This window comes from Amblyomma maculatum, chromosome 11, assembly GCF_055883805.1.
Source record: "Amblyomma maculatum isolate TAMU_Amacu chromosome 11, ASM5588380v1, whole genome shotgun sequence".
Classification (NCBI taxonomy): Eukaryota; Metazoa; Arthropoda; class Arachnida; order Ixodida; family Ixodidae; genus Amblyomma; species Amblyomma maculatum.
In genome coordinates this window covers 149,686,319-149,830,497 of record NC_139354.1, presented here as the reverse complement: position 1 = coordinate 149,830,497, position 144,179 = coordinate 149,686,319, and the positions used below count along the sequence as shown (strand labels likewise).

Genomic DNA, 144,179 nt, shown 5'->3' with positions numbered 1-144,179 from the left:
CCAGCAAATAGAAAATCAAGCTGAAACTTGCCTTGCCTTTTTTCATTCTTGTCGCAAATGTCCAGAGCCTTAAAACGTCTCGTCCTTCTTGTTCAATAGGTCAATTTGGTCTTTTATAAAGCCCTCTTCTTTTCTTCTTCTCTGTTCTTCTCTTCTGTTTTCTCTTGCTGCAAACGATCATCATACCTGAGGCTGTCCAGCAAATAGAAAATTAAGCTGAAACTTGCCTTGACTTTTTTCATTCTTGTCGCAAATGTCCAGAGCCTTAAAACGTCTCGTCCTTGTTGTGCAATAGGTCAATTCGGTCTTTTATAAAGCCCTCTTCTTCTTTTCTTCTTCTCTGTTCTTCTCTTCTGTTTTCTCTTGCTGCAAACGATCATCATACCTGAGGCTGTCCAGCAAATAGAAAATCAAGCTGAAACTTGCCTTGACTTTTTTCATTCTTGTCGCAAATGTCCAGAGCCTTAAAACGTCTCGTCCTTCTTGTGCAATAGGTCAATTTGGTCTTTTATAAAGCCCTCTTCTTCTTTTCTTCTTCTCTGCTCTTCTCTTCTGTTTTCTCTTGCTGCAAACGATCATCATACCTGAGGCTGTCCAGCAAATAGAAGATCACGCTGAAACTTGCCTTGACTTTTTTCTTTCTTGTCGCAAATGTCCAGAGCCTTAAAACGTCTCGTCCTTCTTGTGCAATAGGTCAATTTGGTCTTTTATAAAGCCCTCTTCGTCTTTTCTTCTTCTCTGTTCTTCTCTTCTGTTTTCTCTTGCTGCAAACGATCATCATACCTGAGGCTGTCCAGCAAATAGAAAATCAAGCTGAAACTTGCCTTGACTTTTTTCATTCTTGTCGCAAATGTCCAGAGCCTTAAAACGTCTCGTCCTTCTTGTGCAATAGGTCAATTTGGTCTTTTATAAAGCCCTCTTCTTCTTTTCTTCTTCTCTGTTCTTCTCTTCTGTTTTCTCTTGCTGCAAACGATCATCATACCTGAGGCTGTCCAGCAAATAGAAAATCAAGCTGAAACTTGCCTTGACTTTTTTCGTTCTTGTCGCAAATGTCCAGAGCCTTAAAACGTCTCGTCCTTCTTGTGCAATAGGTCAATTTGGTCTTTTATAAAGCCCTCTTCTTCTTTTCTTCTTCTCTGTTCTTCTCTTCTGTTTTCTCTTGCGGCAAACGATCATCATACCTGAGGCTGTCCAGCAAATAGAAAATCAAGCTCACAACCGTCTTATGTTGGGTTTGCTCATCCGGGTCCTTCTTGTACAGTTCTTTTGTGTATTCCTGCCACCTTTTCTTTATCTCTGTGGCTTCAGTGAGGTCCTTGCCTCGTTTGTGCTTTATCACGCCCAGCTTAGCACAGAAGCTTCCTTTGATATCTTTGATTGTCTTATACAGATAGAGAGCTCTTGTATTCGTTAATTGGCTGCTGTCTTCAACTGCTTGGCACTGTATGTTCAGGAAGTCATTCTTATCTCTCCTTGCTATTTTCTGAAAATCCGCATTGAGAACCTCGTATCTTTCTCTTTCCCCCATAACCTTTGCCATCCTCCTTTCCTCAGCTATTTGCAAAGCCTCTTCAGATAATGGCAGCGTTTGGGCGAGTTGGTTAGACATGTTGAACCTGGAAGCGCATAAAAAACACGCGGCTCATGCTGTTGTCCGTGTGTTTTTTATGCGCTTTCCAGGTTTAACCCTTCAGATAACCAGTTTGCTTTCTTGCATTTCATTTGCTTTGGAACTACCTTAGTAGCAACTTCTTGTATTATATCAGGAACATCAGTCCACATCTCGTCAAGCTCTCTGTCTTCTAGATCTAATTCTTGAAACTGATTCCTCACTTCCACAGCATATTCTGACGGAATTTGATCCGGATCATACCTAAAAAAAAGCCTTCTAGTTTCTGCATTTTCCTCAGTCGAAGCTTAAATTTGGCAACAAGAAGCTGATGATCGGTGCAACAATCGGCCCCAGGCATTGTTTTTACTGCTTGTATAGCGTTTCTGCATCTCTGCCGGCAAAGAATATAATTGATCTGATTCCTGTACAGACCGTCCGGTGAAGTCCATGTGTACAGGCGCCTCGTGCTGTTTAAAATGAGTATTCGCTATGGTCAGGTTGTTTTCTTGACAAAACTCTACTAGCCTCTACCCAGCTTCATTTGGCTCACCAAGGCCGAACTTGCCTGTATCCGGATATTTCTTCACTCCCGACCTTAGCATTCCAGCCTCCTATGAGAAAAACGACGTCTGATGATGGAGTGCGCTCTATAAGGCCTTGCATGTCCGCATAAAATCTCTCAACGTCAGCTTCTTCAGCAGTAGTGATTGGTGCATAGACTTGTATAACTGTTATGTTGAAAGGATGACCTTGGATCCGAAGTGAAATTATTCGGTCGTTTTTGGGGTTGTACCCTAGCACTGCTTTGCCCATTCTTCTGTTTACTATGAGAGCGACCCCATTCCTTCTCTTGGATTCGTGCCCACAATAAAAGACACAATGGTAGCCGGAGTTAAATTCTCCCATTCCGGTCCACTTGAGCTCGCTGATACCCAAGATATCAATGTTCAATCTGTCCGTTTCTCGCTTGACGACATCCAGTTTACCTTGCGTCATAGATCTTACATTCCATGTTGCTATGCGATATATCTCCTTGCAACATCGGACTTTCCGGTCGCTTCCCGACGCATCCACAACTGAGCGTCCTTTTGGCTTTATCCCAGCCGCTTCATTCGTCCTGGAGCTACTAGGAATCGCCTATTGTTCATCCCCAGTAACGTGTGGGACGCCTTCCAACCTGGGAGGATTATCCTCTGTGCCATATCATTATTGCTATTGTGACTGGCCATAGTGTTTCCTTGGCAGGAAATACTGGAGTGGGTTGCCATTACCTTATCTAGTGAATCACATTTTGTCAGGCCTCTCTGCCGTGACCTGTCTATCATGGGTGGCCCTACACAGCAGAGCTCACGACTTCATCGAGTTTCGCAAGCCCCCCCGCCACGACAAGGCAGTGATCCATGAAGGGGTCATACCTGAGGATATCCAGCAAATAGGAAATCAAGCTGAAACTTGCCTTGAGTTTTTTCATTCTTTGTCGTAAATGTCTGGAGCCTTAAAATTTCCCGTCCTTGTGCAATAGGTCAATTTGTTGTTGTTGTTGTCCAAATAACTTATGGCACATACCCACAGAGGGGGATCGGCCAAGAATTGGGTAGCAAAGAATTTTTTTTTTAAATATACTCGCATAAAAAAATAATTTGGTCTTTTATAAAGCCATCTTCTTCTTCTCTGTTCTTTTCTTCTGTTTTCTCTTGCGGCAAACGATCATCATACCTGAGGCTGTCCAGCAAATAGAAAATGAAGCTGAAACTTGCCTTGACTTTGTTCATTCTTGTCGCAAGTGTCTGGAGCCTTAAAACTTCTGATACTGTTTAGAGCAGTCTGAAGGCAGCGCAGATTGTCCAGCATACGCGGGATGAGCAGTTCCTTTATAGGCACTTTCACTTTCTCCCATAACCTTCATGTTCTTACTACCAATCACAGATCGTTCGACGTCTGGTGGATCTTCCTCCTCGATGTGAACAATGAGAACAACATGCTCTGCTTTTACTGACGTCCAGTAGGTGGAGAGATCGAGGCTTCGTAGGCGCGATACAAACTCTTCACACGACTGACGCTTATTTTGGCGCTCTTGTTCTTCGTGCGATAAGATGGAGTGCCGAATAGATGCGATGCCTCGCGGCGTTTCCTCTTTGTCTCTGGGGCACTGGTGAACATTCGCTCAAATAAGCAGGGGCATTTGGAAAAACGTCGGCACTGCGTCCTGAGTAATCGGTGTAGAACCCATGGGAGCCTCTATTGTCCTGCCAGTTCTTTGATCGGTGTACGTAGGAGTCGTTCTTAAGTACTCGGCCTTGAAATGGAGTTCGCACAAATGCAACCCATTCGCAAAATAACCGGTGTATAACACGCATTGTGCTCCAGATCCACCTCAGTTACTAAGTTATAAAAACAGGATATTTGAGGTGTCTACATGGTTACAAATGCGGCTCAAGTAAAGCCGTACACATTTCAAGGAAATATTGAAGGGGAACGTGTAAACGTGAAAATACACTCTGCATACTATGGCTCTTTTCATTATTTGACAGCTGGTTTTTTTTTTAGCCCACGCTTGTGCTTTATCGATGACGTGTGCAGACCAGCAGATAGGTTCCAGAAAAATGTACAGATTACTTCGAGCGTGCACGTGAACTGATAATGCGTACTGGCACTCTTGGAAAAAGCGACATCACTCAGGAATTGAGCGATCTCATAGCGATAGCGCGTCTCATCACAACAAAGCGCCGCAGTCAAAACGAACGTTACAAGAGATATAAACACCAGCGAAAATATCAAATCTTACTGACTGGAAAGTAAAAAGCGCGCAAGAGATCAATATTTTCGCTTCAGGAAAGAACGTCCCTCAAGATAGATAGGTAGATGAATTTATTGAAAGAAAAAGCAGAGAGGTTGACCGGAATAATTGAAATCTGGCCTGCTACTCTGCACTGGGTAAGGGGAAGGGGAGAAGAAAGAAGATCATGATGGGTTACGATGTGAGAGAAGACATATGAAATATATATACAGACACAGTAGCTTGCCTCACAAGCGCGAATCAAGCCCGCTGGCGCACAAAAAACGGCAAAGAGCACGAACTGCCTGTACACCCTTCCCTTGTCCTTCCAAGCGCCCAGCAGCAGTTCCTCCGACAAAGGCCTCTTCTCCAAACGCTTCAAGCGAGCGGCTAGCACACTTATTTCGCCCGCATACACTGGGCACATCAATAATATATGGTCCACAGTCTCTGGGATGCAACAAGTTTAACATTCTGGCGAGTCCACCTGTCCAATTAAATGCAAGTACTTGAGCGTGAAAGCCACGTTTAAACGAAGTCTATGTAGTAAGCATGCCTGATGACGCGGAATATCACGCGGAACATAACATTACAATGTTCGATCGAGTCTTTTTAGACGAATGTGCCGGGCTTCTGGCTGGGCCCAGTAAGCTGCTGTAGCATTCTTCATGCAACTCGTAAGAAGGTATGTCGTATCCGCTCTTGAAAAAGGCACAGCTTTTTGGAGGCCATTGCTGAGAGCGTTTTTCGCTTCAACGTCCGCCTGTTCATCCCATGGAGCCCGCAGTGGGCAGGGATCCATTAAAATATTATCTTGTGACTTTGGAGCTGGGCAGATGTGAGGAGCTCCATAATGCTTAGTGCCAGGGACTGGTAGTCAGTGGGGCATATCCCAAATTTGCAATGCAGTCTTTGAGTCTGAGAATATGCACCATTTTTGAGGAGGTTCCCCACATATGTAGCGAACAGATTCCCGAATGGCTACAAGTTCAGCAGCGGTTGATGTTGAAGTATGTCCCAAAAGGAAATGTAGAGTCGTTTTCTGAGCTGGTATGACCACAGCTGCAGCGGATGCCTGTGCTGACACAGATCCATCGGTGTATACGTGAATATAATTAGTATATTCTGATCAGATGTGCGCCAGAGTAAGTTGTTTGAGCCCACTAAGTAGCACCATTGATTTCTTTAGCATTTTGGGAACACGAAGGTGCACCAAAGGTTTACCATTGTCCATGGTTGTTGGGCGGGACGATATGGGAGGGCATATCCTGTCGGTACTTGCGACTGATGGCAGCGGAGTGCACTTGTAAAACTGCTGTCCGGCCGCACATCCAGAATCTTGCTGAGTGGGTGAAAATGGTGTCTAGTAAGTGGTCGTAAATATACACAAAGTTGTTCGTGTGACAAGTATATGGATATCGGGCGAGCATGTGCCTCTTCAATTGTTCTCATCCTCCCTCAAGGCATGAGAGCAGCGTTATGAAGATAGCGTGTCTCATTACAAAAAAGTGCCGCAGTCGAAGCAAACATTTCCGAACAGAAATAATAAATCGTTACAATGTGAAGGCCTACTCTAGCTGGCAAGTCACAAGCGCACGAAAGGTCATTACTGTAGAGCAAGAACCGGACATGCTGGAGATGGTGCTTTTAGAACGACTCAAAAGTAGTATCATCATCGTCATCTGCTAACTATACCCACTGCAGGGCGAAGGCCTCTTCCATATTTCTCCAATTAACCCGGTTCTGTGCTAGCTGCATTCACTTGATGCCTGCAAACTTCTTAACCTCATCCGCCCACCTAACTTTTTGCCGCCCCCTGCTACGCTTTCCTTCTCTTGGAATCGAGTTTGTTATCCTAAACTACCATCGGGTATCTTCTCTATGCACTACATGTCTTGTCCATGCCCATTTATTCTTTTTGATTTCCACTAGAATGTCAGTAACTTGAGTTATTTCTCTGACCCACTCTGCACGCTTCCTATCTCTTAATGTTACCCCTTTGTGTTCCATAGCCCTCTGCGTTATCCTCAACTTAAGTAGAACCCCTTGGTTAGCCTCCACGTTTAAGCCCCATAGGTAATTACAGGTAAGACACATCTGTTGTATCCTCTTGAGCGATACCGATAAGCTGCTAGTCATAATCTGGTAGTGCTTGCCCAATGCGCTCCATCCCAGTCTTATTTTTCTTGTTAATTCCCTTTTTTGGTACGGATCTGCGGTAACTACCTGTCCTAAATAGGCATATTCGCCCACTACTTCCAGTGGTTCGCTACCTAACGTAAGCTGCTCCTCCTTCCCTAGGCTGTTGAACATTACCTTAGTCTTCTGCATATTGATTTTCAAGCCTACCTTTCTACTTTTCCTGTCTAGGTTACCAATCATTATTTGCAGTACATCTCCTGAATTACTTAGCAAGGCAATGTCGAGGTATTCTAAACCTACCCTTATCCCTAACCGCTCCTGAGGTATCCTCCATCTACCCTTATCCCTAACTGCTTCATTTCCAAGTCTCCGAATAGTTTCTCTAATCAAGCTGTGAATAGTACTGGGGAGATCGTGTCTCCTTGCCTAACATCTTTTTTTATGGGAATTTTGTTACTTTCTTTATGCTGAGCTATGGTTGCTGTGCAGTCACTATATATATCTTCCAGTACTTTCACGTATGGCTTGTCTACACCCTGATGTCGCAATGCCCGCATCACAGCCGAGGTTTCTACTGAGTCAAATGCTTTTTCGTAATCAATGAATGCTTTGTACAAGGCCTGGTTATATTCGGAGCATTGTTCTTTGACCTGGTTGATGGGTATGAATATGATTGATACTAGATTATCGTTTCCGAAAACCTGCTTGATCATTTGCTTTATTGCAGTCCAAGGTTGTCGTGATTCTATTAGCGATTACCTTAGTGAATTCCTAATATGTAACAGACGTAACAAAAGTAGTATAGACGTACACATACCTTCGGATCATGGAGAGAACGAATATCGACGTCATCACGACGAGAAGCATGCTCCCACTTTGCTCTTCAGTCGTCCTTTGGGAACGAGAATAGTCGAATTTTGAGCCCATGGTCGTAATTGACGCGACAGTTTGGAACGCATCATCGCCCCCATTACGACAGTTTGTAGGCGTACATTACGCGAACATTCAGCAAACTAAACGCTTCACATTACACAACAACAGGCCACAAACGCAGAAAAACGCGTCTTCTCCAGTCGCAAACAGAACCAGCTCAAACGTTTAACACCCGCATGCCACGATAGGCCTCTTCAGGCTTAGCTAATCATGCTCTCGCGAACGGCATGGGCATGTACGCGCAAGAGGAGGCACGGCCGCTCAATGGAGGCCCTCCATTGAGCGGCCGTGGAGGAGGTGTCGGTCAAAACTGAGTGACGTCAGAGGCCATGGCAAGAGAAGTGAGTAGGCCTGATAACAATCGACAGGGTGCTAGCCGAGGCCACCGCCGACTCCTCCGCAGTGTCTCTGAAGAGGTGAATGACGAAAGCTTACCCTTCCTGTCCTATCATTTGCTTCTCATCGTTTGCCTTTTATCAGCATTCGTTGCAGGGCTAAATGTAATTATAATTGACTAACAGAAAAGGAAAAGCGCAGTATCTGTCACACTTTTTGCGGCAAGTGTGTTTGGACGGTACACCACCGCTCCTGTCTCATGGCGTTCCATGGATGCGTTCAAATATCCTCCGGGATGCTGAGGGCGCCCAAGACTGCAGCGCTCTGTTGGGCCCCAGTGGCTGCCACGCTTATAGGGCCACTCCTCTCTATTTAAAGCGCACCGCGTTCATCACGCCTCTCCTTCTAGCCACCCTAGCTCAGTGGAGGGCCATGGAGTAAATTCGACCTCCTCGGGATCTTAAACGTGCACAGACATCAGTCAGCAAACGGATACCTCTCCGTTTTGCCTCCTTCGAATTGTAGCCGCCGGCAGTCGAATACGAGCGCGGGTTTGCATGGGAGCTTTCTCATTGCCATGTTAAAGAGGAAAGGAGATAGCACAGAGCCCTGTGGCGTACCCCTGATTACAGGTCTATAATAGGCGATTTGATATTTTGAAACTTTACGCAAGCAGTCCTGCCTGACAGAAAGTCCCTGATTTACGTGTCTGTTTTCTTCCCTACTCTAAGCTCATTAGGCCCATTGAGCGCATCATGTTTGCCGTTATCAAACGGCGTCGTGAGGTCTAGCCCTGAGATTACCTTCGCGCCGTTAGTGTGCGAGTCCACAATGGGGTCAAGTTGCAGTTGGAGCGTCACGTCCTGCGTGCACAAGTGTGGTCGGAACACGACCAGTTTGTGTGGCCACAGATTGTTCTGCTCTATGAAAGCCGTTAACCTTGTCTGGATGACGTACCAAGATACTTTGTTGGGCGAGTTGGTACTTATTCTTTATTAAGTTAAACAGCGCGAACACGAAGACAAAGGACAAGATAAAAGAAAGCCACAGTACAAGCGCTGACTCAGAACTATGCTTAAGCCCTTTACTCCAAGGCCCAGAAAAAACAAACATGAAGAAAAAGAAACAATCACGTGAAACAACCCCTGGGTTCACCTGCTGCACAAAAAGTCGCTCGTCTTCTGATCGACAGTCTCGTCCGCTGCCAGCGATCGCTCTCCCAAGCTATCCCATTCGCCTCCTTTTTTATGCCCTCCGCTCGACTGTTGGTTGACCGGTTTCCACCGGCTGCCTTTGTTAGCTCCTGCGGCTTTCTCCCTTCGCAGGTGCCGTCCGAAGGGAGTCGTCTGTGGCTCCATTGTTGGTTGACCGGTCCTCGTTAGCTCCCTCGCGGCTTTCGCTCTTTCGCAGGTCCCGTCCCAAGAAAGTCGTCGGTGACTGTCCATATAAGAGAAGGCTTCCGTGTCGCGATACCATATATGGGCATGAGTAATGTTTGGCCACTCGACGCCGGCATGGCGCGGTGAGCAATGTCTAGAAAATGTCGCTGATCGCGGCGTTCGCAGCCTCGTGTACGCGCACGAACCATCAAAGTATGATGACAGTATTGATTCAAGGACTCACATCAAGTCTAATGTTCAGAAAGGTGAGTGTGCATTTGGTAGGCTCTACGCATAACAGGAAATTTGGAATGCGCCAAGACACTCTTCTACTTTTGTACAAAGTCTGTGTGAGACTTATTCTGGAAGTTGGCTGCATTATTTTTTCTTGTTCTCCAAATTATAAGCTACATCGTTTGCTGGTCTTAGAACGGCGTGCACTGCCCCTCTGGCAAGGACAAAAAGTGGCATGGAAAAAACCTTTCTGGTATCACATTGCCATTCATGTGAAACAATGAAGGAGAAGTGCACTCCTACGTTTGACCGAGTTAGGATTTTGTATCGCCACAAAGAGACGATGACGAGAGAGATAGTGGAATCATATTTTATTTCAATGGACAATAAGTGTGTCAGCAAGACTTCTCTTGCTCTTTCAAGCAAAGAAGTGTCTTTTTTTAGTGCCTTTTTGTGCAGCAGGTGAATCCAGGGGTTGTTTCACGTGACTGTTTCGTTTTCTTCATGTTTGTTTTTTCTGGGCCTTGGAGTAAAGGGCATAGGCATAGTTTTGAGTCAGCGCTTGTACTGTGGCTTTCTTTTATCTTGTCCTTTGTCTTCGTGTTCGCGCTGTTTAAATTAATAATGAATAAGTACCAACTCACCCAACAAAGTATCTTGGTATTCCCCAGGTTGTTTTCATGCAGAGGATTTTAGCAAACATTGGTGTGGACATTGTGTCTAAATGTCCTAATGGTTACATAATGTCTATTGTGGATATTAATTTTGATTATATATTTTCTTGCAAAGTGAAGCACTTACTTTCACGTCTGGCATCCAGTCATCTCTGAGCACCTTGAAAAGTTCCCGAATCACCCTCTAACCACCACTAATGCGCCTGTGACCTAGCAAAAGGCATCGACTGAAATTTTTTTCAGTCTCTTTCCGGGCGTTTTTTGGTTCGCGTCCCGGATTACACCCCAATCTTTTTAGCAGCGTTTATGGCAATCATGTTTGCAATTCTAAAGCGCTCTGCAATCCGTCGATAATATTTATTGTATCAGACTGTCTTTATGTTTTGTTGTCATTGGAGTCAGCACGGGACGCTCTTTCGAGTCGCTCTCCTAAATATTCCGGGATGGGTGAAAGAAATACGCTCCGTCTGGGTCCCAGGTAACCGTGGGTAATTTCCAGAATGAAGTGACAAACGTCTTGGCTATATCAGCTCGTGATATACCTGTTACATGTACAATTACCTACTATCATCATTTCTGGAATGTCCCATTTTTCAGCGCTATCAGTACAAAGCCTCTTCATGCAATGATTCCATATTATCTACAGCAGATTACCAACATCGTATGTACCCGTTGAAAGCTCGTTCATATCGATCACGGCGATGTGAGGCACACTGACGCTTATACGATGCAAGGTCTTCCACCTAAATCTTTACTTATGTAGATGCGGGTTCAATCTCACAACCCTTTGTGAAGCATGCGGGGCGATAGAAAATATGCAGCATTTCCTTCTCGCTTGCCGAAGGTTTCCACATTAGAGAGGGGTACATCTAGAAAGTCCAATAGCACAATTAGAATTTGCTTTTTTGGTCCCGCTTCTTCTTTCCTTCAATGCGAGTGCGAGGGGATTGTCATTATTTACACCACTGCAGCACAGCTACAAACATATTTCGTTTCTAAATAACTTCTAAATTTTTGGTTCGTATTCTTTTTCGTTTCATTTATTTCTGTGATCCTAAATCCAAGGCTTTTGTCTACTTTATATTTAAGTTATTACACTAACTCAGTATGTGTAATACATTTGGCAGTCCACACTGAACCCTGGCTTATCTCCCTTCATGGGGATGTGCAATTTGAGGTAGAAGAAGAAGAGAACAGATGGGATGGAAGCTCTGCTCATCGGCGAAGACCAGCTTTCGTCCTCTGGGAGTGCAAACGCGCCTTCTCGGATTCCACAGAGCCTACTTTCTTCCTCTGGGAGCGAAAGCCCGCCTTCTCGTATTCCAGAGGGCCTACTTTCCTCTTCTGGAAGCGCAACCACTCCTTCTCGGATCCCAGAGGGCCTACTTTTGTCTTCTGGTAGCGCAAGCGCGCCTTCAAGGATTCCACAGGGCCTACTTTCCTCCTGTGGGAGCGCAACCACTCCTTCTCGGATCCCAGAGGGCCTACTTTTGTCTTCTGGTAGCGCAAGCCCGCCTTCTCGGACTGCCGAAGACGTTTTTTCGTCCCCTGGGAGCGGACGCCCACCTTCTGGTACTGCAGAGGACCTACTTGCGTCCCCTGAGAGCGGATGCTTGCCTTATAGGACTGCAGAGGAACTACTTTGGTCTCCTGGGAGCAGACGCCCGCCTTCTGAGACTGCAGTATTTCGCTGCAAGGCGCTACGTTGGACGGCCACCTGCCTAGGCTGCACGTGCGGGATCTCTCTGGCTGCGGCCTTCGGCGCGATGGCCTGGTTCGCTGTTCACTGGTCGGTAAGGCGAGTGAATGCAAGCGACAATGGGACTTCGTTCTGCTGCCCTAACGAGGCCGCAAGGCTGTTCGCTGTCATCGACTCTACCCAGGATCCCTGCACAGATTTCTTCAACTACGTCTGCAAGAACGCAATCGAACAAGGTTTCGTGCAGAGGGACGTGGTCAACGACATAATCGTAAGCCTCTTTTCCTAAATAACAGACGTCTTTTATGATTACAAAACTGTAATGAATTCCAGGCATGTGCACGAAGTAAAATAGTAATGGCATATGCGAAGGAATGGCGGCTCAAACGCTAGGCTGGCAATCCAACTTAGTGTCGTAATTTTTAGGAATGCATCACTGGTAATACATATAAAAATTTTCTCACAACCTCAATTGTTGCATCCAATGCAAGTATCTGCAATGCGGATATTTCATGCAGTAGTTATTGAAATTGGATTATGTGTGTTGTAGTTCTTTTTTCGTTTGTAGGGAGTAACATCCCAAAGAGGGTTCGCCTATGAGTGAAGCTGTAGTGGAAGGCTGCTGAATTTTAGAGATCTGGTGTTATTTAACCTGCTGTGATATTGCACGACACTATTTATGTTTAAGAAATGTAAATGTAAATTTGTTCATAGGAAAGGGAATACGCCGGATGTGTCGCACTTTGTCATTGACCTGTACCGCACAGTAACGAGTAGGAAGTAAGGTAGTGTTGAAAGACGAAAGAGTTACCAAAGGGAAGTGCTGCGTGATTATTTCGACCACCTGGGAGCATTTACCGTGCGCTGACATCGCGCAGCATGCGAATGTCCTTACGATATGGATCGAACCCGGGTACTCTGACCTTGTGGGAGGACGCGGGTGGTAGGAAACGCAACATCGTTACATGCTCAACACTTTGATACTCGAAGTTGAAGCCAAACGTGCCTACCACTGAATGGGGAACCGCTTTGAACAGATAATGCTCTTGAATTTAATGGTGGTTTATGGTGCGCAAAAATTTTTATATTAAGATAGATATGTCATTAAGCTGAAATTGGGGCCCTATGGATGGTGGTAGAGAGACTGGAGTGGTGTCTAAGGGTTAGTTGGATTCATACGCATAAAACTGCAATTCTAAATCTACTCTCATTTTTGATGGGGGAGTCGCTCTATCGACTTTTTGCGATCCAAAGCGGTCAAAAATTTCTAGAGAACTGTGGAGTCTACATTGCAGAAATTTGAAAGCCGAAGCGTTGCTGCACGAGGTATATCACGTTTGCGCTCATTATAATTATCAGCTGAATGCGCCGCCATTATCATTACTAATATCATAATCGTAATTATTCCTAATTTCCGCTTCATTGTCATTGCTACATGATCCTCAAGGTAGACAGGAAGAATTATGATGTGCGGTTCACGATCCTGGGTGTGGCGCATTTGGTTAACGCAGTCGGCTGCGGACCCAAGAGATGAAGGCGCGGGATTTTTTTTTATTTCCGCTGAAAAAACTACATATAGGCAGAAAATTCACTAGCGTAACCTTGGCTAAAGCGATTATTAAAACTTTCCATTTTATTCAATCCGTCGACAACAACCATTCACTGAGGCTGACTACAGAGAACATCTCTGAGAAATGTTACGTGTTCAGTGAACTTGTCCCTGACCGATCGCACATTTTATTTTGCGTGCCTAAATGCCATCCGCTTTTTCCAAATGCTCTGGAGGCCCAGAACCATAATCATGTCATGCGGGACATCGTCACTTTGTACGGGTAGAAACTGGATGCCGTAAGGACTAATGGGTAGTTCTTTCTAGGGTTGTTTGTTACATATCGCTGGGAAAAGCAGGGTTCCAGCAGTATATAAAAACGTGATCGGTGGTCTCCGGATTTTTACAAAGTGTGCAGTTGAGGATCCAAGGTACAAATGAACCTTTATCATTAAGCCATGCTTTTACCAGAAGAGTGCCAGAGTGGCGCTTGAAGAAAAACGATTTGACGGTCGGCTTAACCGGCATCTTCCTAACTCTCCTTAGGACATCTTGTCCTTGGCCTCCACAATATATGCATCGGTATACGGGTTCGAGTACAAATAGGCTGAGCAAGTTCTTATACATTTTTTCCTGGATACAATACTGAGATATGCCACCGAAAAATTTTGGGCACCACGCAAAACTTGTAAGGCAAAAACATCTAAACATATAGTGACATCGCTATATTTGGCCGGTAAACTAGACGCAAGACAATCCGGAATCACATTACATAAGCTCATATGCAGTATTGTGAGCACTAAAGGGTCTGTTTGATGGCGCAAAAAAAAAATCGTTACACAACTTGCCTCAGACACAAGTTCGAAAGACCAAGAATACTCTTTTCCATCCGCCATTGAACAATGGAATGGTCTACCTGAGGCGATTGTAAACGAGTGACCCAAATAAATTCAAAACCCTGCTTTTACCTTATCTTCTTCCTTAGTCCTTCCTTTTGAGTACCGCCTCTGCACGTGTTGTACTTTTTTTAAATATTGTTTTTTAAATATGTTGATGTTTAACGTTGATGTTTTGTTTTTTAGAATAGTTACAAGATGAACCCTGTACCATGTATTTCTGTTTTATATTATTGTATTATCGACCAATGTATTATGTCACGGTTGTTCCCCCCCTTATGTAATGCCCTAACAAAAGGGCCCTTAAGGGTAAATAAATGATGATGATGATGATGATGATGAATCTTTGTATGCAAAACAGTGTTCCCATTTTCCTCTTGTTCATATAGCGCGATGGCCTCAATGCATCTATCATTGTTCACTCTCGTTTTAAAATACTCTTTCAACAATTATATTTGCCTTCTTCGCTGCTATATTCCAAATGTTCCTTTTGTTTGTGATTTCGTTTATTTTTGACTCCCCCCCCCCCCTTATGTAATGCCCCGCCTAGGGTCCTTAAGGAAAAAAAAATAAATGATGAAAATGATGCAGAAACAAACTTTTGCGGCTAGTTCGCTGCCAATTTGAGGTCCAAATAAGAACTACAAATACCCTGTGCAGTTTTTGCACATTCTAAATGCATACAAATTACACCAAATACCAAATTTTGATAATCAAAAACAAATTGCGAGATCGCGCCCTTTCCAGCCATCCGCTTTTTGCATAGTCCTTTGCGCTGTGCTGTTCCACAAATCTCTGCTGCTCTTATAATGCTCTAAGGGTACACCCAAATAAAGCAGCTTTGTCTAGAGCGCGCCGACTGTGCTCCGCGGGGCAAGTCAGCGCTATCCAACGATAGGCCCTGGGTTTAAATCATGTATGCGTCCCGTGCACAGGCGCGACCAAAATACAGCGGTGCCTGCTCGTGGGTTCTCAGCCTCATTTCCACTCAATGCTTGCGCTTCATACCACCAGGCTTCATAATATCTAACAGCGATTGAGAAACCGACATGTTTTACGCGAATCACGAAGCGGCTAAGCAAGTCCAATGTGATATCGAGTGATCGTTCGGTTCAAAAATAGTTACGAGTGATAGTGGGTGATTGCGTGTTTCACACAAGCACCAGGCTAAGAGTGCGAGAATTGTGCTAGCTGGTTGTCAGGTGTCTGTTTTTTCCTGTCCGTATAAGGTTAAGACCATGCACCATGCAATCCAGGCGTATTGTTTTTGGCGTGTTTTTGAACCGTGTTATCAGCTAAAGGGACACAGCATTTGGCATGCATACATAACTAGGAACTTGACTTCATCGATAAAGCACACGTGCGGCGAGTGGGCGCTTGTAGGAACACACGTTAATCCGCTATCAGTCGTGCTTGGCCTGGACGCCTCGTACACTGGAAAAAACGACGGCATCGCGACGCTCTGGCGACCGTCACAGCCTCATAAATACAGTCAGTGCGAACCTAGCGGCGCAAAAGGGCCTGGCAAGGCGGGGTTACTGGAGTGGACAGTACGCCCGACAAGTGAAGCCTCCGCGATGCCATCTTGAGGAGGGCAGAAAAGCGAGCCAGTTTGTGATTTGCCTCTAATTACCTAATTACCGTATTGGCGTAATTATTTTTTCGCACACAACATTACGCCACCCTGTATCGATTGACACCACTCATTAACTTTTACCTTCTCTCAACTACTCGCAGCTGCTGCGGACACGATTTTGCTGGCTCGGCCAGCGGACCGAAATCTGTGAACATAGCGAAGTAATGCTTACGCATTAAAGCATGGATTGTTATTTTACTCGTAATTAGCTAATTAGAAGTAATTATTACTAATAATTAGCCCGCACCAAATTTACTCAACATCAGTTATCTAATGATATATGACTCGAGGATGTGCCATGCGTAATAGCAGTTAATTAGTCATACTTGCAATTATTCCAGTGACAGCGCCAGGTCAGTGCTTTCGTTTTTTTAGGAGGGGGAGTAATGCCACCTGGTGTCCCTGATCTTATGTGGCGCCTGGAAGAAAAGGACGCCGAACTCGCTCCCGTGCTGTGCGCGGAACGTTGCCTGCTGGTACAGCTTCGTCCCGTTGTTTCAGTCCCCTCTAGCTTTGTTGCCTGTGACAATGTTATGTTGGACGTAGGCTGCGCAACTATATTGTACTAGTGCTGCTGTAACTTGACTCAAAGGTTTGACAATAAAGTAGAGCTGTGAATTTTGCATTCAGTAGAGCTAAAAAGTCCGAGTACTCGGATATCGTCAAGATCTTTAAATATCCAGGTGGTTCGAATCGATTCGGAGATGGTAGTATGAGTCATCCGATTGTATTCGATCAGAACTTAAAAATCCTTTAAACACTTGAAGCACACTGGCAACGCCGGAGAACAGCGCTCCCCAGCGCTTGGCAGGCCGCTTCTTGCCCCCCTCAAGATGGCCGCCGCATGCTTCACCCCAGCCCATTGGCCGGTATAGGCGATTTCCACTACAGCGGCTGGACCAGGAATCGATGAGCAGGCATCCCTCTGACTTGCCGCGCATGCGCATGAGACGCATGGGTCAGATCTAGAGCCTAAAGTTAGATGTCACTGATTAGCTCCTGCAGAGCGCCATCGGCGCGTTCTAGACAAGGCTGTTAACCACAGTACTTAGCCGGAACCGTCGTCCACCGCATATCAGCAGACATTGCCGGTGTATTATCTCATTCACCGGGCCAACAACCAATGCTATTATTCCAATTGATTTCGCACCTGTCTTTTTACAGCAGTCTCCCGTTACTCGAACTTCTTTAACGCTTTCCCAATCTGCGCAAAAAAATCGGTAATATCGTCCGCGTAACCAAGTTGGTTGGTTGGCTGGTTGGCTGGTTTGTGGGGTTTAACGTCCCAAACCAACCCAGGCTATGAGAGACGCCGTAGTGGAGGACTCCGGAAATTTCGACCACCTGGAGTTCTTTAACGTGCACTGACGTCGCACAGCACACGGGCGCCTTGCTTTTCGCCTCCATCGAAAAGCAGCCGCCGAGGCCACTTTGCGATTACTTTTACCTGCATAGAATGGAGAGTGAAACCACAGACACGGTCATTATGTATCAATGATAACAAAAACGGCTCAAGATAAATACCAAAACGTGGAGGTAAGAGCGGAAAACCTTACCTGACTGAAGAAGAGCCAGGCATACGTTCTGATAACTTCTTAGTTGCAATGATACGCGAAACACAGTTTTCATACGCCATCCGCACACCTTATGATATCACCGAGTCAGCTTTTTAGTTGTTTTAGTATTGCGAAACGAATTTCGTGCGACACTCTATTGAAAGCCTTCGCAAGATAAAGCTGCATCATACCAACTCGTTGTGTACGAAGGTGTCATAGCATTCAAGAATAGTTCTTGCAAGGTGCACACTTGTTCCTATGGTGCGGCCTTTATTCAGTTCAGTTCAGTCGTTCAGTGTCCGACTCTTCGTGACCCTATGGACCAAATCACACCACGCTTTCCGGTCTCTCACAATTTTCCTAACGTCACATCACTTCATCTGCAGTGCCTCGAGGATGCCATCTAACCATCGCGTTCACTGCCTACCCCTTCTCCGGCGACCCTCAACCTTTCCCAACATCAAATCTTTCTCCAGCGACTCCTCTCTTCTCATCAGAGGACCAAAGTAGCTGAGCTTTAACTTTAGAATTTGACCCTCCAATGAGCAGTCAGGGTTTATGGTCAACAATACCGACTGATGTGATCTTCTCTCAGTCCAAGGAACTCTCAAGTGTTTCCGACAGCACCACAATTCAAACGCGTCAATTTTTCGGCGGTCAGCCTTTTTCACATCCAACTCTCGCATCCATACATCACAACTGGAAAGGCCATAGCACGAGTTATACGGATCTTGGTTGGCATTCTAATGTCTCTGCTCTTTACTAGGCGGTCAAGGCTAGTCATGGCCTTTATTACCGTGCGATTTAAGCGGCCTTACACGATCTCTTATAACATTTTGCACTCTTCCGGCAAGAATCTTCATAAACACTTTAAAATCAACATTTGTGAGGCTTGATATACTGTCCAACAGAAAGCAATTTAGCCTCGTCCTCACTTTTAGGTCGTAAAACCACATTGGCTGTTCTAAATAACGGCGGCATTTTCTTTGTGTCATGAATTTCTGCAAAGACGCAATGAAGAACCTCAGTGATTTCTCATTTGAAACGCTTATAGAAGTCGGCAGCTAAGCCTTCAGATCCAGGAGATTTTCCAGCGCTCAACTGTTCAATAGATCTTTCAATTTCTGTTATGTCGATTGGCATCTACAGCCTTCTTTTAGTTTATTCCAAGCTTCGGCATATGGGAAAAAACGTACTTTTCAACTCTTCTTCTTGGATCTGTCGTCGCCCAAAAAGTCCCGGCACTGCACAACACACGCTAAATGAATTATGTCAGCATCACTCGTTACCTTAATTTTGCACTTTATTTGTTTGATTTAATTCTGAGTCGTGTACTTCTTTTCATCACTCAGCGAACGCTTAGGGGGCACTTCGTCGAGCCAGAGACGATCGGCACGCGCCCGTATCACGCCAGCTATGTTCTTGCCATTATCGATAGTCACAAGCTTACTTTTCGTTTCTCTTAGTTTTTTCTTGTACATTCCAGGCTGAGAACTTTCCAGGCATAAAAAACAGGTCTAGTTGGCAACGTAGTTATTTTTCCTTCATCCCACATAATTACCAAGTTCCCAGACTTCGTTGAGAGTAATGCTTCAATGTATTGTTTTACTTTAATAACGAAATGCTCATCATCAATTGTGATTCAAACTTCCTAAGATCCCATGAGAACCTCAATTACTTTTCTTTTTCCCCCATGCTGAACATTACTAAGCTATGATCCGTAAACGACATATGTATTACCTTATAGATATCGCACATAGGAACCAGTTCAAGCGACGTAGAAATTCTATCCAACCTAAGCGTGACTTTGACCATGGAAGTACGTAAAATGAGGCATTGCCGATTGGTTGTACAACTTTTATTTCCATCGGAAATGGGCGTCCTCTTCCCCGCCCCCGGCACGCGGGCAGGGGAATACGGGGAGTCGTGTGCCCGCGGATTAGAGGACAGGTAGCCCTTGGCTTGTTGCGAACTCTTCCGGTGCTGGATCGCAGGGTTCGTGCTTCGCAGCAGGGTATCCCAGGCTACTTGTAATATTTTGTCCTATCCCTGAAGATTGTGGACACTCCCAAATTATGTGGTCGAGGGCGCCTCTCGCCCCACAGTGTTTGCACTGTGGGGCGAGGGGTGACTGTGGGGGCACTGTGGGGTGACTTAAGGTCTGGTCACCAGTTCGGCCATATTTTCGGTCACCAACCAGGTGGCCCTTGCCGCATAGCTGGCATTTTGCCTCGCACTGCCGAAAGGACTTCAGTGACATCCTCTTCTTGAATAAGGGAATTCAACAGATACGCACTTTTGTCACGAACAGATGTTTTTGTAACCCTGTCTTCGCTTCACATACGCAATTAAAATCACTCAAAAGCAAAAGGAAACACTGACAGCACACATAAAGCTCAAGGCGTTCAGAAAAACGTTATGCGTTCGCTCTCCTTGTTGGGAGAATACGCACATATCAGTCACCATGGCAAAGAACAATATGAATAGTCAACTACAAGTAAAGGGCCACTTTGGCAAACTTACATTTCGCATCACAATCCCCAACGAATTCTTGATAAACACAGCACACCCATCGGACGTGCTAGAAGAATGGCATACACAAGTGTAGCGCGGTGTAAAGGGCTGCGTCATATGGTCGGTCTGTTTCTGACTCAACTTTCATCTCCTGTACCTGAAATTAATAGTTGCAACACGCATCGCTGCTACAGATGGTGAAGCCAGCTATCTAGCTTGAATAACGAAACCGTGCTGTGCCTACCTCAGGCCAGCAGATGGCAGGAGAGGATGACATGCCTAATTCACAGTGGTGAAAAGTTACAGCACCTTTTCTTCAGAGTCGGTTTCACCACAATCCAGCGTGTCCGGTTTGGAAGCTCAGCAGACACACTCCATCATCAAAGAGGGCCATCTAGCGTCTAAAGAATCCCTTCAGAACGCACACCCATCAATATGGTGGCTGCTGAGCCGCCGCTCGTGGATGAGCCGATGTATTCGGCCACGGTCTCAACGTCTCTCGCCGCACTCCAGCTGCCTTCGGCGGTGGTTCGCGGGCGCCGCTTCAGTCTTGCCTTCCTTCCCTAATGTTCTCGTATGGTAGCGTTCCTAATAGATTGCTGGCAGTCCCTTCTGTCGCATTCATATTGTCCACCTGTCGCAGAACGCTAGTGGCTGGCTTCTTGCAGCTTACGTAGCTTTCCTCCTTTGGCTTCTCAGATTCAGCTGGGTGCATGTCTTGAAGTTGGCATCCACTATTAGACGCCTCAATATCTGAGGTCAGGAGAAGCGTAGTTGATGAAAATATAGAACAGGTCGTCTCGCGACTGCAAAATGGCCAGGCGCGCAAATGAAAATCAAATCTGGCAGTGGAACTGTCGCGGCTTCCGGCGCAAGCGGCCGATTCTGCAACAGTACCTTTTGCTATTAGATGAGACTCCATTGGCAATTGCTCTCCAAGAAACCGGGGGGCCCGCAAAATTGTCGGGATATCAGGCATTTCATAGTGGCAGGGGAGAGAAATCCTCGGTCACAACACTCGTGAAAAGAAACATTGCAGCCATTGAACACGATCTAGAGTCGAGAGAGATCGATAACGTGTTTGTAGAAGTTTTAACCGGAAAACAGAAAGACCCTAGTCTATTCATTCTAAATTTATACAGCTCACCCAGGCAAAGGAAGGTGAGGTTCAGAGCTCTGCTTCGCAAGGCCCTCAAAATTTCAAACAACCAGCCACTGTTGATAGTGGGGGACTTTAATGCACATCACCAGGAATGGGGGTACCCGCACCAGTGCCCAAAAGGTAGACAGCTGTGGGAGGATACGCATGACCTATGGCTCACTTTGCACACGGACCCCGACAGCCCAACGAGGGTGGGCAATAGCGTCAGTAAGGATACATCCCCAGACCTAACATTCTCGAAAAACGTAAAAGATCTAGAATGGCATAATTCGGATCAAAATTTTGGCAGCGACCACTACATAATTGTCTCAACACTGAGGAAAGGCGCTAAAACACGCCGGGCTCGCGCGCCGGCCGTCGTTGAGTGGGATGAATTTAGAGATATCAGGAGGGCTCAGGAACTAGAGCCCATCAGAAGCATCGAGGAATGGGCGACGGCGCTCAAATCGGACGTTAGAGAGGCAACAAAATTGCTCGAAGGTGATAACGCCCCGGAGATTGCGGACAGCCGTCTTCTGCATATGTGGGAAGCTAAGCAGAGCATGGAGCGTCGTCTCAAAAAGCAGAAATGGAACCGTAACCTCAGAAGAAGGATTGCGCGACATAATAAGGAAATCGAAGACTATACTTTCAAATTATGCGAACAAAATTGGGACAACAAGTGTGACGAAATGGAGGGGAGCATGAACCTCTCCAAGACGTGGAGCTTCCTCCGGCACTTGTTGGACCCAGACAACTCGAAGACGCGATCTGGTATAAGATTGGCAAAAGTGAGGCACGCTTTCGAAGGGAACGATGATGATTTCATGAACAAATTGATTGAGACGTATGTGGGGGAAACTTCACGAACCCCACTTCCTGACTATGGTGGAGCGCCTAACGAGGCGCTGGACGCCCCCATCACAGAAGCGGAAGTGAGGGCGGAGATTGTAAGACTTAAAACGAAGTCGGCTCCAGGCCCTAACGGAGTAACGAACAAAATGCTCAGGAACCTAGATGATGACTCCATTAGGTATCTAACGGAGTATATGCAGGAATGTTGGGAAAAAGGCGAGCTCCCACAACAGTGGAAAACGGCAAGCATTATTTTAATACCGAAACCAGGGAAGCCTCCTCAACTAGCAAATTTACGACCAATTTCCTTAACCTCATGCGTATGGAAATTGATGGAGCACGTCGTCCAGACCAGACTGATGAGTTTCATGGAGCAGGGCGATCTGTGGCCACATGAGATGGTCGGGTTCCGTCCTCACTTGTGTACGCAGGACGTCATGCTCCAAATCAAACATGACATAATAGACTCAAAGTCTAAAGATGCGAAAGCAATTTTGGGGCTCGACCTCACGAAGGCTTTCGACAACGTAAAACATGAGGCGGTCCTGGAAGGGCTGAACAAGATTAATGTAGGTACCAGGACATATCGGTACATCAGGGACTTTCTGACAGGTAGAACGGCCTGCATGAAGTTCCAGACGCTGGAATCCCCCGCAATAGAGCTAGGGAGTAAGGGTACGCCCCAGGGATCAGTGCTGTCCCCCCTACTCTTCAACGTGGCTATGAGGGAACTCCCCGAGCAATTGGCAAAGCTGGAAGGATTAAAATTTAGTATATATGCGGATGATATCACCCTTTGGGTCAACCGGGGAAGTGATTCGTGCGTCGAAAACCTGCTCCAAGCCGCCACCGACATTATAGTTGATTACGCGGCAGAGAGAGGCCTAGCGTGCTCGCCGCAGAAATCAGAATTGTTTATATACAATCCGAAGCACTTAAGGTGCAAGGCACCGTCGGAGATCAGAATTAAAGTGGCGGGTAACGAGGTACCAATAGCCGAGCAAATCAGAATCTTGGGCTTGATTCTTCAGTCACACGGACATAATGGCGAGACCATCAAGAGACTGGAGAATCACGCGATGCAGACTCTGAGCCTAATTAGGCGGGTGGCCAACAGAGGCTGAGGCTGAGGGTTAAAGGAAAAAAATTTGATGAAACTGATACAGGTCTACATCTTCAGCCGAGTGAGCAACGCAACGCCGTATCTAGATTTGAAAGCGGTGGAAAAAGAAAAAATTGAGTCTCTAATTAGAAAATGCGTAAAAAGAGCGCTGGGACTGCCCATATGCACATCCACAGAGAGATTGATGGCTCTAGGGGTACACAACACATGGGCAGAACTTTCGGAAGCGGTGCGAACCTCTCAAATTGAGAGACTTAGCACCACGAAGACAGGAAGAGTCATTTTGACGAAAGTTGGAATAAATCCGGATAGAGGTCCCACGGTCAAGGTGGAGGCAGCTAGAGAAGTCAGACAAAATTTGGTGATTCCCCCGCTGCCAAAAAACATGCACCCAGAATATAACAAAGACAGGAGGAAAAAACGAGCCGAAGCATTAGAAATTAGATTCGGCGAAATGTCGGAACATGAAGTGGCCTATGTAGACGCGGCGGGAGGTGGTGGCAGTTTCACGGTAGCAACGGTCGTCAGCGGCCGGAGCAATCCCGTGACAGCTGCCACTTTGCGCGGGCGGAACATAGAAATAGCCGAGGAAACTGCGATTGCGTTAGCTTGCGTCGGAACGGAAGCGAAGTTTGTCATCAGTGACAGCAAAACTGCCATACAAAATTTTAGCAAGGGCAGGATCTCGCCCTTAGCAGCCAGAATCCTAGGCCAGAAAAAGTTGGATAGGAAAATTCAAATAATTTGGACTCCTGCGCAAGAAGCCGTCCCCGGCAACGAGGCGGCCCACAAGCTGGCTCGAGATCTCTACCGCCGAGCCGCTACAGGGCCACTTGATGACCGAGGAAGCGGAGAGCGCTTACTAAAATATGGGGAGATCACGCAGCACTACAGATTGGATCGTAGACTGGTACCCCCACCAGACCCGAAATTAAACAGCAGACAAGCAGTGGCGTGGAGGCGACTGCAAACTTATACATATCCGCACCCGGTTATGGCGAACCACATGTTCCCTGAGGCTAGGAGTGACAAGTGCAATCTTTGTGGGGCGAGAGGGACCCTCGACCACATAATATGGGAATGCCCGTATTCTCCCAGGAGGACGAACAATATAGGCTGTAGAGACACCTGGGAGACCCTGCTGCGCAGCTCGGACCCTGAGCTCCAGCTCCTACTCGTCCAACTGGCTGAAGAGGCTGCTGGGACCCAAGACCTCCCGGCCTGCCTTTGAGGCGGCGGCACCCGCCCCTTGACCTGCGTGTAGGGGGGTGGGTAGATCACCTTATCTGTTGGACATTAAAGTTTAGTCCATCCATCCATCCCCTTGAGCGTTTCATCAGTTGCCACCGCTGCAGCCTCTTCCGCGTCCGCTTCATCCATTATAAGCTCGGACACCATGCCAGTGCTCACTGGAACAGCAGCACTCGCATAAGATCAGACGCAATTGCTCTCTTCATGTCCGTAGCGGCAACAGACGCTACACCGCGGGACCTTGCACTCTCGGCGGATGTGTCCCTTACCGTGGCAGCGTACGTAGAGTCTCTCTGCCTGGTACAACAAGAGAGACCTCATTGCCCACCCTAATTTCATTACCTTGTTTCAGTTACAGAGACACCAAACGAGTCGTTGAATCTTTGTTGGCTATCCCTGTGACTAGCCACCGTTCCTTTGGTAATTCGTTTACCTTGCTGTACGGTGCAACGGCTACCTTCACGTCCTCGTCTGACCACCCTAGTGAGCGGACACAGGATTCAGGGCTCCTGCAGTGCGGTTAAAGCGACTATGTCTTGCCGCAAAAATAGTCTTTTGAAACAGATGATTATCAGGTGATTCTTCCTACTCTGCACACAGGAGGTATTATTGTAAATGCCGGTCATTTTTTTGCATGCCGATGGGCGGACCCACCCTTATCGAGTCGAAAATTTCAGGGACGCGCCGGCTCGGCTTATGCTACTCCCTGAGGTTATCGTCTTGGGAGCGTATCGAATGAGCCATGCGTGGGCCGTTAGGTTCGCCATTGCCGCAGCGGTAGACAAAAGTGTCTCCGCTGGAAAGGTGAAAGTGAAGCAATGCCGTTGCCTAGTCATCGACCCTGCCAGCCAAGACGTTCGCCTGAATTCGCGTTGGTTGTTGAGCCACGCCCGGGATCGTGAAAAGCACGTCATAATTCTTGTCTACCGTGAAGATGATAGTAACGACGACAATGAGGCTACAATGGATGATAACAGCGATGACATTAGCAATGATAATGACGGTGCATCTATTTTATAATTAGAGCAACCGTGACACACCTTGTGCACCAGAAACAATTAAGCGTTCGCATTTCTACAGTGGTGATTCCACAGTGCTCTCAGATTTTAGAATGCAGCTCTTTCGCGCTCGTTCCTGCGTTTTGCACTAACTAGATAGAGCGTAAAGTAAAGGCGTGCATGGCGTTGTCAGCGCTGTAAAGGAGGAACTCCTGTGTATATACACTGGTACCATATGATGGAGCGTCAAGGAAAGGTCTGCAATTGACAAAATGGTAATGTGGTTTATTAGGCAATTAATTACAGCCAATAACAATAGTAATCGGCTCGCAGAAACATAGAGGCACAAATGTCTGTCGCATCTGTTCTGTGGACCCCTGATGATGATACATACATTTCTGGAGATAAGAAATGGCAATATAATGATGAGGCAATTGTTTGGAGCCAAATATTTTGGGGGTTTGAGCATGGCGTGAACCTAGTCATAGAGCGAAACCTGAGTGTTGCAGCGATAGCCTTTTTAACACAAGTTTTTCAATCCGCGGTTTTTTAATAATTTTATAGTAAGATTTTGGGTGAAAGGAAGGAGCCATTCTTTTAAATGGATGCCATGGAATTATTGACAAATACACCATCGGTTTGGACTGTCAATTGCCATCTGAATGGAGGTCTCTATGTCCCCGTCCGAGCCGGAGTTTGTCCGGATGGTAACGTCGTCTCCATACAGCGAGTGTTTGACATGTGGTATGGCGTCGAGGCGCGGTGGGAGGCCTCGCATTGTTATATTGAAGAGGAACGGAGATAATACTGCTCTCTTGCGGTGTGCCACGAGTGCCTAGTGTGATTTTATCGCTATGGAGGTCTCAAATGTGAAGCTCAGCTGTGCGATTGTGGAGAAAATTAGCCATGTAATTACAGGTGCGGTTGTCGACATTCATTTGTGATAGGTTGGTTAATATGGATGCATGTGCCACGTTGTCGAACGCTTTGCTGACGTCGAGAGCTTAGATGGTGCGTGTTGCCCGGATGGGCCTGGATCGACTATGTCATGGAGTTGCCACATTACGTCTTGGGTGGAAAGGCCGGCGCGGAAGTCAATCAGAGCGGGAGGAAAGAGGTTGTGTTATCAATGTTTGCGTGAAGGTGATTAAGGATGACATGTGCCATAACCTTGCCCAAACAGGATGTGAGTGCTATAGGCCGGAGATTGCCCAGCTCCAGCTTCTTGCCTGGTTTGGGTATAAAAATGACTGCCATGTTTCCATGTGTGTGGTAGATTACCGTCATGCCAGTGGCGATTGAAAAGGTCCGTAATTGCCTCGATTGTGTGGTCATCGAGGTTACGGAGCATTTTATTAGTAATGCGGTCCACACCTGTGGCCGCGGTGGTCTTAATGTGATTCAGAGCAGCGCGAACCTCTGCTACGGTGAGGTCAAGTCTACGTCCGGGTTCCAGGTGCCCATGTAACCAGAGGGGAGAAAGATATAGGTAGAGATATTGATATATTTGTCCCGCAGAATAGAAGTTCGTCATTTGTGCCCTGAAAAGCATGTATGACGCGGGTAAGATTTTTGTGAAGCGGATATGGTTTGGGCAGGGTCTAGCAGATCTTTGAGCAAGAACCACGAGTTCTTGCATCCTAACTGCCCATTGAGGCGGTCGCAGACCTGATGCCATTGCTCTTGACTTAAATGGGTTGAATATGCCTCGATCTCGCGTTCAAGGCGAACAAGACGGAGCTTGAGTTTACGGCTATGCTTATGGCGAAGCCAACAGGCGTAGATGCTACGCTGAGCTGCCCACATGTGCATTAGTTTGGCGTCGGGCGTAGGGCCGTCCTCCTCATGAGTCGCCTTGGAGGTGGCGTTGGTAGCGTCCTGAAGCAATAAGTGTGTCCATGCGGCTAAGTCATGAATAGGGTTTGGGGTACATTGGGCTCGCACATACCGAAATGCGTCCCAGTTGACGTGTGTAATCGTGTGGCGGGGGACCTTACAAGGTGTAGCTTTAAAAGTGGTGCTCAGAATATAATGGTCGCTGCCAAAGTTCAAACCAAGGTTTTCCCAGCAGGCTTTCGGGATGTTACGAGCGAATTTGAGATCTGGGCAAGTGTCTTGCGTAACGCTGTTGCCGAAACGGGCTGGTTGATCGAGGTCAAAGGAGTAAAGTGAGGCCCTGCATTTGAGCCGTCTTCGCGACCTTCGCTCCCTTACGGCCACAAGCCTTTCTGTACCCCCCTTCTGCGTGCGGTGCGTTAAAGTCTCCAAGTACAAGAAGCATCCCGTTTGGGCTATCATGCAGGCGTTTCTGAGTAGAATGGTTACACGCGTGCTTTTGTCACTGGGGGCGCTATAGAAATTAAGGGGAGACCCTGGTCTTTGACCAAATGTTGTTAATATTTACCTTAGAGAGATGAAACTTTTGTGGCTAGTGTATTTTGGCATCCTAAAAACAAATATGCAATCCATTTTTGCCTCTCTCTGATAGATTTTAAGACTTCAATTGTTTTATTATTCAGAATTCTGCCCAAGTTTTAATAATCCGTACAATAATGACTGGCAAATATTTTATGTCTACTTGATCTACTCTAACCCTTGAGTGCAACTATATCATCAGCATAATTTTAGCAGCAGCAGTTCATAGATTGTAGCCTGTCACAAGGTGTGCATAAATTTGTTCAAGTTTGTTTCTCTGAAAGTGCTAAGTTAATTCAATTTTGCTAAAAAACATTAGTATTTTTGTTATAATTGCACAGAAGGATGTATAGGCTTTCATATACATCAAGAAATATTGAAATCTGACCACTACATCAAGAGATACCTTGGGCAACACCGTATGTCATGCTAAGAAAAACACTTTTGAGAAAACGAAGAAAGAAGTTTCAAAACATAGCCTGCAAACGTGCATATGAAATCATCATCATCAGCCTGACTATACCCACTGCAGGGCGAAGACCTCTCCCATATTTCTCCACTTAACCCGGTTCTGTGCTAGCTGCATCCACTTGACTCCCGCGAACTTCTTAACCTCATCCGCCCACCTAACTTTCTGCCGCCCCTGCTACGCTTTCCTTCCCTTGGAATCCAGTTTGTTACCCTAAGCGACCATCGGTTATCCTCTCTTCGCACTACATGTCCCGCCCATGCCCATTTCTTCTTCTTAATTTCCACTAGAATGTCGGTAACTTGAGTTATTTCTCTGACCCACTCTGCGCGCTTTCTATCTCTTAATGTTACCCCTACCATTTTTCGTTCCATAGCACTCTGGGTTGTCCTCAACTTAAGTAGAACTCTCTTGGTTAGCCTCCACGTTTCAGCCCCATAGGTGAGTACAGGCAAGATGCAACTGTTGTATAGGTTCCTCATGAGCGATACCGGTAAGCTGCTAGTCATAATCTGCGAGTGCTTGCCAAATGCGCTCCATCCCAATCTTATTCCCATCCCGGGAACATAGTCACAGCCATTTTTCTTGATGCGCTTTTGTTTGTAGGATCCTTGGTGATTAAACATAAGATCTTGTGGAGAAGATGTCTATTTCTAGATGATCTAGAGTCGCCAAGTAGTGCAACAAGCCTATATGTGAATATGCAGCTAACAGTAACTCATTAAAGTGGGTTCTGACTGGCTTTCGATGTCAGTGCATGAATTACACCGATATAACTCCCCACAAACGAATAAAATTGTCGGCGAACGAAATGCATGCTCTGGAGGCCGCCGCCAAGACGAGTGTGTTTGCATCGTGACCTCCGCAAAAGTTGGTGCTAGTTCTGGCGCGCGGTCGCCATTCTCACGTTCATGCTGTAAACGCAGTCAGCCTACAACTAGGCATAAGCGCCCATTGCTCGTCTTCCACCGCGTAGCATTCAGAAGCAAGTTTGACAAGATTTGGTATTCCGCGCAAACTTCTTCTCTATGTTCCGCGTGTTGCGGGACGCTGCTTCGCGACTGCCGCTGCGGCTGATCGCGGCGATCTTTCCAGTGTTGAAAGCTGCACTTCATCATCTGTACCATCACGATTCCGTACGCGGCAGATCGTGCCGCTCCTCGCTGTCGCACTGAGCACGACCGGCTATGCTACGCCGTTATCAGGTCATCGCGGACTCGACGCGGAGCGTCGGCGCTTCCTCATTGATTGCAGATAACCAGATGCGGCGATGCAGCGTCCCCGGCGCGTTTATCTCATCTCGCTATTTTTTTAGGCTAGTAACGAAGCGCACTTCGCGTTGTGGTTGCGATGAGGGAACGGTGTCAGGCCGACTAGGCCTAAAGGAGAGACCTTTTCAAAATGGCACCGGACTGCGAGCAGTCAACGCCGCCAGCCAACCAAAGCTCGCCGTTTTGCTCACGTGCGGTGGCAGTCCAATAGCAGGGCGTGCTTCACGCAATTTGTTCCTTTTCCGCTTTGGTGGGCTCGCTCATGGTCGCCAACGGAGATATAGGGATGGCCTGAATCGCGATCTTTCGAACGACACCAATACTATGCCCGCGGATCGCTTATTTCTCGAACTGCGGGAGATCGATATTCGGTGCGATTTCACCTCAGTTTAAAGGGCCACGCGCGCAGATTCTCGTCTTTGGAACGCTGTAACGCGCAAATTAGGCGATATTTTTCAACGAAACTTCCGAGATAGCTGCGGAAGGATCTCATAATCGCGAAAACGAGAAGATTGATAATCCGATTTTCTGACGGATTTTCGGCTGCAAAGACCCGGGTCCAAACGTACAGCGGCGTCTGGGTACGAGTGCTTGGGAGGACCTGCACGAAAGTGTGTGGGACCTCGGGGTAGTCTAATTCGAACTGCTTGGCTGTGAGATTTCGATGAATGAGAATGGCGGTTTGAGGACGTTGGTCCTGTGCTACTTGTTGATTATATACCGTGTAGCTAGTGAGTCTGGTGTGTGTATGTTTCCTGAAGCGCGACAATTAATGTGGGAAGTTTGCAGCTGGGCCTGCAGGGTATGCTCCAGGGCCCGCCGCATAGCCCTGAAGCCCGTACAGTTCCACTGCCGCACTGCCACACTGTTAGCCATCGCGTTTCCCGTACGGCTCGAGGCGCTGCGGTAGCGCTACTGGTCATTTGATTTGGTCTGGTATCCGGGATTTAACGTCCCAAAGCGACTCAGGCTATGAGAGACGCCGTAGTGAAGGGCTCCAGAAATTTCGACCACCTGGGGTTCTTTAACATGCACTGACATCGCACAGCACACGGCCGCCTTGCTTTTCGCGTCCAGGCCGCCGAGTCCGGGATTCGATCCCGCATCCTTGGGAACAGTAGTCGAGTGCCGTAAGCACTGCGCCACCCCGGCGGGGCTACTGGTGATTTCAGAATGCCGCCAGCGAATGCTGCCAGCACGTTTGCTTGCGGCTGCACTCTCCGACGTGGCACCAGTAATGGGTGTTTAGTGGGGAGAGGAGTTAGTGGAGCTATAGCATTTCGTATGGTAGGAAGAAGTCGATTCTCCCGAGAGCGTATCTAGCCTGGCTGTAAGGCTCTGTATGCTAGCCGCCATTGTAGCGCAGCTTTCAATGAGGCGTTCGATGGTAGGGGTGAAAAGCTGAAAGGTATGTTCAACCTTGGATATTCCAGCATCAAGGGCATCAAATTTGGCCTCTGCGTCCGAAAAGGGAGAAGGTGCTTTGCGCTTGTTGCGCCTAGGCTGATCAGCGTCTGTGGTAGAGTCGCTCACAGAGTCGGGTTTGAGCGCGAGCCACCTGCTGTAGTCGCACTTTAGACGTTGTATGTGCAAATTCAAGGCTATGAATTTTGCCGTTTACTTTTGCTAGTTGAAGCTTAAGTCTTTGACCATATATCTGCCAGCTCCCTTAGCTGTGCGTCGGGCTGTGGCGATATGGAGCTTGAGGGAGTGTGCCTGGCGACTTGGTCTCAGGCCTGGACCGGAAGAAGTTAGCCCGAGGACTACGTGAGGCAGAGGAGTCGTGGCTGCGACTGCAAGCACTGTCGCTGCCAAGTGGAGGGAAAGAGTCATCTCGTGGAAGCTTTCGGTCTCGTCTGCGTTCACGGGGGCGGGGTTGGCGTTCCTTTCCTGCTTAGGTGGAAGGAAGGAAAAACGTTATTTAGCCCTATATTACTTGGCGGTTTTTGGGACGTCTTCAGAGATGTCTGCTTGTTGAATCCACAAGAGTCTTCTCCATCGACTTCGCCCACTTCTGCACAATGGTCGGTAGCTCTCAGTCCAGGGCTCTGCTGAGTACAGCCGCCCGTTGGGCTCGCTATACCATTCCTTGCTGGTCGGTCCACGGTCGCACCAGTGCTCTTCGATCGACCTTCCTGTTCTGCTGAGGTGTAGTCAGTGTCCACGGTCGATGCGGTGCTCTTCGATAGGCCAGAGCGCTTGAACCTATACTTGCAGCTGCGGCTCCCGGTTGGATGTGCTCCCTTGCATACTATGCATGTGGCTGCGCAAGCGGGTGGTTGATCACCTGGAGGGGGCTCATAAGCGGCTCCACAGCGACGGCAAGCGTTAGGTCGTGGGAGGGGGCAGATGTCGGCCATATGGCCGAGCTTGCGGCAGTTTAAACAGGCCTCTGGGCGTTCCTTAAAGGGAAAGACCTCAAAGGTGAAACCAAGGTACCTCAGGTGGCGAGGAAGCTTGCTGTTACCAATGGTGACGACGAAATATCGAGTGCGCCCCATGTGACGAGCGGCGACAATGGGAATGTCTGTGTTGCGAGCTAGAAGTTCTGCCACAATTTCGGCGTCAGTCTCATGGCTGTGGGCTCTGCATATGATGCCTCGGTCAGAGTCGTCCGGTGCAAGAACTTATGTGGCCACCGGGGTGGTGACAGAGTGGTGGTGACAGAGTCGAGAGTAATACCTTCAATTGTGGCATATAGACGCGCCCGGTCAGTGTCCGGTGTGCTCACCATTACTGTGTTGTTTGTTGGATGGATACGGACTTGATCAAACGTAACTGCAAGGTGGCAGGTGAGAAAGTAACTGCAAACGTAACTGCAAGGTGAGAAAGGCGTTAGGCAAGGAGACACAATCTCCCCAGTACTATTCACAGCTTGTTTAGAGGAAGTATTCAGAGACTTGGAATGGGAGCAGTTAGGGATAAGGGTAGATGGAGAATACCTCAGTAATCTGCGATTTGCTGATGACATTGCCTTGCTAAGCAACTCGGGGGATGAACTGCAAATAAGGATTGATGACCTAGACAGAAAAAGTAGAATGGTAGGCTTGAAAATCAATATGCAGAAGACTAAGGTAATGTTCAACAGCCTCGGGAAGGAACAGCAGTTTACATTAGGTAGCGAAATACTGGAAATAGTAGGCGAATATGTCTACTTAGGACAGGTAGTAACCGCAGATCCAGACCATGAAAAGGAAATATCAAGAAGAATAAGATTGGGATGGAGCGCATTTGGCAAGCACTCGCAGATTATGACTAGCAGCTTACCGGTATCGCTCAAGAGGAAAGTGTACAACAGTTGCATCTTGCCTGTACTCACCTATGGGGCTGAAACGTGGAGGCTAACCAAGAGAGTTCTACTTAAGTTGAGGACAACCCAGAGGGCTATGGAACGAAAAATGGTAGGGGTAACATTAAGAGATAGAAAGCGTGCAGAGTGGGTCAGAGAAATAACTCAAGTTAATGACATTCTAGTGGAAATTAAGAAGAAGAAATGGACATGGGGAGGACATGTAGTGCGAAGAGAGGATAACCGATGGTCGCTGAGGGTAACAAACTGGATTCCAAGGGAAGGAAAGCGTAGCAGGGGGAGGCAGAAAGTTAGGTGGGCGGATGAGATTAAGAAGTTCGCAGGGGTCAAGTGGGTGCAGCTAGCACAGAACCGGGTTAAGTGGAGAAATATGGGAGAGGCCTTCGCCCTGCAGTGGGTATAATCAGGCTGATGATGATGATGATGATGATGAACTGCAAGGTGCCTGTCAATTTCGGCAGCGTCGTAGAAGGCGAGTGTCAACTTGGCAGGTCCGACGGCGTTCAGGTCAATGGTGCCCTGCGGACGAAGTACAATTTTGTAGTCTTCTCTTGGCAGGCGAGGAAGTTGTCACTTCTTGGTAGGCGGAGGCGGGCGTCCGCATTTCCACGCTTAGTTGGTGGCCGGTTTCTGGGCCGCCGTTTCCGGGCGGCGGTATCGACGCTGCATTTCCAGCGCCGTCTATGTGCCGTTGGCGAACTGTGTAGTGCATCTTCGCAGTAAAGAAATGTCTGCTATGAGAGCAGCACAGCCACAGTAGGGAGTGGGGAGCGTCCGAGGCGCTCGCAACCACAAGGCTTAGTTCCCGACGCCGGCCATGGTCACAAGTAAAAGGTCTGTAGTAGGTACAAACTTGTCTCACTGGGTTGAAACTCCCATAGGTTATGTCGGGGCGGTTGTGGAGCACTTCGCGCCAAAAAGGCAGAAGACGTCAGCGATGAATCGGTGAGGTGTTCAAAAAAATTGCGGAGCTCATAGGACGCACCCGCTCATATCGGCCATCTTTACTGCAAGTCCAAGCTGGTGGAAGTTTACATCGCCGCTTTCTGCGGCGCACACGCCGACACATTAAAGCATGGGCCACCGTGACCTTACACCTGCCGTCTCGAATTACCTGGCGTTGTGAAGATTTTGATTCAAAACGTAGTTATCCATAAGACCAATGTCGACGCCTTGGAATGTTGATGTAACCCCAACCGGAAGTGGACGTATTTCTGATGTAATGAGCCACATCAAGTCTAGAAATGTAATGAGAGTCAAAAATGTGCCGTTGCTCAGCTCGGCTGCGCCACGATATTCGTAGCGGTGCCTACTTTCCTATGGTTTTGGCATCTTTCTGAGCGTATTAAGCGAAAGAATTTAATGGCTCACACTCGCGGCCATGACCCTGTCCTTCTGACGATGAGAACTGTCGCACGTCGGGAGATTCCGCAGGATACTGCGATATTGTACCGTTAATAGCTCAACTGTAGGACATGACCCTGTCTGTCCGGCCACGACCATGTTAAACCTTAACTATAGTACTAGCAATAGTTATGCGTAGTGAATAACAGGTCACTAAACACTATAAATAATCCCTAACTAGAACTAACTAATGACTAACTTGTCACGAACTAGTACAAATTACCCACTAGTAATGACTACTTGCCAACCTTCGCTGGATCTTGGAAAAATCGAGAGTTCGAGAAACCCATCTATTTCTGCTTTATTGATTATTCGTAAGCGTTTGACTGCGTAGATCACAGCAGATTGGGACAAGCTCTCCAAGAGATGGGAGTTCCAATTCACCTCATCTGTCTCCTCAGGAACCTGTATGAAGGGCAAGAGGCCACAGTCAGAACTGGGCATGGTCTTACTAATTGGTTTCCGATTGAGAAAGAAGTGACACAAGGCTGCATACTGTCACCCTGCCTATTTAACCTATATGAAGAGTGCATCATGAGGAAGGCCGGTCTGGACGAGCCTTCAGCTGGAGTGAAGGTTGCTGGGAAATGTATCAACAACCTCAGATATGCAGATCATACTACTTTAATGGCAGTAAGTGAAGTGGAAATCAAAAGACTGCTGATGCGCGTACAAGAAGAGAGTGAAAGGTTTGGGCTTAAACTGAACATTAAAAAGACAAAAATCATGGCGTCTTGCCCTATCAAGTCCTGGAGCATCAAGGGACAAGAAGTGAAAGCTGTGACAGATTTTTTTCTTCTTGTGTTCCAAGATTACCCCGGAAGGAGACTGCAGCCATAAAATTAGGAGACGGCTGCTTCTGGGAAAGAGAAGCATGGCTAGCCTTGACCGCCTAGTAAAAAGCAGAGACATTACACTGCCAACCAAGATCTGTATAACTCGTGCTATGGTCTTTCCAGTTGTGATGTATGGAGGCGAGAGTTGGACTGTGAAGAAGCCTGACGGCCGAAGAATTGACGCGTTTGAATTTTGGTGCTGGCGGAGACTCTTGAGAGATCCTTGGACGGCCAGAAGATCAAATCAGTCGTTATTGTCGTCCATAAACCCTGACTGCTCATTGGAGGGTCAAATTCTTAAAGCTCAGCTACTTTGGTCCTCTGATGAGAAGAGAGGAGTCGCTGGAGAAAGATTTGATTCTGGGAAAGGTTGAGGGTCACAGGAGAAGGGGAAGGCAGCGAACGCGATGGTTGGATGGCATCCTCGAGGCACTGCAGATGAAGTTATGTGATGTTAGGAAGATGGTGAGAGACCGGAAAGCGTGGCGTGATATGGTCAATAGGGTCACGAAGAGTCGGACACGACTGAACTGAATGACTCACTAGTTATTGGTGATGCCATAAATGACTGTGACGTCATAACAAGCTGATGTCATGACCTGATGATCATGACGTCACATTGGACATGTCTGATAACCGGAACTGACGTATTCATGATGTCACATTCGATCATGATGCCACCAGATAATTCACGCATATACGAGTTTAAGCAAGCTTCTTTCCTTCAGGCCTCGTTCTTTTAACGCGATTCTTCTAAATATTCCACTGGCTTGTGTGGCGAATCCCTCTAGCTTTCTGATTGTTCCATCATTATATCCATTTTCCCGAATGAATAGTCCTAAGATTTTGATTTGATCTCTCTTTGGAACTGGTTTTCCTTCTGCTTTAATGTCAAATGCCCAGCTGCGCTTGCATCGGAGGGACTTTGGGTTATAGACAAATAATTCTGATTTTTGCAGCGAGCATGATAGACCCTTCTGGCAGCGTTGTCTACGACAGTGTCCGCCGCCGCCTGCAGGCGCTCCTCAATGCTCGCTCCTGGTTAACCCAGAGATTGATGGCATCCGCATAAATACTGAAATTTAGCCCCTTTATGCTCCTCAGAGCTTCTGGGAGGCCCCTCATCGCCACGTTGAAAAGGAACGGGGAGAGAACCGAGCCCTGCGGCGTCCCCCTGCTACCTACCTTCACTACAGGGGACTGAATGTCTTGAAACTTTATGCAGGCAGTTCTGTTTAACAAGAAGTCCTTGACGTATTCCTATGTTCGTTCACCTACTCCGATTTCTTGGAGACCGTGGAGGATCGCTTCGTGTTTAACTTTGTCAAAAGCCTTTGTAAAGTCCAGACTCGCGTTCTAGAGTCACTTTGGCGTCTCTAGAACGCGAGTCGATTATGTCGTATTTGAGTCGGAGCATCGCGTTCTGCGTGCTCAAACCCGGTCGAAAGCCGACCATCTCGTGCGGCCACAGGTCGTGTTTCTCCATAAAGCGCGGCAGCCGTGTCTAGACTACATGCTCCATCAATTTTCCCATGCATGAGGTTAGATAAATAGGTCTTAGATTTCCTAGTTTCGGTGGTTTGCCCGGATTTGGGATTAGAATTAGGTTTGCCGACTTCCACTGCCGAGGCAGGTGCCCTTTAGTCCAAATTTCTTGCATGTACTCAGTAAGAGCGCTGATGGAGTCATCATCCAGGTTTCTTAAAATTTTGTTAGTTATCCCGTCAGGGACCGGGCCCGATTTTGTTTTTAGTCCCAATATGTCTGCCCTGACCTCCGCCTCCATGATGGGTGCGTCCAGCTCCTCGTTGGGAGCTCCGTCATACTCTGGGAGGGGGGCACTATGAGTATCGCCAATGTACATGTTGACTAGTGCATCCATAAATTCCGCGTCTGCACTCTTAAACGCATGCCTGGCTTTTGATAATGTAATTCCTAACTGGGATTTTGAGTAGGTCGGATCTAATAGGTGTCTCAGCAGACCCCACGCTCTGGAAAGGCTCATGCCCCCTTCCATCTCGTCGCATCTGCTGCACCAATTCTGTTCGCATAATTTAACCGCATAATTTTTAATTTCTTTATTATGTCTAGCTATCCTCCTTCTAAGATTACGGTTCCACTTTTGCTTCTTTAGTCTGCGCTCCATACCATGTTTTGCCTCCTACATGCGAAGCTATCTCCGGGGCATCGTCCCCTTCGAGATTCTTTGTTGCCTCTCCAACGTAACGCATGAGGGTCTTCATCCATTTTTATATGTTTGTAATCTTCCTTTCGGGAGCCTTCTCTCGTTAAATAGTTCCCATTGCGTAACCCTCGGTTGACACACACGACGCGTATTTACTCCTTTTTTAAGGATTGAGGCCAGAATGAAATGGTCGCTGCCAAAAATTTGCTCCGAACTTTGCCAGTTCAGATCTTTCACATTTTTGGAGAAGGTCAAGTCAGGGGAGTGTCTACGCAGACGCTGTTACCCACCCTGGAGGGAAAACTAGGGTCCGTGTGCAAGGTGAGTCCCAGCTAGTACGCGTCCTCCTATAACTGCCTGCCTTTAGGATCTTGTTTAGAGTAACCCCATTCCGGGTGCGCCGCATTGAAGTCACCGACTATTAGCAAGGGGTTACTCCCGGCTGTGATTATCGCATTGCGAAAAGAGGGCCTTGAATCTCACCTTTCTATGCTGTGGCGTACTATATAAATTTAAGAGGAACAGGCTTGGTTGCTCTTTTCGTCCCGTAAGAATTTTCAACAGCACTGCCTCACTTTCTTTCGAATTGATTTCGTACATGATTGCAGTAATGTTACTGTTAACCAATGTTGTGACGCGAGATTTCAGACCTCTGTCACTTGAAAAAGATTGGTATCCCGAGAGTTTTGCTGCTTTACCCGTCTCTTGCAGGGGTATAGCTAGTTGTTTTTCATCTAATAGCATCAAGTACTGTTGCACTAACGCACGCTTGCGTTGGAAGCCGCGACAGTTCCACTGCCAGATTAAAGACTCGGTGCGCCTCTGGCCATTATCGAGCTGATCAATTTTTTCCTCAGCTTTTTGCTGCCATTCTCCGATGGCAACTAATTCTGCCCTTTGAAGTTGTGCTTCGCCGGTAAGGGTTTGGATCCGGCTTTGAATTTGGTTTATTCCTCCCATAATTTGGGTCATGAAAGATTCAAATTTAGCTTCGATTTTGGCTTCTAATCTTCTTTCTAGTGCCACCAATGGATTAGCGTCTTGGGGGCGGTCGAGCCGATTCTACTATCATCTTTCCTCCTCCGGTGCCGCAGGCTGCGTGGAAGTCGCAGCCTTAGGGGCCAGGGCAGTTGGTTTCGATACTAATTTCGGTGGCGCTCTATGGGGGGAGAGGGACCCAGTACGCGCTTGCCCTTTTGGTCTATTCAACTCTTGAGTGAGCTTATTAATGATATCTTTAAGCTCCCCACTTCTTTCCTTAATTTTTAATCTCCTCGTCCTTATCATTTGCCTGGGAAGCCCCACTCTCAAAGCTTACATTTTTACGGTCCCTGCTCAGGCTCCGCTTCATAGTCCACGGGTTCGCCGGGTCCCCGGAACTCGATCTCCAGCTGCGTCTGGATCCAGAATGCCCCCTGGAGCGGGAACTCGACCGGCCGCGCAGCTGTCGCCCTTCGGTAGTCTCCTCCAGACTCGGGAAGGAGCCGTTTCTGGAGCGGAAGTCCTCGTTTCCACGCTTGACCTTGGAACGACCTCGGTGATTTTGCTCGACGATCGCTTCGACTTGCTGTTGCTGCTGCTTCTGAAGTTGCTGTTGCTGTTGGATGTTGACCTTGCGTTCCCATTTCCTCTTCTTCACCTCGTATGGAACGTGGCAGAGTTCTCGACGTTTTTTGTCACCAAGCGGGTGTCCTTTCCCGCACAGTTGACACTTGCACTCACAGAAATGGTCTTGTGGTGGTTGTTCCATGCCACAGCCACGGCATTTCACATTTGCGGGGTCCGGGCAGACATCGCGGTGTCCGAGCCTGCCGCAAGCGTTGCAAGCGTTGCAAACTTCAAACTTCTTGCGGTAGAGAACGCAGCGTTGCGCCACGGGCGTGAGTCTCGACCACCGCGGCACCTCTTTGTCTTCAAACAGTATTAACTGTCCTCGAGTTTCTTCCCAGTCTTTGCACCACCAGGACCGCAGGATTCCCGTAGGCTTGTAGCCTTTTCAAAATATCTTCGTCCGAGAAGAACAAAGGGACTTCATGTATGACGCCTTTTTCGCAGTCCTCTGGCATGGCGATGTACGTAGTCAGTTCGATCTTTTCCCCTTCAAACGCGAGGAGCTTTAAGTCGGCGTACGTTCTCTTCCTTTTCGCGCTGACGGTGGTGACAAGAATGGAATGCTGCTTCACATTCAATGAGATGACATCTTCCCCGGCCGCGTCTGGGCTCACGCCAGCCGCCCTAACTATTACGTCAGCCAAATACGCACTTCCGTATTTCATCAGACGTACGAGACCGCCGCGCGGCCTCATGACTATTTTCTCGGCGCCGTCCGGAATACGGGCAAATTGCCTTTCAACCGACTTTGCCGCCATCTTCCTGCCTGCGAGCTTCTCGGCAGCTCGCTGGCGTTCTATATTGCGCGCCTCGTCGTTCACTGGGGCAGCCGCTTTCCCTTTCTTCTTACTAACGTACCATTGTCCCGGCACGTTCAATTCTCATTCGACGGTGCATAAAGAGGGCCCTGGGCTTATCAATTACCACATCCACAGAGAAGCGCCTTTCTATGGGAGTGCACAATAGCTGGGACAAAATAGCGGAGGCTGTCAGAGTTTCGCAGCTGGAAAGATTAAGTCGAACGACCACGGGCAGAACTATATACTCGAAATGGTAGGCCTTCAGACAGATAGGGGACTACGAGAAAAATCAAGTATCCCACAGGACTGCCGAGAAATCTAATCATTCCCCCCTCCCTCGTAACATGCATCCCATATTCAACACAGAGATGAGGGAGAAGAGAGCAGAAGCACTAATCAAACGCTACGATTCGATGGACAGCAAGTCGGTTGCGTAAGTGGATGCGGTAAGGGGCAAAACGGGGGCGGCGGTCGTTACCTACAGACATTTCAGTGCCAACTTAGTGAAACGAGTCTTCCTCTATACTACTACTACTACTACCACTACTAATAATAATAATAATAATAATAATAATAACAGTAGTAGTAGTAGTGTATTAACAGTAGTAGTAGTAGTATATGCTTTCTCAAACTAGCTTGAGAAAGCATATACTACTACTACTACTGTTATTATTATTATTATTATTAGTAGTAGTAGTAGTAGTAGTAGTAGTAGTATAGAGGAAGACTCGTTTCACTAAGTTGGCACTGAAATGTCTGTAGGTAATGACCAAATGAACTGGCTAAATATCTTCCCAGTTTTAATTAATAATGATAATATTAATTGGTTCACAGGAAGGGAAAGGCGCAGTATCTGTCACACTTGTGTCTGTGGACACGTGGACACCTTCATCCCTTGGTGTCCACAGACACAAGTGTGACAGATATTGCGCCTTTCCATTCCTGTGAACCAATCATTATTATTATTATTAATTAAAACTGTGAAAATATTTAGCCAGTTAATTCGGCCGTTAACTAGACAAATCATTGCCAACTTCGTGAAACGAGTCTTTCTCTATACTACTACTACTACTAACGATAATAATAATAATAATAATAATAATAATAATAATAATAATAATAATAATAATAATAATAATAATAATAATAATAATAATAATAATAACAATAATAATATTTAACAGAAAAATATTACTCTGTATTAATATTATTTAGTAGTAGTAGTAGTAGTAGTTGTAGTAGTAGTAGTATTAATAGTATTATAGGCTCTCTCAGGCTAGTGCCGCGTCCAACGTGACGGCCACCGAAAAAGCATGCGCCGCTAATCGCTAGGCTGCTCGGCTCCTGGGGGCGGTAGATGCTAGTCGGAACAGCCTGTTTTCCTCATCTCTTCTGCTGCTTTGTCCCTTGCGGAGCCACCGTACCGAGCAAACCCAAATATGCGCCCCGGTATCAGCCGCCATCATTAGAAGCCGCAACGCCGAAACGGCTGAAGAAGTTGCAATAGCGCTCGCTTGCGTCGGAACGCGAGCCAATTTCATAATCAGCGATAGCAAAACGGCTATTTGGAACTTTGGAAAGGGTAGGGTCTCGCCGGAAGCGGCAAGGATTCTGGCCAGTAGACGACTAAACAGGAAAATTCGCCTAATTTGGAACCCTGCACACACGTCCGTTCCTGGCAACGAAGCGGCCCACGAGTTAGCCCGAGCTCTCTACTTCCGGGTAACTGTGGAGCCGCCGGTTGCCGGAACATGGACGAGCGTCTGAAAAATTATACGGAGGTTCTTCAAAATTAAAGGTTAAGCAGGAGACTGGTGCCACCACCGGATAAACATCTAAACAATAGGGAGGCAGTCGCATGGCGGCGCCTGCAAGCTGGGAACTTTGTAAACCCGGTCTGGCCATATTATGTCCAAATGGAAGATAGGAGAAACGATCAATGCAAGCACTGTGGAGAGAAAGGGACCCTCGACCATATAATCTGGGAATGTACTAGCTCCCCAGGGGCTAAAACAAATATAAATTGTAGAGAAGCCTGGGAAGCCCCGCTGCGGAGCGAGGTCCCACTCCATAGCTACAAGCCATCCGCCTGGCGGAAGAAGCCGCGAAGAGCCAAGACCTCTTTGCCTGCTTCTGATCGCGGAGGTCTCTGCTCCCGTCCCTCAGGCCTGCGTGCCGGGGGCGGGAATCGGGGGCCTGATTTAAAAAATTGGTTTATTTATAGGAAGGGAAAGGCGCGGTAACTGTCTCACTTGTTTTTCTGCGGACACCGCAACCGTGCCGTAAGGGAAGGGAGGAAGATGAGAGTGAAAGTGGAAAGAGAGAAAGAGGAGCCGTAGTGAAGGGCTACGGAGTAATTCTGACCACCTGGAGATCTTTAACGTGCGCTGACATCGCGCAGCACACGACGCCTCTTCGCTTCGCCTCCATCGAAATGCAGCCGCCGAGGTCGGGTTCGAACCCGGGTACTCCGGCACAGTAGTCGGGCGTCTTGCCACTCCACCACCCCGGCGGTGCAATTGGGGGCCTCCGTATCTGGTGGAAAAATAAAGTTGTTATTATCATCATCATCATCATCACGCATATACGAAGCTGGTCCCGCTGGGCGTCCAATCCAAGCGTGCTTGCGGCGCCTTTCATATAGTGCTTCCTCGAACGCCACACCAGGCAGCATATAGAAGCAGGCGCAGTACAGCCGGCGTCAGGCGGTGTTTCATAATATTTGGTTCGCAGGAAAGGAAAAGCGCAGTATCGATCCCACTTGTTTTGTGGAAACCTGACCCGCACCATAGAGGTAGGGCAGAAGATGGGAGTGAAAGTGGAAAGAATTATAGTGGAGCCATAGTGGAGGGCTCCGGAGTAATTTTGTCCCCATAGGGATCTTTAACGTGCACTGACATCGTACAAAACACGGATGATTGATTGGTTCACAGGAAGGGAAAGGCGCAGTATCTGTCACACTTGTAGCTGTGGACACCTGAACCGCGCTGTAAGGGAAGGGGTGAAGGTGGGAGAGAAAGTGGCTAGAGAGAAAGAGGAGCCGTAGTGGAGGGCTACGGAGTAATTTCGACCACCTGGGGATCTTTAACGTGCGCTGACATCGCACAGCACACGGACGCCTCTTCGTTTCGCCTCCATCGAAACGCAGCCGCCGAGGTCGGGATCGAACCCGGGTATTCTGGACAGTAGTCGGGCGTCTTACCACTGCACCACCCCGGCGGGGCAACACGGATGCCCCTTCGTTTCGACACGCCGCACATGGCCCCGCGGCGGTGGTGCAGCGGTAAGACGCTCGGCTACTGTGCCTGAGGACGGCGCTGGCCGGAGTACGCTGGTTCGGTCCCGATCGACGGCGGCTGGGTTTCAACACGGATGCCCCTTCGTTTCGCCTCTGTCGAAACCCAGCCGCCGTCGATCGGGATCGAACCCGCGTACTCCGGCCAGCGCCGTCCTCAGGCACAGTAGCCGAGCGTCTTACCGCTGCACCACCGCCGCGGGGCCATGTGCGGCGTGTCACACTGGAAAGAAAAGGCGGAGATTGGCACAATTCTCGACGGACACCTGGCCCGAGCGCTTCAAATTGATTCACAGGAAAGAAAAGGCGCAGTAGCTGTCAAAGGTTTCCACAGATAAAACAAAAAAAAATGATTTATTTATAGGAAGGGAAAGGCGCGGTAACTGTCTCACTTGTTTTCTGTAGACACCGCAACCGCGCCGTAAGGGAAGGGTGGAAAGCGGGAGTGAAAGTGGAAAGAGAGAAAGAGGAGCCGTAGTAGAGGGCTGCGGAGTAATTTCGACCACCTGGGGATCTTTAACGTGCGCTGACATCGCACAGCACACGGACGCCACTTCGTTTCGCCTCCATCGAAACGCAGCCGCCGAGGCCGGGATTCGATCCCGGGTACTCCGGCACAGTAGTCGGGCGTCTTACCACTGCACCACCCCGGCGGGGCAGAGACAGTGGTCGTCACACACGTTTTGTAATTCATCCACCGAGATTTCATGAAGAGAATTCATCCTCAGTATAGTGATGTATGCAGAATTTTGAATGTGCAGGTAATATTTGATAAAAGGTCAATGGAAGTCTCCCGCTGTGTGGTATGGACATTGGGATTAATTACCAAATTAAAGCCGAATTCGTGCTTCATATGATGATTAAACGATTCGGCCTCCCTACCGCGCCGTAAGGTCGCTCACAGGTGGCAACCATATCAATCGCATATTTGCGGTGCCACATGAACTCCTTGTATGCCAATGCCACAAGTCTGACGCTGCATCTCTCTCCATTGATGTTAAGGCGCCTCGATACTAGCACAACGGAGATGTTCCTCGAGGCACCCTAGTAGATGCCTGACAGCAGCGATACCTTGTCTCACGTAGAATCGGAATTCGCCTTTCTTATTAGGGACGATTAGCAAACAAGTTACACGACAGACCTATGCGACCTTTTTCGTCGCTGTCGTCCGTTTTCCTCGGAAATCTTATCTGAGCTGCTATGCACCGCCCATTACGCCCTGCATCCTGGCATCTCCGCTTGCTCGTTGTTATGTCTGTGGCTGTAGGAAGAAGGAAAAGAAAATTCGGAGGACGCTTAAGCTTCGCCTTTAAGAATGGAACGCGATATCGTTATCGCGCCCCGTTTGCACCGTCTACTCATTTACTTGTCGCGCTTTTGAGTGACACAAAACGTAGTTCACATGATACAACACTCGTTAACTTGTCCAAAGCATGACAGTTTGGTAATTACTTGTTCTGAAACGTGAATCTGAAACTCAATCCATAAGCGCATAGGGTTGTTGTCTGTGTCCCTTTGAACATGCCTGAGGATCCCCACACTACCATTGACGAGGCTGTCCGATACGTCGATGTTCCGTATGACCATATAGGGTTCTCCAGGCATAGTAGGATGTTATACTCATTTTTATTTATTAATCCTTCCGGGACGAAGAAGCGCTGCCAGCCACCTTGCCGAAACGCACGTGCCTCAAGTTGCCGCTGTAGTTCGTCTCCAAATCGTTGCCGATCCGAGCTGGCGCGATGAAGATCTCGGAGGCCATGCCCTCTGTATCTTATTCCGCCGCCACTAATGCACAAGCTACCATCATGTCAGATTCCTGCGCCACCTGCCGTCACTACGCGGACGCATCGGTGCCGCCAGCCGCTGAATCCTCGTCGCTAATCCTCCGAAAAGGATCAGTGTGATCTGGATTCTGGGACACCAGTCGATGCCCGGCAATGAAGCTGCCCATCGACACGCTCGCGTGCTCCTTTCCCGAGCCTCCCCTCTCCCGGATCACACGTATGCCTCCCCAATCCTTACATACACAGAACTGCTTGAACACTACAGGCTGTATCGCCGTACATTACATCCGATCCCTTCTCCCACCCTGTCTACTCAAGAAGCAGCACTTTACCGCCACCTGAAAACTAATACCTGTATTACACCATTTCTCCTAAACCTCTGGTACCCCTCCCTTTATTCTCTTGACTGCCCACATTGCGGTGAGTGGGCAACGCTCTACCACATGGTTTGGGCGTGGCAAGTTACCCCTTTTTTAAGCCCTGTCCCTCACCCCTGCATGGAAAATCGGGAGGCCGCCCTGCAGGAACCCTGCCCGGAGCGCCAGCAATGGCTGGCTCGCCGCGCTGTTACTGCAGCCACAGCCAACGGGGCCCTGGACTGAGGGTCCCTCCCCCCTCGCTGACTAAATAAATAAAGATCGTTTTCTACTCCTCCTCCTCCTCCGTGTGCCATACGCATGATGGCGCTACGTGCACGCCAAGCGAAGAGGATGTACAGTGGAAAAGTAATTTGCCTCTCGCTTAACATCGATAGATAATTGGTTCACAGGAAGGGAAAGGCGCAGTATCTGTCACACTTCAGTCTGTGGACACCTGAACCGCGCCGTAAGGGAAGGGAGGAAGGTGGGAGTTAAAGTGGAAAGAGAGAAAGAGGAGCCGTAGTGGAGGACTACGGAGTAATTTCGACCACCTGGGGATCAGCACTCGGACGCCTCTTCGTTTCGCCTCCATCGAAACGCAGCCGCCGAGGTCAGGTTCGAACCCGGGTATTCCGGACAGTAGACGGGCGTCTTACCACTGTACCACCCCGGCGGGGCTCGCTGAACATCGCGTTCTGTAATTCTGTAATTTACGTGCTCGTAATTATTATTATACGCCACAATACACTTCTCTAAGGGACATTTCTCAGACAACACCGCAATCAATAGACGCGCCTTCGTCCGCTTCAAACCGTCTAGCTGGCGTGGCAGAGTATTCTTTCTGAATTGCCGAATACCTGTTTATGCTTTCCCGAAAATAAATTCTGGCAGGCCGTGCATCTTTATCGCAATGGTAACCCGCCATTCTAGAGCTGGCGTGGCGGAGTTGTTAGCGTGCTCGTCTCGCGCCCCGGAGGCCTACGTTCGATTCCTCAGGTAGATTTTTCCCAGTCGTTTTTATTTATTAATGCTTATGGGATTTTTTTTCTCACGGCCAACGCCGGACGACGCGGGACGGCAGCCGCCCACGACGACACCGACTTTTCTGCGACTTGGGGTCCTTAACGCCATCGCGTTAAAATGCACGGGCCTGCTACTGGCTCTGTAGCTAAGCCACCTCCGCTGCCTCTTGCAGACAGAAGAGAAAATACTAATAATAATTATTGGTTCACAGGAAGGGAAAGGCACAGTAGCTGTCATACTTGCTCTGTAGACACATCAACCACGCCATAGGAAAGTGAAGAAGGTGGGAGTGAACAAGGAAAGAGAAAGGGGAGCCATAGTGGAGGGCTACAGAGTAATTTCGACCACCTGGAGATCTCTCACGTGCACTGACATCGCACAGCACACGCACACCACTTCTTTTCGCCTCCACGGAAACGCAGCCGCTGTGGTACGGTTTGAACCCAGAAATTCTGGCACAGTAGTTTGGCGTCTTATCACTACACCACCAGGGCGGGGCAAGAGAAAATAGAGAACGACGGACTATTAAATCTGATCGCTGGGCTTTTTGGTGCATAGTCACATAAACTAAAGGTTAATAGCGCAAGAAGACACAAACAGGCACAAATAGACACACAGGATACACAGGACCGGCGTCGGTCCTGTGTGTCAATTTTTAAGGACTTTGCCCACTTTTTCAAGGATCCCCCTGTCCGTCTCGGTCGTGCTTAGTCTCTTGCAACTTGCATAATGTCAATCGCTTGCCGCCGTTCGCAGGTGGTCGACAGGCCATGGAGAATAGCTGCAGCGCCCTGAAGAGCCGACTTCATCCCCGTCGCTAGGTCTGGTATGGCGTCAGTAGTCACGTGACCGACCACAGCCGCCACTCGACCATGGAGCGTGCCTAAGAGCCGACTTGCTGCCCTGTCTCTCCCTCTGTTAAACGTCAGTTGTCCCATGACCGACCATGAAGGGTAGGCTCCGGTATGGCGAAAAGGTGAAACCTGGCATAGTAGTGCTTTCGCAATAAAAGAGGGAGAAAAAGACGCGTGTCACAACAACACCCGCCCTCCACCGCCGAAGCAGTGGCGGGTGCAATGACAGCCGCGCTTGTTGCGGCTGTAGGAAGAAGGGGAAAAATGCACGGGCCTCCTACTGGCTCTTTAGCTGAGCCACCTCCGCTGCCTCACGCGGAAAGAAGAGAAAATAAAGTAGAAAGAAAAAAAAGAGGGCAAAAAAGATGCGCGTCGTATTAGCCGTTGTCCACCACTGAAGCGGTGTAGGGTGCAATGACGGCCTACAAAAGTGGCAGGCTAGCCTTCACTGCAAGCTGCGTTTACCTACCTTTCCCAGCCGCCCAGACGTTCTTCTGTCTGTTCAGGTGTCTCTACTGCTCGCTGAGCCTTTTGGCCTTCATTCTTTCGCAGCTGAATGGCCAATTTCCAGGTGACAACTACTGGATCCGGGGAAATGAGCTTCCGCCACTCAGCAGCGGCACCACTCTCCTCCATGCAAACTACTGTTCTGCGCTCGCCCTATCTAGAGCAGTTGCGTATGAGCAGTTATTGCATAGGTAGCACGTGTCATCCGCATGACGGCACGCGCGCCAGTGGCGGCCTCACCCGAGAGCAAAGCTCTGATGTCACACCGCTTGCACCTGCTTGTCCGATTCCAGGTCAGGCAGCAGGAGTGAGCGGCCGCGCGTTCGATGAGCTCCGTCGAACGCAGCCGTTCAAGTCCAAGTTTCGACCTACGGCGTGCATTATACCGCTGGATTCGACTACACACGTGAAGTGGAGTCCGAGGAGACCGCAAGTTCGGAGGTAGGCACACTAATTTGCCTATTTTTCGGCGGCCCACGCGGGACCGCTAGGCCTACCCATAGGCCTAGCAGAAGAAAGACGCTCTCGGCGGCGGGAGCCACAGAAGAGCATGAGCAACGCAATGGAGCTGGTGGAGGGAGAGACTATCGACCCCGCGGAGCTAACTAAGGGTACTTGGTTTATTACGAAAAAGAAAGGCCGCGTAGTGCCCCTCGAAGAGGAAACGCGAACCGCGACCAAAGATGAAGAGCGGCGGACTACAGGTCACAAGGCCGTCATCGGAAGAAAGCTAGCGGCAAAATCGGTAGAGAAGCAGTCCGTGCAGATGCCGAAGGACGCCGAAAAAATAATAATACGCCCCCGGGGCGGAGTCAGCCGTCTAATAGAAGGTAGAATGATTGAACTGGCTGAATCGATCGCCCGCACCGCCGGCATCGAGCTCAAGGACGCCGAGAACGACATCTTCTCGGCAAATATAAAGCAACAGTCCATACTAATCGCCACTACTAGCGAAGAGCGTGGAAGAAGGTACGCGGCTTTGCGCGCAGTTCTTTGCGGCAGCGAAAATATAGAAGTAAAGGCCTATCCCGCTATGCCTGAAGATTGCGGCAAGGGAGTCGTGCACGACGTCCCCCTACGCTATTCCAACGAAGAGCTATTGGAGCGAATACGCAGGAGAAAGGAGAACCCTTCAGTGCTCGGTGTTCGCAGACTGGGAGCAACCTCCAAGACAATACTAATCCTCCTCGAAGATCAGAAGGTACCGCGCTGGGTGTACCTATCTCCTTTCGCGCAAAGATGCGTCTTGTACAAGAAGAAATATGAAGTTTGCCACGCGTGCGGGCGCATGGGACACCGAGACGACGTCTGTCCGGATCCGACGAATAAAAAGTGCCGCGGATGCGGCATGGAAGACCCGAAAGAAGGTCATCTGTGCGAACCGAGGTGCCAGCTATGCGGAAAGAATCACCTCCTCGGCGATAAGCGATGCCGGGAGATATATAGAACCCCATACATCACCAAAAAAAGACGTTGGGAGAAAAAACTGGGTCAGCAGGAACAACTGAAAATGGCTGATGCAACGCAAAACTGCGAGCGAGCGGGACGCTCAAGAACCAGAAATGGTGAAGAAGACCCCCGGCTACTAAGAAGGAGATCGAGATCAAACAGCAAGGACTGCCACCACTTCACAGCCAAAGAGGGGGACTTCCCAAGGCTGGAGGAAGGAGCCACCGCCAACTCTACGCGACGCCGCTCGAGCTCAGGTACCAGGGACCGTTCCAGCTCTGGACGAAGCCGCTCCAGTTCGAGGACCTTGGCCGACTCATCCACTGCCAGCAGCTCCGGGTGCTTTACACGGGACCCCAAGACGTCGTGGGGACCACCTGCACGCAGACGCAGTCCGAGCGAAGATCGAAAAACGGTAAGCTTCACGGTTAGCAGTTCCCAGGTAAATAGGGAGGCAGACGAGAGAACTAAAAAACTAGAAAAAGAGAATCGAGAGCTCAAGAGCATGCTCAGCATGCTCACTACAGAGATTCAAAATTTAAGAATGGAAAAGAGTACCCCCCCTCCTCCACCGAGGAACCTACTGGTACCCCAAAAACAGGTACAGAAACAGATGCCCTCTTCCCCGCCTACAAAGGTCGTAGTCGCGCGCCCTGAGCAGAGAGATAATGAAGAGGAGAGAATGATTACTGAAACAATCAGGCCACCCCCGCAAAAACGTAAAGGGAACGAGACGGATCCGCTGGTGGCATTAGAAAGGAGACTGGACGCTAAATACGAAGCAAGATTTGAAAGAATCGAGACCCTCCTCACCCAATTAATGGGTGCGGTAAATCAAATGCAGACGCAATTCACCGCGATGCAGAACGCCTTCACCGAGAGGCTAACTACATTAGAAAAGTCTGTGACCCCAATTCAACAAAATGGACAGGCGCAGTAAAAATGAAGACTCTCTGGTGTGGCAGTGGAACTGCCGCGGCTTCCAACGAAAGCGAGCGCTCTTGCAACAGCACTTAGAGCAGAGCGCAGAAAAACCTTTAGCTATAGCCCTTCAGGAAACAGGAAAAGGTCTACCAAAATTATCGGGATATCAGGCGTTCCACGGTGATCGGGGAGAAAAATCCCGCGTCTCCACGCTAGTTAAAAGACACATAGCGGTAGTCGAGCATGAGGTCAACTCACGAGACATCGAAGCTGTATTAATAGAAATTATCACTGGTCGCAAGGAAGAGGCTAGTCTCTTCATCTTAAATGTGTACAGCACCCCCCAGCAGAGAAAGGTACGTTTCCGCGCCCTCTTCCGCAAAGCGATCAAAACAGCAGGAAGCAATACTCTTATAATTCTAGGAGACTTCAATGCCGCCCACCAAGAATGGGGCTACAATAGACACGACCCCAAGGGTAGGCAACTGTGGGAGGACATACATGAGCTCGGCCTCACCCTGCTGACGGACCCTAGCTGTCCGTCCAGGATGGGAAACAGCGTCTGTGCAGACACCACCCCGGACCTTACCTTAGGAAAAAACACGGGAGATGCAGTCTGGAAAAACACAGCTCAAAATTTTGGCAGCGACCACTTTGTTCTGGCTCTCACCCTCAGCAAGGGCGTCAAAACGCGTCGCCTCAAAAAACCCAAAATCACCGATTGGGACAGGTTTAGGCAAATCAGAGAAAACTGCGAATCGGGAGATGAAATCCAAAACATAGAGCAATGGGCAGAGACGCTTAAGAAACAAGTAGAGAAAGCAACCACGACCCTACGGGAGGACGATGCGCCGGTGACGGTTGACAGCAAACTCCTTCATATGTGGGAAGCAAAATGCGACATGGAGAGGCGTCTCCGGTCGCAAAGATGGAACAGGAACCTTAGGCGACGGATAGCAAGATATAACAAAGAGGTTGAAGATTACGCAGTAAAACTTTGCGAACAAAACTGGTGTAGTAGGTGTGACGAGATGGAAGGGAACATGAGCCTTGCTAATACGTGGAGCCTACTCAGACACCTACTTGATCCTGACAATTCGAAAACTCAATCGGGCATAAGACTGACGAAAGCCAGACACTCGTTCGAGGGCACGGATGGGGAACTCATGGCGAAACTAGTTAACATGTACGTAGGCGACACGCAAACCTTACCCCTGCCGGATTACGAAGGACCCTTAAACGAGGCCCTAGACGCGCCGATCACGGAGGCGGAGGTTCGCGCCGAAATATTAGGCCTGAAAACAAAATCGGCTCCCGGCCCAGACGGAATCACAAACAAGGTTCTCCGAAATTTGGACGATAATTCCATCCGCGCGCTCACCAAGTACATGAGAATCGTATGGGACAGAGGCCGCCTCCCACAACAGTGGAAGACGGCAAACGTAATTTTGATACCGAAGCCAGGCAAACCCCCTAAACTAGAGAACTTACGACCAATCTCTCTAACATCCTGTATAGGGAAATTGATGGAGCGGGTAGTCCAAACGCGACTAACGCGTTTCGTGGAGCTTAACGACCTGTGGCCACACGAAATGGTTGGGTTCCGGCCCGGCCTGTGCACACAGGACGTAATGCTCCGCTTGAGACACGATATCATAGAAAGCGAAACCAGGGACGCGAGGGTAGTACTAGGTCTAGACCTGACAAAGGCGTTCGATAACGTAAAACACGCGGCAATTCTTTCTGGTCTCCAAGAATTGGGGGTCGGAAAGAAAACGTACGACTACGTAAAAGACTTCCTGTCGGGTAGAACGATAAAGATAAAGTTTCAGGACATTGAATCCTCCACCGTCAAACTAGGAAGCAGGGGTACGCCACAGGGTTCGGTGCTGTCCCAGTTCCTCTTTAATGTTGCCATGCGAAACCTCCCGGCAGAACTGAGGAAAGTGGAAAACTTGAAATTCAGTATGTACGCGGACGACGTCAACCTGTGGGCTACCCAGGGGAGTGACGCGAGCATCGAGGAGCGCTTGCAAGCGGCGGCGGACACCGTCGTGTCCTACGCGGCCGAAAGGGGCCTCTCGTGCTCTCCACAAAAATCGGAACTGTTTATCTACAACCCGAAGGCGCTCAGGTGTAAACGCCAGATAAACATCAGCGTAACAGTAGACGGCCAAATAGTGCCAAAAGTCGAACAAATTAGGATCTTGGGGCTGTTTCTACAAGCAGATGGGTACAACGATACAACGGTAAAGAAACTGAACGCGTACGCCACGCAAGTCACGGGTCTCTTCAGGAGAATCGCACTAAAGGGTCGGGGCCTTAAGGAACGAAGCCTCCTGAAACTAATGCAGGCTTGCATCACTAGCCGCATATGTTACGCCACACCATTCCTAAACATTAGATCAGACGAAAGGCAGAGAATAGACGCACTCATCAGGCGATGCGCGAAGAGGGCTCTGGGACTACCCATCTCGACCTCGACTGAACGCCTCCTCGAAATGGGGGTGCACAACAATTGGACGGAAATAGCGGAGGCTGTGCGCATGGCGCAACTAGAAAGATTAAGCAGAACCATCACGGGCAGAACCATCCTCGGCTGGGTGGGACTGCAGTCAGATAGAGGAACAAGCCACAAAGTAGACATTCCACGAGAGTGTCGCGAATATATAATAGTGCCCCCCCCTACCTAAAAACATGCACCCTACGTACAACAAGGAGAGGAGACAAAAGAGGGCCGAGACGCTCGCAAAGAAAGCGGGGAAAATGAAGCCGGGGGAGGTCGCCTACGTGGACGCGGCTAGCGGGAAGTCGGGGGCGGCGGTGGCTGTGGTCGTCAACGGCCGCGGCGTGCCCGCCGCCGCCGCGTCCGTTAGAAGCCGAAATGTAGACACGGCTGAAGAAGTTGCAATAGCGCTCGCTTGCGTTGGAACGGAAGCCAGCATAGTTATTAGTGACAGCAAAACAGCTGTCTGGAACTTTGGAAAACGGAGGGTCTAGACGGAGGCAGCCAAAATTTTAGAGAAAAGAAAACTTGAAAGAAAGATTCGAATTATTTGGACCCCCGCGCACGAGTCCGTCCCCGGCAACGAGGCGGCGCACGAGCTAGCCCGAGCTCTCTACTTCCGGGCAGCCGTAGAGCCGCCTGATTGCGATGGGATGGACGAGAGGCTGCAAACTTATAAGGAAATTTTAGAACACTACAGACTTAGCAGAAGGTCCCTGCCACCACCGGACCGAACGCTAACTAACAAGGAGGCCGTCGCTTGGCGGCGCCTGCAAGCTGGGAATTTCCCAAGTCCCGTCTGGCTTTTCCACACGCAAGTGGAGGAAAAGGCGGACGATAGATGCGAAACCTGCGGAGAAAGGGGTACTCTTGATCACATAATCTGGCAATGCCTTGATTCCCCTGGCGCCAAGGAAAACATAAACAGTAGAGAAGCCTGGGAACTACTACTGCGGAGCGAGTCCCCCGCCAACCAGCAGCAAGCTGTCCGCCTGGCGGCTGAAGCCGCGAAGAAACACTGTCACTTCGCCTGTCTTTAGTCGCGGAGGCCCCGGCCTCCGTCCCATAGGCCTGCGTGCCGGGGGCGAGGAGTAGGGGGCCTCCTACATCGGTGGAAAAATAAAGTTAGTAACAACAACAACAACCTGCTTGTCCACTCCGCGCCACATTCTACACATTCTAAAGCGATTCCACAGCACAGTGCTTGAATGGTAGCCGAATGTAGCCCTCGCTACAAATCTAGAGTCGCCGAGTTTTCTCCGCGAGGTGTGTCAGCGAAATTCCGCTAGTGACAGAAACTGTACCTTTCCTTTCCTATAAACCAATTATAGAACGCCAGCGACTTTGATGCATTGAACGGAACACTTGTTACGTTGGACGAGGGGCTCGCGATGTACCGAAGAAAGAATGCTCAGGCTTCCGCATTAGCCCCTTCAGTATTTGCAGTTCTCTCAGGACGTATTACGTGACAGTATAAGGGTCCCGTTTTGCAGAAAAGCCGCTGTCGGCGTTGTCCGTTTACCGCGAAAATTCACAATGAAGATAAAAAAATGTGAAAAACATTTTCTGTTTGTGTTTTAAAAGCGATTGCGAAATATACGGCGGTGTCGTGACGCTGGGGCTAAGTCGACCCGGCCTTCACTTGGTAGGGTGCAGAGACTCGGGGTTGAAGAAGGACTGAATCTTCGAAGTTGGTAAAATATATACAAGCAGGTTTAATGGCACTTTGAGAAACTTATTTACATGATTATTTACATGAAAAAGAAGGGTACACCAGCAAAATGGCAAGCGTTAGGAGTTCATAGCGAGAAGCGACTGGATGAGCCGTTTACCCAGGGCTCAGAGCGACATTTCGTGCTCTGCAGCGTCCTTAAAACCCCCTATGTCCAGCCCCTCTCTGAAGATGCTGACCAACCAAATCCAGTGCACGCCCCTCAGATATCGGCATCCAATCGAACACATCACTGCACTGATGGTCTGAAGCACTGACTGGCCCGGCATTGTTTCGTTGAGCCTGGTCACTTGTTGGCGGGAAAAGCTTGGGAACGGCGAGGAGGTACATTTCTATTCTTCAGCCAAGAATCGATAGGCTGGTTCCGGCAAGTGGATTTACTTCTCAGAAACCCAAGTGCACGTGCGCGCCGCATACGCTCCCAGCATTGTCCGTTTTCGACAATTGCAAATCTTTCCTGCATTTCGGGAAATCATTTAATGGCCGTATGCGTCATGCTCCTTTCTTGTCCTGCACGTCAGCGGACGTGTCACTCCGTCGTCTCCTTTGGACAGTAGGCATTCCTCACTGGACGATAAGGCTTCTCGACGGGAAGGGTGAACAATTGAACCAAAGCACTTCCGGCTAATTCCCGCAGGCGGACATTTCTTTGTGTTTTTCTAGACGCTCCCTTGACAGGGTCAATTTGGCATTTGCAGGGTGTCCACAAAGCAAAACAGGCTTACAAAACAGGATTCCTGGAAACAGGCTCACTTAGAGCCATTGTACCAACACCACATATCCACAGCACTTATCCATGCCCACAGGCGAACAATAGAGCGCGCAAGTGCGGATGATGCACGGTCGTAACAGCCTCCTCCCCCGCCAGAAGAGTCTCGGAGGGCAGCAGTCGCAGCTGCTGCATGAAGAGACGACTTAATTGCCTGCACATGAACGCTTGAAGCTCGCTGTTGCTTGTTGCGTTGTCTTGATTGTCGTAGGCCAATTTGCTTGAGCTGTCTCTGAAACTCAACCACATGTCGAAGCAAGCACTCGGCTCCCGTCTGAAGAGACCAGGTTAAAAGAAAACTGCCATTGTTGTTCGAGAAAAGCCCACTCTCAAGACGTTCAGGACCCACGTATTCCTAGAAAACCAAACGTGCTGCTTTACATAGTCACACACATACAAGCGCACGGAAAAAAAAAAAAAACCTGATTATCAATTTGGATAAATGGTGAGGAACATCTCGGAACGCTTAGAAAGAGCGGCTAAGCGCGTCCGCATTCCCATTTAGCTTCCCTTTTTTTGTATCTTATTTCAAAATTGTACTGCTGTAAAATCAAGCTCCACCTAAGAAGGCGACTGTTCTTCGATGTCGCAGTTTGCAGCCAAGCCAAGTGACAATGGTCCGTCTCTACGGTGAATTTGGCCCCTCCAAGATAGCACTGCAATTTTTGTATGGCCCATACAATGCAAGCGCACTCTTTCTCTGACGCGCAATAAGCTCTCTCTCTAGAACTCAGTTTTCTGCTCAGGTAGAGCACAGGGTGCTCATTACCGTCGTCATCTCTCTGGCAGAGAACAGCACCTAGCCCTCGATCACTGGCATCACACTGGACCGTGAATTCTCGGTCATACTCTGGAGCTCGCAATACCGGACGGTTAATCAGCACACCCTTCAGGTTTACGAAGGAGGCTTCCTTTTGTTCGTCCCAGACTACATTTGTCGGTTCTGTCTTGCGGAGAGCGTCGGTCAGAGGGCTAGCCAAAGCTGAATAGTTAGGGATGTAGTGATTGTAGTACCCAGTCAGACCCAGGAATGCTCGAATTTCCGTCTTCGTGCTCGGCCGCGGGTAGTCTGCTACCGCAGAAATCTTAATCTCGCTGGGTTTCCTGAAACCTTGACCTACATTGTGACCCAAGTAGTCCAGGGTCGCCCTTGCCAGGCAACATTTCTCGGCCTTTACGGTTAGTCCAGCTTGACGCAAAAGGCTCAGTACAGCTCTTAGATGTACCATATGGTCCGCCCATGAGTCGGAAAAAACCGCAATGTCATCTAAATAAGGCACCGCGAATGTTTCACACCCCTTTAAAACCCTATCCATGAGTCGGGAAAAACAAAATGGAGCATTTTTGAGCCCGAAACTCATCATTGTTGGCTGGTAGCTGCCCACCGACCGCTGCTGCTGAAGAAGCTGACGTTGAGAGATTTTATGCGGACCTACAATGCCTTTTAGACCGCACCCCATCATCAGACGTCGTTTTTCTCATAGGAGACTGGAATGCTAAGGTCGGGAGTGAAGAAATATCCGGAATTACAGGCAAGTTCGGTCTTGGTGAGCCAAATGAAGCTGGGCAGAGGCTAGTAGAGTTCTGTCAAGAAAACAACCTGACCATAGCGAATACTCATTTTCAACAGCACAAGAGGCGCCTGTACACATGGATTTCACCGGACGGTCTGTACAGGAATCAGATCGATTATATTATTTGCCGGCAGAGATGGAGAAGCGCTATACAAGCAGTAAAAACAAGGCCTGGGGCCGATTGTGGCACCGATCATCAGCTTCTTGTTGCCAAAATTAAGCTTCGATTGAGGAAAACGCAGAAAACTAGAAGGCCTTTCAGGTATGATCTGGATCAGATTCCATTAGAATATGCTGTGGAAGTGAGGAATCGATTTCAAGAATTAGATCCAGAAGACAAAGAGCCCGAAGAGATGTGGACTGATGTTCGTGACATAATACAAGAAGTTGCTACTAAGGTAGTTCCAAAGCAAAAGAAATGCAAAAAAGCAAACTGGTTATCTGATGAGGCTTTGCAAATAGCTGAGGAAAGGAGGATGGCAAAAGGTATGGGGGAAAGAGAAAGATACAAGGTTCTCAATGCGGATTTTCAGAAAATAGCAAGGAGAGATAAGAATGCCTTCCTGAACATACAGTGTCAAGCAGTTGAGGACAACAGCCAATTAAAGAACACAACAGCTCTGTATAAGACAATCAAAGATATCAAAGGAAGCTTCTGTGCTAAGCTGGGCGTGATAAAGGACAAACGAGGCAAGGACCTCACTGAAGCCTCAGAGATAAAGAAGAGGTGGCAGGAATACACAGAAGAACTGTACAAGAAGGACCCGGATGTGCAAACCCAACATAGGACGGTTGTGATTACTGATCTCGAGCCGGGCATCCTGAAGAGTGAAGTTGAATGGGCCTTAGCCAGCCTTGCTAAGAACAAAGCTAGCGAAATTGATGGCATTCCAGCTGAGTTGCTTCAAAACCTCAACCATGACGCTGTTAACATTCTGCATACATTATGTCAGAAGATTTGGACAACCCTGCAGTGGCCACAGGATTGGAGGAGGTCGGTTTACATCCCCATTCCAAAGAAAGGCAGTGCCAAAGATTGTTCCAACTACCGCACGATCGCGCTTATTTCGCATGCTAGCAAGGTGATGTTAAAAATCCTGCAAGGTAGGCTGCAGCAGTATGTGGATCGGGAGCTTCCGGACGTGCAAGCTGGGTTTCGCAAGGGCAGAGGAACTAGAGACCAAATTGCCAACCTTCGCTGGATCATGGAAAAAGCAAGAGAGTTCCAGAAACCCATTTACTTCTCCTTTATTGATTATGCGAAAGCGTTTGACTGCGTAGATCACAGCAGATTGTGGCAAGCTCTCCAAGAGATGGGAGTTCCAATTCACCTCATCTGTCTCCTCAGGAACTTTTATGGAGGGCAAGAGGCCACAGTCAGAACTGGGCATGGTCTTACTGATTGGTTTCCGATTGAGAAAGGGGTGAGGCAAGGCTGCATACTGTCGCCCTGCCTATTTAACCTATATGCAGAGTGCATCATGAGGAAGGCCGGTCTGGACGAGTCTTCAGCTGGAGTGAAGATTGCTGGAAAACGTATCGACAACCTTAGATGTGCGGATGATACCACGTTAATAGCAGAAAGTGAAGTGGAACTCAAGAGACTTCTGATGCGCGTACAAGAAGAGAGTGAGAAGTTTGGGCTTAAACTGAACATTAAAAAGACGAAGATCATGGCGTCTTGCCCTATCAAGTCCTGGAGCATCAATGGACAAGAAGTGGAAGCTGTGACAGATTTTCTGTTCTTGGGCGCCAAGATTACCTCTGAAGGAGACTGCAGCCATGAAATTAGGAGACGCCTGCTTCTGGGAAAGAGAGCAATGGTTAGCCTTGACCGCCTAGTAAAGAGCAGAGACATTAGTCTGCCAACCAAGATTCGTATAACCCGTGCTATGGTCTTTCCAGTTGTGATGTACGGATGCGAGAGTTGGACTGTGAAAAAGGCTGACCGCCGAAGAATTGACGCGTTTGAATTGTGGTGCTGGCGAAGACTCTTAAGAGTTCCTTGGACTGCCAGAAGATCAAATCAGTCGATATTGTCGACCATAAACCCTGACTGCTCATTGGAGGTTCAAATTCTAAAGTTAAAGCTCAGCTACTTTGGTCATCTGATAAAAAGAGAGGAGTCGCTGGAGAAAGATTTGATGTTGGGAAAGGTTGAGGGTCGCCGGAGAAGGGGTAGGCAGCGAACGCGATGGTTAGATGGCATTCTCGAGGCTTTGCAGATGAAGCTATGTGATGTTAAGAAGATAGTGAGAGACCGGAAAGCGTGGCGTGACATGGTCCATAGGGTCACGAAGAGTCGGACACGACTGAACGCCTGAACTGAACTGAGCTGCCCGTCGGAGTGACGAAAGCCGCGTATCTGCTGGCGCGTTCAGTGAGCGGTACTTGCCAGTATCCTCGAGTAAGGTCCAGCGTAGTCACATATGCCGCTCTACTGACCTGTTCTACTCTCTCCTCAATATTCGGAATAGGATACACTTGATCCCTGGTGAGAGAATTTAGCTTTCGGTAGTCTACCACAGGCCTAGGGTCTTTACCTGGAGCTTCTACTAAGATCATAGGCGAAGCATAATCGCTTTCCGAGGGTTTTATTACTCCCAATTCCAGCATGCGAGTTACTTCCCTATCCAGAATTTCTCTTTGCCTTGGAGAAAATCGGTAGCACCTTGATCGTACTGGCACGTCGGAAGTCAGCTCAATATCGTGCTTAGTCAAATCAGTTCTGCCTGGCCTGTCCACGAAGCAGGCCTCAAACTCTGTTATTATCTCGCCCAGATCGGACAGCTGGGAATTCTTTAGTTCTCCTCTCTGCTCCGTCTTTTTGAGAAGCTCCTAAGCGTTGCTTCCTTTTCCGCTGAGGCAAATCAAGTTGTCCCCCATCTCCTCGGGAAGGTTTAACGTTAGATTTACCACGGCTTGCTCCATAGCTAAGTTCTCTCGGGTTCCACTTAAAAGTCTCGTGAGATTACTAGACACTGGCGGCAAGAGGTTACTCTCAAGAACGTCCTCATTCCGTGTCTTATCAAGCTCACTTTCATGTTGACTTATCTGAAATGCCTCGCTCTCAAAGTCTTCTGACCCGCTATCTTCCACATAGACCACTTTTTTAGCTGCCGTTTCCTCCGCTGTGGATTTTTCTGGAATGAGCAGTCTAGCTAGTTCTCGCGCCTTTGAACGTGTTAAGGCTTGCACCACTCTGTCTCCGAAAAGGATGCCCCTCTTTCGCAGTAGCATGTCCGATTTGTTGGAGAACAAATACGGATAGCACTTAGGAAGCTTTCCTGAAACGGCAGCCTCGGTTGTTAACTTGCCGAAAGGGCCCTCGATGACCACGTTCGCGATTGGCAAGCACACACTCTGTTCCTCCACTACCTGGCGGATCCATGCACACTGTCCTGTATAGTCGGAAGGCGACACATACGCCGGATGGACAACATCCATCGTTGCGGCCGAATCGCGCAGTACCTTGCAAGGCTTCCCGTTGACTACTAGGTCATGCAGGTAGGGTTCCAAAAGCTGCATATTTTCATCGCAGTCACTGACATACGAGAAAGCAATCTTCTCTTTCCGGCAGTTGACGGCAATGTGACCCTGCTCATTACACCTAAAGCTTGTGAGCGGCTTCCTAGCCTCAAGCTTATTCTTTGTGTTCTGCGCGTTGGTCACTTCCCCACTTTTCTCACTGCCGTCCTTTCTAGTGAGTTTGCCTGAAGAAGCCTTCCTTTCTTCGTTTGCAAATCTAGCAAAGTGCCTTTTCTGACGGTTAATCACGCTCAACTTGGGATTGCGGGGCCTATCCACTGCTGGGTTGCTGAATTGTCGGCGCGAAGCATACTCCTCAATAAGTTCGGCAGCTTCAGTTGCCGACTTAATTTCGCCTCGGTCCTGTAACCAATTTCTTTCTTTTTCTGGGAGGCAGTTATAAAACTGCTCCAAAAGAATTCGCTCGACTACAGCGTCCCTATCACTGTAGGAATCAGTGCTTTTTAGCCACTCGCCCAAATTAACTCTTAAATTGTACAGGAATTCAGGGTAACTCTCGTCCCTGGACTTAGTAGCGTTCCGAAAACGTTGTCTGAACGCCTCGGCGCTAAGCCTATACTTTCTCAGAAGGCAAGCTTTGACCTTCTCGTAGTTGTCCGTGTCCTCCTTGCTTAGCCGCGCGACAACCTCCGCTACAGTTATAAAACTGCTCCAAAAGAATTCGCTCGACTACAGCGTCCCTATCACTGTAGGAATCAGTGCTTTTTAGCCACTCGCCCAAATTAACTCTTAAATTGTACAGGAATTCAGGGTAACTCTCGTCCCTGGACTTAGTAGCGTTCCGAAAACGTTGTCTGAAAGCCTCGGCGCTAAGCCTATACTTTCTCAGAAGGCAAGCTTTGACCTTCTCGTAGTTGTCCGCGTCCTCCTTGCTTAGCCGCGCGACAACCTCCGCTGCCTCGAAGGGCAGAACCGTCAATAATCTCTGAGACCAAGTGTCTCGCTGGAAGGACAGTTTTTCGCAGGTTCGCTCAAAGTTAGCCAGATACAGACCGATATCCCCTGATATCACATATGGCTGCATGTACTTTGACATCTTGAAATCTGCCTCCTTGTTGAGACGAGGTACCGCTAGCTGGGGACAATCGCCCGACCTCTTGCTCAACTCTAGTTCTAATTTCCGGAGCTCAATGTTTAGCTTCTTTTCCTCTTTTTCCCTCTCACGTTCGCGCTCCTTTTCCTCTTTTTCTCGCTCAAGTTTACGCTCACGCCTCGTTTCCTCTTTTTCCCGCTCTTTCTGCTGTCTGAGTTGTTCCTCCTTTTTTTTTCCGATGAGGTTCCATGCTTCACTGAGCTCCTCATCATCGGCTCACTGTTCCCGAGGACGCGGGATCGAATCCCGGCCTCGGCGGCAGCTTTTCGATGGAGGCGAAAAGCAAGGCGCCCGTGTGGTGTGCGATGTCAGTTTACGTTAAAGAACCCCAGGTGGTCGAAATTTCCGGAGTCCTCCACTACGGCGTCTCTCATAGCCTGAGTTGCTTTGGGACGTTAAACCCCACAAACCAAACCAAACCAAACCAAACCAAATCTGTGATTGCCTTTATAATCAAAGGTTTTCGTGCCAAACCGCTTGTATCAATTCCCAGTTCCTCACATAATAGCAACAGTTCCGGTTTCTGCAGCTTTTGTAGGTCCATGATCGCTCCGAGTGTCGGCTACTTCCAAAACAACTGTGCAAACTACCAAACCTAAAGGCGTTTCCACACTCTCTTTACCAGTTCTAAAATCTAACCCTGTTCTGGAACCTGGTCCACATCAGAAGAAAAGCCAAGCACTCACCCACACATGCGATCGATGTTCCGAGCTGCTTTCTTGTTGGCCGATTGTTGCTCCTGCTTGTTGCTTGAGATGCCACCTCCGATCACAAGATGTTGTGGCTTGTAGATTCAGATCCCAACGCTGGTCACCAGTTGTCGTGACGCTGGGGCTAAGCCGACCCGGCCTTCACTTGGAAGCGTGCAGAGACTCGGGGTTGAAGAAGGACTGAATCTTCGAAGTTGGTAAAATATATACAAGCAGGTTTAATGGCACTTTGAGAAACTTATTTACATGATTATTTACATAAAAAAGAAGGGTGCACCAGCAAAATGGCAAGCGTTAAGAGTTCATAGCGAGAAGCGACTGGATGAGCCGTTTACCCAGGGCTCAGAGCGACATTTCGTGCTCTGCAGCGTCCTTAAAACCCCCTATGTCCAGCCCCTCTCTGAAGATGCTGACCAACCAAATCCAGGGCACGCCCCTCAGATATCGGCATCCAATCGAACACATCACTGCACTGATGGTCTGAAGCACTGACTGCCCCGGCATTGTTTCGTTGAGCCTGGTCACTTGTTGGCGGGAAAAGCTTGGGAACGGCGAGGAGGTACATTTCTATTCTTCAGCCAAGAATCGATAGGCTGGTTCCGGCAAGTGGATTTACTTCTCAGAAACCCAAGTGCACGTGCGCGCCGCATACGCTCCCAGCATTGTCCGTTTTCGACAATTGCAAATCTTTCCTGCATTTCGGGAAATCATTTAATGGCCGTATGCGTCATGCTCCTTTCTTGTCCTGCACGTCAGCGGACGTGTCACTCTGTCGTCTCCTTTGGACAGTAGGCATTCCTCACTGGACGATAAGGCTTCTCGACGGGAAGGGTGAACAATTGAACCAAAGCACTTCCGGCTATTTCCCGCAGGGGGACATTTCTTTGTGTTTTTCTAGACGCTCTCTTGACAGGGTCAATTTGGCATTTGCAGGGTGTCCACAAAGCAAAACAGGCTTACAAAACAGGATTCCTGGAAACAGGCTCACTTAGAGCCATTGTACCAACACCACATATCCACAGCACTTATCCATGCCCACAGGCGAACAATAGAGCGCGCAAGTGCGGATGATGCACTGTCGTAACAGCGGAGTCCAGCCCACACGGGCGTACCCGGAAATGTGTGTGTGAATAACTTTAAATTGAGGAAGCTTGAGGTAGCCGGGGCAACCTCACGCAAACACTAGGTGGGCTCGCCGTTACAGGAGACCACTGGCGACCGCCGCGGCTCGGACTCGGTGGACGAGAGCCTTCTGGCTTGCCAGGTTGGAGCCGCCGAGCAGCAGCCCTGCTCGGCTGCGTATTTGGGTTTGCTCGGTACGGTGGCTCCGCAAGGGACAAAGCAACAGAAGAGACGAAGAAAACGGGCTGTTCCGACTAGCATCTACCGCCCCCAGGAGCCGAGCAGCCTAGCGATTAGCGGCGCATGCTTTTTCAATGGGCGTCACGTTGGACGCGGCACTAGCTCTTGAGAGCCTATAATACTATTACTACTACTACTACAACTACTACTGCTACTACTAAATAATAATAATAATATTAATAATAATAATAATAATACACAGTAATATTTCTCTGCTGATTATTATTATTATTATTAGTAGTAGTAGTAGTAGTAGTAGAGAGGAAGACTCGTTTCAAGAAGTTGGCACTGAATTGTCTAGTTAATGGCCGAATTAACTGGCTAAATATTATCTTCACAGTTTTATTAATAATAATAATAATAATAATAATAATAATAATTGTTTCACAGGAAGGGAAAGGCGCAGTATCTGTCACACTTGTGTCTGTGGACACCTGAACTACTCCGTAGCCCTCCGCTACGGCTCCCCTTTCTCTCTTCCTCCATCCCTTGGTGTCCACAGGCACAAGTGTGACATATACTGCGCCTTTCCCTTCCTGTGAACCAATTAATATTATTATCATTAATAATTAAAACTGTGAATATATTTAACCAGTTAATTTGGCCGTTACCTACAGACAATTCAGTGCCAACTTAGTGAAACGGGTCTTCCTCCATACTACTACTACTACTACTACTACTACTACTACTACTACTAATAATAATAATAATAATAATAATAATAATAATAATAATAATAATAATCTCTTCTATCGTTTTGTCCCTTACGGAGCCACCGTACCGGCGTATTTGGGTTTGCTCGGTAGGGTGGCTCCGCAAGGGACAAAGCGACAGAAGAGACGAAGCGGGCTGTTCCGACTAGCATCTACCGCCCCCAGGAGCCGAGCAGCCTAGCAATTAGCGGCGCATGCTTTTTCAATGGGCGTCATGTTAGACGCCGCACTAGCCTGAGAGAGCCTACAATGCTGTTACTACTACTACTACAAAATACTGATAATAATAATACACAAGTAATATTTCTCTGCTAATGATTATTATTATTATTATCAGTAGTAGTAGTAGTAGTATAGAGGAAGACTCGTTTTACGAAGTTGGCGCTGAATTGTCTGTAGGTAACGGTCGAATAACTGGCTAAATATCTTCACAGTTTTAATTATTATTATTAGTAATAATAATCATAATAATAATTGGTTCACAGGAAGGGAAAGGCGCAGTATCCGTCACACTTGTGTCTGTGGACACCTCAACTACTCCGTAGCCCTCCACTTTGGCTCCTCTTTCTCCCTTTCCACGTTAACTCCCACCTTCATCCCTTTCCTTAGGGCGCGGTTTAGGTGTCCACAGACACAAGTGTGACACATACTGCGCCTTTCCCTTCCTGTGAATCAATTACTATTATTATTAATAATTAAAACTGAAGATATTTAGCCAGACAATTCGCCCGTTACATACAGACAATTCACTGCCAACTTCGTGAAACGAGTCTTCCTCTATACTACTACTACTGCTGCTGCTACTACTACTACTACTACTACTACTAATAATAATAATATAATAATAATAATAATAATTATTATTATTATAATTATAATAGTAGTAGTAGCAACAGTAGTAGTAGTATAGGCTTTCTCAAGCTAGTGCCGCGTCCAGCATGACGCCCATTGAAAAAGCATGCGCCGCTAATCGCTAGGCTGCTCGGCTCCTGGGGGCGGTAGAAGCTAGTCGGAACAACCCGCTTTCTTCGTCTCTTCTGTCGTTTTGTCCCTTGCGGAACCACCGTACCGAGCAAACCCAAATACGCTACCGAGCAAACCCAAATACGCCGGACGGTGCAGTGGTAAGACGCCCGTCTACTGTGCCGGAGTACCCGGGTTCGAACCCGACCTCGGCGGCTGCGTTTCGATGAAGGCGAAACGAAGAGGCGTCGTGTGCTGTGCGATGTCAGTGCACGTTAAAGATCCTCAGGTGGTCGAAGTTACTACGTAGCCCTCCACTACGGCTCCTCTTCCTCTCTTTCTACTTTCACTCCCACCTTCCTCTCTTCCCTTACAGCGCGGTTGCGGTGTCCACAGAAAACAAGTGAGACAGTTACCGCGCCTTTCCCTTCCTATAAATCATTGCTGGGTGGGGTTGGGCTTTGGAGCGAGGTTCGGGGTTGACTGGCATGCCCACACCATGTGGAAAATGTCCGAAGACCTCCGCACAGTGCGGGCATTTTCCTGTTCAGACAGAACCAAAGTGTTTTAAAACTGCTGGGCACAGCAGCATTTTGGTGTAAAGGCGGAGGAGTGTGCGTTCCTCCACCTTTGTAAGTCCCTTACAAGGCTTAGGATAAATTGCATGGCCGAATTGAAATAATTCAGTAATTTCTCGAAAAGTGAAAGTCGGATTGGGTTCGGGATCCGTATCATAAGGGTCTGAAGGCGTTGCCCGGAGAGTGAGCGCGCGGGCGGCGGCGTCTGCCGTTTCTTTGCCATCGAGGCCCATGTGAGCTGGACCCCATACAATCGTTCGATACGCGGGGGCTGCGAGGTAGTCACTGTTTTGAAGGATGCGGTGCGCAAAGAGAGGGATGTACCCCTGTTTAATATCTCTGCAAGCCCTTCTCGAGTTGGTGATGATGACTCCCGAGTCCTTGTCTGCGGCGGCTAACGCAATGGCAACTTCTTCTGCATGTGTTATGTCTTGAGCTCGGAACGTTAGGCCATTCACCGTGATTTTTGATGGACGACTGCGGCTGAGTACTAACCCCCATGGTGAGGGCCGGAGGCGTCCACGAAGAATATTCCGTGCTTGTTCCCAGTGACGGGCCAGTGCCTCCGCCCGCGCAAGGCGCCTGCTATTGTCGTCATCACGTGTCACATTGGCAGGAAGAGGGCGTACGTGCAGGGAGTATCTCCAGATTTCAGGAATGCGTACGCGCTCTTCCGTAAATGCTGGGTGGTGGATGTGTAGTCGGGCTAATAGGCGGCGCCCCGATGGTGTTTTTGAAAGCCTTGTGTATTGATTGGTCAAGTGCGCCTTCCGGAGCTCCGCGAATGTGTTTATCATACTCAGGCCCATAAGACGCTGGTTGGATGTGTTGATAGGGAGATCGAGGGCACGCTTGTACATCTTTCTGAAAATCACTTCGAGGGCGTTCTCATCAAACCTGCGCAGGTGGAGGTAAGGAGTCGAGTAGAGTACTCGACTGGTCACGAATACATGCGTCAGCCGCAAAGCGTCTGTGCACCGTAACCCCCCGCGTTTGTTGGAAACCCGGCGCATCATCCGGCTCATCTGGTCCCCCACCTTGCGCAGTTTTGCTGGTGTTGTATCAGCCCGATTGTGTTCGCGTATCGGACCGCTGGCCTGGGATAGTTCCATTTTGGTGGTGCACTTAGGCAACGGGCGAATGTGCACAAATTCGGATTTGGACGCTGAGCACTGAAGGCCGCAGCGGCGGGCGGAAGCGTCTACGATATGCGCCGCTTGCTGCAGGTTGGCCTCAATGTCACCAACCGATCCTTGTTTGGCCCAGATGATTATGTCGTTGGCGTACAGCACGTGCTGGATGCCTTCGACTTTCGCCAGCTGAGCCGGGAGTTTTATCGTGGCCATATTGAAAAGTAATGGCGAGAGGACCGCGCCCTGTGGGGTTCCTCTCGTTCCCAGTTTATATGGGCCGTATTCTGCGTCTTGTATTCGTATACAAGATTGTCGATCCGAGAGAAATTGCCTCATATACTGAAATGTGTTATGTCCACAGTTCGTCTGGTCTGGAAGAGATGTTGCAGAATGATTTCGTGTGCGACATTGTCGAAAGCCCCTTCAAGTCAAGGGCTAGTACTGCCTTATCGTTGAAGGGATAATCGACAGGGTTGAGAATTTCTCGTTCGAGTTGAAGCAGAACATCCTGAGCTGACCTTTGCTGGCTGAAAACGAGCATGGCATGTACGTTTTCCAGAAATCCAGACAGCCTGTCCAGTACCATGGCCTCCACCAGCTTTCCCGCACAAAACGTGAGAGAGATGGGGCGAGTGGTCTGTGTTTATGGCTTTGCCGGCCTTCGGAATGAAACTTACCTGGGCGGTCTTCCATTCAATTGGTAGAGGTGCTTCACCAAACCAGATCGAGTTGATGAAAGCGAGGAGGGTTTCGTAGGCGGGGTCGGGAAGATTGGCAAGCTGTTTCAGTTATTTTGTTCCGACCCGGTGCCGTTGTTCGTTTCATTTTAGCCAGTGCCGACATGAGGTCATGCAACTGGAACGGTTGATTCAGATCCACATTCTCTGAACCTGCATACGAGTACGTGGGTCCTCCGGGGTCCTGCTTAGGGCAAATATACTGGTCGAGCAGGTTGCATGCTAATTTTGATGTATTTCCATCGAAGCTATGAATAGCTGTTTGGAGATGTTTTTGTGTGTCGGCGCGGGTTTGAGTCGGGTCAATTAGGGCACGGAAAAGGTGCCACGTGCTCCAGCTCGACATTTGTCTGGCCGCCGTGTTGCAGCGGTCTACCCCAGTTCGAGTCGGCGAGTTGGGCCGCGTACTCTGCCGCTCGCTGAGTGAGCTCGGCGATACAAATTTTGAGCTTTCTGTTATGTTTTTGGCGGCGCCATATGCGGACGAAGCTGTGCCGCGCTTCCCAGAGGTGCAGAAAGTGGTTGTCCACCTCTGCAGTGGCCTCCGAGAGCAGCATTTGTGCTTCCACCGAACGAAGGTGTGTAACCAATCCTTGTACCTACGCGCGCTGTCCTTGATCGTGGATAGAGGCCGAATTGATGTAGCTTTGCCGGTATTTATTCAAGTCAGGGAGCCGAGCTTGTGCGTGGGGTCTTGCCAGTGGTTTAATGTTTACGGTGCTATTGATAACGCAGTAGTCACTACCGAGGGTTTCCTTGGTATTGACCCATTCTGCGTGTACAATGTTTTTGGTAAAGGTGAGATCAGGACATGTATCCCGGGTCACTGAATTACCCATCCGCGTTATATACGCAGGGTCAGTGTGAGGGGTCAGGTCCAGCGTGGACGCAAGTTCCGCTAGCTTGCGTCCCCGCTTCTCTTCACGCACGTGTCCCCAGAGTGTACTGTGGGCGTTGGAATCACCCACAGTCACCAGGGACTCCCTGCCCGCAGCCTTTAGAGCGCAGCTAAAGAGTGCTGCGAACGTTACACTTTTGAGTCTGGGGGAACAGTAGATTGAGTACGTGGAGTGGTGCATATTGTTTCTTGAGCGGGAGAAGTGTCACCATCATGTAAGAATATTCAGTGGGAAGTTTCAAGTCAACTTGAATAGCCGTGTAATTTTTATGCACGCAGATACAGGAAGTGGGGTCCTGCTGAAAGGTGATGTAATTTGTAAGGGTGACGCCACTCCCTGGCTCCTGGAGGGCAACGACCGCGGAAAGAGAGTCGAAAGTTGAAAGGTAAAGTCGGCCATCCGCCCTCTTTGCGCGGGAACGGAAGCCCCGACAGTTACATTGGACGATTTGGACGGGGGTGGCCAAATTGGTTCGTGAGGAGCGCCTGATCTTAGGGCTGCTCACCATGGTCATTCAGGCTGAGGAGGGGTTGCAGTGACCCTGCTCCGGAGCCAACACTCGCGGTAAGGGGGCATCCTCCATACCCGAAAGCGAGCAGTTGTCATGGTCTACATCAGGGGTGCGTCTAGAAGTTTTGTTAGGAAGGCCAGGTAAGGGACCGCCGGGCCTGCGCGAGGAGCGCAAGGAATGCGCAATTTGTTCGGCAATCATCGCGGGGATTGTGTCTTGCATTTTGGAGATGGCGTTGACCATCATTGAATTTGATTTTCTATGACAATGAGTCGTGCCTCTGTGGCCCCGACGCGGGCCTCGAATGCGGCCTCCAAGCTTGCTACCGCCTTCGGCACCACGAGCTTACTCCCCATTACTTCAGCCGCGGGAGGCGAGGGCGGAGAAGACTGGGTAATTCTAGATTCCAATTAATTTTTTGAAGCAGCATCTCGTTTTGGGCCCTGCGTGCTGCTATTTGATCTTGCTCGGCGCTACGCGCACTAGGGAAGGGAGTGGAAAGGGCGGAAAGAGAAGCAAAGGTTCTCGGTGTTGGAGATTTCCTGGCGAGGCTGATCGCCGGGGGGCCCAACATGGCGGCGTTTCTCCTTCGGTGCCGTTTTTTCTTTTTTATCTTGGGTGTGCAGACTTTTTTCTGCACAGTCGCGAGAGTTGGTGGCATGGGAGCCACTGCACACAGAACACCACGGAACACAATTGTGAGGAGCCCGCACCCCCTCCACTAGCGGAGCTTGGAATCGGCAGAGTCGACAGGTGTTCGACTGCAGGTTTGGACATGCATCCGCGCGATTCCCGACGGCCCCACACTGGCCACACGCAGGATAGTTTTGTAATAGTTTCGCACAGAGATGACCATGTTGTCATAATGCACGTAACGGGGCTTCTCTTTACCCGCGAAAGTGGTTCGTGCCATGCTCCGAATTTCCGAATTTCCAGTCTTGAAGAGTTTCTGTGGTGTCCCAGTTACGGATCACGATCCCGCCGTGGCTTATGTTGCCGTCGTCTTGTCTCAGGTAACCCCGAAGCGGGATCGACCCCTTCTCGGTGTTTACTGCGAAGACCCCTATGAGCTGGTCGGCCGCCTCGATGTCCGGGGTATGCACAATGATGATGTATTGTTCTCGTGAGGGAAGAACTAAGACGGGCGCGGGCCCTTTTCAGCCCGAGATACACCAAAATGGCAGTGCCGTAGCCAGTTTCCGTGAAGAGAAACACTTTCTCTGGGCTTTATTACTATAACGTAGTCTTCGGGAGTCGGTTTGGGCATTTGACGCGGCTTCCACTTCGAGAACGCCTTGTCCTTGCTTCCGGTAGCGCGCGTCGCGGGAGCGTTATGTTTCCGACCGACGAAATGGCAGCCGGGGCGGCGCCGAGCACCGCCATCTGGGCTTTGTCTTGGGAGCGGCGTGCAGCCGCTTGAAGTGAAGCTTGAATCCGAATTTTCGGAATAACCGTCAAATTTGTGTCTCCAGTGGTGGGTACCGAGGTCCACAACATCACCTCAGGGTCGTAGCCGCGTATTTGATCCACGGAACTCGCCATTTTGTCCTGTCCATATCACCATGCCATGTCCATATCACCAGGCGTGCATGATATGGATGTGTCTAAGCATATTGCAAACACAACACGAAGAACAGAGGCCTCCACTTTTTCGGGAGTACAGCAACGTCCACTTCTAGCTATAACAAGGCCCCTGCTTTATAATCATCATTGCGTCCGACCCGGCCGCGCAATAAAGCTAAGTGGCAGGCCATGTGAAGCAGCACATCCGGCTCCCTCCGTGCTTATATCGTTTTGCATCCATATGGGCCTGCGTCGGGCGCAATGTTGCTTTGAAAGCAGTGACCATGTTATAGCTAGAAGTGGATGACCCTGTACGTCGACCTTTACAAAATGGCGTAGCTGACTTTCTCAAACTTAGGCTCATCCGCTAAATTTCAACCACCTGCCGAGTTAATTGGCTCTCTCCGGAACCAGATCGCACTTTAGTGGTGCATTGTGCCCCTAGCAATTTTTTATAGTCGCACTTTGTTTTAATGCTTTATCCTGTGGCCTTTTGCTGGTCAATGGGTTTGTATACGTTGTATTGGAACTTTGTATGATGGTTGTATGTCGGTTTAGAGGGAAAAGAAAAGCGCATTTTCTATTTTTTTTTGTGACACTTGAATCGCATAGCTGCAGGTCGTCCTGCTACTTCTTGAATGTAAAATGAAAGCCCACGCCGATCTTGACCCGAGGTGGTGTACTGAACCTTTCGCTTCAATATAGCGACAAAGCCATCAAATGTGGAAGCCTTACGTGTCTTACATGGCTCATGCTGAAAATCGCCTGGGCGAAATCTGTCTGCGCAACCTGTCAGCCAGATTCCACGGGTATATCAGTGGGGCTGTGATATAAAGACACCGACAGCTGTAGTTACTGATAGGTAAAGATAATCAGCGATGAGATAGAAGGAGTAAAAAGAAAGTAGAGAAAGGAAGAGAGAGTAGAGAGATAGGGAGAGAGACCTTTTTTCTAGAGGTATAGCGTTGAGAGAGAGAAAGCGAGAGGAAAAGTGTCGCGTTCCCTATCCAGAGAGAGACTTGGCTCTCCCTCTTTGTCACTATCGAGAAATCGAGGGCGTTCTGAGCATCGCAGGAGGGCAGCCAACAGGCTTTCGCCTTGCGGCATGTAAGTTGACTTAAGGGCTGACCTGAATTTTTCGCTTTTAATCAGCTTGTCGGCGCGTCCCGGGTGAGAAAGGATCCCGGCGCCAAAATATCTCATCCGAAAACCTCGCTGACATGTACCAGAGTCCCGAGTGCATCACTTTAGACCGCGGTGAATTAACGTCGCTGAAAATACGCTGCCCATGTAGTTCAGAACGCGCACCAATCCGCACACGTTTAAATATGCAAGGGCGGTTAAACGGCACTTAGAATAAAGAGCAGTAGCCGCTTTCCTAGGCACTTAATCGCGCACTTAAGCAGCGGGACACACAAAACAATGGTGCTCTTATTGAAGGACGGCAACACATTTTATATGAACTTTTTACGCGAGTGCATTAGCCAGCTTAAGTTCAGAGCCCTTCTGCAAAGTTCTACCAAATGGAGCTCTAACAATTCTACGATGTCGGCGTTGATGTGGCAGTTGATATGGCCGGGAATTGATTGGTAGGCAGATGTGGAACTTGACGAGACCGCATGATATGACCACGTTTTCAGGAGGTGCCAACTCTGGCAGCTCTCTTACGATACAAGCATGAGATACGCATCGAACTGTGTGGATCTTGAATCCTCAGTCAAGCATACTTCTCCCAGGCCACATATGCACTGTCTTAAGCCTTATTTAGGGCGGAGCTTAAGATCTATATTAATGGTATTTCATATTTTATCTTTAGGTTCTATGCCGATTGCTACGCGCTTTACTCACTCATTGGTCTTTGTTTAGCAGGCGCCACTCCATTCTGGGCAAGAAGCTTTGCAATTTTTTAGCGAGAGCTTCACTGCGTCATGTAGATGCAAGGTCGTCTTTCGTGGCACATGACACTACTGCGCATGCGCCGTAACCATAGCAACCAATTTAGGTAACGTGACGACAACACAGTTGACAGGTGCTTGCACTCTCTGGCTTCGCTTTGACATGGGATGGTAAGATCAGAATCCAGTACCCGTGGAACCTGAATCAGTCACGCTTCCCGTCGGCCATGCAGTCACGCTCCCGTGCATTGGTTAAAGACGGAAGTTATATCTACTTCGGCTCACCTTTTACATAATTACGCTCTTTACGACAATACACTAATGTAGAAGTGCAGAAAAACATTTACTGATTAAGTAAATTGTACACTGAATAGGCGAAAACGAGGATCAGCAATAAGGTGGCAAACGGGCTGAATTAGGGCTGTCGCGTCTTACTTCTGGATATGTAAATGTAGCGTCCCGACACTTATTTATTGGAATATGAACTGTTCTACCACTTTCTTGCTTGACTGCCTTATAAACTAGGACTAGGAGTTTTTTTATAAAATGTGTATAGATACATATCGAAACAAAGCCGGATACTAAAAGCTAAAAAAGGAGTTGAAATGATCACTTATCAAGAGATCGAGTTTTGATTTCTCTTTTCCTCTCGCTTTAACTTTGCTATACTCAACAAAAGATTACACATTAACCATCACATACTAGGTAGTGTGACGTTTCGGTACCCATTTGACTGGAAGTACTGCATAATGTATAAACACGCCTTCCGGAAGCCTGATAGATTTCGTATAAAAACTTAGTAGGCTCTGAAGATTGTTGTTTTGTGTAGTGGTACAAATTAAGTAGCAGTAGTTTACGTGCCGTTGCAATAGAGTTCACGTGCCGTTGCCGTTGCAATAAGTTATCTCTAGACACAGGGTACATTCAGTGCAGCAACGAGCAAGAAGTCTAATGGAAGATGATGCATGCACGTGTGTTGCATGCGCGGTCTCTCATACAGGTGTAAACTACCAGGGGAAGCCGTACGCCGAGATTAGTGGGCAGCGCCGGGAAGCAATGACTTACAACGTTGAAGGCCCGAGCAGAGACCATGTTCTCTGGACCTGACCTGAACTTGGGCAGCACTGTATTACTCTTAGGAATGTCATTTGAGATATGTAGAGTCTAATAATGTTGCTTCGTGTGAATGCGAAACGCTACTTGAGTTTATCATTAATTACACTTCGCTCGACTAACGCAGAATCGTGACAGTGGCTAAGAGCCCAGATCCCTGTGAAATCTTTTCGGTAAAAGAGCCGTGTCAAGCCAACGATGTACGTGCCAACCACATTTCTTGTGCCCTGCGGACTTTGAATGGCATAAGCAGAAGCTTCTGTCGTGACGCTGGGGCTAAGTCGACCCGGCCTTCACTTGGTAGCGTGCAGAGACTCCGAGTTCATGAAGGATTGAATCTTCGAAGTTGGTAAAATATATACAAGCAGGTTTAATGGCACTTTGAGAAAACTTATTTACATGATTATTTACATGAAAAAGAAGGGTACATCAGCAAAATGGCAAGCGTTAAGAGTTCATAGCGAGAAGCGTCTGGATGAGCCGTTTACAAAGGCCCAGAGTGTCTTTTCGTGCTCTGCAATGTCCTTAAAACCCCCTATGTCCAGCCCACCTCTGAAGATGCTGAACAACCAGTTCCAGGGCACGCCCCTCAGATATCGGCATCCAATCGAACACATCACTGCACTGATGGTCTGATGCACTGACTGGTCCGGCATTGTTTCGTTGGGCGTGGTCACTTGTTGGCGGGAAAAGCTTGGGAACGGCGAGGAGGTACATTTCTATTCTTCAGCCAAGAATCGATAGGCTGGTTCCGGCAAGTGGATTTACTTCTCAGAAACCCAAGTGCACGTGCGCGCCGCATACGCTCCCAGCATTGTCCGTTTTCGACAATTGCAAATCTTTCCTGCATTCCCGGGAAATCCTCTAATGGCCGTAATCACCTTGCTCCTTTCTTGTCCTGTACGTCAGCGGACGTGTCACTCTGTCGTCTCCTTTGGACAGTAGGCATTCCTCACTGGACGATAGCGCTTCTCGACGGGAAGGGTGAGCAATTGAACGAAAGCACTTCCGGCTATTTCCCGCAGGGGGACATTTCTTTGTATTTTTCTAGACATTCCCTTGACAGGGCCAATTTGGCATTTTCAGGGTCTCAACAAAGCAAAACAGGCTTACACAAAAGGATTCATGGAAACAGGCTCACTTGGCGCCATTGTACCAACAGCACATAACCACAGCACTTATCCATGCCCACAGGCGAACAAAAGAGCGCAAGTGCGGATGATGCACGGTCATAACAGCCTCCTCCCCCGGCAGAACAGTCACGGAGGGCAGCAGTCGCAGCTGCTGCATGAAGAGACGACTTAATGGCCTGCACATGAACGCTTGAAGCTCGTTGTTGCTTGTCGCGTTGTCTTGATTGTCGTAGGCCAAATTGCTTGAGCTGTCTGAAACTCAACCACATGTCCAAGCAAGCACTCGGCTCCCGTCTGAAAAGACCAGGTTAAAATAAAACTGCCATCGTTGTTCGAGAAAAGCCCACACTCAAGGCGCTCAGGACCCACGTATTCCTAGAAAACCAAACTTGCTGCTTTACATAGTCACACATATACAAGTGCACGAAAAAAAACCTGATTATCAATTTGGATACATGGTGAGGAACACCTCGGACCGCTTAGAAACAGCGGCTAAGCGCGTCCGCATTCCCATTTAACTTCCCCTTTTTGTATCTTATTTCAAAATTGTACTGCTGTAAAATCAAGCTCCACCTAAGAAGGCGACTGTTCTTCGATGTCGCAGTTTGCAGCCAAGGCAGGGGACAATGGTCCGTCTCTACGGTGAATTTGGCCCCTCCAAGATAGCACTGCAATTTTTGAATGGCCCATACAATGCAAGCGCACTCTTTCTCTGACAGGCAATAAGCCCTCTCTCTAGAACTCAGTTTTCTGCTCAGGTAGAGCACAGGGTGCTCATTACCGTCGTCATCTCTCTGGCAGAGAACAGCACCTAGCCCTCGATCACTGGCATCACACTGGACCGTGAATTCTCGGTCATAGTCTGGAGCTCGCAATACCGGACGGCTAATCAGCACACATTCAGGTTTACGAAGGAGGCTTCCTTTTGTTCGTCCCAGACTACATTTGTCGGTTCTGTCTTGCGGAGAGCGTCGGTCAAAGGGCTAGCCAAAGCTGAATAGTTAGGGATGTAGTGATTGTAGTATCCCGTTAGCCCCAGGAATGCCCGAATTTCCGTCTTCGTGCTCGGCCGCGGGTAGTCTGCTACCGCAGAAATCTTAATCTCGCTGGGTTTCCTGAACCCTTAACCTACATTGTGACCCAAGTAGTCCACGGTCGCCCTTGCCAGGCAACATTTCTCGGCCTTTACGGTTAGCCCAGCTTGACGCAAAAGGCTCAGTACAGCTCTTAGATGTACCATATGGTCCGCCCATGAGTCGGAAAAAACCGCAACGTCATCTAAATAAGGCACCGCGAATGTTTCACACCCCTTTAAAACCCTGTCCATGAGTCGGGAAAAACAAAATGGAGCATTTTTGAGCCCGAAACTCATCATTGTTGGCTGGTAGCTGCCCGTCGGAGTGACGAAAGCCGCGTATCTGCTGGCGCGTTCAGTGAGCGGTACTTGCCAGTATCCTCGAGTAAGGTCCAGCGTAGTCACATATGCCGCTCTACTGACCTGTTCTACTCTCTCCTCAATATTCGGAATAGGATACACTTGATCCCTGGTGAGAGAATTTAGATTTCGGTAGTCTACCACAGGTGTAGGGTCTTTACCTGGAGCTTCTACTAAGATCATAGGCGAAGCATAATCGCTTTCCGAGGGTTTTATTACTCCCAATTCCAGCATGCGAGTTACTTCCCTATCCAGAATTTCTCTTTGCCTTGGAGAAAATCTGTAGCACCTTGATCGCACTGGCACGTCTGAAGTCAGCTCAATAGCGTGCTCAGTCAAATCAGTCCTGCCTGGCCTGTCCATGAAGCAGGCCTCAAACTCTGTTATTATCTCGCCCAGATCGGACAGCTGAGATTTCTTTAGTTCTCCTCTCTGCTCCGTCTTTTTGAGAAGCTCCTGAGCGTTGCTCCCTTTTCCGCTGAGGCAAATCAAGTTGTCCCCCATCTCCTCGGGAAGGTTTAACGTTAGATTTACCACGGCTTCCCTCTGCACATAAGGCTTCATAAGATTGCAATGATAAATGCGCACTTCTTTACGCCTACCGAGGATTTTCACTGCGTAGTTAGTGTTAGAACCCTTTGCAACGACTTCAGCAGGTCCTTCCCACTGTACTTCGAGCTTATTCTGCCTTGAACCTCTCAGCAACATCACCTTGTCCCCGATACGAAACGTCCTTTGACGGGCTGACTTATCATAGTACACTTTGGAACGAGCCTGGGCTGACTTCATGCTGGCCTCAACGAATTCCTTAGTGTTATGTAAGCGATTCAAGAGGTTCAGAATGAATTCTACTACTGTTGGGTCTTCTCCGCGCCCCTCCCAGGCTTCACGCACCATTCACAAAGGTGAGCGCAGTGACCTTCCGTACACCAACTCGGCTGGGCTAAATCCAGTGGATTCGTGCGGCACTGACCGCAAAGCGAAAAGTGCTGCAGGCAGGCAGGTATTCCATTCGCGCTTGTTTTCATAGCACACTCCCCTCAGGACTCGTTTGAGAACAGAATGCCATCTTTCTACGCTGTTGCTCTGCGGATGGTGGATCGAGCTATGCACTACCTTAATGCCGCATCGCTCGAGAAATGAGGTGGTGAGGGCAGTTGTGAAAACGCTACCCTGATCACTTTGGACCTCGGAAGGGAATCCAACTCGTGCAAACACTGACAGCAGCGAATCCACTACACTCTCGGACGTCACCTCGCGCAGCGGAACAGCTTCTGGAAACTTTGTGGCTGGGCATAACATAGTGAGGATATAACGGTACCCTGACTCTGTCACAGGAAGTGGCCCAACTACATCTATTACTAACCGGTGAAACGGCTCGGTAATGATTGGTACTAACACCATCGGAGCTTTCCACTTATCTTGCGCCTTTCCAACCCGCTGGAACGTGTCACATGACCGTACAAAATTTTCCGTGTCCTTAAAACATACAGGCCAATAGTATTCTTGCAACAGTGTCTGCTTTGTTTTCCTTATTCCAAGGTGACATGACCAAGAGCTGCCATGGAAAAGTCGCAGTAAGTCTTCGCGGTACTTTTGGGGAACGACTAATTGGTCCCGCTCTACTCCGCGCTTATCCTTGAATAAGCGATACAGCACTCCCTTTCTCATCTCAAAAGAAATATTGTTTTCTGTCTTAGTGGCGCGGTGGCGCTCCCTTATCTCCTGTATCTTGGGATCATTGGCTTGCTCCATAGCTAAGTCCTCTCGGGTTCCACTTAAAAGTCTCGTGAGATTACTAGACACTGGCGGCAAGAGGTTACTCTCAAGAACGTCCTCATTCCGCGTCTCATCAAGCTCACTTTCATGTTGATTTATCTGAGATGCCTCGCTCTCAAAGTTTTCTGACCCGCTATCTTCCATATCGACCACTGTTTTAACTGCCGTTTCCTCCGCTGTGGAATTTTCTGGTATGAGCAGTGTAGCTAGTTCTCGCGCCTTTGAACGTGTTAAGGCTTGTACAACTCTGTCTCCGAAAAGGATGCCCCTCTTTCGCAGTAGCATGTCCGATTTGTTGGAAAACAAATACGGATAGCACTTAGGAAGCTTTCCTGAAACGGCAGCCTAGGTTGTTAACTTGCCGAAAGGGCCCTCGATGACCACGTTCGCGATTGGCAAGCACACACTCTGTTCCTCCACTTCCCGGCGGATCCACGCACACTGTCCTGTATAGTCGGAAGGCGACACATACGCCGGGTGGACAACATCCATCGTTGCGGCCGAATCGCGCAGTACCTTGCAAGGCTTCCCGTTGACTACTAGGTCATGCAGGTAGGGTTCCAAAAGCTGCATATTTTCATCGCAGTCACTGACATACGGGAAAGCAATCTTCTCTTTCCGGCAGTTGACGACAATGTGACCCTGCTCATTACACCTAAAGCATGTGAGCGGCTTCCTAGCCTCAAGCTTATTCTTTGTGTTCTGCGCGTTGGTCACTTCCCCACTTTTCTCACTGCCGTCCTTTCTAGTGAGTTTGCCTGAAGAAACCTTCCTTTCTTCGTTTCCAACTCTAGCAAAGTGCCTTTCCTGACGGTTATTCACACTCAACTTGGGATTGTGGGGCCTATCCACTGCTGGGTTTCTGAATTGTCGGCGCGAAGCATACTCCTCAATGAGTTCGGCAGCTTCAGTTGCCGACTTAATGTCGCCTCGGTCCTGTAACCAATTTCTTTCTTTTTTTGGGAGGCAGTTATAAAACTGCTCCAAAAGAATTCGCTCGACTACAGCGTCCCTATCACTGTAGGAATCTGTGCTCTTTAGCAACTCGCCCAAATTGACTCTTAAATTGTACAGGAATTCAGGGTAACTCTCGTCCCTGGACTTAGTAGCGTTCCGAAAACGTTGTCTGAACGCCTCGGCGCTAAGCCTATACTTTCTCAGAAGGCAAGTCTTGACCTTCTCGTAGTTGTCCGCGTCCTCCTTGCCTAGCCGCGCGACAACCTCCGCTGCCTCGAAGGGCAGAACCGTCAATAATCTCTGAGACCAAGTGTCTCGCTGGAAGGACAGTTTTTCGCAGGTTCGCTCAAAGTTAGCCAGATACAGACCGATATCCCCTGATATCACATATGGCTGCATGTTCTTTGACTTCTTGAAATCTGCCTCCTTGTTGAGAAGAGGTACCGCTAGCTGGGGACAATTGCCCGACCTCTTGCTCAACTCTAGTTCTAATTTCCGGAGCTCAATTTCTTGCTCCAGCCTTTTTGCTTCTCTCTCAAGTTCACGCTCAAGCCTCTTTTCCTCTTTTTCCCTCTCTTTCTGCTGTCTGAGTTGCTCCTCCTTTTTTTGTCCGATGAGGTTCCATGCTTCACTGAGCTCCTCATCATCGGCTCCCAAATCAGTGATTGCCTTTAAAATCAAGGGTTTTCTTGCCAAACCACTTGTATCAATTCCCAATTCCTCACATAACAGTTCCGGTTTCTGCAGCTTTTGTAGGTCCATGATCGCTCCGAGTGTTGGCTACTTCCAAAACAACTGTGCAAACTACCAAACCTAAAGGCGTTTCAACACTCTTTACTAGTTCTAAAAGCTAACCCTGTTCTAGAACCTGGTCCACATCAGAAGAAAAGCCAAGCACTCACCCACACATGCGATCGATGTTCCAAACTGCTCTCTTGTTGGCCGATTGTTGCTCCTGCTTGTTGCTTGGGATGCCACCTCCGATCACAAGATGTTGTGGCTTGTAGCTTCAGATCCACCTCCAATCACCAGATGTTGTGGCTTGTAGATTCAGATCCCAAAGCTGGTCACCAGTTGTCGTGACGCTGGGGCTAAGTCGACCCGGCCTTCACTTGGTAGCGTGCAGAGACTCCGGGTTCATGAAGGATTGAATCTTCGAAGTTGGTAAAATAAATACAAGCAGGTTTAATGGCACTTTGAGAAAGCTTATTTACATGATTATTTACATGAAAAAGAAAGGTACATCAGCAAAATGGCAAGCGTTAAGAGTTCATAGCGAGAAGCGTCTGGATGAGCCGTTTACCCAGGGCTCAGAGCGTCTTTTCGTGCTCTGCAATGTCCTTAAAATCCCCTATGTCCAGCCCCTCTCTGAAGTTGCTGACCAACCAGTTCCAGGGCACGCCCCTCAGATATCGGCATCCAATCGAACACATCACTGCACTGATGGTCTGATGCACTGACTGGTCCGGCATTGTTTCGTTGGGCGTGGTCACTTGTTGGCGGGAAGAGCTTGGGAACGGTGAGGAGGTACATTTCTATTCTTCAGCAAAGATTCGATATGCTGGTTCCGGTAAGTGGACTTCCTTCTCAGAAACCCAAGTGCACGTGCGCGCCGCATACTGCTCTCAGCATTGTCTCTTTCCAGCAATTGCAAATCTTTCCTGCATTCCCGGGAAATCCTCTAATGGCCGTAATCACCTTGCTCCTTTCTAGTCATGTACGTCAGCGGACGTGTCACTCTGTCGTCTCCTTTGGACAGTAGGCATTCCTCACTGGACGATAGCGCTTCTCGACGGGAAGGGTGAACAATTGAACGAAAGCACTTCCGGCTATTTCCCGCAGGGGGGCGTTTCTTTGTATTTTTCTAGACGTTTCCTTGACAGGGCCAATTTGGCATTTGCAGGGTCTCAACAAAGCAAAACAGGCTTACACAAAAGGATTCATGGAAACAGGCTCACTTAGCGCCATTGTACCAACAGCACATATCCACAGCACTTATCCATGCCCACAGGTAAACAAAAGAGCGCAAGTGCGGATGATGCACGGTCATAACACTTCTCATAAATTCAAACTGACACAAGCCTGCCTTCTCTCGCGGCGTGCGCGAAAGGTCAGGGGCCACTCTAAGGGCGACTTGAACGCACCCATTCAGATCGCGTGGTCAGAGTGAACACATCTCAATTTCAGGCACTCTCCACACCAAAGGAACAGTTTTCACGTGGAGATATGTACACATAGAATGATTTGAACAAATATATGGCAGCGCAAAGAGACAAGGACAAGACCAGACGAACAACACGTCTTGTCCTTGACTCTTCATGCTGCCATATTTTTTCAAGACGTGTACCAACACGCCCAATTTACCACGTTATTATGATGTTTATCATTAAGCATAACATAGGGTGAGGCCATGATCTTGAAGTTTTCTTATGATCGTTTTTTTTTTGTGCAGTTCCTGTAAATGACCTTTTTTCCGGTTTATAAGACCTAGCTTTCTATAAGACGCACCCCTCATATTTAGAGGCTTGCAACAAAAATATGACACACTTTTGTATGCGACGCATCTGAATTCATTCAAGTTAGAGCAATAGAACTTCACTATACATACTTGTTCGACCAACGCATGCTATGTGCTTGAAAGAAAATTCGTTACATGTGCGTGCGAATTCTAGAAAAAAAACAGACAATAAATGCGCGAAAAGCTCGCTCCGTGAGAGCATACTTCATTATTACTCAAAGCCTTGAAAGGCTTCATCATGGTACGCGGTCGCCGATACCTCGAGACAGTGCTGAAGCGTACTCTTTGCGCTCATAATCACTACGCGATTCGTAGCTGCCCGCGGGCGCTCTCACGCACGCAACAAAGAACATGCAGGAAGGAGAAAGCGCACGTGCAATAGTCAGTGTTATAAATCGTAACTGGAGACAATAGTCGGCTCAACCTGGCCTGTCTTGGCAGCGTGGAAAGGACAAGGAGCATAGACATCGCCACCTTTTGGCAATCTGTCAGCGAGACGGTTATACAATTCTAGAACACTATTAATACTGTGTAATATTGTAACCGCAAGCGTCGCTACCATTACCGTTTCATGATAAGGCTCGCTTATGAACATTGCGCAAAACGAAACAAAAGCTCCCATAAGACGCACTGTTGTATAGTACGCACTACCGAAAAGTTTGCAGGAAAAAAACGCGTCTTATACACCAGAAAATACAGTACTACTTTTAGCAGTGCATTCTAATTCATGGCGTCTAGAATTTGTTTGCTCCTATACATGCGAGCAATCATTTTATTTATGACCCGCGCAGGATGAAACTGGGAAATGTCGAGATGCAAGTTCTATTACATGATTGGAGGTCATAAATAACAAATCGTTAGGATTAAGAGTTCCCCAGTTCATCCTATATTCAACACTGTGCGCCACAGAAAGCACACACAAAAGATGGGTAATCCAACGTTGCCTTTTATTAACACTGTTCATTCTTTACCGCAATGAATACGCAATGAAATGCCTGCAAGTTTCCATCACCTCGCTAGGCCTGATTGAATGCTATTCTACGCGAGGCGCGTTTATAAACTATTGGCACAGCGTTAATTTACGCTACGCTGTGCGCTTAAATGAATTTCTGGTTGCAGTGGGACGTCACTTCAAACATCATCACAGGCACCCAGAAGTACGGCACTAAGGCTGCTGAAGCACTTCATGCCCTTTACACATCGTGCATCCAGGAGATATGGCAGCACGACAAGAGAACAAGAGATGTCGCGGCAATTGTGCTGAAAATCGCCAACGCGACAACGCCAATGAGTGGCGCAGAACTTCTCCGATTGGCAGTAGCGGCCACAAGGCGGTACCAGATGACATTCATCTTCGATGTAATGACACCCGCTGATGAACCAACAACTATAGTGTTCGTTCGAAGCGACCTACGGCCCGTCCACTACAAAGCATTTTGCAATCCTTCCTGCTACGCTATGCTTCTCTCCATTCTAAACGCGCATTTCGGCACTAACTACACCAAAGAGGATATTTCTAAGTGGGAAGAGAAATTCGCACTTCCCAACTGGAGACGCACATTGATTTCTTTTTCAGAGATTAGAGACGCCTTCAGAGGTATCGAAGCGTCGCAGTTCAAGGCAATATTCCTCGAGTACTTTATGGACATCGACCGTTTCAAGAGCATTAAAGCTGTGTCCAAATTTAGCCTTCTCCAGGACATTCGTCTCTTGACTGACTCAAACAACCAGCCATTGTCAGTGCTCTACAGATTGCTCATTTTCGCTTTCGAGGCAATAGTCTACATCCAACAAAACTCCTTTTTTGTGTCACCCACAGTCGTGAGCGAAAACGTCTGCTACAAACACCTCTACCAGAGCGCCCAGCTTTGGCGCGTTACGTATGTGGCGGCACTCGCGACGTCTACTGCAGACAGCCAGCTGCACGCAATCTTCGATGCCACGCTCAAAATAATCGTCGACTACGCCCCGCTCCGACGGCTAGTGGCCGCTGGAAACGACATTGAACAATTGAGGGACATAGTCAACAGTATGTCCCTCATGCTGCCTGGCGACCTAGTTTTTCGAGAACCAGCCGTGCCCCATTTGTCACCGCAAGGCTTCGTCCGGAACTTGTTCTTGGTGCTGGATTTTGAGTTCGACTCTAAAATAGAAAAGGCACGACGAGGAATGCCCTGGTTTCGAGACGATGACGAGACCAGAGTGGTAGACCGCATGTTCTTCGTGAACAAGACGACTCTCTACGTGTCTTCGTGGGCATACAGCTGGCTCAGTTCTGGCACCACCGACCATCTACTTGCTGATGCTGCGGTGATTGCAAGTCGCATGGCCGCCTTGCTTTGGGTCAGCCTGGTGGAGTGGGAGACCTGGTCACGAAAAACGCATGCGGCGGTCGAAAAATACAGGTAATTTTTATTACTCTGCTCGGATTCGAAGTGAAAGCAAGGCCTCGCGAAGCTGGGCGTCTTGCCTTGTAGATACTAATTTCTGTAATTGCTCTGATCACGAGTGAGGTGAAGTTTGTGCCGTTCCTTGAAGGCTCCCGCACCTAAAATTGCTACAAAGCATATGATTTCAAAAGCGGAACATTGCAAGAAAGCCCTTTCCACAGGATGCTCTTCAACAGCTTGTCGACTGAAAAGTTTATTTCCCTGAAAAATCTTATCCTTAACTTTACCTGTTAGCCGCTAGGAGGTAGAGTATCTACTCACAATGGCTTGCAATCTTACTTGTGCTCGTTCATAAACAGTGCTATAAATGCAATGTAGCGCTTGCTTCCTCCTCCACGGCATTCGTGACAGGAGAGATTGTAGTTGGCGGTTAGTTTCCATAAAGCTGGTGGCACGAAAAGCCTTTACCGGGGCTCAACGCTTCTGAACCGAATGTGGAGTGAAATATTTCGCTGCAGGCGACCAATCGTTGCATCGAACACAACCAGCGTTCCGCTGAACGCATCAAAGTTCACCGCCGTTCTGTGCAGAGCCCACTTCCATGCCTATATAAACGTGCAGTTGGGAGCATATACAACACTCAGCCAGTGACAGAGCTCGGCAAAACTGCATCGAAATTCCATCTGGCAACAACGTAAGGAACAGCGACATCGACACATGCATGTGGATAAAATAGGGAACTGCCACTATTGTCTCAATCTTAGACAGCTGTTGCTAGAGAATGTTGGGATGCAGTTTTCTTGAGCTCCGCTACAGGCTCAGTGTTGTATACCACTTTTGCTCACGACTGTACCTGCGTGGCATATTGGCAACATGAATTTAATTGTCATGACGGGCTGATTCTAAAGTCAGCCTCCCACACGAAAGGAGAGACCCGAGTTGGCGCTCTTTCAGGCACCCATTGACACTGATGCTGAAGGCTCGAGCTGGCGGGGGTAGTGAAGCCTCCGCTTCAAAATGTCAGCAATGGACAACCAAAAACCTGAAATTTCTATAGCATAGCTTCAAGCTATATGGAAATATTACACATGAACTAAGTTATTCCTCATAGACCTATGACCCAATATTAATGCCTCCGTGCACTAATGTAACTAGTAATCACGAAGATCGCGCTGGTACGATAATATTTTTAAAGCACCGATCACGCACGTTGTTATACTTCCTCTAGGCGCGTCATCTCAGCCTCATGAAGAAGACCTCAGAAGAGATGAAAGCGAAGCTGACGTAAAGGTCCGAAGTTTCCGACCCGATAATGCTCGTAAGCCATCATTGCGGCTGCAGAAAAAATTAGACCATAGAAGGTTTTACCCGACTCATTTCAGTTACCAGAGTCACAGCGCGTCTTGTACAGATACGAGCGATATCTTCATAAAATACTTATATACTCTTATGCTGCCGAAAATCGTGATGAGCCAAAACTCACGATTACTCACGCTTTTACGCGACAAGGAACCACGCTAAGCTTGGTAGCGGCCTCTTTTTCGTGATTAGCCGGCGGTTGCTGCAACAGGCGGCCGAAGCGAGCAAAATGGAACGAGAAAAAGTCCTTTGGTCATTTCACCGTAAGCTAAAGGCGGCATTTACAAAGACATGCATGTATTGCCTAGTCCGAGCAATCGTATTCCGTGTCATAATTGAACGCGACAACATTTCATAATATATCGAGGGTTCTAAGCTACGCACCTAAAAATGCACAACATTTTGTACACTGGACTGCCATGTATCATATTTTTCTTGAAGACAACCGCCTGCCTGGCCAAGGCGAAACAAAACTACAGAATCTTGTAAAAAATTATGGGGGGCACTTAAGCCTCGCCTTTATGGGTGTTACGCGAGCGTCGGCTATCACCTGACATTAAAGCCCAGCTTGAACAAAGCCGTATAAAGAAATCTTCTTGGCCCGGTGGTAACTTGAATGCAAGGGTCCTGACAGGCTGATTCTGATATCGCCCTTCCATATGAAAAGAGAAGCACGAGTTGGCAGCTTCTGCCACGCGTAACGTGACTTGACGTAAATTGACCGCTGACATATCTTGAATGCTAAGCTGCAGCTCCTCCACACCCATACCTTCATGACAAAACAATGTTCCGAGATGTGTTTTTCTACAAGAGCCTCGTCGTTTTCATTTCTAACTTAATCTGCATCACCAAACAAGACAGGGCTATGCAAAATGACGAGGTAGCAACTGGTGCAAAATCACAAGGACATATATGAGCAATTTCTACGATTGCTGGTTTGGACGCATCTAAGGAAACCTCGCACGGTGCGCTGCTTATCTGAATGCGTCTATACCCAGCTGAGCGGTACACTCCTTATCTTTTAATAATGCTCCCGTAAGGGTTCCCCAAACATATCAGGCACGTACCATGCTGGAAAGGATCTCGCAAAGCCTTCACAGCTAGCTGCGACACAGCTGTGGGCTCTTCTTAATTATCTGCTAGTTCGCAGAAGTCATCAGGGCGTGCGGCTGATGAGGTGTTCATGCTTAGCACAGAAGCCGTTGCGCGGAGCTTTTGCGCAAAAAAAAAAAAGAAAAAAAAAACGAGACACGCGAATAGTGCTGTCGGCCCGTCCTACCGCGAGATTGAACTCCATGAACAGATTGCAATCAACACTGAGCCACAAATGAGACCAGAATAATCAGAAAGTAATGGAACTACGAAGTACAGGGCTTACCTCCCTTTTCTTTATTTAATAACTACAGTTCTAGAAAATGGTGGCTGTCCTGACTCTTTTGTGAAAGGAAATAGAAGGAACCGCGTCATGGTTTAGCCATGCCTTTTTGTCAAGACCCTATTGAAATCGCATTAGGAACAAACTGCATGTAGTTACAGTAACAAAAATGCTTCGTGTAGAATGTTTCCTTTGGTCGGCTTGAATTTCTCTCTTCTCAGCAACGCCGCCTTGCGCCGCGAGCTTTTAACACAATGGAAGGTTATATCGTCGCGTCCGCAGCTTTCCGTGCATCCGAACCACAGTGATCCGAACACATGTAGAGTGTTGTATCAGGTACACAACACTAAGTTGACGTGTTTTGTACGTCCGCAACGCACGCAAGACGAGGTACAGCGCACGCCGAAAACCCCCTCCGTTGGCTCTGAATGCCTCCGGCTCCTCACAGTGACGTCACGACGGATGGAGAAGCGAGGTTTCTCCCTCCTGTAATGCCACACAGTGGTCACTAGCCGGGTAGCCTCAAATCAAGACACTGTAGTTGCACTCGACTGAAACTGTTTATTGGGCTCACTTGCGCCCGGAAAAGCACTAAGCGAATCGGCAGCGGCGATAACAGCAATCGCGCTCGTCGGTCATCGAACTATGAATGCCGTCACACCGACAAACGCTCAATTAAAAGATGGCGAGGAAACATCTAGATAAAGCAGCAAACGGTGACTAGCAGAACCTAGAACCTTACCACTTGCATACGCAAGTGGCAGGAATCTTCGAGATGCCTTCCGCCGTATCTTGCGTGGCAAAGAAACTTAGCATGAAGAAGCCAAGAAAACAGAATTGATCCGCGTGCCAGAATCACAGTGACAAGGTCGCTTGCAGGCGGCTGTAGAAAAAAGAACAAATAAAGATTTGAATAGATCGAGGCAGTATAGTGATTTCAAGGGCAAATGCACAAAAACACGAGCCTTGAATTTCGCTGGAAATACTGCTCCTGAATTGTATGCTGAAACCATATAATTCGAGGACTGAGCGCTGTACTTGGCCAATGAAGATTTGGCTTTAGGATCTCAAAGCTGGAATGTTTGACTGTGGATATGGCCTCAGATCAAGCAGTGGGATCACCTACTCAGGGATGTTTGCGATATGTATAATGGAAAGTTAAGCGCGATATAACCATCGTCCCGCAAATTTCTTTTTAATTTTAATTATTTATCCCAATGTTTTTGTGCAGGGAATGCGTGCTGGAGACATCAGTCCAGCTGGAGTACCTTGAGTTCTTGTATCACGTCACAGCGCTCAAACAGGGACTGCAAATCGCCGCGCTTGTCGGGGCAGCAGGCGCCGCCCGGGAGGAAGCCACCTCAGCTATGGCAGCAAGGGCTAGCTGGTACACAATTCAGAGGGCCTGGAGTCTCTTCCGCATTTCCAAAGCACAATTCTTTTACGCGCGCTTTGCCTACTACCATTGCAGCAAGAAAGAGGCTGAATTTTTGGTGAACGAGGTCGTCAAGGGAAACGCTGACTTTTGGGCAGCATTCCAGTGCCCGCACAGCGTGGATTTGGCTGAACAGGGTGACTGCATGAACAGTACCCACAAGATTATCGACGGACAATGATGGGAAACTGACATTGTTAAATGAACGGCTGCCTGTTTAGATTTTCAGATATTTTGGGGGCTAGCTTTGGGCGTCATATTTTTGTTTTTATACTAGAGATTTCACAAAATTACTTTGCAATGCGTGAAAGTTCGCAATTAGTGCTTTCATAACCAGGTATGTTGCTATTTACGCTGATGTGTTCTGTTTATCCTGGTTTAGTTTTCTCACGGTCCAGTTATTTCCCAGTTAGGATTTTATGGAAGTTTTTTTTATGTATAGACTCCATATTTCTCGTCGCAGCCAATCGGGCTACTCTTATTATTACCGAAATGTTTCGCCATACGTCGTCAATCAATGGAACGGTTTGCATCTTGGATGATTGAAAAACGCAAAAACTATATGAATTGCCGCAACACAGAACAAAATATCGCACTTTTGGCGGTATTTGTAGTTTGACGTCTTCACTTTGAAAACTTCAATTATTATTTTTAGTTTACTTAAAATAATTCTACAGCTCCGTTAGACATTACAGTAGGGGGGGGGGATATATAAAAAAGTAAAATACAATCGTAATGCAGGAAATATTACAGCAGTTCCTCTTGACAATACATGACAATAGTGCGCATTTTTCACTACAATATCGCGGCACACAGGACAACTATGCTTTAAAACATTGCTATAAATAAATAACCAGAATGAGGACTCCAAGGGAAATAAAACCTTAAGCGTTCAATGCTAAAGTGTAATCATTATTACATAAAATAGAAGCCACAGAAGATGGCAAAATTTTCCACTCTTCAAGCGCTTTCGGAAAGAAAGTATGCTTAAAGGAATTAGTTTTGCATTGAAATGATTGGATCTTTTTCGGGTCACCTCTTCTTTGCGATGCATAGCTTGGCGGCTGAAGGTAACATAATTTTCTGACGCCAGTGCAATCGCGAAATATATGTAATAACTGAAGGGCGAGTCATTTTTTCCTATGGATCAGATCTTGGCATCCCAAGCTTTGCTTAGCACTTCTAATGTTCAGATTCCTATTATAATTACCTAAAAACAAACAGGAAGCTCGGTTCTGGGAAACTTGTTTCTTAATGTTGCGATGTCAGGATCCCATACAGTGTACGCATACTCCAAAATTGTAGGAACATTAGAAAAGTACTCTTCCTTCAGAGAATATAAAACGGTTTTGAAGTTGCGATACAGAAATTGAATAATTGTGCCCATTTCGATGCTGTGTAGTCAACATGTTTGTTTCAGATAAATCTGGTGTAAGGATTTAGCAAGGTATTTAAACTCACGCATGGTTTTCCTTAACACACCGTCAATGGTGTAGAGGAAGTCAGGCGGTTGAACACGTCTTCAAAAATGTATATGTACGGTTTTGTTCAAGTTAATGTTCATTTCCTACATCCAGCACCAATCGACAATTGAATCAACATCTTTTTGTAAAATCCTGGAACCATCACTGTTTCGCACTGTTACGTACAAGTCATTATTGTCCTAAAAGACTTACAGGGCAGGCCACTCTCAAAAATGTCATTTCAGTTCAGTTCAGTTCAGTCGTTCAGTCGTGTCCGACTCTTCGTGACCCTATGGACCATATCACCCTATGGACCATATCACGCCACCTATCTTCCTAACCTCACATAACTTCATCTGTAGTGCCTCAGGGATGCCATCTAACCATCGCGTTCGCTGCCTACCCCTTCTCCTTTTCCTCAACTTTACCCAACCTCAAATCTTTCTCCAGCGACTCCTCTCTTCTCATCAGATGACCAAAGTAGCTGAGCTTTAACTTTAGAATTTGACCCTCCAATGAGCAGTCAGGGTTCATGGTCGACAGTATCGACTGATTTGATCTTCTGGCCGTCCAAGGAACTCTCAAGATTCTCCGCCAGCACCACAATTCAAACGCGTCAATTCTTCGGCAGTCAGCCTTCTTCACAGTCCAACTCTCGCATCCATACATCACAACTGGAAATACCATAGCACGAGTTATACGGATCTTGGTTGGCAGACTAATGTCTCTGCTCTTTACTAGGCGGTCAAGGCTAACCATTGCGCTCTCTCCCAAAAGCAGGCGTCTCCTAATTTCATGGCTGCAGTCTCCTTCCGAGCTAATCGTGGAGCCCAAGAAGAGAAAATCTGTCACAGCTTCCACTTCTTGTCCCTTGATGCTCCAGGACTTGATGGAGCAAGACGCCATGATCTTTGTCTTTCTAATGTTCTGGTTAAGCCCGAACTTCTCACTCTCTTCTTGTACGCGCATCAGAAGTCTCTTGAATTCCACTTCACTTTCTGCCATTAAAGTGGTATCATCTGCATATCCAAGGTTTTTGATACGTTTTCCAGCAATCTTCACTCCAGCTGAATACTCGTCCAGACCGGCCTTCCTCATGATGCACTCTGCATATAGGTTAAATAGGCAGGTCGACAGTATGCATCCTTGCCTCACTACTTTCTCAATCGGAAACCAATCAGTAAGACCATGCCCAGTTCTGAGTGTGGCCTCTTGTCCTTCATACAGGTTCCTGAGGAGATAGATGAGGTGATTTGGAACTCCCATCTCTTGGAGAGCTTGCCACAACCTGCTGTGATCTACGCAGTCAAACGCTTTCGCATAATCAATAAAGCGGAAGTAGATGGGTTTTTGGAACTCTTGCTTTTTCCATGATCCAGCGAAGGTTGGCAATCTGGCCTCTAGTTCCTCTGCCCTTGCGAAACCCAGCTTGCACGTCCTGAAGCTCCCGATCCACATACTGCTGCAGCCTACCTAGGAGGACTTTCAACATCACCTTGCTAGCATGCGAAATAAGCGCGATCGTGCGGTAGATGGGACAATCTTTGGCACTGCCCTTCTTTGGAACAGGGATGTAAACTGACCTCCTCCAATCGTGTGGCCACTGCAGCGTTGTCCAAATTAGCTGACATAATGTATACAGAACGTTAACAGCGTCGTCATGGTTGAGGTTTTGAAGCAACTCAGCTGGAATGCCATCGATTCCGCTAGATTTGTTCTTAGCAAGGCTGGCTGAGGCCCATTCAACTTCTCTCTTCAGGATGCCCGGCTCGAGATCAGTAATCACAGCCGTCTTATGTTGGGTTTGCACATCCGGGTCCTTCTTGTACAGTTCTGTGTATTCCTGCCACCTCTTCTTTATCTCTGAGGCTTCCGTGAGGTCCCTGCCTAGTTTGCCCTTTATCACGCCCAGCTTAGCACAGAAGCTTCCTTTGATATCTTTGATTGTCTTATACAGAGCTCTTCTGTTGCTCAATTGGCTGTTGTCTTCAACTGCTTGGCACTGTATGTTCAGGAAGGCATTCTTATCTCTCCTTGCTATTTTCTGAAAATCCGCATTGAGAGCCTTGTATCTTTCTTTTTCCCCCATAACTCTTGCCGTCCTCCTTTCCTCAGCTTTTTGCAAAGCCTGTTCAGATAACCAGTTTGCTTTCTTGCATTTCTTTTGCTTTGGAACTACCTTAGCAGCAACGTCTGGTATTATATCAAGCACATCAGTCCACATCTCTTCAGGCTCTCTGTCTTCTAGATCTAATTCTTGAAATCGATTCCTCACTTCAACAGTATATTCTGATGGAATTTGATCCAGATCATACCTGAAAGGTCTTCTAGTTTTCTGCATTTTCCTCAGTCGAAGCTTAAATTTGGCAACAAGAAGCTGATGATCGGTGCAACAATCGGCCCCAGGCCTTGTTTTTACTGCTTGTATAGCGTTTCTCCATCTCTGCCGGCAAAGAATATAATCAATCTGATTCCTGTACAGACCGTCCGGTGAAGTCCATGTGTACAGGCGCCTCTTGTGCTGTTGAAAATGAGTATTCGCTATGGTCAGGTTATTTTCTTACCAAAACTCTACTAGCCTCTGCCCAGCTTCATTTGCCTCACCGAGACCGAACTTGCCTGTAATTCCGGATATTTCTTCTCTTCCCACCTTAGCATTCCAGTCTCCAATTAGAAAAAGGACGTCTGATGAGGGAGTGCGGTCTAAAAGGCATTGCAGGTCACCATAAAATCTCTCAACGTCAGCTTCTTCAGCAGTAGTGGTTGGTGCATAGACTTGGATAACTGTTATGTTGAAAGTCTGACCTTGGATCCGAAGTGAAATCATTCGGTCGTTTTTGGGGTTGTACCCTAGCGCCTGCTTCGCCCATTCTTCTGTTTACTATGAGAGCGACCCCATTCCTTCTCCTTGATTCGTGCCCACAACAAAAGACATAATGGTCGCCGGAATTAAATTCTCCTATTCCGGTCCACTTGAGCTCGCTGATACCCAAGATATCAATGTTCAATCTGTCCATTTCTCGCTTGACGACATCCAGTTTACCTTGCGTCATAGATCTTACATTCCATGTTGCTATTTGATATATCTCCTTACAACATCGGCCTTTCCGGTCGCTTCCCGACACATCCACAACTGAGCGTCCCAGCCGCTTCATTCGTCCTGGAGCTACTAGGAATCGCCCTTTGTTCTTCCCCAGTAACATGTGGGACGCCTTCCAACCTGGGGGGCTCTTCTTCCGGCGCCATATCACTAATGCTATTGTAACTGGTCATAGGGTTTTCTTGGCAGGAAATACTGGAGTGGGTTGCCATTACCTTCTGCAGTGAATCACATTTTGTCAGAACTCTCTGCCGTGACCTGTCTATCTTGGGTGGCCCTACACAGCAGAGCTCACTTCATCGTGTTTCGCAAGCCCCTCCGCCACGACAAGGCATTGAAGGTGATAATGTCATCCACGTAAAGTAAAAACAACACGAGACCAAGTAAGAAGCCCTGAGTGACTCTGCACGTGACATCAGCGCATACGTAATGGTAGCCATTAAGAACAACATACTGTTTGCGAAAGGACAGGTATTCCAGTATCCAGGATGCAGCCTTGCTGTTAAGTTCGTACCTATCGAGCTCTTCTATTACAAATCATGCGGGACAACGTCGAACGCCTTACTAAAATCAAGAAAACCACAATCAATGCTGTTTTGGCCATCAAGAGCTGCCGCTATCTAATTAACAAACTCGCTTAATTGAGCGACACATGAAAACCATCACGGAATCCATTTTGGGAGCTATCCAGAAGGTTGCATTTGTTTACGTGAGCTATGATGTCAGTACATAAAATTTATTCGTGTTACATGCAACACGTTTCAATGAGATCGGCAGTTAATTAGAAACAACATTCCTGGGGCCACTTTTATGTACAGCAACGACGCGGGCAGTTTTCCAGTCCACAGGTAAAAAGGGTATGTGAAAGTACAAGCAAATTATACTAGCACATGATTTCAGTATAAAGCCAGGGATATCATTCGGATGGAGTGATTTATTAACATTAATTTCGCATAACATTTTAAGATGCTTTGAACCTAAACACTAGCTGGATTACCTTGTTAGCAGATATCTGTAGAAAAAGATGTGACGGTGAGATGGTGGATGGAAAACAGAGAAAAAGAAAACGTTCAATATTTCGGCTTTACCTGCATCGTCATGCATGCATGATTGCATTATAGTATTTTAAAGGCGATATAAATGGATTACTGTTAGCATCTTTGCCAAAGGTAACACGGCTGCTTTGAAAGCTGCCGGAGCAGGCGCACGGCCGTGTGGGGGCGTTGCGTCCGCTGGCGCTTAACAGTGCACGTCAGCTTCGAGGGTGCCGCAGCTGACGTAACTTCGCACACGTACTCTCGCTCTTTGCATGATAAAATCTAGGCGTATGACATAGATAAACCTACTTGCGTAAAGAGCGGAGACTCGAGCCGTTCCGCGGCAAAGCAAATAAGGGTCTGATCAGCCGCTAGGCGGCGTAGCGATGTGTGCTTCACTTCAAAGATAGACAGCTCATCATACGTCCACCGGATTGCATACAAGCGTCTCGTTTCTATATAGACATTGGTGTTGCGCCGGTCATGTGCTGCCAGTGCCGCCCACCTCAACGTGCTTTTTAACGTGTCGGCTCGTTTTTTTTTTTCGGTAAATTGTTTCTTTTGCTCGCAGAAATAAGTTTAGTGTTTTTTTAGTTACGAACATATTACCATATTGTTTGTTATGCTGTTTGAACGTATTTTTCATATGTAACATAAAATATGAGACATGAAGGAAATTTACCATGTCTCCATCCGTTTGTTCTTGCGCCGTCTTCTACGAAAGAGCATGTGCATTACTTCAAAAGCACAATCTTCGAAAAGTCATTTGCAACACCTTCCGTTTAAAACATAATTTGTCATCTGCGCTCACCCGTATCGTAACATGATCGCTTTATTTGGCGGTGCTCGAACAGTGTAATGTGTATTTGAAGTCCTATTGTGAAAGCTGTTTACCCCGCTATACATAAAATATGCATGCGCCTTGGTCGGTTTGCAAGCGCCTGCAATTTCTAAATCATTCTTGTGCAGTAGGCTCTAGGTAATACTGACGCGAACCATTGTAATCTTTATCATCTGCTGCGAAGAGCTGCAGGCATATGGCATTATCACTTGCTTTTAACGCGCAGAACGATCTAAGAAATGACGCGAGTATTTTTTGTTCAATTTGTGCGTCGCAAGCCACCGAGCAAGGTCCTATAATTTCCCGTCACGTTAGATGCCCAAGAAATATATCGAATGATTGCAGCTCCTTGCGTCTGGTTTTACACTGTTTCAGGTTGTTCAAGGCTTCCAGCTTCCAGATCCAGGCTTTGCTGTGATTTTTTTCTTGCTGATTTTCGTAATATGATGCATTTCATAATGTGATCCAGTATTATTGCTTTTCAATATAATGTGTAAACAAGAAAAATAAGCTTTTTGTTTTACACCACTGCCTCTTATTCTGTGTAAGTGAGAAAAGCCGCTCAATAACGGCAAACAGTTACTATGAGAACAGCCCTGATCGCATTATTCCAACTGCATGAAATTATTCAGCGTTGCTTAGGTCCTTTGGTAAGCTTGGTGGTATTTCGAGTAAAACGATTGCGATCCGCGATTTAATTACATCTGTATTTATGGCATGCTTAGAAATGAAATACTAAAGCCCTTTTGCTCCAATTTATACGACGAAGTTGAATATTTTAATAGCGAAATGCAAATCAATTTCGGAAGCATTGCTATCAAAACCGAGACAGAGCGCAAGCAAGAGCCTAAGCTCTCAGAGAGCGATATCTGTGGTCTGACCAGCCACTCGGAACGCTGGCAACAATGCAGTGACTCGGCCGCAGAGCCCTACGGGAATGTTCGCTCTTTACGTTGTTTCTCTATGGTTGCGTTTTCCCGTGTGCGAGACCCAGTTGCGATCAGCAATGGTGCTATTTGCTCTTCTCAGTAACTGCGGAAAACAGAAAATAGGTGATAGTAGGCACGGTGCACTCTGTTTGTTCGTTCCTAGAACAAACATGCTGGGTTTACGACAGTTTTGCCTTGAAATGAAGTGTTCGAAGATTGAGAAAATGATCATGTGCGTCTAATGGTTAAGCTTGAGGAAGGCTTCATTATAGTTTGCGACGTAAACTACACTTACCCTCAAGCAAATGCAAGCATTTGGTAGAATTAATCATCGTACTTATTTAAGCACAGCTTACCCGAAGGCGCTGACACACGCTTTGTAAATATAAAAACGAAATACGTGTGCTTGAAAGGCTCGCAAGCTTTGCTATGTTTTCGGGCCGGAGCCACAGCGCGTATTGGCAGGACGCAAGGTACCTCCGAGAAAGCATATTGAAATTTCGAGGCGTGTTATCATTATTTCACTTACAGGCGCATCAAACACGCAGAAAAGCGCAATTCTGCTTCTGCGTTTCAGCAGCGGATTACAGAACGCCAGCAAGGCGACTTATATATGCCTCAGAAAGGCGATCAGCCCCGCTGCTATGCTGAGCGCACTCGCAGAGCACAAATTTGCTTCGCACACATGAAAACGTCGCCCGCACATTATACGCACCTAGTTTTTATCATCCGAAGAGCAAGAGTGATGGTGCAAAGCTACGCCATCTGCTGTACCCTCGGATCTGACGAGCACCGACCAGCGCCAGGGAGTGCAACACCGCCACACGGACGCGCGCCTGCACCCGCAGCCTTCGGAGCAGCCTGGTTACTTTTGGCAAAGACGATAGTTAAGAAATTCCTTAGGATTTCGTGTTACTATTTCCTTAAGAGCTTCAAGAAAGGATCTTAGCCTGTTTAATTTTAGCTTTGACACGCGCAGCTAAGTCACAAAATTTAGCCTTGTGCGCTGGCAAACTTGGAGCGCGATAAGCACAGAACCGGGTTAATTGGAGAAACATGGGAGAGGCCTTCGCCTTGCAGTGGGTATAGTCAGGCTGATGATGATGATGATGATGATGATTATGATGATGATGATGCATTTAAGTAAGCTTATTCCTCTTTTGGATAAGATCGAGCAACATGCCAGTCATCCATGGCTTATCACGAGCACGCTTACGGGAAAGAACACGCGACGGAACAAATCTATTCAACAATTCGGCAATTTTCTGTTTGAAAATGCACTATAGGTATTCAATGCTTGTCTCTTTTCGTATGATTTCAAAAGTTGGAAAATATAAATTGAAAAACTGCTAATTGGTGTAATATAAAATTCATCATCCCGAATCCATCTATGAACGAGCTCTCCTCTATGAGCTTCGCGCTGGGGCACAATGCATAGCAGCACCCAAGTAAAGCTTCCCCTTCTTTCTGTCACATACCTTACTCCGCCTAACTTTCGGGCAGTGTAAGCTGTTGCTTGCTTTGCTTTGCAGGGAACTCCTGTGAAGCATACTAAGAGAAGAATGTACCAGTCATGAGATAACAGATTTCCCACAGAAAATATACCTAAATAGCAAAGTAGAAATTACATAGGTAGGGACAAGGAGTCCGGACGCTGTCAAGGCATGAAAAGAATTAAAACAAGATTTTCCTGTATCACCACTACTGTTCATGCTTCATATGATAAATATGGAACAAAGGCTAAAAAAAGTAATTTAAGTTTTAAAATCTCTTACAGATTAGGCGGAAAGTTAGTAGAGCAGCGCCTCCCGGTTTAATGTATAGAGACGATATTTTGCTCTTAGCACCTAGCCAGGAAGACTTGCAAACTTCAGTTCAGTATTGAAGAGACAAAGGGGAAGTTCTAGGCTTCAGGATTAGCGCAGTTAAGTTAGGCCTGGTTCTTTTCAATGGCTCATATGATAAGAGTCCTAAAATCACAAGGCCATGAAATACCCAGAGTGGCAGAATATAAATATCTCTGTGTATGGATAATCGAAGTGTTGACGAACATTGAAAAGCATGAGGAATCACTTTGGGTAAAAGGGCGAACAGATGCCAGAATAAGGAAGCATAGGTCAATGTGGGATACAACGGGTATCAGATGCTGATAGGTATTTAGAAATGAATTATGGTGCCGGGCTTAGTTTAGAAAATGCGGCTTTGTACCTAAAAGCAAAGCTACAGTCAACATCATAAATCAGAAAGCCGTCGGACGATTGGTACTGGGTGCCCACGGCGAAACCACAAATGAGGCGGTACAGGGAGATATGGGCAGGGCGCATATTTCGAAGCTCGGGAAGGTCAAAGTAAAATATATTATGAGCAACGCCTGAGGAAATTGGACAGTAATGGGTGGGCAGCTGACGTATTTAAATACATATACCTAACACTCGTTGGCTCACAATGAAGGAAAATAACTATGAAACTAACTGCAGGTTTTCCCTTGGAATGTAATCCTAGCACCAGCAGAAATAATCTGAGTGCCGACTCATATAATCTAAGCGCCGTGTAATTTAATTCAAGCGCCAAGCATTTAATCATAGTGCCAGCATATTTAATCCATGCGTCAACTCGAATACTGTCAGTGCTAACCAATTTATTCCGAAAGCCAAAGCAATTAATACAAGTGCCAGCGGATTTAATCCAGGTTCCAACCAATTTATTCCATATGTGGAAAATGAATGCAGTAGAGGACTCTAAAGCAAGAAACGTGAATTCCAGAAATAAATCGAAATTGAGATCACATTGCAAACCATGCAGCGAGTAAGCGTCACATCTGTATGCCCTATTTCACTTTATTTTATATTATACAACAACTAAGAACCACGCACAGCTGAAGAAATGCGGTTTGTGACATGTCTCTTGAAGCTTTTAGCTTAGACGAATGGCAAGTGAAGAAATATGACTGTCATCTTCTAATTGTCTGGTTAAGCACTACTTATCATGGGTTGTCATATGCACTGAATCTGCATGCTGATGGAAAGTGCGGCCTTCGCACAATAGCCGGCTGTTTTGCCGGCTGTTTTTATGAAATTGCAGCCACTGCAGAAATGTATTTCAGTTTCTAATCATTATTCAACACCACTAGCATAAAAGAAAAATTGGTGTAAAGTAGAGTTGGTCAATGTGAGAAGACTTAGATGCAGAGAACCATTACCTAATTTTACCGGTTTTTCAACTGTACACAGCCCCTACCGTGGAACCAGAGAGGGCGCCCCCCGAGCTTACAACCCAGACCATAGCTACTGGCCTCTCACTATGGTAACCTTAGCAGCAGTCCTTAATTTGCCTGGGCGGCAATCTTAGCAGCGTAGGTTGCTAACAAACTACAGGCACGTACAAGCACAGAAGCACCCGACTTTGAAATGCAATTTTATTTTCTCGAAGATATTAGGTAGCTCAAAATGTAACTCAGCCCTTTTTAAATATCGTCTTCAAACAAAGCTGCCAGAATAAAAGAAATGTTATGGCGGTTGAAAGCAGCACACTCTACCCTTTGTATTTGCTGCATAGAGTGTCGAGCAGCGTCGAGCAACAAACTTTACCGATGATCCTTTTTAGTCGTTCCGGCCGGAGTGATTAGCACCGGGTCCCTCCGCTCACTGAGGAAAGCTTTGACTTTCGACTTGAACTTGAGGGTTGAAAAACGGGCTGTAAGGAGGCACCAGCTTGGTCGAGTGCATCTCACTAGCCAGGCATGCCTGTTCCACGCGACTGTGAGCTGGAGCGTTGTCAAAAATAAAAAACGCTCCAGAACCAGATTCTTCACTTTCGACATGGGCTGATATGTCAATGAAAAATTCATTGAACACGATCCAGTGAACCGTGTCGACGGCCGTCCAGTGTATGACACCATTTGCTGACATACAGGCTATGATGTTAAGGTTTGCTCCTTCGGTCCTAGTCGTCGTCTGCACCGCAGGCTGTCCCTTAACTGCACGACCAAAGCTCTTTGAACTCTATATGTTATAGTTAGTCTCATCGACGTAAAACCTGCACAAACGAGGTCCTTCACACTGGAACCATTGCGCGATGTTTTGCGGCTGCGTTTCACGTCGTCCCTGTTGCCGTCAATCGGCCTCTGAGTCACCACTTCATTGCGTAACCGTGCGAATCCAGTAGACGATCAATGCTGCTTGTGCTGATGGCGATTCTCGGCAATCCTTCCACCGCTTGCTTTATTTGCTTTAACGCGAAAGCAGAGTTGTTATCCACAATATTCTTTAGAGCTGTTACTACCTCATTTCCAAATTTCTTCGCTGTTCCGCCTTTCTTCAACGCTTCTCTATCGCTCGCTGCAATGAATCTCGCCGTCTTTAAATTGACGCCCAGCCTGCCTGCCAATTTTTTCACATCTCCTCCACGCCTCGACACTTCGAGAATTCTGTCCCTGTGAAGCTCGAAGAGTTTGCTGTTCTTTCTTCTTGGTGCACCTGGAGGCTTGATTGGGGTTCCTCGTTTGCGGTGCCCGACTAGGATGTCAGAGCACTGCCCATCGGCTTCCATGGAAGAAAATAACGTACGTTAAAGTTCATGTGAAATGAATAGCAAACGAGTACGCACCACCATTGTCCGGCTCTATTCCGTCGTGCAAATGCAGACGACAATGCGGCACACACAACGGAGGCGCCAAGACTGCCGCCTGCTTTGAAATCTCTTGTCTTCGGCGTTTCTATAGCAACGTTTTGTTTTATGCTCTTGAGGGAACATTTCTATTTCTTGCATAAGAAAGTACACCTATTTCTCATAGTGAATTCACGTGCCTGTGCTTTCGTCCATGCTCCATGAGTAAACGGAGGCGCAAAACTTGCCGTACGTCTGCATTAGAACTTTTTTGGCATTGACTCTGTAACGTTTTACGGATGAAATTACATAGAGCTAAATTAGACACGGTTTATTAAAACCTTTTATATTGTGTGATAAAATAACTGTCTTTTATCGAGGACATATATATATATATATATATATATATATATATATATATATTGTAGGGGTGTGCTTATTCAGTGGACGCAAATGGATCCAGCTGTTCGGGAAGAACTCGCAGTGGGGCGTCAGGCGTAGCAAATCACGACGACAACGACCAACTTCTTCGTCCTTGAGAGCGCCAGCACGCGACGCATGTTAGTGGCTATAACGATGAAGATTACCACACTACAGTCCCCCCCCCCCCGGTTAGAAAAGCAGCCATCCTGGCGACTCATGGAACCGAAAGGACAGACGGATCCTAGTCGGGCTTGATTCGGTCCACATGAACTATTTCGCGTCCACGACGACGCAAGGCCGCAGAGGGCGTAACCGGCTCAACTACGTAGTTGACAGGAGATGTTTTTTGAAGTACTCGGTATGGACCGTGATTCCGAGCAAGAAGCTTCTTTGAAAGGCCGGCGGTTGTGGCAGGAACCCACAGCCACGCCAGGGAGTTGGGTGCATATGAAGGCGCCTTAAGAATCATGAATACCTTCTTCAGCAAACGGAAGAACCGGAATTGGACATGGAAAAGTGCTAACAGGAAGACTAAAAATGAAATTGACTTCATAATGTGTTCAACCCCCGCCATTATGCAACATGTAAAGGTAAGCGGAAAAGTGGGATGCAGTGACCACAGGATGATGAGGTCCCGAATTAGTATATCTAAAAAAGGAACGCAAAAGATTAGTAAGAAAGCAACCAATCAACTAATTAGCGTTGAGGGGGAGGGCAGAAGAGTTCAGGATCTCGCTACAGAATAGATATTCAGCTCTAACAGAGGATGACGACATTACCCCAGAAGCAATGAACAATAATTTCAGAGATATCGTTACTGAGTGCGCGATAGAAGTAGACGGTAGGATAGTTGAGATGATACCAGTAAGCTGTCTAGAAGACGAAAGATTTGATTAAGAAACGCCAGAGTATGAAAGTTAACAATCCAACAGACCAGATCCAATTGGCCGAGATATCAAAGCTAATCAATAAGCGCAAGGTGGCCGATATAAGGAAGTATCACATGGAGAAAATTGAGCATGCTGTAAAGAACGGGGGAAGCCTTAAAGCGGTAAAGGAGAAGTTGGGCATAGGCAAAAACAAGATGTATGCGATAAGGGACAAGGCGGGCAACGTCATCACGAATATTGGCCAGATAGTCAAAGTAGCCGAGGAGTTCTATCCAGATCTCTACAGTAGCCAAAGTAGTCAGGACCATAATGAGATTGGCGGTAGGGAAAAACAGTCAGGCGTTTCACCAGTGACGAAGGACGAGGTCAAGAAAGCATTAGAAACTATGAAAAGGGGAAATCAGTTGGAGAGGCCCAGATAACTACAGATTTGCTGAAGGACGAGAGGGATATCGTGCTAGAAAAACTGGCCAACCTGTATACGCAGTGGCTGGTGTCATCGACGGTACCGGAACTATGGAAGAATGCAAACATTATCCTCAATCATAAGAAAGCGGCCTCTAAGAACCTTAAAAATTACAGACCAATCAGATTACTTTCTGTTACGAATAAGGTATTTACTAAGGTAATCGCTAATACAATCAGGACAACCTTAGACTGCAATCAAGCAAAGGATCAAGCAGGGTTTCGGAAACGGTACTCTACTATCGATAATATCCATTCCATTAATCAGGTGATAGAAAAATGCTCGGAATATAACTAGCCCTTATACATAGCATTCATTGATTACGAAAAAGCATTTGACTCAGTTGAAACCTAGGCGGTGATGTAGGCATTGCGAAATCAGGGGGTAGACGAGCCGTACGTGAAAGTGCTGGAAAATATATATAGTGGCTGCACAGCAACCATAGTTCTGCACAAAGAAAGTAACAAAATTCCCATAAAGAAAGGTGTTAGGCAAGGAGACAAAATCTCCCCAGGAATATTCACAGCTTGTTTAGAGGAAGTATTCAGAGACTTGGAATGGGAGCAGTTAGGGATAATGGTAGATGGAGAATATCTCAGTACTGGAAGTAGTAGGCGAATATGTCTACTTAGGGCAGGTAGTAACCGCAGATCCGGACCATGAAAAGGAAATAATAAGATTGGGACGGAGCGCATTTGGCAAGCACTCGCAGATTATGACGAGCAGCTTACCGGTATCGCTCAAGATGAAAGTATACAACAGTTGCATCGTACCTGTACTCACCTATGGGACTGAAAGGTGGAGGGTAATCAAAAGGGTTGTACTTAAGTTGAGGACAACCCACAGGACTATGGAACGAAAAATGGTAGGGGTAACATTAAGAGACAGAAAGCGTGCAGAGTGGGTCAGAGAAAAAACTCAAGTTACTGACATTCTAGTGGAAATTAAGAAGAAGAAATGGGTATGGGCAGGACATTTAGTGCGAAGAAAAGATAACCGATGGTCGCTTAGAGTACGAAACTGGATTCCAAGGAAAGGAAAGCGTAGCAGGGGGCGGTAGAAAGTTAGGTGGGCGGATGAGGTTAAGAAGTTCGCAGTGGCCAAGTAGATGCAACTAGCACAGAACCGGGTTAAGTGGAGAAATATGGAAGTGGCCTTCGCCCTGCAGTGGGTATAGTCAGGCTGACGATGATGATGATGATGATGAAGGCGCCTCGCCAGTGTCACATTGGTGTTTTTGTTGCCACTGGTTTTCCTTTTTAAGCGCACGAGCGAGCTGACGGCATTGTTCTGCGTACTGGGCGGCGTCCGAGAGTGGCGTCGATTCAGAAACATCAGGGCGGTAGGGAAAAATCGCGTCCACTGTGAAGATTGGCTCGCGCCAGTTGCAGCGAGCGTCGTTGACGTACATGGCCGGCATGTCACTCAGAGTACGGTTGAAGCGTCCTGTCAGGCCATTCGTCTTAGGCTGGTAAGAAGTAGCGGTGCGATGAGTTATATGCATTATTTCAGTAGGGCCCCAAGAGCGTCGGGCAACAAAACGCGTCCGCCGTCACTGAAGCAGTTCCTTTGGAGTCCCATGGCGAAGAATCAAGTTGTTGAGAAGGAACAATGCAACGTCTCTTCCGGAGGCAGAGGGTAACGGTGATGTCTCAGTGTAGCGAGTAAGGTGGTCTACTGCCATGATAATCCACCGGTTTCTAGCGGAAGTAGTAGGAAGAGGGCCATAGAGATCTGCCAACGCAGTCAAGCGGACGAGCAGGACAGGGTAACCGCTGCAACGAAACAGGGGACTTCTGTGGAGTTTTTCGGCGTTGACAAGATTCGCAAGCGCGCACAAATTGTCGTACAAAGCGGTACATTCCTCGCCAATAAAATCGCTGACGTAGGCGTGTGTAGGTTTTCAATACGCCACCGTGAGCACATTGTGGGTCACCATGGTACGCAGCACAAATGTCGGCAAGGAGATCAAGCAAATAATTGCGGCGATAGAGAAGACCGTCACGAATTGAGAATTACTGGGCTTGCCGGACGAGCGCTTTGGATGAATGACCGGGAGTAGGACTTGAGAGAAAATCCAAAAGTGCATTGATCCAGGGGTCATTCCGCTGCTCGGTAGCCATGTCGATAATGGCAAGAGTCGCAAAGCGTAAGCACATACGTGCTCAGACGAGATATCACTAGGCAATGGCGAGCGGGAAAGAGCATCCGCGTCCGCATGCTTCAGACCTGATCGATAAAAGACATGCATGTCATACTCCTGGAGACGGAGAGCCCAGCGAGCAAGGCGACCGGATGGGTCTTTCAGAGAGGCCAGCCAGCACAAAGCGTGGTGATAGGTCATAACATCAAACGGTCAGCCATCCACATAGGGACGAAATTTTCCAATGGGCTAAATAATGGCCAAACATTCCCTTTCAATGACTGAATAATTGGACTCTTGTTTCGTCAATGTTGGGCTGGCGTATGCCACAACATACTCGCTGTAACCAGGTTACGTTGGGTAAGCACGGCAGTTCAGTTCAGTTCAGTCGTTCAGTCGTGTCCGACTCTTCGTGACCCTATGGACCATATCACGCCACGTTTTCCGGTCTCTCACTATCTTCCTAACATCACATAACTTCATCTGCAGCGCCTCGAGGATGCCATCAGACCAGTTGTGTTCGCTGCCTACCCCTTCTCCGGTGGCCCTCAACCTTTCCCAACATCAAATCTTTCGCCAGCGACTCCTCTCTTCTCATCAGATGACCAAAGTATACCAGACATGTCTTGTCCGATATAAACCCGTTTAAGCTTCATACAGGACTGGTCACACCGATATGAAATTTATACGGGATAATACAGGACCGGTTCAAACCCGTATGTCGCGATACGGGATTTTTCTCTAGGGTACCCCTTCTCCGGTAAGCCTCAACCTTTCCCAACATCAAATCTTTCTCAAGCGACTCCTCTCTTCTCATCAGGTGACCAAAGTAGCTGAGATTTAACTTTAGAATTTGACCCTCTAATGAGCAGTCAGGGTTTATGGTCGACAATATCGACTGATTTGATCTTCTGGCCGTCCAAGGAACTCTCAAGATGCTCTGCCAGCACCACAATTCAAACCCGTCAATTCTTAGGCGGTCAGCCTTCTTCACAGTCCAACTCTCGCATCCGTACATCATAACTGGAAAGACCACAGCACGAGTTATACGGATCTTAGATGGCAGACTAATGTCTCTGCTCTTTACTAGGCGGTCAAGGCTAGCCATGGCTCTCTTTCTCAGAAGAAGGCGTCTCCTAATTTCATGGCTGCAGTCTCCTTCCGGGAATATCTTGGAGCCCAAGAAGAGAAAATCTGTCAAAGCTTCCACTTCTTGTCCCTTGATGCTCCAGGACTTGATGGGGCAAGACGCCATGATCTTTGCCTTTTAATGTTCAGTTTAAGTCCAAACTTCTCTCTCTCTTCTTGTACGCGATTCAGAAGTCTCTTGAGTTCCACTTCACTTTCTGTCATTAAAGTGGTATCATCCGCATATCTAAGGTTGTTTATACGTTTCCCAGCAATCGTCCCTCCAGCTGAAGACTCGTCCAGACCGACCTTCCTCATGATGCACCCAGCATATAGGTTAAATAGGCAGGGCGACAGTATGCAGCCTTGTCTCACTCCTTTCTCAATCAGAAACCAATCAGTAAGACCATGCCCAGTTCTGACTGTGGCCTCTTGCCCTTCATACAGGTTCCTGAGGAGATATATGAGGTGATTTGGAACTCCCATCTCTTGGAGAGCTTACCACGATATGCTGTGATCTACGCAGTCAAACGCTTTCGCATAATCAATAAAGCAGAAGTAGATGGGGTTTTGGAACTCTCTTGCTTTTTCCATGATCCAGTTAAGGTTGGCAATCTGCTCTCTAGTTCCTCTGCCCTTGCGAAACCCAGCTTGCACGTCCGGAAGCTCCCGATCCACATACTTCTGCAGGCTACCTAGGAGGATTTTCAGCATCATCTTGCTAGCATGCGAAATAAGCGCGATCATGCGGTAGTGGGAACAATCATTGGCACTGCCATTCTTTGGAATAGGGATGTAAACTGACCTCCTCTAATCCTGTGGCCACTGCAGGGTTGTCCAAATTTGCTGACATAATGTTACAGGACGTTAACAGCGTCATCATGGTTGAGGTTTTGAAGCAACACAGCTGGAATGCCAACAATTCCGCTAGCTTTGTTCTTAGCAAGGCTGGCTAAGGCCTATTTAACTTCTCTATTCAGGATGCCCGGCTCGAGATCAGTAATCACAGCCGTCTTACGTTGGGTTCGCGCATCCGGGTCCTTCTTGTACAGTTCTTCTGTGTATTCCTGCCACCTCTTCTTTATCTCTGAGGCTTCCGTGAGGTCCCTGCCTCGTTTGTCCTTTATCACTCCCAGCTTAGCACAGAAGCTTCCTTTGATATATCTTTGATTGTCTTACACAGAGCTCTTGTGTTCCTCAATTGGTTGTTGTCCTCAACTGCTTGGCACTGTATGTTCAAGAAGGCATTATTATCTCTTCTTGCGATTTTCTGAAAATCCGCATTAAGAGCCTTGTATCTTTCTTTCGCCCCCCTAACTTTTGCCATCCTCCTTTCCTCAGCTATTTGCAAAGCCTCTTCAGATAACCAGTTTGCTTTCTTGCATTTCTTTTGCTTTGGAACTACCTTAGTAGCAACTTCTTGTATTATATCACGCACAACAGTCCACATCTCTTCAGGCTCTCTGTCTTCTAGATCTAATTCTAGAAATCGACTCCTCACTTCAACAGCATATTCTGATGGAATTTGATCCAGATCATACCTGAAAGGCCGTCTAGTTTTCTGCGTTTTCCTCAATCGAAGCCTAAATTTGGCAACAAGAAGCTGATGATCGGTGCCACAATCGGCCCCAGGCCTTGTTTTGACTGCTTGTAGAGCGCTTCTCTATCTCTGCCGGCAAAGAATATAATCAATCTGATTCCTGTACAGACCGTCCGGTGAAGTCCATGTGTACAAGCGCCTCTTGGGCAGTTGAAAATTAGTATTCGCTATGGTCAGGTTATTTTCTTGACAAAACTCTACTAGCTTCTGCCCAGCTTCATTTTCCTCACCGAGACTGAACTTGCCTGTAATTCCGGATATCTCTTCACTCCCCACCTTAGCATTCCAGTCTCCAATGAGAAAAAGGACGTCTGATGACGGAGTGCGGTCTAAAAGGCATTGCAGGTCAGCATAAAATCTCTCAACGTCAGCTTCTTCAGCCGTAGCGGTTGGTACATAGACTTGGATAACTGTTATGTTGATAGGCTGACCTTGGATCCGAAGTGAAATCATTCGGTCGTTTTTGGGGTTGTACCATAGCACTGCTTCGCCCATTCTTCTGTTTACTATGAGAGCGACCCCATTCCTTCTCCTGGATTCGCGCCCACAATAAAAGACATAATGGTCGCAGGAATTACATTCTCCCATTCCGGTCCACTTGAGCTCGCTGATACCCAAGATATCAATGTTCAATCTGTCCATTTTTTGCTTGACGACATCCAGTTTACCTTGCGTCATCGATCTTACATTCCATGTTGCTATGTGATATATCTCCTTGCAACATCGGACTTTCCGGTCGCTTCCCAAAACATCCACAACTGAGCGTCCTTTTGGCTTTAGCCCAGCCGCTTCATTTGTCCTGGAGCTACTAGGAATCGCCCTTTGTTCAACCCCAGCAACATGTGGGACGCCTTTCAACCTGGGGGGCTCATCTTCCGGCGCCATATCATTAATGCTATTGTAAATGGTCATAGGGTTTTCTTGGTAGGAAATACTGGAGTGGGTTGCCATTACCTTCTCCACTGAATCACCTATCTTGGGTGGCCCTACACAGCAGAGCTGATGACTTCATCGAGTTTCGCAAGCCCCTCCGCCACGCAAAGGCAGTGATCCATGAAGGGGGTAAGGACGACACCAAGCCCAATACCGCTGGCATCAGTGTGGATCTCCGTAGGCGCAGTCGGATCAAAGTGGCGTAGAATGGGAGGCGAAACCAAAAGGCGTCGTAAAGTGTCGAAGGCTTTATCGCAGGCTGGAGTCCAGACGGAAAGGTCGGAGCTGCTGGCAAGGAGTCGGGTCAGAGGAGCAATAATAGAGGCGAAGTTTAAGATGAAGCGTCGAAAGTAGGAGCAGAGGCCGATAAAGCTCCGAAGCTGCTTCAGGGAGGTTGGCTTCGGGAACTCTGCAGCTGCGCGAAGTTTGGTGGGGCAGTAAGAATGCCGTCCTTAGAAACTACGTGGCCTAAAATTGCGAGTTTTCGAGCGGCATAGTGGCACTTCTTCAAATTCAACTGAAGCCCAGCGTCGGCGAGACACGTGAGGACATGCTTTAGGCGGAGAAGGTGAGAATAAAAGTCAGTAGAAAAACTACGATGTCATCTAGATAACAAAGACAGGTCTGCCACTTGAGTCCTTGAAGAACAGTGTCTACCAGGCGCTCGAAAGTAGCTGGGGCATTGCAAAGGCCAAGGGGCATAACGTTGAACTCGTATAAGCCGTCCGGTGTTATAAAGGCAGTTTTAGAGCGGTCATCATCGGCCATCGGTACCTGCCAGTAGCCGGAGCTCAAATCTAAAGAGGAGAAATACTCGGCTTCCTGCAAACAGTCCAAGGCGTCGTCGATTCGCGGTAGAGGATAGATATCTTTGTGCGTGATTTTGTTTAGGGTACGGTATTTGACGCAAACCCGGACGGAACCATCTTTCTTGATGCCCAAAAAAACCGGAGAAGCCCATGGACTGTTAGATGGCGTCATGACGCCCCGGCGAATCATGTCGTCCACGTTATCGGCAATGCCTGGTGCTCAGAGGCCGACACGCGATAAGGACGCTGTCGTAAAGGTGCGTTTGTACCAGTGTCGATTGTGTGCGTAACGACAGACGTGTGACCCAGCGCAGTGTGAGGAAGGTCGCAGGCAGAAGTGAAGTTCTTTAGAAGAGCAGCGAGTTGATCGCGTTGTGCGGGGGTAAGATCTGCGTCAATAGCTCGTTGAAGAACATCGGGTAGTGTCGAAGCGATCGCTATATCGCAAGAGCTGAGAACATTACGTCTAATGAAGTAGGCGGGGCAGGAAGAGTATTTACAAGCGCAGGATCAAGTTCTTCAATACGATCGAGACACTCGCCGCGTAGCAGAGCGGACGGGCACGAAAATGCATTTGAGACGTACGTTGCGCTAAGGCCATCTTCGAACTTGAGAACAAAAACTGGGAGCAGGAGGCAGGGATGGCGTGAAGCGGCATCGGAAGGTGTGAAGAAGACAGTCGAAGTAGTAACACTTTCACAGGAGAGTGGGATCAGGGCAGCAGAAAATGGAGGAATGTCTGTTTCATTTGCGACAAGGAGGTTTCCAGACTGGGTAGGGACATCACACAAGACGGTATCACAAAGAGGTAAGAAGAGCTAAAAAGGAAACTTCCGCGTGCGCGCAGTCAATAACGGCACGATGAGTGCAAAGGATATCGTAGCCCAGGAGGATGTCGTGTGAGCAGTGAGACAGTACAATCAACTCGATGGTGTATAAGACGTTTTCAATGAGAACACGGGCCATGCACGCCGCCGAGGGATGAATGAGCTGTGATGAGGCGGCACAAAGCGAAAGGTCAGAAAGCGCGGTGGTCACCTTGCGAAGACGGCGGCAAAGAACTTCACTGATGACGGATTCGGCAGCGCCCGTGTAGACAAGAGCGAGTATTGCGACGCTGTCGACAAACGCTTGTGTTACGTTAGCGGGAGAACACGGAGGACTTGAAGAATTCGAACTCAGCGCAGTTCTTGCCCCGGGAACTGCGACTGCTAGTTTCCCTCAACAATGGCGGTAGAACGTTGTAGAAGCGGAAATGGCGAACGGCGACGAGGGGTAGATGATCGGCGAATGGTATATGTTTGATTGACGCGAGATACAAAGTCGGAACCGGGCGGAGTTCTCGGCGAGGGCTGGTCGGTACCGTAGTAGTAGTTCCAGGGGTTAGGGCGAGAAGGTTGAAGTCGTTGGCGACAAAGGCGTGCGACATGACCCGGCAGCCCACAAGAGTAGCAGATTGGCCGGTTGTCCGCGGTACGCCAAGGGTTCGTAAGGTGTTGGCGTACCCTTGGAATAGGGACATTGAATGCAGATCCAGCCAAAGGGGAAAGAAGGCTGGAAGGAGCGGCCTGGCCGCAACTTGGGCGTATGTTAGTGGTACCGTTACTTGCGCTGGAACGGGGCTGGTCGGCAGCACCGGGCTGGGCGGGAGCACAGAACTGGGCAGAAGGACATCAGCGATGTGGTCTTGCACGGCATGCCGCATGGTAGGGGCCAAAGACGGAGCCATATCAGGAACAAGGCGGCCAGTATCTTGTAACTGAGGGGCCAGTGATAGCTGGCGGGCGACCTCTTCTCGAATGAAGGCTTTGATTTGTTGAATCAAAGGGCTGTCCTCGGATGGAGTAGAACAGCCCAGAGCTAGTGCAGATATGGTGTCGTCTTTAACACCGGACCGCTGGGCAGAAGCGCGCTTCTTACGAAGCACGTCGTAGCTCTGGTAAAGTTTGATAACGTCACTGACCATGGCAGGATTTTTCCCCCATAGCATCTGGCACCCGTCGTCAGAGATGCCTTTCATGATGTTTTCGATCTTATCCGCTTCGTACATTAGTGGATCGACCCGCTTGCACAGATCAACGATGATTTCTATATAACTGGTGAACGACTCTTTGGCATGCTGAGTGCGCTCCCGCAAGCGGTGTTCTGCTCGGAGCTTGCGAACCACAGGGCGGCCGAACACTTCCGCAAAATTCTTTTTAAATGCACACCAAGATGACAGGTCTACCTCATGGTTGCAAACCAGAGGTTCGCCAAGTCAGTCAGATAAAAGATTACGTTACTTAGCTTGATAGTGTCGTCCATCTGTTGTAACTACTCACGCGCTCATACGCCGACAACCAATCGTCGACATCTTGGTTGGCTGTGCCACTGAAGGAGGCACGGCTCACGCTGCCGTAGTGCTCCAGAACACAGCACGCTGGTTGGGAGGGGCGGCGATATCGAAGCAGTATCGTCCGGCATGCTGGAAGCAGAGGGCAATGTGCGGCTTCTTAGTTCCAGGATGGACGGAAACGTACCCAGCAGCACCTGCACCAATTGTAGGGGTGTGTTTATTCAGTCGACGCAAATGGATCCATCTTCTCGGGAAGAACTCGCAGTGGGGCGTCAGGCGTAGCGAATCCCAAAGACAACGACCAACTTCTTCGTTCTTGATAGCGCCAGCACGCGACGCGTGCTGGAGCTATCAAGAACGCTATATATATATATATATATATATATATATATATATATATATATATATATATATATATATATATATATATATATATATATATATATATGTGTGTGTGTGTGTGTGTGTGTGTGTGTGTGTGTGTGTGTGAAGGAAAGAAGCCAACAGTCGGCGGCGAGGCCAAGGAAAGCGTTGGGGATGGTACTTTATGTCTTTTCTTTTTTTTTTCTTAATTGTTTACTTGGATAATCACAGAAATTAGTAATGCAGTGTTTAGGAGAAAGATAATTAAACACAAAGTAGAAGAAAAAACAACGTGCCGATGGTGGGAACCGAACCCACGACCTCCGAAAACGCGTCCGGTGCTCTTCCAACTGAGCTACATCGGCCGCTGTCCCCCCTGCTACTTTCTTGGGTATTTATGTTGTCTGTATACGAACCTTGAGAGTGTTCACCAGCGCCACCCTCAGCCATAGCGGCGGACGCAGAACGTCCTTTTTGTTACCGCCGGCGTCACGTAGAACGTGATCAAGAGCGAGGGCGAAAGCTGTGCTAGAACCCTCTTACGCTACCTATGGCTTCAAGACTGCCAGAACCGAGACCCCCGTAAGCTACAAGCAGATCAATTAAGGGGAAATGAGGGTGCTCGTTATAATACATGAAGGAGAGAAGCCAACAGTCGGCGAGGCCAAGGAAAGCGTTGGGGATGGTACTTTATGTCTTTTCTTTTTTTTTCTTCATTGTTTACTTGGATAATCACAGAAATTGGTAATGCAGTGTTTAGGAGAAAGATAATTAAACACAAAGAAGAAAAACAACGTGCCGATGGTGGGAACCGAACCCACGACCTCCGAATAACGCGTCCGGTGCTCTTCCAACTGAGCTACATCGGCCGCGGTCCCCCCTGCTACTTTCTTGGGTATTTATGTTGTCTGTATACGAACCTTGAGAGTGTTCACCAGCGCCACCCTCAGCCATAGCGGCGGACGTAGAACGTCCTTTTTGTTACCGCCAGCGTCACGTAGAACGTGATCAAGAGCGAGGGCGAAAGCTGTGCTAGAACCCTCTTACGCTACCTATGGCTTCAAGACTGCCAGAACCGAGACCCCCGTAAGCTACAAGCAGATCAATTAAGGGGAAATGAGGGTGCTCGTTATAATACACGAAGGAAAGAAGCCAACAGTCGGCGAGGCCAAGGAAAGCGTTGGGGATGGTACTTTATGTCTTTTCTTTTTTTTTTTTTCCTATATATATATATTGTAGTGTGGTAATCTTCATCGATATAACCACTGACATGCGTCGCGTGCTGCCGCTCTCAAGGACGAAGAAGTTGTTCGCTGCCTTGCTCTTTCGCCACGCCTGACGCTTCGCTGCGAGTCTCCCCTGAGCGGCTGGAATCATCTGGGTTCACCGAATAAACACACCCCTACAATTGGTGGAGGTGCTGGGTATCGATCCCAGTACCTCTCGCGAAGCGTCAGGCGTGGCGAAAGAGCAAGGCAGCGAACAACTTCTTCGTCCTTGAGAGCGGCAGCACGCGACGCATGTCAGTGGTTATATCGATGAAGATTACCACACTACAGTTTCCCCCGGGCAGAGAAGGAGCCATCCTGGCGACTCATGGTGCCGAAAGGACAGACGGATCGTAGTAGGGCTTGATTCGGTCCACATGAACTATTTCGCGTCCACGGCGACGCAAGTCCGCAGATGGCGTAACGGGCTCAACTACGTAGTTCACAGGAGATGTTTTTTGAAGGACTCGGTATGGACCGTGATACCGAGCAAGAAGCTTCTTTGACAGGCCGGCGGTTGTGGCAGGAACCCAGAGCCACACCAGGGAGTTGGGCGCATATGAAGGCGCCTCACCAGTGTCACGATGGTGTTTTTGTTGCCACTGATTTTCCTTTGTGAGCGAACGAGCGAGCTGACGGCATTCTTCTGCATACTGGGCGGCGTCCGAGAGTGGCGTCGATTCAGAAACATCAGGGCGGTAGGGAAAAAGCGCGTCCATTGTGCAGGTTGGCTCGCGCCCGTAAAGAAGAAAAAAGGGAGAGAATCCAGTGGTGGTCTGTATCGCAGTGTTGTACGCGTAGGTTACGAAGGGAAGAACGTGGTCCCAGTTGGAATGAGCGTCGTTGACGTACATGGCCAGCATGTCACTCAGAGTACGGTTGAAGCGTTCTGTCAGGCCATTCGTCTGAGGGTGGTAAGAAGTAGCGGTGCGATGAATGATGCGACATTCTTTCAGTAGGGCCTCGAGAGCGTCGCACAAGAAAACGCGTCCGCGGTCACTGAGCAGTTCCTTCGGAGTCCCGTGGCGAAGAATCAAGTTGTTGAGAATGAACAAAGCAACGTCTCTTGCAGAGGCAGAGGGTAACGGTGATGTTTCAGTGTAGCGAGTCAGATGGTCTACTGCCACAATAATCCACCGGTTTCCAGCAGGAGTAGTCGGAAGAGGGCCATAGAGATCTATGCCAACGCGGTCAAACGGACGAGCAGGGCAGGGTAACGGCTGCAACGAAACAGAGGACTTCTGAGGAGTTTTTCGGCGTTGACAAGATTCGCAAGCGCGCACGAAATGTCTTACGAAGCGGTACATTCCACGCCAGTAAAATCGCAGACGTAGGCGCGTGTAGGTTTTCAATACGCCACCGTGAGCACATTGTGGGTCACCATGGTACGCAGCACAAATGTCGGCGCGGAGATGACGCGGGATGACTAGAAGCCACTTCCGTCCATCAAGCAAATAATTGCGGCGATAGAGAAGACCGTCACGAATGGAGAAGTGGTGGGCTTGGCGGACGAGCGCTTTGGATGAATGACCGGGAGTAGGACTTGAGAGAAAATTCAAAAGTGCATTGATCCAGGGGTCATTCCGCTGCTCGGTAGCCATGTCGATAGTTGTAAGAGTCGACAAATCATAGGCACAGACGTGGTCAGACGAATTATCTCTAGGCAATGGCGAGCGGGAAAGAGCATCCGCGTCCGTATGCTTCAGGCCTGATCGATAAATGACATGAATGTCAAACTCCTGGAGACGAAGAGCCCAGCGAGCAAGGCGACCGGATGGGTCTTTCAGAGAGGCAAGCCAGCACAAAGCGTGGTGATCGGTCACAACGTAAAACGGTCGACCATACACATAAGGACGAAATTTTCCGATAGCCCAAATAATGGCCAAACATTCCCTTTCTGTGACTGAATAATTAGATTCTGCCTTTGTCAATGTTCGGCTGGCGTATGCCACAACATACTCGCTGTAACCAGGCTTACGTTGGGTAAGGACGGCACCAAGCCCAATACCGCTGGCATCAGTGTGGATCTCCGTAGGCGCAGCCGGATCAAAGTGGCGTAGAATGGGCGGCGAAACCAAAAGGCGGCGTAAAGTGTCGAAGGCTTTATCGCAGGCTGGAGTCCAGGCGGAAAGGTCGGAGCTGCCGGCAAGGAGCTGGGTCAGAGGAGCGATGATAGAGGCGAAGTTCAAGATGAAACGTCGAAAGTAGGAGCAGAGGCCGATAAAGCTCCGAAGCTGCTTCAAGGAGGTTGGCTTCGGGAACTCTGCAACTGCGCGAAGTTTGGTGGGGTCGGGAAGAATGCCGTCCTTAGAAACTACGTGGCCTAAAATTGTGAGTTTTCGAGCGGCAAAGTGGCACTTCTTCAAATTCAACTGAAGCCCAGCGCCGGCGAGACACGTGAGGACATCCTTTAGGCGGAGAAGGTGAGAAGAAAAGTCGGCAGAAAAAACTACGATGTCGTCCAGATAACAAAGACAGGTCTGCCACTTGAGTCCACGAAGAACAGTGTCCATCAGGCGCTCGAAAGTAGCCGGGGCATTGCAGAGGCCAAAGGGCATAACGTTGAACTCGTATAATCCATCCGGTGTTATAAAGGCAGTTTTCGAGCGGTCATTATCAGCCATCGGTACCTGCCAGTAGCCGGAGCGCAAATCCAAAGAGGAGAAATACTCGGCTCCCTGTAAACAGTCCAAGGCGTCGTCGATTCGCGGCAAAGGATAGACATCTTTGCGCGTGATTTTGTTAAGCCTACGGTAATCGACGCAAAACCGGATGGAACCATCTTTCTTGGTGACCAAAACAACCGGAGAAGCCCATGGACTGTTAGATGGCTGTATGACGCCCCGGCGAAGCATGTCGTCCACGTTGTCAGCAATGACTTGGCGCTCAGAGGCCGACACGCGATAAGGACGCTGTCGTAAAGGTGCGTTTGTACCAGTGTCGATTGCGTGCGTAACGACAGACGTGCGACCCAGAGCAGTGTGAGGAAGGTCGAAGGCAGAAGTGAAGTTCTGTAGAAGAGCAGCGAGTTGATCGCGTTGTGCGGGTGGGAGATCTGCGTCAATAGCTTGTTGAAGAACATCGGGTGGTGTCGAAGCGGTCGCTGTATCGCAAGAGCTGAGCACATTAACGTCTAATGAAGTAGGCGTTGCAGGAAGAGTATTTACAAGCGCGGGATCAAGTTCTTCAATACGACCGAGACACTCGCCGCGTAGCAGGACGGACGGGCACGAAAATGGATTTGAGACGTACATTGCACTAAGGCCATCTTCGAACTTGAGGACCGCAAATGGAAGCAGGAGGCAGGGATGGCGTGAAGCGGCGTCGGAAGGTGTGAAGAAGACAGTAGAACTAATAACGCTTTCACAGGAGAGTGGAACGAGGGCAGCAGAAAATGGAGGAATGTCTGTGTCACTGGCGACGAGGAGTTTTGCAGGCCGGGTAGGGACGTCACACAAGACGGTATCACAAAGAGGTAAAAAGGAAACTTCCGCGCGGGCGCAGTCAATAACGGCATGATGAGTGGAAAGGAAATCGTAGCCCAGGATGATGTCGTGTGAGCAGCGAGACAGTACAATAAACTCGATGGTGTATAAGACGTCTTCGATGAGAACACGGGCCGTGCACGCCGCTGAGGGATGAATGCGCTGTGATGAGGCGGTGCGAAGCGAAAAGTCGGAAAGTGCGGTGGTCACCTTGCGAAGACGACGGCAAAGAGCTTCACTGATGACTGATACGGCAGCGCCCGTGTCGACTAGAGCGAGTACTGCGACGCCGTCGACAAACACTTGAATTACGTTAGTGGGAGAACACCGAGGACTTGAAGAGTTCGAACCAAGCGCAGTTCTTGCCCCGGGAACTGCGACTGTTAGTTTCCCTCAACGGTGCCGGTAGAACGTCGGAGTGGGGACGGGGAACGGCGACGAGGGGAAGGTGATCGGCGAGTTGTGTACGTTTGATTGTCACGAGATACAAATTCGGAACTGGGCGGATTTCTCGGCGAGGGCTGGTCTGTATTGTAGGTGTAGTTCCATAGCTCAGGTCGAGAAGGTGGAAGGCGTTGGCGGCAAAGGCGTGCGACATGGCCCGGCAGACCGCAAGAGTAGCAGATTGGTCGGTTGTCCGCGGTACGCCAAGGATTCGTAGGGCGTTGGCGTACCCTTGGAATAGGGACATGGAATGCAGACCCAGGCAAAGGCGAAGGAAGGTTGGAAGGAGCGGCCTGGTAGGAAAGAGATGCTGATGGCATGAGCGGCCTGGCCGCAACTTGGGCGTAAGTCAGTGGTGCCGTTACTTGCGCTGGCACGGGGCTGGGCGGCAGCACAGGGCTGGGCGGGAGCATGGAGCTGGGAGGAAGGACGTCAGCGATGTGATCTTGAACGGCACGCCGTATGGTAGGGGCCAAAGACGGAGCCATGTCAGGAACAAGGCGGCCACTATCCTGTAACTGAGGGACCAGCGATAGCTGGCGGGCGACCTCTTCTCGAACGAAGGCTTTGATTTGCTGAAGTAAAGGGCTGTCCTCTGATGGGGTAGAACCGCCCAGCGCAAGTGTAGAGATGGCGTCGTCTCTAACACCGGACCGCCGGGTAGAAGCGCGCTTCTTACGAAGCACGTCGTAGCTCTGGCAAAGCTTGATCACGTCACTCACCGTGGCAGGATTTTTTACCCAGAGCATTTGGCACGCGTCGTCTGAGATGCCTTTCATGATGTTCTCGATCTTATCCGCTTCAGTCATTAGCGGATCGACACGCTTGCATAGGTCCACGATGTCCTCTATATAACTAGTGAACGACTCATCGACTTGCTGAGTGCGCTCACGCAAGCGTTGTTCTGCCCGGAGCTTGCGAACTGCAGGGCGGCCGAACACTTCTGCAAAATTCTTTTTAAATGCAGACCAAGATGGCAGGTCTGCCTCATGGTTGCGAAACCAGAGGTTCGCCACGTCAGTCAGATAAAAGATTACATTGCTTAGCTTGATAGCGTCGTCCCATCTGTTGTAGCTACTGACGCGCTCATATGCCGCCAACCAATCGTCGACGTCCTGGTCGGCTGTGCCACTGAAGAAGCACGGATCACGCTGCCGTAGAGCTCCAGAACACAGCACGGTGGTTGGGAGGGGCGACGATGTCGTGGCAGTGTCGTCCGGCATGCTGGAAGCAGAGGGTAACGTGCGGCTTCTTAGTTCCAGGGTGGACGGGAACGTACCCAGCAGCACCTGCACCAATTGTAGGGGTGTGTTTATTCGGTGAACCCAGATGATTCCAGCCGCTCAGGGGAGACTCGCAGCGAAGCGTCAGGCGTGGCGAAAGAGCAAGGCAGCGAACAACTTCTTCGTCCTTGAGAGCGGCAGCACGCGACGCATGTCAGTGGTTATATCGATGAAGATTACCACACTACAATATATATATATATATATATATATATATATATATATATATATATATATATATATTGAAAGGGGGTTTTTACTGTGTTTTAACAGAGATAATAGCTCTCTCGAAGTTGCAAGGCGAACCACACAAGAACACAGCCAGTCTAGGTCTTCACAAGCGAGCTCGAGCAGCGCAGCGGCACTTCGTCGTCCTTATCCTCGTCTTCGTGATATTCTCGCCTAGCTCATCCTCGTCTTCGTATATCCTCGTGTAGTTCACTACAATTTCCCCCGGAGCGAGGAGGAGCCATCCTGGCGACCTATGGTGAGGGCAAGAGGAGCGGATCGTAGTACGTTTTGAGGCGGCTCACGTGCACAGTTTCGCGGCCGCGATGACGCATGTCCGAAGAGGTAGTGAGTGGCTCCCGATGTAATTCACAGGGGAGGTTTGACGGATAATGCGGTAGGGGCCGTGATACTCGGTTCGAAATTTTGATGACAGTCCCGGTGGGGTGCCGGGAACCCAAAGCCAAACAAGGGATCCTGCAGGAAAAACGTGTGGCGTCTCATCTTTGTCGTGGTGATGCTTTTGGCGGCCTTGAGATCCGATATAAAACACCGGGCCAACTGGCGACATTCCTCCGCATGTTTGACAACGTCTGAAAGGAGAGTACACTCGGAGGATTCAGGAAGATATGGTAAAATAGTTTCCATCGTGGAGGACGCCTCACGCCCATAAAGGAGGAAAAAAGGGCTAAATCCAGTAGTTGACTGCGTGGCGGTGTTGTAAGCGTATGTCACGAAAGGAAGAACAGCGTCCCAGTTAGTCTGATCGGCGGCAACGCACATCGTCAGCATATTTCCGAGAGTACGATTGAAGCGCTGTCAGCCCGTTAGTTTGAGGGTGGTAGGCCGTTGTGGTCCGATGTATGATGCGACATTCGGCCAGTAGAGCTTCAACGACGTTCGATATGAAGACGCGTCCTAGGTCACTTAGCAGCTCTCGCGGTGCGCCGTGGCGAAGAACAAAATGATGGAGTAAGAACAGGGTAACTTCACGGGCAGTAGCGGCGGGTAAAGCAGCGGTCTCGGCATACCGGGTGAGGTGGTCGATGCCGACGATAATCCACCGGTTCCCAGAAACCGTGCAGGGAAGTGGCCCGTAAAGGTCAACGCCAATGCGGTCAAAAGGGCGGGCCGGGCATGGAAGTGGTTGTAAGGGGCCAGAAGCACGAGGTGTGGATGACTTCCGGCGCTGACAGGCGATGCAGGAGCGGACGTATTTGCGAATATAACCGTACATGCCGCGCCAATAGTAGCGTTGAGAGATTCTTTGAAACGTCTTGACGACACCAGGATGGGCACACTGAGGGTCGGCATGGAAAGAGGCGCAAATTTCATGTCGTAAATGGCGGGGAATGACGAGAAGCCACCGTCGACCATCAGTCATATAATTGCGGCGGTAGAGAAGACCATCTCGTAGGGCAAAGTGTGGTGCTTGACGGCGTAAAGCCCGAGAAGGTGCAGCAGCGTTAGGAGAAGTGGACACGACATCGATAAGAGATGCGAGCCACGGGTCTTTGCGCTGCTCCGCAGGCATGTCAGCGATGGTTAGAGAGGAGAGGACGGGATCAGCCGCCGTAGAGCAAGCAGGTTCGTTGGAGAGGGGAGAACGAGACAGTGCGTCGGCGTCCATGTGTTTACGGCCAGAGCGATATATAACGCGGATGTCAAATTCCTGTAGGCGGAGAGCCCATCGTGCGAGGCGGCCGGACGGGTCTTTAAGAGAGGACAGCCAACATAACGCGTGGTGGTCCGTGACGACGTCAAACTGGCGACCGTAAAGGTAGGGTCGGAATTTCGTCAATGCCCACACAATTGCCAAACACTCCTTTTCCGTAACTGAGTAGTTGCATTCGGCTTTAGAGAGGACACGACTCGCGTACGCGACGACGTATTCGTGAAAACCGTTTTTCCGTTGTGCCAAGACAGCTCCGAGGCCAACGCCACTCGCATCAGTATGGACCTCGGTGGTTGCGGTCCGGTCGTAGTGGCGAAGGATTGGTGGCCAAGTCAAAAGACGGCGCAATGCGTTGAACACTTCGTCGCACTCGACCGACCACGCAGTTAAGTCATTGTTTCCTCCGAGTAGTTTAGTCAGGGGTGCAATTATTGAAGCAAAATTCTGCACGAAGCGCCGAAAATAGGAGCATAGACCTATGAAGCTTCGAAGTTGCTTGAGCGAAACCGGCTTAGGAAACTCCGCCACTGCGCGCAGCTTGGCCGCATCAGGGCGAACACCTTCCTTAAAGACGATGTGCCCCAAAATAGTCAACTTCCTGGCACCGAAGTGACACTTCTTGAGATTCAGTTGCAGGCCGGCGTCAGTAAGGCAAACCAAAACTTGCCGCAAGCGCTCTAGGTGCGTAGCGAAGTCGGTGGAAAAGACAACAATGTCGTCCAAGTAGCAGAGGCAGATGTGCCACTTGAACTTCCGCAAGATGTTATCCATCATCCTTTCGAATGTGGCGGGCGCATTGCACAGACCGAAGTGCATCACAATAAATTCATAGAGGCCATCCGGCGTCACAAATGCGGTCTTCTCTCTGTCACAGCCGGCCATTGGTACTTGCCAGTAACCTGAACGTAAATCAAGAGATGAAAAGTACTCGGCGCCTTGGAGGCAATCAAGAGCGTCGTCTATACGCGGAAGGGGGTAATTGTCCTTGTGGGTAATTTTGTTGAGGCGCCGGTAGTCGATACAAAAGCGAAACGAGCCATCTTTCTTTTTCACTAGCACCACTGGTGAAGACCAGGGACTTTGTGATGGACGGATTACACCAGGTTGTAGCATGTCCTCAATTTGCTCATTGATCACGCGACGCTCTGCCGCTGACACACGATAGGGGCGCTGTCGAAAAGGCGAGTTAGAGCCGGTCTGAATGTGATGCGCGACTGTGGAAGTACGGCCGAGAGGTGTGTGGGCGGCGTCGAAGGCGAAGCGAAATGTCTGTAAAAGGGCCACAAGCTGAGTCCGGTAGGTGGAAGGAAGAGCGTCATCGATGGCGGTTCGGAAGAAGTCGTCTGGCAACGAATCAGGCGTCGGATCGGACTGCAGAGCATCAATGTAGTTGCTGCGGTAGGTCTCGGAGGCGTCCAGGTCAGAGAGAAGATGGGCTGGTTGAATAGAACCCGGAGATTCCCCACGTAGCAGAGTAATCGGGTGCGGAGACGGATTGTAGATGAGTAGCTTCGTGAAGCCACCGTGAACATCGAGAACAGCAGATGGCAGCGGCAGGTGCTTGCGGTGGATGAAGGATGCAGACGGCGTAAATAAAACACTAACGTCTGACACAGCAGGACACAAAAGAGGCACAAGGGCACAAGCCTCTGGTGCTACGCCGACATCTTCAGCGATAGTGAGCTTTTGAGGACACACTGAACGGTTGTCGTCGGGCAGTGCGTCGCACAGTGCAGAAAATTCTACTTCAGCTCGGGCGCAATCGATCACGGCGTTATGTTTAGACAAGAAGTCCCATCCGAGGATCACGTCGTGGGAAAAAGATGACAGAACGACGAACTCGACACTGTACAAAATACCTTCAATGACGACACGCGCTGTACATGCTGCTAAAGGTGCAATCCTCTCTTCACTGGCAGTGCGGAGTGACAAACCATCAAATGACGTCGTAACTTTGCGTAATCGTCGGCAGAGTCGCTCATGAATCACTGACACTGCAGCACCCGTATCGACCAGCGGTTATACGGACAGACCATCGATAAAAATCATTATAACGTTCGTGGGAGAAATATGAGGCCTTGAGCTTTTCGCAGAGTACGCAGTTCTTGCCTCAGGAACCGCGGAGCTTAGTTTCCCTCGTCAGCAGGTGGTGGTCGCCGGCGCATTGGTGACAGTGACCGGCGACGCAGAGAAGGAGAACGACGGGTTGTATACGAACGCTGTTCTGTGGCATACGCATACGTAGTGGGCAGCACGAAGCAGCGGTGGCGAGTAATCAGAAGACGCAGGCTCGGCCATGCGACGACGACATCGACGGGCCACATGTCCAGCGAAACCACAGTAGTAGCAAATAGGACGATTGTCCGAAGTATGCCAAGGGTTGTAATAGCGTGGAGTGGGGGGATGAAGCGGGGCCGTTTGAGGAAGCGGTGCAGGGTGTAGTACAGGCTGCATGGGTGGTGACTGCTCAGGCGGTGGCCGCGCAGCCGCAGCCGCGTAGGTCAAAGGGGCTGGAACAGCAGGTTGACTATACTGGACTGGTGCTTCGACGTATGTCAAAAGGAGCAACAGGAGCTTCAGGAAGCGTGGGGAGTGCTTCCGCAACTTGTTGGCGGATGACTTGCTGCAACTTTGGCACTAAAGGAGTGGGAGCGTCAGGACGTTGGCGAACGCGGGATAGTTGACGGGCAACTTCTTCTCGAACGAACTGCTTTATTTGTGGCAGCAAGGTGGACTGGTCTGCTTCAGGTGTTAAAGCTGCAAGCGGCGCCGGGTGTGAGAGCGAAGAGCGAGTGATGTTACGGCGCTTGCGTAATTCATCAAAGTTGTGGCATGCGTTGATAACGTCGACGACGGTGGCTGGATTTTTAGCCAGAAGCATCTGGAACGCGTCATCATCAATTCCTTGCATAATGTGATCAATTTTGGTGCTCTCTGACATTGAAGCGTCCACGCGCTTGCACAGGTCTACGACATCTTCAATATAGCTGGTAAAATTCTCACCAGGAAGCTGTGCACGGCCGCGAAGGCGTTGCTCAGCGCGCAATTTGCGCACTGCAGGCCGGCCGAAAATATCGGCAAAACTAGCCTTGAAAGTAGACCACGATGTCACATCGGCCTCGTGGTTGCAGAACCATAGGTTTGCAACGTCCGTTAGGTAGAAAATGACATTATTGAGTTTTTGGTTGTCGTCCTAGTGATTGTGAATACTGACCCGCTCATATGAGGCCAGCCAATCTTCCACGTCATGGTCGCCGGTTCCGCTGAAGATAGGAGGATCACGCTGGCGCAAAGCTCCAGCGCAGAACACGGCGGATGAGGGGCTGGTTTCACTAGGGGTGGTAGCGTCGGTCATTGCTTGTGTCGGGAGTGTGCGGCTGCGGAGCTCCAGGGCGGCAGGAAATGCTCACATCCACCAAGTGAAAGGGGGTTTTTACTGTGTTTTAACAGAGATAATAGCCCTCTCGAAGTTGCAAGGCGAACCACACAAGAACACAGCCAGTCTAGGTATTCACAAGCGAGCTCGAGCAGCGCAGCGGCACTTCGTCTTCCTTATCCTCGTCTTCGTGATATTCTCGCCTAGCTCATCCTCGTCTTCGTATATCCTCGTGTAGTCCACTACAATATATATATATATAGTGTTAAGCGGGGATCCAGGCACTGGTAGCGAGAAGACCGGAGCGGGGGTGGCTGAGCTTGTAGACAACTTGTCCGCAAAAGGCACTTCCTCTTTCTCGGCGATCTCTCCGCCTGATTGGAACTTCCTCTTTACAATCTTTCCCCCGCAGAAAAGAAGAGCCATCCTGGCGACTCAAGGAGACGAGAGGATAGCGGGATCGTAATAGGGTTTCAAACGGTCCACGTGAACAATCTCACGCCCACGGCGACGAAGGTCGGTGGAAGCGGCAAGCGGTTCAACAAGGTAATTGACGGGAGACGTGGTGTCGACGGGACCCAGAGCCATACGTGAGCACCGGGAGAGAATTGATGCACAGGGTGGCTGCTGTCGCTGTGCGCTTTCTTCTGTGCTTGCTCGTCCGAAGTAAGCGAGCGAGCCAGCTTGCGACATTCTTCAGCGTGCCTGGCAGCTGCTGAAAGTGATGTGTACTCTGAGATATCAGGACGGTAGGGGAGGATGGTGTCGAGTGGAGACGAAGGTTCACGCCCGTACAGCAGAAAAAATGGTGAGAATCCGGTAGTTGCTTGAACGGCGGTGTTATAGGCATAGGTTACAAATGGGAGAATCTTGTCCCAATCGGAGTGGTCGGAGGCGATGTACTTGGACATCATGTCACCCAGTGTGCGGTTGAAGCGCTCTGTGAGGCCATTGGTTTGAGGGTGGTACGCGCTGGCTGTCCGGTGGATGGTCTGACATTCGCGTAGGAGCGCTTCGACAACCTCGGATAGGAAAGACTTTCCTCGATCACTTAGAAGTTCACGAGGGGCCCCGTGCCGCAGAATGAAATGAAGACGAAAGGACGCGATGTTGGGTCCGGTGGCATCCTGAAGTGCTGCTGTCTCCGCATAGCTAGTAAGGTGATCGACGGCCATGATGATCCAACGATTCCCTGCAGATGTATATGGCAGGGGTCCATACAAGTCGATGCAAACACGATCGAATGGTCGTTACGGGCACGGAAGATGCTGTAGCGGAGCCGGCTGATGGAGAGGAGAAGGCTTGCGACGCTGGCAGTCGATGCATGAACGCACATACTTGTTGACGAAGGTGTACATACCGCGCAGGTTAAACTGCTGTCGCAACCGTTCATAATTCTTAAATACACCCAAACGGCCACACTGCGGATCATTATGGCAAGATGCACATATGTCACTACGGAGGTGGCGAGGTACGACAAGCAGCCACTTACGGCCATCTGGCATATAACTGCGTCGATAGAGAAGACGGTCACGAAGGACGAAATGCTGCACTTGACGACGAAGGGCGCGAGGAGCCGGTGAAAGTGACGAGTTCGTAAGAAGATCGATTAGTGATGTAAGCCACGGATCCTTGCGCTGTTCTGATGGCGTGTTGTCGATGGACAAGGAAGACAAGGCGGAGCTGTAGGCAGGGGACAACGGAGCGTCAGGCGACACTGGCGAGCGAAATAAAGCGTCTGCGTCGGAGTGCTTACGCCCTGTACGATAGATGACTTGGATATCATACTCTTGTAGTCTAAGCGACCAGCGGGCGAGACGGCCGGTGGGGTCTTTTAGTGAAGACAACCAACACAAAGCGTGGTGGTCTGTAACAACATCGAATGGGCGCCCATACAAGTATGGCCGAAATTTCTGAAGTTTCCAAACAATGGCCAAGCATTCCTTTTCTGTCACCGAATAGCTGGTCTCGGCTTTGGTCAAAATTAGACTTGCGTACGCCACAACGTATTCATCAACACCGGGTTTTCGTTGGGCAAGAACAGCGCCGAGGCGGACGTCGCTGGCATCGGTGTGCACTTCAGTAGGAGCAGCCGGGTCAAAATGGCGCAATACGGGGGGTGAGGTAAGTATCGTGCGCAATTTCGTAAAAGCAGCATCGCAAGCCGGCGACCAGGCAGAAATATATTTGTGAGCGCTGAGAAGTCGCGTCAGAGGGGCAATGATGGTCGCAAAGTTCCGAACGAAACGCCTAAATTAGGAGCATAAGCCTATAAAGCTGCGTAATTGCTTGATAGATGTTGGCTTCGGGAATTCAGCGAAGTTTAGATGGATCTGGAAGGATGCCATCTTTGGGCACTAAATGCCCTAAAATAGTGAGTTGGCGAGCGGTGAAATGGCACTTTTTCGGATTGAGCTGTAGACTGGCGTTGCTAAGGCATTGCAAGACAGTTTCAAGGCGAGTTAGGTGGGTCGCGAAGTCGGATGAAAATATAACAATATCATCCAAGTAGCAGAGACATGTGTGAAACTTCAAACCGCGGAGAATATTGTCCATCATGCGTTCAAATGTGGCGGGCGCATTACACAGGCCAAATGGCATGACGTTGAACTCATAGAGCCCGTCGGGGGTGACAAAAGCTGTCTTGGGGCGATCGTCCTCAGCCATCGGAACTTGCCAGTAGCCAGAACGTAAATCGATTGAAGAGAAAAATTCCGCTCCATGCAAAGTGTCCAGCGCGTCGTCTATGCGTGGTAGCGGATAGACGTCCTTTTGTGTGATCGCATTAAGGCGTCGGTAGTCCACACAGAACCGAATTGACCCGTCTTTCTTCTTGACTAAAACGACCGGGGACACCCAAGTGCTACTGGAAGGCTGAATTACACCCCTCCTGGGCATCTCGTCGACTTGCTCATCAATAATGCGGCGCTCTGAGGCTGATACACGATAAGGGCGTTGGCGTAATGGGGCGTGCGTACCAGTATAGATGTGGTGAGAAACAGTTGATATATGACCCAAGGATAGCTGCTGGATGTCAAAGGAAGCTCGGAAATGGTTCAGTAGGTCGAGGAGCTTGGCGCGCTGATCTGGAGCGAGAGCACTGTCGATGGCTTTGTCGAAGGTAGCCAGAGGCGGTGAAGGAGACGAGGAACGAGGTGGGCTAAGGGCACTGACGTTGTGAGATATTGTGTCGGCACAGGTGCAGAAAACCGGTGGGACGGTCACAAAATTTTCTGACCGAACAGGCTCAGCATGCCCAACGCACTCGCCACGTTGCAACGTGAGTGGATAGAACGAATCGTTAGTAATGGCTAGTTCGGTGCGTCCGCTTCGTACAGTAAGGACGGCGCAGGGCAGGGGAAGACAGCGTCGCGAGACGAAGAGGGAAGATGGGGTGAAGAGCACTGTACAGTCTTGAAGAGAGGGACAGTTTATAGGCACAATCGCAGCAGATGAAGGCGGGATATCAGTAGCACCCGCAACGTGGCATTTGGCTTCCCCAAGAGCGTTAGCGGCAGTCGATGCGGTGCACAGCGGAAAAAACTCTACTTCGGCACGAGCGCAATGAATTACAGCGCGATTGCGACACAAGAAGTCCCATCCTAAAATAATGTCATGAGAGCAGTCACGGAGAACGATAAAACTGATGACGTAGAGAACGTTCTGAATGGTGACTCCAGCCGTGCAGGTACCGATCGGTTCGATGTGCTGAGCAGTGGCGGAGTGCAATGAAACCCCAGAATATGGCAGAACAACTTTTCGTAACAAGCGGCACAGTCTAACATCAATAACCGACACAGCAGCACCAGTATCTACAAGCGGAAGAGTACAAATATTTTTAATGGTAAGTTCAATTAAATTGTTCGGTGGCGAAGCAGGACTTTCACTGGTCGACGGAAGCGCAGTTCTTGCCTGCGGAACTGCGTCTAGTGGTTTTCCGGCATTGGCGAGGTAGAACGGCGACGCATCGGCGACGGAGAGCGACGGCGCGGAGAGGTTGAGCGGTTGTCATTCGAGAAGTGGTCAAAGTTGGACGAGGGCTGAGGGGACGCACGGAGATGGGACGGCGGCTGCGCGTAGTTGACCGGGCTCTGATCGAAAGCGTACGGGGCCGGGTGACGGCGGCACAGGCGTGCAACATGGCCAGGGAGACCACATGCAAAGCAAATGGGCCGGTGGTCAGATGTGCGCCAAGGGCGTAGAATAGGTGGCGCGCGGCGCTGGGTGAAAAATGCCGGCTGAGGTGAACCGTACGATGGAAAAGGCGTAGGAGGTGGTGGTCTTGCGGCAACCTCAGCATACGACAGTGGACTGTGTGCGGGCGTCGGGACAGCGTCGGCGTGAATGAGCGGAGCTGTCAGTGGAGCGGCATGAAAACTTGGTTGTCGAGGGGGCGGAAGTGCGTCGGCAACTTGTTCCTGAATAACCTGGCGTATGGTCGGAGCCAGGCGTGAACTAGAATGCGGAACGTTAGGAATTAGCGATAATTGCCGTGCAACTTCTTCCCGTACGAAGTCTTTAATTTCTTGAATTAGTGTGGAGCTGACATGGGCGTCAGACATAGCCGCGATCATGGCTTCAGGTTGTCGAGGGACGATGCGTTGCCGACGAAAGTCGTCGTAGCTTTGACACATCGTGACAACCTCACTTTCAGTGCGGGGCTCTTTTGCCATCAGAATGTTAAATACGCCTTCGTGGATGCCCATCATGATGTGGCGAATCTTCTCGACTTCATTCATTGATGCGTTTACACGATGACACAAATCTAAAACGTCTTCGATGTAGCTGGTAAAGGTTTCTCCTGTCTGCTGGATCCGCTCGCGCAAACGGTGTTCGGCGCGAAGCTTGCGGACCGCAGGGCGACCGAAGACATCCACAAAGCGAGATTTGAACGAGGCCCAAGTTGGAATGTCAGCCTCGTGATTGGTGAACCATAACTTTGCCACTTGTGTAAGGTACAAGATGACGTTAAGTTTCAAGACGTCATCCCACTTATTGTGGGTGCTTACACGCTCATACGACGAAAGCCAGTCCTCCACGTCCTGATCGTCGGTACCGCTGAAGAACGGCGGGTCCCGCTGTCGAAGCACCCTGGAGCATGGAATTGAAGAGGCCGAAGAGGCCGAGGTAGCGGGGCCGGTGGTGTTGGTGCTGGAGTCAGTCATTGCGGTTGGAATTCGGCGGCTGAGGAGCTTCAGGGCGAGAAAGTAGAAGAGAAATCCCCCGACCTCCACCAAGTGTTAAGCGGGGATCCAGGCACTGGTAGTGGGCACTGGTAGCGAGTAAGACCGGAGCGCGGGTGGCTCAGCTTGTAGACAGCATGTCCGCAAAAGGCACTTCCTCTTTCTCGGCGATCTGTCCGCCTGATTGAAACTTCCTCTTTTCAATACAATATATATATATATATATATATATATATATATATTCCGTAATCAGCAGTGCACACATTTGTGGGCTGACTTGTTCTGTTGGAATATAGAGCCAGTAAAGGCCGGTTCACACCGCGGAAGCTGGCGACAGCGTGTTCGCGGAATGTCAGCTACCCTGTCAGACTGCTTCAACACGAAATTTCCGGAAGTATGTATTTGTCACACGGCTACACGGAACGGAAAGGTCTGCAAGAATCCTTGGCGAACTCTTGTCACACAGAAAAAACGGCTTCGGCGACTCTTGGAATGAAGGCAGCAGAGCAGGTACGTATATCCCTTACAAAAATGGATATTGTATATTCTTTGCGCACGTAATGTGTTTTTAATGAGTCATCAACCTCTCAAAGGAGCCTCAAGGTTAGATGTGTTTATAACGTCAGATCCGCAACAGACTTTCATTTGAGATTACGCAAGAAGATTTGTGCTCGGAAACACAACAGCATTTTTGTATAGGAGCTAATGTGGAAATACATTGACTTTCTCAAATAAGGAGAAGTATACATGACTAAGCGAATATATTTCTTTACTACGTTTTCATTTCTGTTTACGATACACTGTAAAAATAAAAACAACTTTTTGGACATTTGTTTCATTCAAAACACGCTACCTGATCAGTCTTGGGTGTTTGTCCCATTGCAAATCACTTCTTGCGTTGCGAAGGGGTGCTATGGTTGGACAATATGCTTTAGGGTGTTGCGGGCAAGGATATTACTTAACATGCTGGGGGTGGGGCTGCGTAACTTCGTAGCCTTTCACACACAAGTGGCGCTGCTGATATAACCCAACACCCAACACAAAAATGAGCATGATAGCTACTGCTACCACCCCGTTTCAAAGCGGACGCTCCTATATTCTATCCATCCATCCCAACGCCTGAACAAAGCACCAACTATTTTCTAAAAATTAAGCTGAAACTGAAATAAAATTTCATCGCCAGGAGGCAATAATGGTGCGACATGGTGCACCATTATTGCCATGGTGCAACAGCCTTCCAAAATAATGCAGGTTTATCGGTTGGCTTCGTCGAACTGTTAACAATGTACTTGACTTCCACGTATGCGAAGTGGAAAGATATGACAGTAATTCAAAAACAAGGAGTATGCATTGGATCGTGCCTAGCACCATGTCTTAGTGACATCTTTTTAGCGACACGTGACAAGATGCTGCATGACTGCCTTCGCGACACTAACGTTTTAAAAGTTTTTAGATTTGTTGATGATTTCATTGTGTTCGTAGGTTGTGACAAAGAATCTTTTTCGGCTAGTGTACATAAGCATCTAACGACGTTTGCAGAGTGCCTAGCACCATTAGAATTGACGCACGAGTTACTGGAAGATAATTTCATTCGGTTTTTAAATATAGGGCTTCATTTTTCAAGTGAACACGTATGTTGGGCCTTCGAGCCCAGAGGCAACAAGCCCTTGCCTCCCTTCAGCTCGGCACACTCCAAAGCCGTAAAAGGAGGCATTGTGAGATCGTGCCTTTCCAACGCTCTGAGCAAGTCCTGCCTGCATTTGGTAGGACGCAGCTTTGACATCCAGTTGCAGCGCCTTTCAAGCGCAGGTTGCCAACCGGCCTTGCTGGCATCAACGGCCGAGAACCTGCTGAAGAAACCAGCCAGCATGCCCGATCAAATTGACCAGAAGAAAGTGGCGGTTATTCCGTACATTCACGGAATCTCGCATAATATTAAGATCGGTGCTAGGGCTGGTGTTAGAGTGGATTTTACCGTTCCAGAAAAACTGTCCAGGATTTGCAAGAGAGTGAATGCGGAGGAGGAGGGTGTCGCTTGTTCGAAGCGTCACCAGCAGCGCTTCGTGGCCTGTAAAAAGAGCGTTGTGTACTCGATACCGCTTGCCTGTGGTAAGCAGTATATGAGTCAGTCTGGGAGGTGCCTTAATGATAGGCCGAGGCAGCACGCTAGAGATGTCAGGAACAATTCAGGTAGCAAAATGATTGACCATATTCGGGATTGCCGCAACTGCACTCCCGCGCTCGAAAACACGTCAGTACTGCGCCGGTGCAAGACTCAGCTTGGAAGAGAGATAACTGAGGCTAATAAGATAGAAAAATCGGTTAACTCGTGTGTCAGCAATCATTCAATTTTGCTCTCAAAAAATGAATTCAGTTATCTTGCGCAGAATTAAAACTCGAAGCATGCATTCACTCGTGCGATGATGGGATCTGTGCTGATCTGATATGTATGTATGCGAAGTCCCTTCTTTTCTTCTCCTTGTTGATAAGAGCAGCTGGTGTATTTAAGCAAATGTTCCGTCAATAAAAACCTGAGTTTTTAGTAAGCGCTTGTCCTGTCTACCTCGTTTCTTTTGTGTCGTGTTTTTTGCGCAAAAAAAGAAAAAAACAGAATCGCACTGGTTGTTCCGGTGCCTCTGATACGAACGCGGACAGCGTACTGCACGGCTGACGTAATCGCCTGTAAAGGTAAGCATATTCTTACGCACATTGCGGTTTGTGGGAACAGTGTCCTAACGGACTGCTGCATTCTGTGTCTTTTTGTGCCGGAACGCTCCGGAATGTGCTGAAATGAACAAGCTGTTCCATTCGCAAAGGAGATGCCCTCGACTTGCATGGCAAGCTCAGCTGGAATTCAACTACCTTGTAGTGACAGAAGCGGGTGGCCGTTTGGTGCCCAGCTTTCGCCGGTTCGAACCAGATTAAGGGTCGGACGGTTAGAAGTAACAAACAAAAACAAACTTTATACACAGCAAGAGACGATACAGAGGAATACACACGATCACTTAAAGTGTACAGACGAGAGGTTCACAGAAAAGCAGCGCTATGCATGCAACTAAACAGGTATTCAATAACCAGAGGGTTTACAACACAGGACAATACACGAGAGAGTCAAACAAAACCAACACCAAATTGTTCACCGGGCACTGTTGCAGAGCGACGCCTGGAGAGTCAGATGTGGCCGCCATGTAAGACGAGCGCCGCTCCCTCGCAGATCTGTGGGCTTGCCAGCAGCGGGTGAACCCCGAGAGTCGAGTAATAGTAGCACTTGCGACGCGACCTCAATAAATAGGGCGCGCCGCGTCTGTCAGTTCCAGCGCGCCAAAACTTACGCGCACGAACACTTAGCTTCGCTCATTGAAGCATTCTCTTTTCCTCGTCGTCATTGGTTAAACGCGACCAAAGCTTCCAGAGAAGAAACTATGAGAGGGAGGGTGAAGTCGATGCGTTCAAGACTGCGCGCTCTCCTCCGGGGAAGGAGGGGTTTTTCGAAAGTCTTCGAACTTTCCATGCACCGTTGCGCGGTCTTCGCGCCGCACCGGCTCAAATATATGCGCTGATCTCGTGACAGATACCTATACCTCGTTTACCATGATCGCTTTGTACGTGGTCGCCAACCATCGGAACTGGTATGAGGTGTTACCTTATGTTACGTTCGCTTATAGTACTTATGCAGTCAAGGAGAAGGCATGTATACAACCGCTCCAGCTGGTGCATGGCAGAAACGTTACAGCAATACTCGACGCTCTGCTACCGCACGAACCGCCTGACGGCGTCGCCGATGATGCTCGACCAGTATGCGAGCGCGCAGAGGAGGCTCGACAACTGGCACGACTCAACATACAGCACCAACAAGGTACCGACGCTTATCACTACAACCTCCGGAGACATGACGTTGATTTTCGACCTGGTGGTAAGGTCTTGGTTTGGACAACGGCTCGCCGTAAAGGCGCGTCAGAAATACTTATGAAGCCTAGTTCAGACTGTACATAGTCATCTGTTGCATCGGTGACCTCAACATCCACGTGCATGCCAGCGGACGCCAAGCATCATCACGCCTTTACTAACGTTCAGAAGTCGGGCATGTATTCCGGCTTAAGCCGTATTAAGTGCGACCCTAGAGGGGACTCTTCATGTTTTCTACGCTACCTTTTTATTCGCAAAGCAACACGTGCAGACACTAGGGGTGTTTGTGCGGCCGTTTTCCTCCTTTGAGCTTAGCATTGGAACGATGCATCTTTCGGAAGAGAGGCATGTGTATAGCTCCTAAAGAAGACGAAGCGCCATCGCTTCAAAGAAGACGACGCAGCTGCTGGAGACATGCATGCGTGCCGGTTCCGCTGCTGTTGCGCTCGATTTTCCCGTTGCCCTGTTAATCCGAGGTCTTTGCTGCCGTACTGTCCATGTGTGTTAAGACTTGGCAATATACTAATGACCTCACCAATCAACCACCAATTCCGTTGGTATATCGATCTACTATGGGGGTCCCCATGTTATTTTTGGGGGGGACTTAGAGAATTTCACGCCGAAAGGATACGAAGGGAGAGGGTAGCAGACCCCAAGAAATTGAGCAGCGTAGTAAGAGCCAAAGTTCTTAAAAATAGACGAGTTCAATACTGCTGAACTGAATGTGCAGCGAAAACGGCAGCGGAACCATGTGTGCGCGGCTGCGAAGCATACTTCCGGCAGCTCCATTTCTATGAAGGCGACATGAAGAGGCGTCCGTGTGTTGTGCGATATCAGCGCACGTTTGAGATTCACAAATAGTCCAAGTTACTCCATTTTAGGCATAATCCATTTTCATGCCCTGCACATGCGATGTCGGCAAGCGCTTTCCTGCTCTACTCCGTCAGCTCTCCGCAGAGGCGCGTGGTTGCGCAGTGCGGGAAGTACCGCTATCCTCTCCGATACCCTCCTCCTCTCTGTAAAATGTGTTGCAGATTCGTAAAGGAATCTTCAAGAAAAACGAAAAAGAGGAAGAAGAGGTTTGGTACTCGAGAGCGCGACAGAGGACATGTTAGCATATGAATAGCCGGGGACTGCGTGGAATTAAACGCGTCCACCCTTCTATATACTTTGGCGCCCAAAACCGGGAAGGTATTGTGAGCTCCTCCATTTATAATTCCTGGAGGTTACAAAAAATCCAACGACCCTCGTGAAAACTAACAAACGCTCCATCAGCGAATCTCACCGGAGAGAGAAGAGGGCTTCATCGAGACATCATGTACCGCATCGAAAGGAAGGACGTCATTCAACGAGTGTTTGAGATCCGGCGCTGCCATGAGGCAAGTGAATGACTGCAATCGGACGATGCAACTATCTTTGACTAAAGGCTCAATCACGCCAGACTGAAAACCTGTAACGACAGTTTACGCCTATTAAATGAGAAGATCCAGGATTTTACAGTCAGTCACGTCTGTGCAGAAGACATAAAGCTATACAAGAGTACGAGGAAGCTACCACACGAACGATAACGCTCCTCCACCAGCATATCGTAAGCCTTCAGGCGTCTCCTGCTGCCGACAGCCTTTGTCTTATGAAGACAGGAATAGGGCAAGAAATTGCAGCAATAGTGCCAGAACAGGAGCATTGTCGCTCGCTTCTTCCCGAACGAAAGATGACAGTTAAGCACTATGCAGTGAGTCGCAGGGGCAGGTAATGTGCGACAGCGTGAAGCCAGTTGATATTCAGAGCTTTCCGTTGACCTTCCTGTTTAGAGCCGGAGCTTGGATGTCCGCATGACTTATACGATTATTAAAAAACACGGAAAGTTCTCTAAATTCATTACAACTAAGGATACCATGCTTTTGGCTGAATTTAAAGCATTACGCAATCGTTTGAACAATGAAATTAGGTCAGCTATGACTACTTACTACAATAGCCTATTTGATGGGGAACTATCCGGTAATCTTAAAGAAAAATGGCAACGTCCTAATCTGCTGTTAAACATAATTACTCGTCGAAAAAAATTACGACCTTGAAAGTTGAAGGTACTGAACTAAGTGGATAGTGCCTGGCCAATGCTTTTAACGTATATTTACTTCAGTTGGGAGTCGCTCTCACAAGCCTGCCTGTTCGAGATTTTTGAGTGACAAAATTTCACAATACCTGTTTTTTGAACCGACTGATGAAAATTAGCTGCGCATTAACCCTGAAGGACACGAAAAGCCTAGACTCCTGCAGTATTCAAACCCGTCGAATAAAATATGTCTTACATTAAATAGTACCATGTCTAAGGCGGTTTTCCTGCTGTCATGAAACTTGCTAGGGTTACCGCAATTTTTAAAAAGGGAGACAGAAATGATCAAAGTAATTGTAGGCCAATATCAGTTTAGCCATTGTTCCCTAAGGGACTTGAACGTGTATTCATTTTCGTTTTCATAATTTCTTACAAACATAATCTATTATAAATAACTGCCAGTATGGGTTCACAAAACAAAAACAGACCAGGCATTGCTTGATGAAAAGAATACATTAATATGTATTAAGCAACATTGCTGACACTAGGAATTTTTGTAGACTTCACTAAGGCTCTTGATACGCCTGATCATAGTACTCTTTTTGTAAAGCTACAATACGATATATACGGTCATGCTCTTAATCTTATATATATATATATATATATATATATATATATATATATATATATATATATATATATATATATATATATATTGTAGTGTGGTAATCTTCGTCTTCATAGCCACTGTCATGCATCCCGTGCTGGCGCGCACGAGGACGAAGAAGTTGGTCGCTGCCTTGCTGATTCGCTACGCCTGACGCCCCCCTGCGAGTTCCTCCTGAGCGGCTGAATCCATCTGGGTTTACTGAATAAACACACCCCTACAATTGGTGCAGGTGCTGCTGGGTACGTTCCCATCCGCCCTGGAACTCAGAAGCCGCACATTGCCATCTGCTTCCATCATGCCGGACGAGACCGCCTCGACATCGCCGCCCATACTAACCACGGTACTGTGTTCTGGCGTTCTACGTCAGCGTGACCCATTCCTCTTCAGTTGCACGGCCGACCAAGCCGTCGACGACTGGTTGTCGGCGTATGAACGTGTCAGTAGTTACAACAGATGGGACGACACTATCAAGTTAAGTAACGTTATCTTTTACCTGACCGACGTGGCGAACCTCTGGTTTCGCAACCATAAGGCAGACCTGCCATCTTGGTCTGAGTTTAAGAAGAATTTTGCGGAAGTGTTCAGCCGTCCTGCAGTTCGCAAGCTCCGAGCAGAACAACGCTTGCGTGAGCGCACTCAGCATGCCGAAGAGTCATTCACAAGTTATATAGAAGACAACGTTGACCTGTGCAAACGTGTCGACGCCCTAATGTCCGAAGCGGATATGATCGGAAACATCCTGGAAGGTATCTCCGAGGACGCGTATCAAATGCTCTGGGTGAAAAATTCTGCCACCGTCAGTGACGTCATTAAGCTTTGCCAGAGCTACGACGAGCTTCGAAAGCTGCGCGCTTCTACCCGGCTGTCCGGTATTAGAGACGACACCATCTCTACACTAGCACTGGGCAGTTCTACTTCATCAGAGGACAGCCCTTTGATTCAACAGATCCAAGCCTTCGTTCGTGAAGAGGTCGCCCGCCAGCTATCATTGGTCCCTCAATTACAAGATACTGGTCGCCTTGTTCCTGACATGGCTCTATCTTCGGCACCTACCATACGGCGTGTCGTTCAAGACCACATCGCTGATGTCCTTCCGCCCAGCCCTTTACAGGCGCAAGTAACGGCACCATTGACGTACGCCCTTGTTGCGGCCAGGCCACTAATGCCAACCGCACCTGTTTCCTACCAGGCCGCCCCTTCCAACCATCCTTCGCCTTTGCCTGGGTCTACATTCCATGTCCCTATTCCAAGGGTACGCCAACGCCCTACTGACCCTTGGCGTACCGCGGACAACCGGCCAATCTGCTACTCTTGCGGGCTGCCGGGACATGTAGCACGTCTTTTCCGCTAACGCCTTCCACCTTCTCACCCTGACCCCTGGAACTACTCGTACGACACCGACCAGCCCTCGTCGAGAACTCAGCCTGGTTCCGAATTCGTTTTTTGGGGGGGACAATCAAACGTATACCTCTCGCCGATCATCTTCCCCTCGTCGCCGTTCACCATCCCCGCTTCTCCGTCGTTCTACCGGCGCTGTTGAGGGAAACTAACAGTCGCAGTTCCCGGGGCAAGAACTGCGCTTGGTTCGTACTCTTCAAGTCCTCCGACTTCTCCCGCTAACGTAATACAAGTGTTTGTCGACGGTGTCGCAATACTCGCTCTTGTTGACACGGGCGCTGCCGTATCCGTCATCAGTAAACCCCTTTGCCGTCATCTTCGCAAGGTGACCACCGCACTGCCCAACTTTTCGCTTCGCACCGCTTCATCCCAGCACATTCATCCCTCAGCAGGGTGCACGGTCAGTGCTCTCATCGAAGACGTCTTATACACTATCGAGTTTATTGTAATGGCTCACTGCTCACACGGCATCATCGTGGGCTACGATTTCCTTTCCACTCATCGTGCCATTATTGACTGCGCCCGCGAGGAAGTTGCCTTTTTTCCTGTGTGCGATACTGTCTTGTGTGACGTCCCTACCCGGTCTGCAAAACTCCTTGTTGCCAATGACACAGACATTCCTCTATTTTCTGCTGCCCTCATTCCACTCTCCTGTGAAAGTGTTACTACTTCGACTGTCTTCTTCACACCGTCCGATGCCGCTTCACGCCATCCCTGCCTCCTGCTTCCATTTGCTGTTCTCAAGTTCGAAGAAGGTCTTAGTGCAATGTATGTATCGAATCCATTTTCCTGCCCATCCGTCTTGCTACGCGGCGAGTGTCTCGGTCGTATTGAAGAACTTGATCCCGCGCTTGTAAATACTCTTCCTGCCACGCCTACTTCATTAGGCGTTAATGTTCTCAGCTCTTGCGATATAGCGACCGCTTCGACACTACCCGATGTTCTTCAACAAACTATTGACGCAGATCTTCCACCCGCGCAACGCGACCAACTCACTGCCCTTCTACGGAGCTTCACTTTTGCCTTCGATTTTCCTCACACGGCTCTGGGTCGCACGTCTTTCGTTACGCGCACAATCGACACTGGTACAAACGCACCTTCACGACAGCGCCCTTATCGCGTGTCGGCCTCTGAGTGGCAATTCATTGCTGATAACGTGGACAATATGCTTCGCCGGGGCGTCATACAGCCATCAAATAGTCCATGGGCTTCTCCAATTGTTTTGGTCACCAAGAAAGATGGTTCGATCCGGTTTTGCGTCGATTACCGTAGGCTACACAAGATCATGCGCAAAGACGTCTATCCTCTGCCACGAATCGACGACGCCTTGGGCTGTTTACAGGGAGCCGAGTATTTCTCCTCTTTGGATTTATGCTCTGGCTACTGGCAGGTACCGATGGCTGACGATGACGGCTCGAAAACTTACTTTATAACATCTGATGGCTTATACAAGTTCAACGTTATGCCCTTTAGCCTTTTCAATGCTCGGGCTACTTTCGAGCGCCTGATGGACACTGTTCATCGTGGATTCAAGTGGCAGACCTGTCTTTGTTACCTGGATGACATCGGAGTTTTTTCTACCGACTTTTCTTCTCACCTTCTCCGCATAAAGCATACCCTCACGTGTCTCGCCGACGCTGGGCTTCAGTTGAATTTGAAGACGTGGCACTTTTTCGCTCGAAAACTCGCAATTTTAGGCCACGTAAATTCTAAGGACAGCATTCTTCCCGACCCCACCAAACTTTGCGCAGTTGCAGAGTTTCCGAAACCAACCTTCCAGAAACAGCTCCGGAGCTTTATCGACCTCTGCTCCTACTTTCGACGTTTCATCTTGAACTTCGCCTCTATCATCGCTCCTCTGACCCAGCTCCTTGCAGGAAGCTCCGACCTTTCCGCCTGAACACCAGCCTACGATAAAGCCTTCGACACTTTACGCCGCCTTTTGGTTTCGCCTCCCATTCTACGCCACTTTGATCCGACTGCGCCTACGGAGATTCATACTGACGCCAGCGGTATTGAGCTTGGTGCCGTCCTTACATAATGTAATCCTAGTTTCAGCGATTATGTTGTGTCATACGCCAGCCCAACATTGACGAAAGCAGGGTCTAACTATTCAGTAACAGAAAGACAATGTTTGGCCATATTTTGGGCCATCAGAAAATTTTGTCCCTGTGTATGGCCGCCTGTTTTATGACGTGACAGATCACCACGCTTTGTGCTGGCCGGCCTCTCTGAAAGACCCATCCGGTGGCCTTGCTCGCTGGGCTCTTAGTCTCCAGGAGTATGACATTCATGTCATTTATCGATCAGGTCTGAAACATATGGGCGCGGATGCTCTTTCTCGCTCGCCAAGTGATGCCTCGTCTGACCATGTCAGTGCTTATGATTTTTCGACTCTTTCCACTGTCGACAATGGTTACCAAGCAGCGGGATGACCCGTGGATCAGTGTACTTTTGCATTTTCTTTCAAGTCCTACTCCCGGTAATTCATCCAAAGCGCTCGTCTGGCAAGCCCACCACTCCACCATTCGTGACGGTCATCTCTATCGCCGCAATTATTTGCTTGATGGACGGAAGTGGTTTCTAGTCATCCCGCGTCATCTCCGCGCCGATATTTGTGCTGCGTACCATGGTGACCCACAGTGTGCCCTCGGTGGCGTATTGAAAACCTACACACGCCTACGTCAGCGATTTTATTGGCGAGGAATGTACCGCTTTGTACGACAATTTGTGCGCGCTTGCGAATCTTGTCAACGCCGAAAAACTCCACAGAAGTCCCCTGTTTCCTTGCAGCCATTACCCTGCCCTGCTCGTCCGTTTGACCGCGTTGGCATAGATCTCTATGGCCCTCTTCCTACTACTCCCGCTGGAAACCGGTGAATTATCGTGGCAGTAGACCATCTTACTCACTACACTGAAGCATCACCGTTACCCTCTGCCTCCGCAAGAGATGTTGCTTTGTTTCTTCTCAACAACTTGATTCTTCGCCACGGGACTCCGAAGGACCGCGGGCGCGTTTTCTTGTCCGAAGCTCTTGAGGCCCTACTGAAAGAATGCCGCATCATTCACCGCACCGCAACTTCTTACCACCCTCAGACGAATCGCCTGACCGAGCGCTTCAACCGTACTCTGAGTTACATGCTGGCGATGTACGTCAACGACGCGCATTCCAACTGGGACCAGGTTCTTCCCTTCATAACCTTCGTAACCTATACAGACCACCACTGAATTTTCTCCCTTCTTTCTTCTTTACGGGCGCGAGCCAACCTGCACAATGGATGCGCTTTTTCCTTACCGCCCTGATGTCTCTGAATCGACGCCACTCTCGGATGCCGCCCAGTACGCAAAAGAATGCCGTCAGCTCGCCCGTTCGCTTACAACGAAAAACCAGTGGCAACAAAAACACCGCCACGACACCGGCGAGCCTTCTACATATGCACCTAACTCCTTGGTGTGGCTCTGGGTCCCTGCCACAACTACCGGCCTTTCAAAGAAGCTTCTTGCTCGTGGGCGAGGTGGCAGCAGTGCGAGCACCATGCTTACTCGCTGCCTGTTTCTTACGCAGATTGCCTTCCTCGTTTGTTGCCACTTCGACTATGCTTTGTTCATGGCTCCTGACGTCACAATAATGTGCACTCGCCGCCATCGCCGATGTTCTTGGATGAATCAGCTGGCCACTATACGAACTGTCCTATCTCTCTTACGGATCATAGTCTTCATCTGCCTGTCACCACACGTGTGTGCAATCCGTGCAAAGTGACCGTCACTCTACGTCATCCATACCTCATCAAGCCCAGTCACGGGACGTTCAAGGACCTGCCTATAAATTGCGTGCTGGACCGTTCCTTCATCAGTGGGCGAGGTGGCAGCAGTGCGAGCACCATGCTTACTCGCTGCCTGTTTCTTACGCAGGTATGTTATCTTCAGAATGCACCTTGTATTCGCTCTGATGATCGATTTCTACTGCTGTTTCCTTGCCCACAACACTCTCGCAAGTGCTTTGCTTATGTTTCGCTGTACTCGCAAATTGCGGCTTGTATTAGTAGACTTCTGAGGAGTGGGGATGTTGAAAGTAATCCTGGTCCTCCGCCATCAGCGATGGTTACTCGCTCTCAAAGTAATGTGAGGCCTTCAAATTCGGAAGCCGCCACCGGTCAACCGTCGGTGTCCGATATGTTTGCTGAGCTTTTGAACGAACAGCGAAAATTAGCTCAGGATATTGCTGAAATTAAATCTTTTCATGAATCTATTAATGCACGTTTTGAGACAATTGAGTCGCGCCTGGCTGCTCTGGAGTCCTCGTTACAAAAGCCCGCCGTCCACAGTGGCAGTCTCAACAGTGAAGTTGCACGTCTAAGTTCCGAACTTCACAGTCTTTCAAATAAAAACGATGAGTTGGAAAACCGTGCACGTTGGAACAACTTAATATTGCATGGTGTGCCCGAATCGTCTGATGAAAATAATGAATGTCTCTCCTTTGACATCGCAAAATGGTTTGAGGAAGAACTCAATATGAGCTGCCCTCAAATAGAGAGGTGCCATCGTCTTGGAAGGCCTTCACATGACCGTCCCCGTCCCGTGATCATGAAGCTTCTGGACTTTCGGGAGAAAGCTTCAGTGTTGAAAAAATGGCCACAAGCTTAAGGAATCCGATTACCGTATATCAGAGGATTCTTCAATACGTGTCCACAATATCTGGAAAAAGCTTTGGGAAGCGACTGAAAGTTTCAGAAGCAATGGCTGCACGGTCCGAATACGGTTTGATCATGTATTTATTGATAAAGTTCGGTATAACTGGAACAGTTCTTTTAATTCACTTGAAAAAGCATCCCGTAATGCGTCACTAAGTAATGCTACTAATGCAGTAGCCACTTTGCCTTGACTACCTCATCACAGCAATAACCTTCGTGTGTTAAATTTAAACGCTAGAAGCCTGCCTAATAAATTTACGGACCTTAACTCCTTGGTAACTGCTCATTCCCCTCACATTATTGGTGTTACTGAAACTTGGTTACATGGTAGTATATACGACTCTGAAGTTGCGTTAAGTGGATTCACGTTGCTGAGAGCTGACAGACCGAATGGTAGAGGCAGTGGTGTCGCCCTCTATATACAGTCACATTTGAAGTGTTCCGTCCTTGAATCTCCATGTGAAATTGAATTGCTTTTGTGTAAAGTTTATTTGGAAAACACATTCACATTAATTGTAGTGTTTTATCGGCCTCCTGGCTCTGATGATAATCTATTATTTCTTCTAAGTAAACTTTTGCATGATTGGAATCCTACAAATATAATACTTATGGGAGATTTTAATGTACCAGGTATTCACTGGCCTTCTCTTAGCAATACCGGCCATGATGTCTCTTTGTCAAGAAAATTGTTACACCTTTCCTTATCACTTGGCCTCAAACAAATTGTTCATGCGAACACCAGGCAAGCGGCTGTCCTAGATCTAGTTTTCCTCAGCTCTAATCTATTCGAGAATGGTTTCCAGTGCTGTGTTACTGTCACGAAATCGGCGCCCATTTTCATCGGGCCGGTGCGGCGCTGGGCGCGCGCGGCGTCGCGTGGGGGGCATGGAGAGAAAAGCCCCTTCCCCGCGCGGGAGAGCGCGTAGCTTTGTACGCGCTGCCGTGACCCTCTTTCCCATTGCCCGGGGAGGACGGTGGTTCATCGGCCTGGAATGTGCCAGGCCTTTCGAGAAATTTCTATGGGACCTGGCCAATGACGACGCGCGGCTCGACTGGAGGAGAAGTGGGAGCTATAACCAGCGAAGCTATGTGTGTGCGCGCGCTAGCTTTGACGCGTGCTAACAAACAGACGCGGCGCGCCCTATTTAAAGAGACCGCACCGCTTGATGAGTCAGCCAGTCAGTCAGTCAGTCAGTTCGTCAGTGTTTTGCGACGTGCTCGCCTTTGCTTCGGCTGGACTCCCGGGGATCACCCGCTGCTGACAAGCCCACGGACTTTCAAGGGAGCGGCGCTCGTCTAGTATGGCGGCCACATCGTGACTCTTGAGGCGTCGGACTGCAACAGTGCCCGGTGAACAATTTGGTGTTTGTTTATGTACTCTCTCGTGTTTCATCTGTTGTAAAGCCTCTACGTTATTGGATACCTGTGTAATTGCATGCTTAGCGTTTGTATTCTGTGAACCTCTCGTCTATGTATTTCAAGTGATCTTGTGTATTCCTTTGTATCGTCTCTTGCTGTGCATAAATTGTGTTTTGTTTGTTACTTCTGACTCCGATCCTTTCTCTGGTTTGAACCGGCGACCGCTGGGCACCAAACTACCACCCCCTTCTGTCGCTACAAGGCAGTTGAATTCCGGCTGAGCTTGCCACGCAGGTCGAGAGCATCTCCTTTGCGACCGGAACAGCTACCCCCACTCACTCTAAGGGTGTCTGGGAGTGTGCGCACCGTTAAGGGCGCATCGTTAATAATACCCCATAATTATTAACGGGTGACAATTATTCTGGCGTCCGCTCAGGACGTTTGGTGCACTCAAGCTCAGAGGACGGAGAACGAGTTGGAAGAGTTTACGAAGAGGTCGTAAGCGGCGTAGCAGCAGAGCGATAGCAAGAGGTACCGCGCTAAAGCGGTTGTGTAAGGTCCATTGAGAGTGCTATGTATTAGCATTAAACAGTTCAGATTGGAGATGAATCTCAAAGAGATTATTGCCTTAGGCCTAGAGAAGGGTCTTAAAGGAGCTGAACTGCGAGAATGGGTGGACCGAAAAGAAAGAGAGGTTCTAGAACAAGCTAAGAAGGAAAGAGAAGAGGCTGAGAAAGAAAGAGACAACGAGAAGAAAGAGAGAGAGAGAATGGCAGAGGAAACAAGCAGAGGCAAAGAGACAAGCAGAAGAAAGAGAAAAAGAATGGCTCAGGAAGAGAGCCGAAAGAGAAAAAGAATGGCTGAGGAAGCAGGCAGAAAAAGAAAAAGAATTCTTAAAAGAGAGAGAGATCCTTCTCAAAAAGCTGGCTGAAGTTCGGCGTTTGAAAGGTATTACCGAGCCTCCGGAGGTTACCTTTCCTTATATTAGAAAGTACAGTGAAACAACCGATTCCTTGACAGCCACCGGTGCTGTAGAAACTAGCTCCAGCAGCCAGAATAAGGTTGTGGAACAGTCCGTTCCCGCAACAGAAAATTCAGAAAGAAAAGACTTTACTGGAATTAAAATTTTTCAGGAAAATGAGATTGTGCCCTCCGAGACGACAGGTTGCACAGAAGCTGCAACGGCAGTTGTCGAGCCAGAATGCTCATTCATGTACTCTACGCCTGAAGATGAAGAAGGGCAGCATTGTAGCTCCGTATTAAATGACACCATGGCTGAGGACATGAGTGACAGGGATGAGGAGCTTTCAAATAGCAATGAGCACGAAAGCTTGGATAGAGGTGGCAGTGCAGGTCCTAACCTTGAAGATTCAGAAATGAAAGAAAGCGAAGACTGCACTGCAATGAAAGGATTCAAGAAACATTTTAAGGAAACTTTTAAGGAACGGGATGTAACTGAAAGTGAGGAGGATAAGCCTCCAGTTGCAACTGAGCTCTGCTTAAAGAAGGTACGACTGAAGGTCGTAAAGAAAAGAAAGAAAATTGGGATTGGGGGAGAGCAAAGTTCTCAAAAAGACGCTCCTTTCAGACAGCAATGTTCTGATTATGAGGGTAAAACCGGATCAAACGTTCCTCGGCCAAAGGTGCGAATAAAAGTGAAAATGAAAAGAAACAACGTCAGACCTGCCAAGTAAGGTGAAATGGAGCCGGAAAAGTCAAGAAGAAAGAAAAGGAAGAACTTACTGGAGGACTTGAAGCGCAAGGAGAACAGCTCAAATAGAGAAGAAACTGGGCGGCCGGCACGGAATAATATTAGGCCTGCAGGCAACATTTCTCTCCGCAAGCGTACTGTTTGGGGCCTCAGATACAAGGGCCAAACTACTTCTGATCGGCAAACAGACAATATAAGGAAGATGAAAGCGCGAATGAGGAAGAAAAGCAGGACACGCGTAAGAAAGACGTACCAGTGCTTCGTAAGAAAGAGAACTGGCAGTTTGAGACGAGCTCACCTGTTCGAAGGAAAAGCCACAAGCCGTTTTTGGAAATATAGGCGAAAGCATGCCCTGGGTTCGTGCGCTCCACATTTGAATAGCTGTGTTTCTGTGTTGTTGATTCTTATGTGTACCTGACGACAGTGTGTTGCTATGTTTGTGAATTTCATGGCATTGATGTGTAAATTTTGTAATGGGGTTATTACAGTTTGTGAAATTTGTGCAATATGTGTGATATGGTCATTTGCCCCATATATTTGCGAGCGCATGCATGCGCGCGCGATGTTCGTGGTTGTTGTGAATATTGTGGGACAATATTCTTTAAGGGAGGGGCAGTGTCACGAAATCGGCGCCCATTTTCATCGGACCGGTGCGGCGCTGGGCGCGCGCGGCGTCGCGTATGGGGCATGGAGAGAAAAGCCCCTTCCCCGCGCGGGAGAGCGCGTAGCTTTGTACGCGCTGCCGTGACCCTCTTTCCCATTGCCCGGGGAGGACCACCACGGTGGTTCATCGGCCTGGA

At 48.6% G+C, this 144,179-nt stretch overlaps 1 protein-coding gene, 1 non-coding gene and 1 pseudogene across 2 annotated transcripts; 1 reads left to right on the top strand and 2 right to left on the bottom strand.

The window, feature by feature from the left end:
* Window positions 1-38,452: 38,452 nt before the first annotated feature.
* On the bottom strand, window positions 38,453-127,573 carry LOC146175167 (uncharacterized). The gene is made up of 2 exons (XM_084585539.1): window positions 126,787-127,573; window positions 38,453-38,886 (listed from the first exon to the last, which is right to left on the bottom strand). Exons 1-2 carry the CDS (start codon window positions 127,571-127,573, stop codon window positions 38,453-38,455), a joined length of 1,221 nt encoding a protein of 406 aa, XP_084441665.1.
* TRNAR-GCG (transfer RNA arginine (anticodon GCG)) lies at window positions 110,943-111,014 on the bottom strand. Its single transcript has one exon. It is a non-coding gene; the product is annotated as a tRNA-Arg (tRNA).
* An 11,696-nt stretch (window positions 127,574-139,269) lies between the features above and the next one.
* On the top strand, window positions 139,270-140,500 carry LOC146175166 (uncharacterized; annotated as a pseudogene).
* The last annotated feature ends 3,679 nt before the right edge of the window (window positions 140,501-144,179 follow it).

Excerpts from the sequence above, each read along its gene's own strand:
- LOC146175167 (XM_084585539.1), bottom strand. The coding sequence starts at position 127,573 with ATGACTGACTCCAGCACCAACACCACCGGCCCCGCTACCTCGGCCTCT. Across the intron at positions 38,887-126,786 it reads TCCGCCCCCTCGACAACCAA|GACACCCGCTTGGTGACAAA; the intron begins GTTTTCATGCCG and ends TGTGCGGGAAAG.